This window comes from Pyrus communis, chromosome 7 (assembly GCF_963583255.1).
Source record: "Pyrus communis chromosome 7, drPyrComm1.1, whole genome shotgun sequence".
Taxonomy (NCBI): Eukaryota; Viridiplantae; Streptophyta; class Magnoliopsida; order Rosales; family Rosaceae; genus Pyrus; species Pyrus communis.
The window spans coordinates 11,730,284-11,873,187 of NC_084809.1; the positions used below are offsets into that span (position 1 = coordinate 11,730,284).

General features: G+C 37.6%; 13 protein-coding genes across 21 annotated transcripts; 6 read left to right on the forward strand and 7 right to left on the reverse strand.

Annotated features, from left to right (window-relative positions):
* Positions 1–5,048: 5,048 nt before the first annotated feature.
* LOC137739776 (exportin-T-like) lies at positions 5,049–12,693 on the reverse strand. Of its 6 annotated transcripts, none has more exons than XM_068479486.1 (15): positions 10,550–12,693; positions 10,269–10,358; positions 10,043–10,132; positions 9,793–9,897; positions 9,432–9,491; positions 9,063–9,125; positions 8,877–8,972; positions 8,526–8,690; positions 7,757–7,930; positions 7,595–7,660; positions 7,412–7,510; positions 6,204–6,350; positions 5,545–5,667; positions 5,320–5,362; positions 5,049–5,205 (listed from the first exon to the last, which is right to left on the reverse strand). In XM_068479486.1, exons 1-13 carry the CDS (start codon positions 12,272–12,274, stop codon positions 5,578–5,580), a joined length of 2,970 nt encoding a protein of 989 aa, XP_068335587.1. In that variant the 5' UTR covers positions 12,275–12,693; the 3' UTR covers positions 5,049–5,205; positions 5,320–5,362; positions 5,545–5,577. The 6 variants fall into 6 exon arrangements, with proteins under 6 accessions (XP_068335587.1, XP_068335586.1, XP_068335585.1 ...); XM_068479485.1 differs by having other exon boundaries at positions 5,049–5,220; XM_068479484.1 differs by having other exon boundaries at positions 5,504–5,667.
* Positions 12,694–36,588: 23,895 nt separating this feature from the next.
* LOC137738792 (probable GTP diphosphokinase RSH2, chloroplastic) lies at positions 36,589–40,919 on the forward strand. Its single transcript, XM_068478265.1, has 6 exons — positions 36,589–37,818; positions 37,925–38,110; positions 38,653–39,113; positions 39,302–39,460; positions 39,578–39,929; positions 40,437–40,919. The coding sequence occupies exons 1-6, from the start codon at positions 37,072–37,074 to the stop codon at positions 40,743–40,745; spliced, it is 2,214 nt and encodes a 737-aa protein (XP_068334366.1). The 5' UTR covers positions 36,589–37,071; the 3' UTR covers positions 40,746–40,919.
* Positions 40,920–41,653: 734 nt separating this feature from the next.
* LOC137738793 (transcription initiation factor TFIID subunit 9) lies at positions 41,654–43,675 on the reverse strand. Of its 2 annotated transcripts, none has more exons than XM_068478267.1 (3): positions 43,525–43,675; positions 42,366–42,762; positions 41,654–42,132 (listed from the first exon to the last, which is right to left on the reverse strand). In XM_068478267.1, the coding sequence occupies exons 2-3, from the start codon at positions 42,621–42,623 to the stop codon at positions 41,860–41,862; spliced, it is 531 nt and encodes a 176-aa protein (XP_068334368.1). In that variant the 5' UTR covers positions 42,624–42,762; positions 43,525–43,675; the 3' UTR covers positions 41,654–41,859. The 2 variants fall into 2 exon arrangements, with proteins under 2 accessions (XP_068334368.1, XP_068334369.1); XM_068478268.1 differs by having other exon boundaries at positions 42,366–42,778.
* Positions 43,676–45,956: 2,281 nt separating this feature from the next.
* On the reverse strand, positions 45,957–46,370 carry LOC137740562 (uncharacterized). The gene has a single exon (XM_068480405.1). It carries the CDS (start codon positions 46,368–46,370, stop codon positions 45,957–45,959), a length of 414 nt encoding a protein of 137 aa, XP_068336506.1.
* A 1,990-nt stretch (positions 46,371–48,360) lies between these two features.
* LOC137738727 (uncharacterized) lies at positions 48,361–49,929 on the forward strand. Its single transcript, XM_068478202.1, has 4 exons — positions 48,361–49,114; positions 49,318–49,410; positions 49,493–49,560; positions 49,668–49,929. Exons 1-4 carry the CDS (start codon positions 48,401–48,403, stop codon positions 49,777–49,779), a joined length of 987 nt encoding a protein of 328 aa, XP_068334303.1. The 5' UTR covers positions 48,361–48,400; the 3' UTR covers positions 49,780–49,929.
* Positions 49,930–58,604: 8,675 nt separating this feature from the next.
* LOC137741171 (uncharacterized) lies at positions 58,605–60,501 on the forward strand. The gene is made up of 4 exons (XM_068480980.1): positions 58,605–59,352; positions 59,468–59,557; positions 59,691–59,758; positions 60,088–60,501. Exons 1-4 carry the CDS (start codon positions 58,642–58,644, stop codon positions 60,239–60,241), a joined length of 1,023 nt encoding a protein of 340 aa, XP_068337081.1. The 5' UTR covers positions 58,605–58,641; the 3' UTR covers positions 60,242–60,501.
* A 3,775-nt stretch (positions 60,502–64,276) lies between these two features.
* On the forward strand, positions 64,277–70,187 carry LOC137739551 (E3 ubiquitin-protein ligase SPL2-like). Of its 3 annotated transcripts, none has more exons than XM_068479161.1 (6): positions 64,277–64,690; positions 64,788–64,889; positions 68,196–68,366; positions 68,450–68,571; positions 69,240–69,359; positions 69,623–70,187. In XM_068479161.1, the coding sequence occupies exons 1-6, from the start codon at positions 64,343–64,345 to the stop codon at positions 69,900–69,902; spliced, it is 1,143 nt and encodes a 380-aa protein (XP_068335262.1). In that variant the 5' UTR covers positions 64,277–64,342; the 3' UTR covers positions 69,903–70,187. The 3 variants fall into 3 exon arrangements, with proteins under 3 accessions (XP_068335262.1, XP_068335260.1, XP_068335261.1); XM_068479159.1 differs by lacking the exons at positions 68,196–68,366; positions 68,450–68,571; positions 69,240–69,359; positions 69,623–70,187 and adding exons at positions 65,005–65,175; positions 65,274–65,395; positions 66,238–66,357; positions 66,834–67,182 and having other exon boundaries at positions 64,280–64,690; XM_068479160.1 differs by lacking the exons at positions 64,277–64,690; positions 64,788–64,889 and adding exons at positions 67,123–67,874; positions 67,969–68,085 and having other exon boundaries at positions 69,623–70,186.
* A 2,534-nt stretch (positions 70,188–72,721) lies between these two features.
* On the forward strand, positions 72,722–75,317 carry LOC137740367 (E3 ubiquitin-protein ligase SPL2-like). Its single transcript, XM_068480241.1, has 6 exons — positions 72,722–73,252; positions 73,342–73,443; positions 73,563–73,739; positions 73,841–73,962; positions 74,402–74,521; positions 74,774–75,317. The coding sequence occupies exons 1-6, from the start codon at positions 72,899–72,901 to the stop codon at positions 75,063–75,065; spliced, it is 1,167 nt and encodes a 388-aa protein (XP_068336342.1). The 5' UTR covers positions 72,722–72,898; the 3' UTR covers positions 75,066–75,317.
* Positions 75,318–79,088: 3,771 nt separating this feature from the next.
* Positions 79,089–80,748, reverse strand: LOC137738780 (protein NODULATION SIGNALING PATHWAY 1). Its single transcript, XM_068478253.1, has one exon. It carries the CDS (start codon positions 80,742–80,744, stop codon positions 79,089–79,091), a length of 1,656 nt encoding a protein of 551 aa, XP_068334354.1. The 5' UTR covers positions 80,745–80,748.
* Positions 80,749–93,197: 12,449 nt separating this feature from the next.
* LOC137740564 (disease resistance protein RPP8-like) lies at positions 93,198–93,753 on the reverse strand. The gene is made up of 2 exons (XM_068480406.1): positions 93,544–93,753; positions 93,198–93,431 (listed from the first exon to the last, which is right to left on the reverse strand). Exons 1-2 carry the CDS (start codon positions 93,751–93,753, stop codon positions 93,198–93,200), a joined length of 444 nt encoding a protein of 147 aa, XP_068336507.1.
* A 5,650-nt stretch (positions 93,754–99,403) lies between these two features.
* On the reverse strand, positions 99,404–104,023 carry LOC137741031 (putative disease resistance RPP13-like protein 2). The gene is made up of 2 exons (XM_068480839.1): positions 99,963–104,023; positions 99,404–99,820 (listed from the first exon to the last, which is right to left on the reverse strand). Exon 1 carries the CDS (start codon positions 103,945–103,947, stop codon positions 99,991–99,993), a length of 3,957 nt encoding a protein of 1,318 aa, XP_068336940.1. The 5' UTR covers positions 103,948–104,023; the 3' UTR covers positions 99,404–99,820; positions 99,963–99,990.
* An 8,482-nt stretch (positions 104,024–112,505) lies between these two features.
* Positions 112,506–113,672, reverse strand: LOC137740565 (uncharacterized). The gene has a single exon (XM_068480407.1). The coding sequence runs from the start codon at positions 113,670–113,672 to the stop codon at positions 112,506–112,508; it is 1,167 nt and encodes a 388-aa protein (XP_068336508.1).
* A 25,068-nt stretch (positions 113,673–138,740) lies between these two features.
* Positions 138,741–139,205, forward strand: LOC137740566 (uncharacterized). Its single transcript, XM_068480409.1, has 2 exons — positions 138,741–138,866; positions 138,930–139,205. The coding sequence occupies exons 1-2, from the start codon at positions 138,741–138,743 to the stop codon at positions 139,203–139,205; spliced, it is 402 nt and encodes a 133-aa protein (XP_068336510.1).
* The last annotated feature ends 3,699 nt before the right edge of the window (positions 139,206–142,904 follow it).

Sequence of the window (142,904 nt, forward strand, 5' to 3'; positions counted from 1 at the left end):
TTTGTTTTACATATTTTAATTTATAACTTTTACTACATTATCACGTTTGTAACTAAAAATCCTAAAATTCTCTCACTCAAGTTTATGTTTATATTCAAATTCAACATTATTATATTAAATATATTCTTCAAATTAAATTTTGCCAAAAAATTTCAAACTTACTTTTTTTCCATGACTATCTTATTGCAAAATCATAGCAAATGACCATTATATTGCTATGAACACAATTTTAATTTCATTGGGTACTTTCTCTTCTCTTGTTCCTTAATCCATGTACCCAACTTTTATTCTATACTACCTTTGTAAAATTTTCTTCTAAATTATTTTTTACCCATATATATATAACATTTTCCCATAAGATTTATATTGTATGTACCCTTAAGTTATTTTTTTTTTTAACAAACAATATTATGTATATTAAGGGGAGGGGGGTGGGCTTAGCCTCACAATAGACTAGCAATAACGTGGTTCACACTCGTCTTTAGCGAGAATCGAACCTAAGACCTCTCAATTATGGTTTGCTTCCATTTTTCTATCCTTTAATTATTTTTTACATTAAGAGTTTATAAGGGTACATTGTTTTTATTTTTATTTTTTTTTCACATATGGGTTTTAATGTTGAAATTGTATATGGGTACATTCTTGTGAATTACTATAATTGTACATGGGTACATTCTTATGGGAACATTTATCTTTTATCATGCCATTCAATAAAAAAAACAATTCTTTTCATAACTTATTTTCCACATTTTAATCACCAAATTTTAATTGGTTTAAGGTTTTCTAAGGGTGGAGTTTATTATTTAATCCCATAAACGTAAATTTCAAATCTTATGGGATTTTATATCCCATAAATGTGGTAATTTATTTTATTTAATTGCTTTAAATGTTTGGACAAAAAAATTACTTTAAAGGATGTCTATATTACAATATTTAATTTAAAATATAAAATAGTTGACATGGAAATTGATTAATGCTAATATGTTGATGTGTACAAAGTTAAAGGATTTTGATCAAAAATCTAAAAACTAATAAGGTTTCAATCAATGTACACTAGTGATTAAGGATCGCATCCAAAGTATCCCATAAAAATACAACAGCATGTTTGATAATTAATCGTTTCGATTTTAATTTTTAGTTTTCATATTTGTGTTTTTTTTTTTAATACATCGATATTTTTACACTAAGGGGAGATGGAGTTCGGCTAAGACAAACAATGGACAGTTTAATTTGATATCGAATTCATCATCCACGAGATTCAAACCTAAGACCTCTTACTTTCAAGTGTAGAGTAATACTATCATACCATAGTACTAAGTGGCTTCATATTTGTGTTAGAGATACAAAAAATTAAAAATAAAAATAAAAAAAGGAGAACGGATGGTGAGAGAGTTACAAAAGAAATGTGAAAGGAATGATACAAAATATAAAAAAAGAAAAGATTAATTTTTGTTTACAACTATGAAGTTTCTTGGTTTTCATCATTTGGTACATCAATTTTTTTTCATCCCAGAATAGTACATGAAGTTATAACTTTATGACACTTTCATACATATGTTAAAGTTGTTGTTAAATCAGTCATTAACTGATGACGTGTGGTCATGTAGATATTAAAAAGTTTAAAAAAAAATTGAAGAAAATTAAAAAATATGGGTCATCTTCTCCATCCTCACCCCCTGCTCCTAATCCCCTTCGCCGTCAAAGCCAGTCTCAATGGTTTTTGGCCGTTGGGTTTGGATCTGTAACACCCACAGTAAAAAATCGAATTGGAACGCAAATCGGGAGAACATTTGAAAGCTTTAAAAAATTGGTTTGGTCGCTGCGTTTGGCTCTCCACCGTTGTCAAATCTGGTAGGTGGGGCTCAGAGGTTCGAGCTCACAAGGTCGTCCATCCTCGCTCTAGGATCATCCCAATTCTAATCTTTTCCTGTATAGTGTGGTGGACCCCAACGCCTTTAAGTTGTCGCTCCTTAAGTCAACACAATGGATCGCCGCTGTCAAATCTGGAAAATGGGTCGAGTTGGGGTATGGTAGTGAGGGAGAGGTTGGTCAAGCCATCTCCAACCGAAGGGTCCAGAGGGTCAGAGGGCTGAAAATAGTCCGAAAATCGTCTCTAACCGAGGGCTAGAGGGCTCTGGAATCTGAAAGGGCCCTACGGAATCGGAGAGGGCTAGAGGGTTGGAGGGCTGGCTAGAAATAGTGGGAATCCTGTTGGTTATAACCGATAGGAATACGTTTTTATTATTTAATATAAATGTATTCCTGTCTTAAGAAAACAAAATTCAAATGCAACGGCTAGCTGACGTCAGCTAACTGTTGCATTTAAAAAATTATATATATATATATATATATATATATATATATATATTTTTTTCATTTACAAAATTTTTCCTATAACTTCTATTTTTAATATTTTTTTTTAATTCTATTTTTTTCCTATAACTTTTATTTTACAAAATTGTTTCATTTTTTTTTTAAATTCTATTTTTATCCTATAACTTCTATTTTAAATTCTATTTTTATCCTTTGGCCCTCAGTTGGAGACTATTTTTTGTGGCAGGGCTAAAACGAGCCATCTGGCCCTCAGTTGGAGACGGAGGCAAATATGGCCCCGTACTGTTCATTAAAATATTAATATCTTGGAGAATCTTGGAGGGCCAGAGGGTTAAAACGAGCCCTCTGGCCAACCATCGGTTGGAGATGGCCTCAGGTATAGAGGGATCAGTGGACAAAGGAGAATGGAGTCGAAGAGGAAGGGTAAGGGTGGATGTGCAGGGAGTTGAAGAGGGTAGGTATAGAGGAGAGAAATGAAGGATGGTTGGGTGTGAGCGGGAGGTGACGTAGGAGAGGACGGCCCAGATTTATTTATTTATATTTTTTTTAATATCTAGGTGGGCGCCACGCCACGCATCAACGTGGGTACCACGCCAATTGTCAACATGGGCGCCATGTCACCAATTAATGGTTGATTTAATAACAACCTTAACAGATGTATGAAAGTGTTCCAAAATTATGACTTCAGGTATCACTCTGGAATGAAAAAACTCGATATATCAAATGTAAAAACCAAGAAACTTTATGTTAGTAAACTGAAATTAAACCGAAAAGAAAACTAAAAACTTTTATAAATTGCTTTCAATTTCAATATTTGTTTACATTTATTTTTCTTTAAGTCTTCGCCTCTCTATTATCACCCCTCTTCATCTCTAATCTCCTCCATATACTTTCCTCATATATCAAGTACAAAAAATATAAACTAAAAATTAAAATCTGACGACGCGCTTGATGATGATTTCATTTTTTGTTTTTGCTTTTTGACTTTAAAGTAAGTTATAGAAGAGAAATATATCGAGAAGGGAGATATTGCTTTCAATTTCAATATTTTGTTTTCATTTATTATTCTTTAATTCTTCGCCTCTATATTGTCGCCATCTTCATAATTAATCTCATCCATATACTTTTCTCGTATCTCAAGCACAAAAAATATAAACTAAAAATTAAAATCTGACTGCACGTTGATGACGTTTTTATTTTTTTATTTTGCTTTTTGACTTTTAAGTTTGTGATAGAAGAGAAATACGCCCAGGGGGGAGGGATGATGACGACTAGAGTATTCATTACTCGATCCCACAAGCGACGCACAGATAAGCATGGTCATGCGTGTAATATATTTTTCCAAGTCAATTATTCGATCAGAAAGTTCCTCGGTACTATAAGTGAAAATGGGACTATATAACCTTCGGGAATATAGTGGAACAGGAAAATGCTTGGAAATTAGGACAATTGTTTGCAAGTCTAAAGGACAACAAAATCAAGTAAGAAAATCAAAACCACAATCGGTTGTTGATATCTGTTAGAATCTTCTTTTAAATCATTCTATCCAGCCATATAAAAATATGAAATTAGTCTATTCGATCAACTGACGACTCCTAGTTTTTTTTTTTTTTAATTAAAAAGACGTGTGCTTGAGACAGTCGTTCACACATATGGTAATTTCCGACCATTCATGTAGCGGAGTCTACAATTGCTTTCACACATGCCTGTGACTTCCGGCCATTATGATTTATCATTTGTATGTAAAAGTTCTTAAATTCAATTTCCGTGGATAACAAGTTCGATCCCAAATTATAATGGATGACTCTTATTATCTGACCTAGTCCAAAATTCTCCACTTCTAAATTTAAATAATCATTATATAAAAAAATAGAAAAAGAATTTGGGAAGATATTTGTTTATGATATGATTAGCCGCTACGAAATGAAAAGAATATTAGGATGGCTCTATAAGATTTATTTTGCTTGTGCCAAGAAAATCCATCAATTGCGACAAAAAGTATGAAAACGTTAACTAATGCGACGAATTAAGTTGCTACTCTAAACAAAGTTAAAAAAATATTGCTACAACCGTCCAAAAGTCATCAGTCAACAGCAAAGAATGTTAACATCAATGGTTCCAATAAGGTTGACAGAAACCTTGGTACAATCCATCCCCCCACGTACCAACAACGTCAATAAACCTTCGATTCAGTGGACAGACAATTATGCCACTAAATCAGCCCATCACTTGATGGTTGTTAATGTGATTTCAAACACAACTCACAATCACGACTCCTGCCGAGAAACCTATGTACAACGAAAATGTCATTGCAACAACATAATATATAATAACGCATTTTTATGCAGTTTAACTCGTCCATGAGTTCTTGCCAATCAAACCTATGTACAATGGAAATATCATTGCAACAGCATAATATGCAATAATGCATTTTTACGCAATTTATCTTGTCCACACGTTCTTGTTTGATTGACTTGAAATATCGCTATAATGACATCTCCATTATTCGGACCAAAGAGTTCCGCGACTAAACATAAAGAGTAGATTTTCGGAATCGAAGGTACACAAAAACGAACTGTCCGAGCATGGACTTGACATCTTTTTTTTTTTGTGTTAATTATTGACTATAAAAGGTATACAAACAAATGTTAACTACAGGAGCTTCAAACAGTAAAGCATGACTAAAGAAGCGTAAAACTTGGATGAATCAAAGATTGGAAAACCGTAAACGACTAAAAGAATACAAAACTTATGAGGTTTACAAGATCAGGTAGAAAAAAAATTATCATTATACAGGCGCAAAACACAAGGACCTTGATCTCGGACTAGGCAGCTCCATCATGTAACAGAACTTCCTCCGTAAATATGCAACTGCAGAACAATCAACTGCACAACAATCGGAAGGGAAAAAAGAACAAATGAGCAACTTTACAAGTCATTCACATTACATTTATTCCGTATAAACTAAATACGAAGAAGCTATACCTTCTCAAAACATAGCCGCAGAGAAGCTATATACAGAAAGAACCTGAAATGTTTATCAGAGTAAGTGCGTTATAGAAGATATACACAAAGATAAAATATTTCAAACCAAAATAGATACAACTAATCACCGGACACACGCACGCGCGCACAGACAAGCTACACTACCTTTGGTGAACAAAAATACATTGCCAGAATTGTGACAACAAAAACCGGGAACATTCTGACATGAGATAATGTCATTCGCCTACTGTGACTATGCTATCTGACAACAAGGCTCCCATTCTGCTGATGTCTCAAACTTTCAATAAGTGACTGGTAGAATGACTTCAATGCCTTTATATCACTACCCTGCATAACAGAATGAGCAATGAATAATCAGTACTGTCCTACTAAATATTCAGTTCTGCCTTTTTCTTCAAGCAAATATACTTTTAGGAACATTTCGTAAGCCAATCCTAAATCCACTGGGAATTAACTACAGCAATTTGGTTATCGGAGAGACAAGTCAATTCACCAATTCTTTAGAAGCCTAAACTAAATGATAAGCTAGGAGATTACAACATTAAATAATGTAGCACCCATTGCCAATTCCTTACTTATTCGAGAATGGTTATATGCCTTAATCAACTAATTTTGGTTTTCAAGTGCGTGTAATTTTTATCCATTCATTACCCCAACATTGGTTATAGTCCAGTTTTCTTGAATCAGAGGGGGGAAGCCTCTTTTCCTGGTCAGATACATCTTTTGCACGTCTAGACCTCTTAGCCGGTGTTACAAGTGGAATAGGCAGCCATGCAAAAACAAGTTAATTAATAGAGAGACTTTTCTATTTGGTCCACCAAAACTCATGATTCCAAATAATGTACATTGACTTTTTTTTATACCTGCAGCTGCTGGCAATATTTCTCAGCCAAATCTTGGGGGCAATGTGCTGCTGGGAAACCCTTTGAGACGAAATGAGCTAGAAAATCATTGCCAAACTTTTCATACATAACCTTCTGAGCAAGTACAATTTCTCCAAACAAAACGAGCTGCCACAGATGAAAATAAGAATCTTAAAGGTAAGTATGAAGCAACAAAATTAATCCAAGACCCATAACAAATATCAATAGATTTCTAAGCCAACACAATTTCTCAAAACAATGCAATGCTGACAAAACAAAACTAATTCAAGATCTGCAACAAACCTCAATGGGAAATACAAGTTATACAGACCCAAAATACAAAACTCCACGCAGGAAAGTCATTATCCACTTCAATTGTATTTTATTGAGCAATGTTTATGTGTAATTTTCTTTAACAGACAATGGAAATAACCAGTCTGCATAAACAAAAAAATATTTTTTCTTGCATGTAGAACTTCCAACTTCTGGGGATAGCTAATTGCTTAAATGCCACGTGTTTTAACAGCTGTAACTAAGAAAGTTATAGACTGATATGTATCAGCCAAATACAGATTTAATATCACAGCTATGTAACAGATTTCAGCTTCTTCCTATTCTTAAGGATACCTAATACAGCTGCTTAAATGGCACTTGTTTTAAACCTATGTAAATAAGAAAAGTTATAGACGGACTATAGAGATCAGCCAAATACAGATTTAACACAACAGTTACGTAACAGATTTCAGCTTCTTCCTATTTCTAAGAACACACGCCACAAACCAAGTGCCAACTTACAATCCAGACCTTGGCCCTTGCGGAAGAAAGTGCAAAACAATCTGTTCAATTGTAGCTTAACTCAAGCTAACGGCTCTTATTACCTAGTCTACCACACTTTTATCTCAACTTCTCAACACCCACATAAATGGATTCCAAAACTTCTCCAAAATCAAATCTCCTCTTAACACACATGACATGTGCAAAAATTAATTCAATGATAATTTTCATTAATCTATAATTTTTCATTTCAAATTAAGGACTTCTAAGATAAGTAAACACCATTTAAATAGAATATCCCTGTCTTAGATCTATTTTCTAAATTTCTAGTCAGCCACTAAGTCTACTCTATGTTTTATGGTGTATCTACTCTATGGTATAAGAAGACAAACTATCAATAAAAATACCAAAAAGAGTAAAAATTCAAATCTTACAGTATTTGCATCACGAAATTCGAAAGAGGTGTCGAGCAGGCTGTACAAACAACAGTTTGTAGCAAAGGTCTCTATTATAAAACTCTGGAAACCAGGTACCTGAAACAAGGACACCATTTTAAGATGAAACGATATATGTTTCAACATTATCAAGCAGGAGGAAGGACTAAAGTAAGCTCTTACTTTTTCTCCACCATTAGGCATCGCGCACCAGTCCTTAATCAGCCTAATAAATATCTGAACGCATGCCTGAGTTAAAGAAATATTATATTAGAAATTATCCTACTGCAGAGTAATTAGAATGAATAAGAACCAAACATACAAAAGGAAACCTTGTACACATACCTTTCTTACAAGAATATCCTTGTGCTTACAAGATGTTAACAAAAGCAACTGCATAATTGGCTGTAAGTAGCTCCTACTTTTGGGGGATAGGAATACAGAAGATAGATCATGTGTGGTTATCACATGAAGAAATGTATACAATGTTCGCTGAAGTTCTTGCAATTCCCGATTTTCCTACAAAAAGAATGAAGAATATTAAACGTTCCAGCCTTGAGATTCAACAAACCAATTTTCTATACTGTTCAAGTAATATTCGAATTTCAAAATGATGCACCAAAATAGTTTTGGATCCACAGAAGCTTTCACAGCAATAAATATGAAGTACACACAATCAAACTCATTGCTATCAAGATAGGAAAAGAATAAGTGGAAATGGAGAATATTATAATATATGATCTGTTTAACTCAACACTAACTTTTAATTCAATGTTGAGCATTTAAATTGCCCAAGTTCGTGTCTTCTTTTCCCTATTTTTCTCTTATATCCCCCCGCCAAAAGATGAAAACCAAATATTAAGGAAAGAAAACACACACTAATATCGCTTAAAAAGAAGGAAAGACGCAAAATACTCATTTAAGTAATAAACTTTTGTATAATTATTTTATGAGATTAACAGATAAGACTTCTAAAAGCAGGCACATTCACTGGTATCATAAAACTCAATTTATGAGAGATCATATACTTAGTACGAGGAACAGGTAATCTAATGCTGGAAAAGCATTCAGAGTTAGTTATGAACTACAAACACCAATGATCATTGAATCATACCTCAGTATTAGATCCAGGTCCTGAGGGGAGTGCGTCTACTGGAATAATATTTAATATCCTACCAGTAATAGCAGGAAATACTTCATCCAGTATGTCACGGAATAATGTGTTGAACTTGCATATCAGTTGATTAAGCAACAGAAGCAAACAAACCAATTCCTTTGGCTGCATCAAATTAAATCCATAATCAAATCTTGTTGGTGAACAAAAAAACGGAAAGACAACTGGTGCAAAATAAACTTATGTAGTGGCAAAAATTTATTCTCTATTTATTACCAAAAAAGCATTTTGTTAAAGTTAGATCTAACGAAAAACTCAAAAGTAAAGAACATAGTTATAACTGTTTTCTACCTCACTATCCACAAGCAACTGCTCCAGTGCCTTTGGGAGGTAAGGAAACACAGATGCTCCTAGAGTGTCCACCATACGGTGTACAAATGATGTTACCTGGATACCACTTACAATAGCATCAGGGTAAAGTGCAGATGATAAATTCCAAATCAAATTACATCTGGTATCCCACACAGGACTCCTTACCTTACTGCGCAAAGTCTCTACGTTAGGAAACACAACCAGTACTTGAAGGAGAACATCTAATGTCTGGATAACAAGGGGAAACACGCATATTGTTAAAACATGAAAATATTCTAATCACACAATTAGAAGACTTAAAAAGGAAATTGTAAATATCAACTGTTATAAAGCTGCATTTGAATATCAGAAAGCATAGGATTGCTGATCATAGAGTTCATCAAATAGGAAAAACCTAAGGTCTAGAAACAGTTATTCACAACAAACTCATAAAGCCCCAAATCAACAATTCTAATCAGAGGAAAAAATCATTCAGAAAAACTAAACTGACCCTGTAAGGAAGGTGAGCCCAAAAAACAAGGTATAGATGCTAACCTGCTTGAACATGAGACCAATTGCAGGTCGACTAGCAGTCACAAGACGCTCACTGAATCCCTGGGTGGTACATAAATTTCAGTAGTTAATTTTCTGAAGCCATATAGTGCTTACAAAGGCAAGGCAGAAAGAGGGGCCAAGGGCTGAGGATTTTTATACTTCTATTATAAGCTACAACATATTCAACCCAAAAAAAAAAAAAAAACCTTTACAACATAAAAACTCTTCTCTTTTACGGTACCAAACATCGTAAGCGAGTTGATCAAGAGTTTTTATAACTTTTTTAGAAGCATATGATATTTAGTACAAAAAAAGGGGCCAAGAAACACATTAACTAAAGGGTCAGAGGATGTTGAAGAACCTTGCTGAGAGAATTAATCGCCACGATTATCTGCTGAATATTAGCAAATTTTTTTGGTGCCTCTTCTGGAGTCAATACTTTGGCATTCATGAGCAATGCTTCAACCTAGATAGTAGGGAGACCAGGTCAAATGCTTAGTTCACAATTTAACTCAGTTCTTAATTTGAGTTAGAACAAAATATCTTGAGGGTGTGAAGGAGGAGGAGTGACTGCCATGCAATTATGTATTTATACGTGCAAATTCAACAACCTGTTGACAAAGAGGAGTGAGAAGTGAAGAGAGATAATCAGATTGCTTTGCTGGTGGTACATCTTCCATGCCAATCAATAAACCAATTGCCTGCAAAGAGACCAAATACACATTAAAATGGAACAGAGCACCCCGTCTCTATTGAGAAAACTTCCTTGCATCTCATAAACACTCGTGCACACACATTAAAAGGCTTGACAGATGTCAAAAAGTATTAAGTCAATACCTCAAAAATGTGACTACCATCTTCAGACCCCGAAAGCTCTTTTGATGTATAATCAATTCTTGTAAACCCAGCAACTGTATCATGCAAACTCTGAAAAAAATCCATTTGGATTAGTTTAGCGGAGATGGAGTAAAGGTGGAAAAATAATGATAAATTTAGGAAAGCTATTCACAGAAGATAAAAAGAAAAGGTGAAAGCAAATTAATCAAGTGCGGAGGAACTGAAATATAAGTATGTGGATGTATAGGAATGCAGTTGGGGAACGACGGTTCGTCTCATACCTGCAAAATATTTTGTATGAAAGGAACAAGCTTCACTCTCAGCAATTTCACAATCCTCATAAATAGATAACTCGCCCTTCTACTCACATTGGCATTTGGATGGTGTATACCCCTTTCATCAAGAAAGGCAGCCAAAACCATGTGAATATATTGGGTATTCTCCTGAACAAACTTCATGTATCTTGTTACCGTTTCTAGATACACTAGTGCAACTAGCCTATTTGAATGGCAAAAGAACCTTGTAGATAAAAGCATTGGTACCAATTCACCCAATAGACCACTCCCAGTTCTGATTGCCTCGCCATTTATTGACTCACCATATGCATAGAAAAGTGAAAGTGCAGCTTCCACCTCTTCAACATTCCAGTCTGATGATGATCCAATGGCACTAGCCAACGAGTTTCGAATAAATATCTGAGTGACATCAGGTGCTACACGACCTACATTACGCAGCAGCACAAACAAATCCTTTCTAAACTCCACCATCCTATCTTCCTCGTCTTTTCCAATTTTATCCAATATATCTAGATTTTCACGGTACATAGGATCATAGCGGATCTGCGAACGGATCACTTCCAAAATCTGACCCACATGACCCAGCTGTGTTTCCCTCAGTGGGGAAAGAGTCTTCATTGTGCCAACATAACCTGAAAGAAATTGCACAATGCTAAATGTTGAGTCCAACTCACAGTTCTGCATCACATAAAATACAGAGGGCAAAACTTCATTCAAAAGCTCCATTGAAATACCCTTAGCATCCTCAGAATTCAACCGTTTAAAGCACTCAAGAACCTCAACTGCATACCCAGTAATCAATGCAGCTACGTTAGAAACCAACTCTGAGTCACTATCCTGAGCTACTAGTCCAAAAACCCGACGCATTTGAAGACTTTGCAACAGCTGTAGTTTTGCCTGTGGATCCATCCTTTTTGATACTGCTGCTGACAAACATCCAGCCGCTGCACTACGAAGTTGTTCGGAGAGCCCATCAACCAAAACCAACTCAAACAATAACGGGATAAAGGCATCATTCACAATTAATCCAATATCAATCCAAGAGATATACCTCCTCATTGATTCTAATACACTAGCACAAAGCTCTTCATCAGAGTTCCTATACATAGACACAATATCGTACCAGGCTCTAACTATTTGTGCTACACACTGCTGCCTCATAGCATCCTTAATCCGCGCTGCCACTGATAGTTCCTCAGGTGTCCGAGGGTGATCCAAATTAACCACTTCCTCATCCAGAGCATTCAAAACCCGGCAAAACATATCAATCACCACTGCGCCTTTATTCAGTTGTGACAAAAAATCACCAAACACTGACGACCAAATCGATGGGTACTCATAGTAAATCAAAGTCACTAAAACCTGCGCAAGTTTATTCTTTATAAATGCAGGACCTTCTAAAACCCTACCAGCACTCTTATCATCAAACCCACCAAGACATGCAATCGAAAACACCGATTTTCTTATCAAAAACCTCTCATCTAGACTCATCGACGAGTACCGGACCCTAATAACCTCATGTAGAGTCTGCAAACACCAAAACTGAACTTGAACTAAACTCGAAAAACACAACCTCTCAATACAAACACTACATATCGCTTTTTCCTCCTTGATTTTATCACAGTAGTCTTTTGCCTTCTGTTTCAGCTCAGAATCAACGGTGCCCGACTCATCAAACAATATAAGTATTGCTTTTTCGAGATCATCCATGGACCCAAAACCCACCCTCAGGACCAAAACCCAATTAAATTTTTTCTCAAAGTTTCAAACTTTAAGCTCCGATTAGGTGTTTTTCCAACAAAATTACGGTTTTCCTATCTGGGTTTTTCACAAGGGCAGCTCTGGGATTCCAGAATCCGACGATGATTCAAAAGGGTTGAGATCGAATGAGAGAGATGGACAGAGAAATTGAGAGGTATGGAAGAGCTTACCTTTGTAAAGTTATTCTTTATTGGATTGGATCGGATCAATTGGAAGATCAATGTGGTAGAGAGAGGGAATTAGGGTTTTTGTGTCCGTGGCTTTTGTGTTTGTGTGTTGGAGAGCAAACCCTAGAAGGCTGATTTGGATTGGTTTTAATTTATAGTTTTTTTGTTTGGTCTTCTCAGTCTTCCGGAGGTAGTAGATACTAAATAGGGGAGAGAGAGAGAACGAGCGAGAAACGACCGTGAAGTATGAAGGAAGGTAGAGACGGGTTTAGAATTGAAGAGAAAAAAAAATTTCTTTAAAAAAGGGATCAGCTGGTGGTTTCATTATGGTAATTCGAAAGACTTATAAAGGCATTTCAGTCTCATTATGGCCACCGAGTTGAAAAAAAAAATTTTAATGCGATTCTACGTGCATTCTCTGTTAGTTTATGTTTTTTACACAATATTTTATAATGTTAGCATGAAAATCAATATTAAATTTTGAGATACTAGATAATTCATAAAGAATCATACTATAAGAAAGTCTTTTTAGGAAGTTAAAGAAAAAGTACGTCGTGCCGTTGTGGGTTACTTGAAATTTGGTGAAGGATCAAATTGTTGTAGAACAGTGGATGTCTACTCAAAGAATAAAATAATGGGCCCTTTCACTGTTTGCCAAAGTTTGCCTCATAAGACTATTTTCTATAAAATACAAACTCACAAACTCCACACAAAATCAAAACGATAAGTTCACGAAGAGGAAGAGAGAAAAGAAAGGAAGAGGAGAGGAGATAACAGAAAGAGTTATTTTGTACTCATATTATTTTAAATTATAATGAAAGCATCACTGCTGCTCCGAGGACGTACTCCAGTCACACTGACTGTAGAGGAACCTCGTAAATTTTGTGTCTTGTTTTATTTATTCCACTGCATACACCGTCGATTTTACAACACGTTATCAGCACGAGAAGCTCTCATGTCAGTAGAAAGCACAAGCCATAAATCTGGTGAAGCACTATCTACCTTTCACCTCTATCAGCTAAAATCTCACAGAATAAAAGGTATGTCCATTTTCCATCTCTCCAACCACGCCAAAAGCGCACCACAAAATTCCGGTGAGAATTGAAATTTACAACGATCTGCAGTCGTCACAAGATAAGAAAACTCATACTTGACAACCGGTTTCCAGAGATCCAGAAAAATCTTATCAAACTTAGAAACCCAGATCACATTGTTTTCAACGGATCTCGAGGACTCCCATGAATCCTTAGTTGTCTGAGATGGTGATGGGAGGGCTGACTCCACACAAGCTTCCCTCTCTTGTGCCTCCATTAACCCCGTTGTCATCTATGTCTTTGTATGGAGGTTTTTGCTTCGTTATGCCATGTTCCTTGGGTCATGCAAGAACAACGCCAACTAGCTTGCGTTTCGAGACTAACAGAGAATGAAGAAAAATAATAGAAAAGAGGGATTGATGGAATGATAAGGCACATGTGAAAAATAAAAAAAATAAAATGTTTGGAAATGTTTGGAAATGTGTGGTGTTGACTGCACCCTAAGAAAAATAATAATAATAAAATATAAAGGGATTTGAATGGTCCACGGCACCATTTGATCAAAATAATAAATATAAATATAAATAAAAAACAAATATAAAGGTTTATGTTTGGAAATGTTTGATACTTCTTATTACTTATGTGAATTGGTGTTGGTTTAAAAGTCTTTTACAAGTTCTATTTACTTTAAAGCAATTTATTTATCATTAACGGTATTACCGCCCACTGCTTTAAGTTTTGATTTATGTGAATGGTGCTGAATTAAAGCCCTTGTCACGAGCTGTATTTACTTAAATGCAATTTATTCACTATGGCCGGAATTACCGCCTATTACTTTAATTTATTTATTTTACCTATCTTTTGTTACAATGAGTATAATAAAAACCCGAAGTTCCTTGATCAGATCAGAACCTGCAGTTTCTTGATCCTCATCATATAAAAATGATTGGACCCAAAGTTCCATAATACAAAAAGATTAGGCATGAAGTCTCTTGATCCTCAGATTAAGACATGAAGTTCCTTAATGAGTATAGTAGATTTGAAGTGCCACAGTGCCTCAATTTAACTGTAATAAAGGTCAGAAGAGTCTCAGTCCACACCAGAAGTTCCTTACATCCATACTTAAAATGGTTTAGCATAAGCATTTATTAAGCGGATGAAATTGATTACCCGCACTTTGCTCATGAAAACAAAATTGCCAGTTTTTACATGAGTACATGTTATTTTGCATGATGCAGTATTAGTTCGGTTGAGACATGTTGCCAACCATCAATACTTCTCAGTACAACTAGTGTTTGGGCACCAGCCAAACATTATACATTTACGAGTTTTTGGTTGTGTTATCTATGTGCCTATTGCACTGCCACAACATACTGAAATGAGGCATCATCGTGGATTGGGTATTGATGTTGAACACCATCTATCATTCAATATTTAGAACCCTTGACTGGGGATATGTTTATCGCGTGTTTTGTGGACTATCATTTTGATACAACAATTTTCTCGCCGTTAGGGGGAGAAAATAACATCGTTCCAGAAGAACGATGAGAAAATATCATTCCAAAGGAATGATGAGAAAAGATCGTTCCAGAAGAACGAAGAGAATTTATCTTATTTTGATTCACGAAACAATTAATGAGAAAAAATGAAGTGAAAATGATTAATGATGCAACGAAAGTGATGAAATCACATATACTTGCTGCAAATGTGCCTACAAGAATTGATGTCTCTGTTGAAAATAAAAAAATAATAATGATGCAGCAAATGATTTATATGTTGCATGTCTGAAGCGTGGCAGACCTTTAGACTCAAAAGGTTCAGTCATTCGAAAGAAGAATATGACACTACTAAACTATTGCATTCCCGTAGCATAACTGTTACATGCCGGAAGCATGACAGTTATCGCATGGATACACATCCCAGAAAGGACAATCTGCGGACATGGGAATGTTGATATCTCATGCATGAAGCATGATAGGCGTATATGTTCCAATAACTCAACTCCCAAAGTGAAGATTAAAATTCAAGCTCTACAACGCTCAATAGGAGGTTATGATCTGCATTCTCTAAATTATGACTATCCTAGAAGAGATAGTGTAATGTCCTTGAAGAGGCAATGGATATCTAAAGAAATAAAAAGCTTTTATGCATGCGCATGCACATGAGAATATGGGATCACAAATTGATGATAATCAATGGTAATGTTAGTTTTTACAAGTAGCTACTAAATTCATCAATGAGATGTGTTGATATTGAGTCCTGTTCTTTCTCCGTCAACAAAATTATTCGTCAAAATGGAAAAAGGCAATTCCATTACAATTTTGTAAGAACGTGAAAAAATAGAGCTATATACTTGAATACAATACAAATATCCAAAAGATGTTGAACCTGTTGCAAATGTGCCCTAAAACCAATCATATGATTATACTTTATGGACATTTCACATGTTAAACTAATCTAGTTTAATGTAAAGGGCAAAGATTATTATTTGAGCCGTCTCATATAAATGTTATATGCTTAAACGATAAGTCCAAGGAATATGTGATTGGAAAAATGCGATCTAAAGAAGTTAGATTCATGAGACTATTCTTTCGTTGACACATACTAAACGTTCCTGATCATAGGATTGTCAATTGGGCATTGACAGTCCGTTAAGATCAGTACGTGCTATGTCTTCTCTCAGGGAGAGTACTCTATGATATGATTTAGAATCTCTGGCCAGAGTATGAATGAGATTTAGGAATGTGTTCCAAATCACATTCAAGATAATCATATAAGCACAAGACTCACATTGGATAGTAGACATGAATAAACTATCAAACCAAACAATATGGTCAAGAGTATTGTATTAGAGAAAGACCGTATTGCATTTGTAATCCTAAAACTGAATAGGTTCTCCACCTCTTCTGATTAGCTTGGGTAACCATGACATGCTGTTAGGCGTCAACCATGGTTTGTGGAAGCCCTAAAAGTGTATTATCACTAACAGGAGAATTGAAAGTAAGTTCCAATTCACAATCGATTTGAAAGAGTTTGAATCGCCCACTGCCTCGCTAAAAGGAACCTAATGGATCGTACACCGTATAAGGTAGAGATTGAAGATTCAACGGAGATGAGTAAGAATAATTAAATGGTTTAATTATTTATGGCAAGGATTAATTAATATGATTATTAATCAAACGAATAAGTTCGTTAAAAGACCTCGGGATAGTTTTGGACCTTAAGGCCCAATGGGCTTCGAACGTCAAGTCCATTGACTTAAGTTGTGTGACAACTTAATGAATAATGATTCACAAAGGCCCAAATAGCCCAATAAATTCATGTTAAAGAAGGAGTGATTTTGGACTTATTTACAAGTTTGCCACTCAAATGAATTAAGGAATAAGTATGACTTAATAGCCAAAATTCATTAAGGGTAATTTTTGGGGGAAAGGATGAGAACATAAGCTCTCCTTTCTCTCTAAAATTTCAGCCACCTTGGAGGGATCATCTAGCAATCAAACTTCTCCAAGGTCACTCATTTCTTCTACAATATGCCTTGGTGTGGAGACTTAGAGGTTTTCAATTTTGGGAACTTGGAGAAACCTTTTCATCCATCCAAATCCATGGATCTAAGATGCAAGGAATGAAGGCCCTCTCTTTGGGTGATTAGCCTTTGCTTATGCAAAGAGGAATCTACAAAGGTATTGATTTTTCAACTCACTTTGTTTTGAGTTGAGTCTTGGTTCACCTATCTACTAGGCTTTGAAGTTCATGGGTTAAGTTTCGTTTTTGAGTGCATATAAACATGATTCCGCCTTTTAATTGTTAATTGCATGTTGTTGATGTTGCTCAAATGAACTTGTTTTTCACAAATTTTACTTCAGAACCTAGAAGGTTATTTATGGGTATTTATAATATCGTGAAATACACTCATATGATATGACATAAGGTTTGTAAATGAGTTCATATGAATGGAGAATTATATACGAAGGGTTGTACGTCGCTCACATGATATCTTCATAAGTAAATCCCTTAAGAATACATGGGAGCAAATTGCTCTGTATAAATTCCAAAGGAAAATGTGTCATAAATTATAGAAAATCTCCGAAGGATTCAAATTGCTTGAAGAAAGTCCCGAAAAGGTAAAACATAAATTATGTACTCAATACCAATGGATGGTATAAATTATTTTAGTGAGTACTATCACTATAATATTGTTGCAACATACTAAAATCTATTGCAAGAGTCGATGACATTAGATTGTGATTCCTGAAGAGTTTAGAAATATTATAAAGTGTTGAGAGAAATATTGTCTCAAACTGCAGATCGAACAATCTACCAACACGAATTTTATCCATGATGTTTATGATATTAAAGAATCATATGGATTGAAGATTATGAGTTGAATACTCAAATGATTTAGACACTAAGAATGATCATTTATCTTCGCAAGCGTAAAGATAAATTGATATTTGGTCCAGAAGTACCACATCTAAGTGAAGTATATGTTTTATTGTATTTAGTACAATACATTGAATGAAATAAAGCTTATCTATTGATATCTCAGAGAAATTACAGACATGTACATACAAATGAGTTAAAACAAACAGGATGGAGCCTTCACAAAGGTTGTTCATGTGATGCCTCAGTACTCGGAAGTACCCGAGAAAGGGAGGTACCGGAGGTTAATTATTTGAAGCCTCTATACTTGGTAAAACTCCGGATGACGAAGGTAATAGGTGTCATTGGAATAAAGCCTAGAACCTCTGATTCTCACTTTGAGTCCGACTTTCGGATTGCAGCAGCTGGTCAAACTTTCTTTTCATGCTTGTTGAGTAATTATTTGTAAGCATGTGTAACACTCTTTTCCTCGTGCTTGAGCCCCTTGATCTTTTATTTAAGACTTGTCACCTCAGCTATCAATGATTCAACTTGGCGAGTTCGTGCAAGTAGGCTTTGGTCCATATTGGAAACAGAGGTAGCACACTGAACTCTGAGAGCTAAGGAGTCTTGAACGGCCGACTTATTAGTCCGTTTTGAAAGGATTCTGTTATCCTTTGGAGTGAGAAGATTCCTAGCTACCACTGTAGCAGTTATGTTATTATTCATCACAGAGTCCCCAACCGTAAGAGGACCATTAGAAGATAAGAAGAACAGACGTCATATATTATCCTAACGCTAATCGTCTGTATCACTCATAAGACTCAAATCTAAGCAAATGTTAGATGGGCAAACCATTTTCAAATATGATGAAGGAAAAATGAGGTTAGATAAAATCTCAAAAGTGCAATAAGGGAAAAATTCTACATGCAGCAATTTTCGAGTATACATTTTGAGCACAATTGATGCCTCTATAAAAAGAATAGGCAACAGAGCCACTTGTTCAGAGATCGAAAAGGCATCGCTATCCGAATTTCAAAAGCCGGATTTCCTAGATCAAAGTTCATCAACATTTCTCAGACGCAATCTCAGCTTTTCAGATATCACGTGCAACTTTGTCAAAGATTTCTGACAAAATTGAAAACGCGTAAATCTTATTGTTCTAATTACACCACAGTTGCTAACAAGAGTAAAGGCACATCACCACTACTTGCTATTAGGAAATCTCTATATATGTCGACCTCAGTTCTCCATAACAAGGCAGACCTGCAAGAATATCTAACTTTTCCTCATTTCCGAGAATGCATCTTTAACAAAGCATCTTAAAATACTCAGTTTTCTTCCTCTCCGATAATACATCTTCAAACAAGTCACACCATAGCAAAAGTATCTTATATCATCAGGGACGAGAGTAAGAGTATCTCATATCATGCAATCTTCATGTCCTTTCCTTTGTCCTTGTTCTCACCTGCAAGATAAGGAGAAATAGAGCAATCAATCGCCACATGGAATCAAGCTCCTGATCTGGACCTAATTGCCTGGAACTTTTGCCTAGTTGCTTACCTTGCATTGCTCTCGAGTACTCATTTTCAACTGTTGCTATGATGTTGGTTATTTACACTAAAGCTGCCAAGCATGATGAGTTGCTGATAAGTGATATTCTGAAGTTCCATTCAAATGCAAGGGTTGCATTACACTCATGCATTATAGGACAAATACTACAAGAGAATATGTCACACTTGCATAGGGAAAATATCACTTCTGCAAGGGAAATAGATAAGGCAAGTGAATATGATACATTGAAGCATGTGGAGAAAACCATAACAAAACACATGCCGATTCATCCTCTACGGAGCCGAAGATCACTTGTTACGTAGAGTTGCTCGTGGTCCCATTTCATTCGAGAACAAGTCCCAAGGTCTTTAAAGAAATCACAAGTTCGATTCAAGATCAAGTGTCCACCACCCTTGGATCGAATTTAGCTCCAAATAAATGAAGTAAATTCAAACATTTGGAGGAAGTCTAGCAAAAGACCATCTAGCCCAGTTCAAAAACAAACCTGTGGAAAGTCAACAAGCACAACAGATATGGTACTACTCATCAGGGGGAGCATCCAAAAACAAATCAAGATTTTAACGAGTCAATCAAAGACTTGTGGCCATTCAAGGATGAGTGTTGTAAAACAATGGATGTCCACTCAAAGAATAAAATAATGGGCCATTCCACTGTTTGCCAAAGCTTGCCTCATATGACCCATATTTTCTATAAAATACAAACTCACAAACTCCACACAACATCAAAACGATAAGTTCACGAAGAGGAAAAGAGAAAAGAGAGGAAGAGGAGAAAAGAAAATAGAGAGAGTTATATTGTAATCCTATTATTCTAAATTATAATGAAAGCACCACTGCTGCTCTGAGGACATACTCCAGTCACACTGACAGTAGAGAAACCTCGTAAATTTTGTGTCTTGTTTTATTTATTCCACTGCACACACCGTTGATTTTACAACACAAATTACATAAATAAAGCTAGAATTTTTTCATTGGAAAAATAAAAACAGAATCCTATGATTAATAAACAGATGGAAATCAATTTTGAGAAAATACATTTAGGACATAATAGTTCTAAAATGATTGTTTTTAATGAAAGAAGCAATTCTTTGCAATATTCTAAAAATCTGCCTAGGCAGCAAAGACCCGCCCCGATTTAGGGCAAATTGTTTCGAAAAATTAATTTTTATTATTAATTGTGTGCTTTTTTATTTTTTATTTTTTTTAGTTTCATGGTGGTATACTTATGGAAATGGTGTACCTAATTTGTAAATTATGGATTGACTACAAATTCATCAAATTGTGAAAAGAATTGGAGAACTTTTGAGGGGATACATACAAAACAAAGAAATAAACTACATACAACAACGTTAAGTAGTTTAGTCTATGTCAAATCCAATGCAAGAATTATGAATAAGAAGAATTTAGTCTATCATCCAAGAATACTTTTCATTATGATTATATGCTTACTGTTTTTTAAATATTGAACTTGTTGGATGGATGTACTTTGTGTATTCTTCTACTTCTATTTTTGCATTTTGTCATTCTTTTATTATCCATATAAGTATAGTTTTTTTAAATATAAATAGGCACTTATTTACAAAATATATAATAAATTTACATAAATCCGTCTAGACGCTAGGCCCCTGCCCACCGCCCGACTAACAGGCTAACGTTTTTTAGAACCTTGATTCTTTGTAAGAAGGTAAATGAATCTTAGAAAAACACTTGAAGTGTTTACTGCGAGAAGTACTTAACTAGTGTTTCTTTTGAAATAAACTTTCAAAAACATTTTCACTAAAAACGTTTTGAGTCCTTTTAAATACATTTTTTAATGAGCCTTTATAACGCGTACTATTACTTAACTTAATACGCTATTTATCTTTATCAAAAATTCATGGTTAGCGTAATTTCATAATTCAATACGAAAATATTCACTCATTGAAAGATCACTTAACACCGTGAATTCATGATTTGATAAGTCTATTTACTATATCTATATACTTATTGCTTTATAGAGTAGCGAAAATTAATATCAATCTTAATTAATAAAGATCGTGATTTTAATAAATACTTTAAACATGACGTTTATAATTCTGTTATTAGTGCGTTACCAAGCAAGTGGTAAATTGCCTTGATGGTTAGGGTTTTTCTCTTTAACCTATTGCGTCTCGAGTTCAAACATTATCATCATCCTTTAGTGTAGAATGCCGTTTCTACTAAAGAAAGAGTGTTTTGACAAATTACAAACCATATAAAAGTGCCACAAGTTATAGGAGTTGTTTTTTATACAAATCTGAGTGTTGTAATTGACAGTCTTAAAATGTCATTATGCACTCCTCTATATATACCCTACAAGTTTATTATTTATCATGTGCATATTTAATTGCCTCTATTGATACTTATTAGGGATAATTATCTTAAATTTCTATCCCTAAAACAAAAGAGGAGCAGATAAGTGATCTACACCTAAAAGAAGCGTTGCTATTTTGCTATTTAATTCCCTCCATCCTCCACGGCTTTTGCTTTTCACATCTCTTCTCCCAACATTTATTACGTTTTTTTCCCACAACTCAAACTCTAGATTTGCCAAACATGGGAAAGGAAATGGTTTCCATTCCTAAGTCTCATTTCCTACGTACCAAACGCAACCTAAGAGTTGGGGGTAGACTAAACCTCGCTGTGGGTTAGTCGTAATAATTTGGTTCGAATTTGTCTTTAACGAGAACTCAATCTAAGATTTTTTTATTTATAAGGAAAGAAGAATATCACTCAGCCGCTACAAGTAGGGGTGAGCTTGGGAAACCGAAGCCGGGAAAAAAAAAGACCAAATACCAACTGAAATGGAAAGAAAAAAAAAAAACCGAACCAAAACTATTGGTTCAGTTTCGGTGGTTCAAACTGAACCGAAGGAATATAAGTTAATATTTATTTATTCATTTATGTTGGCTGTTTATTTTTCAAGTCCAATTCCAAGTTACCTATTAGCCTAACTTCAATCGAAGGTTAGGTAACCTAACTTTAGGTCCACATATGTTGAAAGTCTTATTCCCTAGATATTTTTTTTTCTTCATCTTCTCTCCAATTTTTAGGTTCAAAAGAAAAAGAAAAAAATTGAAAAAAAACCAAACTCGAACTGAACTGAAAAAACCAAATTGAATCAAACAAAACCAAAATACAATTGCAAAAACTGAACATAACCAAATAGTAATTTCAATTTGGTTTTCGATTTTGGAAGAAAATTGAATTGGATGATACCAAACTCAAGCCCTAGCCACAACAACCAAAAATTGAGCATTCACTATACATTCAACCAACATAACTTTACTAACCACCGTATACTTTCTAATCACATATTTTCTAGTCACAAAATGCAATTTTACACACCTTTATTAACCAGTATGCTTTCTAATCACATACTTTACAGTTAAATAAAATGTACATTTATACAAAATGACGCCTTATGTTTCCAATCGAATGAAGGAGAATACTTTGTGCTTCAGGGTTCTGATGAAGTGGAGGAGATTATTGTGTTTGCATTACAAACCCATCATTCAGTATCACCATTGCATCAACAACTCTTCGTGTCAAATTGACCCTTGGAGCATCGGAGATAGTATGATCGATGACATGATATTGTCGTTGTGTCATGAGCCACCAAGTTGAAGCAGAATCACCCTCTCGAGTTCAGCGCTTGAAAAATCCCTGACGATAGTTGCATGCTCAAACCTTCTCCTTAGAATATTCTGGCAGAACTCTCTTGCCTCTTCACGATTTTCTTCTGAAAGCGGTTGTATTTAGAAAGGTAGTTCTGGAAATCATTGTTGTTCTGGTAGCCAAGCGGCTGTTCGAGGACCTCTCAATCTCACATTGGAGCTCGACGCCTGGAACCATATCCAAAAGCTTGTTGGCTGTCACATTTCTGTCAATGCGGGGTTCGACTTGATGAGAACCCGACGTTGTCTAAACACCCTATGCCCCCTCATTAAAAAAAGAAACTTGCTCTTGCATCTGCGATGTACAAGTCACATAAACCAGCGAACTACATCGCGCTCGGTTGGCGAAGCTCCTCACAACAACTCTCGCAGCAGCCAAATCTCACTGAGTTAGAACAAGAAAAAACCTTGGGTAAATTACACTTTCATACCTCAGGTTTGGGATCTATTTCAATTCCTTACATCGTCAAAACATTTCACTTTCATACCTTAAATACTATTTTATTTCAAAATAATACATCCGTTACATTTTCCATCCATTTATTTGTTCAGCGTTGACTTGGCCATCATGTGGCTGCCAAATATGTACCCCATGGCAAAAAATAATTTTTTTTTAAAAAAAACCCTAAATCTTCTTAATATATTAATTATAAAATAAAATAAAAAAAAAAACTGAACCTTCCCGTCATCCCCCCTCCCAAAATCCCCGTTGTCCTCTCAAAACCAAAAACCAAGAATAATCCCCCCCCCCCACGCGCGACCATCCCTGAGCACCCCACCCCCAACCCGCGACCCTCCCTCCCTCCGCACTCATCCTCTTCCCTTCTCTACACACACACCCCCCCCCCCCCCAAAACTCCTTAAATCCACATTCATTCCACCCGCAACCCGCCCACTTTCCTCTGCACACCCCCCACACCTTAAATCTACATCCATTCCACGAACCCGGTGATGGCGAGAAGGGATCTGGGTTTTTTTATTTTATTTTATTTTTTTTCTGGGTTGCAGGTAGGGGGTTGGGGGAAAAAGATGAAGATGAGGGAGAAGAGGGGGGGAAGACGTGTTTTTTTATTTATTTTTTCTTCTTCTTTCTAGGTTGCAGGGAAAAAGATGAAGATGGGAGAGATGGGTTTGGGGGTTGTAGGGAGAAGACAGGTTTCAGTTTTTTTTTTTTTTTTTTGTTGAGAAAATTCAGGTTTTAAAAAAAAATTATTATTTTTGCCACGTGACAGACATTTGGCAGCCACGTGGCATATATGTGGCAGCCTAATCAGCACTTAACGGATCAATGGATGGAAAATGTAACAGATGTATTATTTTGAAATAAAATAGTACTTAAGGTATGAAAGTGAAATGTTTTGAAGATGTTGTAAGGAATTGAAATAAACCTCAAACCTAAGGTATGAAAGTGTAATTTACCCAAAAACCTTTTACCAAAAAAGGATATTTCTCACAAAACCCTAGACCCGGCAGTTTCTGACACGACACGATGACACGATACGAAAACGACACGAAAATAACAGGTTTCGGGTCAACACGATAACTTATCGGGTCAACACGATAACTTATCGGGTCATTATCAGGTGACCCGTTAAGAACCCGTTAATAACGGGTTCTTAACGGGTATACACGCGGGTAACACGTGGGTAACCTGTTTCAACCCGTTAAGAAAAAAATTATTTTGATAATTTTAAAGTTTAATTACTAAAAGATTTATTATAAAATACAATAGCCCTATTAATATATTATATGTACAATATATTTTATATTAAATTTATAGTTTTGTATTATTATTCTATATAAGTTTAAAAAAAAAAAAGTTTTTGTCATTATTTATTTTTATTATGAGAGTTCCTTATTATCATTACTAGGATATCATATGGGAGCTCTCCTTCCTTGAAGGAGGAAATTCTGACCCACAGGTTGTCAAGCAAAGGCCAAAAGGTTAGGAGTCCTAACATGCTGCTTCATTTGATTTTATAAAACCATGCGCATTTGATTTTAGGGAGAGAGAGAGAGTCCAACTTATAAAATCAAATATGCTTCCCTAAAAGGCTTAAACTATGCTACTAGAAGGAAACCGTGGGCCAGGCCCACCTCAATACCCTTGAAAAGCTTAGGATAATAAATTTTACTTAATATGTTGTTGTCCAAAATTAAAATAAACTAAGAAGACATACATACAAGTATGAAAAATGTGAAAGAATATATAAACACTTGTGATTCATCATTATTCCTCTACCAGTATATAATGGTTACATTTACATTATCGTTTAGATTTTTAAAATCCTCCAAATCCTCATAAATAATGTTTTTTATTTGAGGGAAAATTAATAAAGTTAATAATAATTATTGTAGAAGTGTAAAAAATGTAAAAAAAATATACAATCACTCATAATGACAAGTTTTACAACTTTCATGAAGGGGTCAGCTTCGAAATCCAACACTATAATCCATAAACTTTAAATTTATATTTAACCGTTGATTGTCATTTACGCCTTATTCTTGTTACTGAATTTCATTTTTTAAATTTTCTTTTTTGAAAACATGATCATCTAGCGGATGTAAGAAGATGAGCGGTTTAGATCTTTAATATCATGTTTCGATATTTACGGTTAATTGAAATATGAGTCGATGTCATATAGTTTGTAGAAACTTTATAAACATCAAGCAATATTTTCACTAACCATAAAACTCTGAACATAATATCAACGATCCAAACCGTTCATCTTCTGGCATCCTCTAATAGATCATGTTTTCAAAAAAAAAAAATCTGAAAAAACAAAATTTGATGAGAAAAATGAAGCGTAAATGTAAACAACAATCAACGGTTAAATTTTGATCTACGATTTATATGATTATAGTGGTGAATTTCAAAGTTAAGCTTTTCACGAAAGTTGTAAAGCTTGTTATTACGAGCGTTTATATTTTTTCTATATTTTTTATACTTCTACATTAATTAAAAAACTATTAAAGACTTTACTTAAATAACAGTCGTAAGATAAATGAGAGTAAATCTGTACCGTTGGATTATATTTCACTTATATTATTAAAACTTTTTTGGACAAAAAACCCCTTATATTTTCCATTATTTCCATATGACTCCAACTCTGAGTCCCTGACTCACAATCACTGATCTAGTGATTTGATCAAATCAAAACAGAAGGAAAGCTACTAGACTACTAGTAGTCTTCAAACAAAAAAAACAAAAGCTACTAACAAAGCCAGCCCATTGACTTTGAGCCCAGACTGCCCACTGCCCAAATGCAAATGCCCAGCCCTAAATAATAAATCTAATCCCTTTCTCTAGTGACCTAGTCTCTCAGCTCTCTCGGTCTCTCCCCTCCCTTCCTGTAAGCCTTAACCAGTTAACCCTATCTATCTCTCCCAGTCCCAAGTCCTGACCAGCGGCGCCATTTATTCTCCCTCTCTCCCACCCTTTGTAATGTTCTAATGTTTTTTTTATTTTGCTCTTATTTTGGATATGTAAATATATACTTAAAAGAAAATTGTGTTTTTATGTTTTGGTTGAATGTGACAATATGGTATGTATTATCTATCATTATAGATTATTAGTCTATCACAATTTGACATGTTGGTAGAAGATCAAATTTGAGGAATGGTTTAGGGTTATTAGTAATAAGTCGGTTTAGGTTTAGGGTTATTAGTTTGGGCGTGCAACCTTTTTTTCACGCAAAAAAGTATTATGTTTTTTTATTTAATTATTTATTAGTTTAAAATATATTTTTCTTAACGGGTAACGGGTTGGGTCATATTACCCGTTAATATTATTGGGTCGATTTCGGGTCGGGTCATTTTACCCGTTTATTTTAACACGACACGACCCGTTAAGATATCGGGTATGACACGAAAACGACACGAACACGGGCAACACGACACGAATGCCAGGTCTACAAAACCCTTAAAAGTGTACTGGCTTAATGAAAAAGCACAACACGAGGTTGGAGTGTACGATACTCACACCACACTATGCTCAAAACCCTTAGATAGTGTGCATACAAGCACAATGAAAACCAATTGATCTTCTGCTTGTTGGGTTTTGTTTGTGTTCATTTGAAGAGTTGATTGAAGAATGATTTGGAATGATAAATTTTTAAAAGTAACATAAAAGTGTAAAATAGGTTAGGCAATACTCTTATGAAGAAAAATTATCCATTCTAATCATCGGTAGGATTAGAAGGAATGAAATGCCGTCATGGCTAATTCTCTTCTAATCCATTCCAAGTGAAAAACCATTCCCTTTGTACTTTCAAATACCTTGAAATGTGAGAGTTCTTCAATTCAATATGTTTGCCAAACAAACCCAAATGTGAGAAATTGCTGCGGCCTTACCGGAGAACTTTCAATACCATATAACTATGTAGATTATAATTGGTAAATGTTAGGCAAATCATATATCTAATCAACGTGTAATGTCACCTTGTGATTATCAAATGAAAAAAATAAAAATAAAAAATTCGTGGGCCTTGTTTATTTTCAAATATCCTAACCCTGAAACCCCAACTGACAATGGTTTTTCTACCCACCTCACTTTCACAGTTTCATGAATTTGTTTTAAGGAAAACTAATGAAAATGGCTTGAAAACTTTGAGTTTTAATGATAAAGATAAAATAAAGGATAAAGTGAATAGTACCAGGATTGACTTTTTAGTGTAAAAATATGGTTTTTTGTTAAAGTGAACAGTACCGTTGGCTTTTCGTTAAAACTCCCTTTGTTTTAACAAGAGTTGTGAGCCGGTAGGAGTGTAACTCAGGTTAGATCAACCCAAGCCCGCTCATGTTGAATTCGATTTTAAATTCAAATTGGCGTGTTTATTGGGTTGAGTCGATCATTTTCCTCCCCAAACCCAACCTGATGGATTTATGAACAACCCAACCCGAATTGTAGTCTCTAACCATTCTATTCTAGTCACTAACTCGATTCTAATATTAAATCCTTAGTCTCTAAACCCTAGCTTTAGTTTCTCGAGTAATTTGCTCAGCTGCTCTAGTCTCTACCCTTTCCTCCTGACATTGGGTATAGCGACCAAACCCTTCCTTTCTTCACACAAATTTTCCAATTTCAAGAAATAAACCTAACAAAGTTAGACAATCTAAGTCCAACTCAAGTAAACCAAACAAGAACGCACCCGGCCGAAATCCAAGTCTGAATTATGAACGTTAAGTTAGAGTTGGGTTGACTTTTCAACCCACCCGAGTTGCAACCCTAGTCAAGTGAGCGCACGATAGTATATAAACTTTCCTTCCCAAATAATGCCAATATAAGATTTATTTATTTAATTATATCAATGTGATATTTCGAATTAACGTGGCACAATTCATTGCAAAGGGGATTGCTGTGCACTTCTGCATCAAGAAATTCTATCTTGCGATCACATAATTTTAGTAGCGTAACTGGTTCATTTAATGCCTGAAATTTTTCCTCAAATATCTAATAAATATCTGTCATATAAAGTCACTAATTACATGACAATATCTCTCTTGAATCACCGATTACCTGAAATTATCTCTTCTATGCAGCACGCCGGATGGTGTTTAAAAGTTCCCTTCTCTTTTGACTAATCCGCGTATAACATTTGACTATATTGACATGGTTTACAAAAACTTAGATTTATATATGCTCCAGCTGGGCTTAATTTTAAAACACTTTGAACCTACTTCGAGGCCTCTTGAATGTCTTTATGGAGAGCCGGGATGTATGTAATTTCAAAGATATGTAATAAGATTGGAGGGTAACTAATGTTCAAAATATCGATATCAATGAAAATATCGATATGTAAATTTGTGAAAATATCGACGGATATATCAAATATCATCTCGATATCGGTTGCTTTCAATGGAAATGATACGAATTTAAATAAAACTTTAGGGATTGTCAGACGTTGGTTTGGACGAATTATAAGAGTTTCTCTTGTATTTACCAAATGTGTCAAAAACATCGACAATATCTGTCGATTTTAGCCTAAACTTAGAGTTTTTCTGATATGAAGTGAAGATTAGACTTCACTACCCATTTCCATATTTTTCTTTTATTTTTTTAATATTTCTGTAAAAATATAGACCGTACAAACAAATTTTAAACACGATGACAATCTATAAAGAATATCTCAACTTTCTCATGTTCATACCTTGTTAATTACTTTATAAAATTGTAAATTAATATACAGCATTAAGGGGGGGAAAAGTCAGCAGCACAACATTTATTTTGTAAAGTAAGTTGGGGAGGGGTCTCTATCAAAATTAGTAACGTAACGTACATGGAAAGTGAAAATTGGAAAGAAAAAAAAAAAAAAATATATATATATATATATATATATAGAGAGAGAGAGAGAGAGAGTGTTACTAGATCCACCTAGTGTCTTATTTTCTCACTCACATAATAATCTCACTCGCCGTAGAAAATTAAAAAAACAAAATTTTATTTTCCCACCCACCATTATTCCCAAAATAACCATAATATATTTTTTAAATAACTCTAATATATCTTTAAATAATATTATAAATAAATAAATAAAAATAGAAAGAAAAAAAAAAGAGAAAGAAAATGCAATACCTAAGACCTAGACATTCATCATCTCCTTCACATCTAACGCCGCCCTGCAGAGACCCCGGATCCCCAAACCACTATTCTTCCTCCTTTTTTGTCAAAACCGCAAATCTCACACCCAATTCTCTTTTTTCTCCATTGAAGTTTCTCTCCTTCATCTAGCACACGCCCATTTCTTCCTCCAATATTTCCGTCCATTCTAACCCAAATCTTTCCCAACCTCTTTCCACCAAGATATCACACCCCACCACCATTATTTATTTATTATTTTAAATTATTTTTTGTTTTTTCAAAATTTTAGTACTGAATTAAATAGGAATTTAAGAGTCTTCTTTTAAAATAATAAATATGTTATTAACATTTTCATTAAATGAAAGATGGATAAATAAGACACCAGGTAAGAATATCACCACTCTATATATATTGCATATTAGTCCAAGTCTCCAACACATGCAAAGTCTTGGCTTCTACGTCTTAAGCTTTGGCAGCAGTTTCATACGCAAGAAGAACCGAGCAGCTTCAGTTTACTCAACCTGTCATGCACTCATGCACGCATGCACGCAAACTCACATCTCTTTTTGCAAAATTGACGTTTGTCTTGCATATGATTAGGGTTCTTTTATTAAGCCCTCACACTCTTGAATATACTTATTTTTTTTGAATTCCGTTGAACTTCCTCTTTTACCCTTATTAAAATTTGAAAAAAAATAAAATAAGGGAAATTTGAAAAAATAATCAAATTTTGGATCTTATATAGAATTATAACCACTCTTTTAAATTTATCATAAATATAACAAAAAATTGATATAAAAATACTAATATATATCCTTAATGAGGACTCTAGCTTTCACAACTCTTTTGCCCATTTAGTTTCTCTCTCTAGATCTCTCTGCTACCACCATTTTACTAAAAAAAACATTTAGCTTTTGTTCTTGAAGAAACTCTTTGCTAATAGAAAAACTCAGATGAATTTTTACCGGAATTACAATTAGAAATTGATGAAATGTGTTTATTTTTGTGGGTTTTGTGTGTTGAGTTTGATCTATGAATTTGATTTGAGAACTGTGACGAAATTTCATAATTTTCTCGATTGTGTTTCCTTAAGTTTGCATAATTTTTCTGGGTTTTGTGTAAATTACGTGTGGTTTCTGTATTCAGAATGTATTACTCGCCTGCTGTCTACTTTGTCCAACCCAGCCATTCCAACATTCATATTCGATTCATCAGATTTCAAAGGTGCATGATCAGTATTTGGAGTTTGTGATACTGGAAGATAATTTGTTCTCATTGGTGCAGAAGAACAGTAATGTTCAGTTAAATGATCCCAAGGCAGGGGACCGTGAGATTGAGGACATTGTTGAACAGATAGTTGGTGGCTTGTTCTTTAGCTACACTTGCTGTTGTGCCAATTATCAGGTGCCTTCGTGGCTTCGTGCCCGTACGTCAGGCGCAACCGGAACAAGACGCACTTGAAGTTCCGGCGTCGAAATTGGTGATTTGCACGAATAATCATTTCAAGAAGGAGCCACAACCCAAAAATTAATGCACTCGTGCAGTCGGTGAAACAAGAGGAGCTTCTCGGTGGTGGCGGATTTGAAGAGCCACTTGAAGCACTCGTGCAGGCGGATTTGAGGAGCTTCTCTCACACATCATCATAATTAATTTCAGTTTTCTGATTTTTTTCAATTCATTTAATCTGATAACCGAAAATTGGAAAGAATGTGTAAAAGATTCAAAGAGGTGTGTGAAGAGCATCACTCAAAACATAAAAGAAACGAGAGGAATAAATAAGAGATGAGAGTGTTGAAGAATAAAGAAGATGAATTATTTCAAAATTTGCAACCACAAAAGACAATTATATACTTGAAAATACGAGTTTCAACTGTGGTACGAAAAACTCTTTCTCACAAATAATCTTTGAAATTGACATATACCATCAAAGATGGTCCCTGAAATTGAAAATCGATCAATATAGTTCTTGAAAATGAGTGTCATAAATCAATATGGTCTTTCTATCCCAATTCTGTGAAAATTTTTTGTTATGTGCTGGCACATGTGTGGATTTAAAATATTTAAATAATCAAAAACGATTTTTATATTGTAAAATAAAAGACTTAGAAAAAAAAATGATAAAGTGGGCGACGGCTTGGAACTCGCTGTTGTGGTTACTGATATGGGCAATGGCAATGGGCTATTGGCAATGGGACTGTTGGCGCAACTGATGTTGGCTCGATTGGGGTGGCGACTGGGCGGCACTTGGCAGAGCTGTGTAGGGAAGAGTACCCTAGGGCGAGGATGTGTTGTGGGTGATGGTGGAGCTGGTAGTGCTGATTGGGGCGGATATGCAGAAGGTGATTGGGAGTACGATTGCATTAAGATTTTGAGTAATGGGGCTTTGCCGCTTTGGTCTGGAGTCGTCATAACAACTTTGAAGTTTTTAATTATATAACAAATATGTTCTTAATTTTTAAATATTTTAAATCCACATAGACAATATTTAATTAGTTTATGGAACCCAATTATGTGTCACATCAGCACATAACAGAACTTTTGATATTATGACGGAATAACTACATTGATTTGCAACACGCATTTTCAGGGACTACATTGATTGATTTTCAGTTTTAGAGACCAACTTGATGGTATAGGTCAATTTCATGTACCAACTTGATGTATAGGTCAATTTTATGGACCATTTGTGATCAAAACCCTGTACGAAATTATAGGTATTTAGTTTTAATATATAAATACCATTAGTAATGCTCATGCACACATCAATTCCTAATTTAATATAGTGTTACTCGTTTGAGCTTTTATTAAATGATGAGTCAAATGCTACAAAGTACGTTTTATCGCAACCCTCTTCTTAACAATACCAATTAATTCACTAACAATATTACTCTACTAAAAAAAAAGTTCGAATCAAATATTATTTTTGATGAAATATACTCAACTAAATTTTAAAACCAATAGCATTCCGATCCAAATTAGCTTTCACAAAAACACATCAACCACAGCTACCCTCAAGAAATAGAAAGAAAAAAACCAAAATAAGGAACAAAAAATTGACCATGAACAGAACACGTGTACTTATATTGACTTCTGACCTTGTGGAGGCTCTTTTAACTTGTCACACATTCAGCAGCCGCTAATTGTGGTCGACTAGCAATAACAGCCGCACACCTTTTACTGACCGTCGGATGTTAATCAAACCGTCCTATCCTACGATGCCAAAGCCAGTCCTTCAATCTCTGAGCTGACTCGCCCTCCAGCACGTGCTAGGAGAGTGACCACCACCGACTGTAACCGTGTCCGGACGCAGGCTCGCCTAATAGCCGTCATTACGGAGCACGTGTCGGTCAATAGTGCGGACCAGGTGGCTGTGTCTGCCTCCTGTCGCGGTGCCACGTGTCGTGCTGCTTGAAGCCCCATGCTAGTGAACTGAATCTAACAGAAAAATACAGTATTTGTATGAATATGAAAAAAATCAATACTTGACTATTTAAAAATGAGTAAGAATTCATACTCAAAATTCTTAAAATTTTAATCACGGAGTTTTGTGCTTATGATCAGAATCGTTCATACTATAAATCATATTGTAAAGATCATTTTTGCAAAAAATAAATTAAAATTAAGGTCGTTTAGTCAACCTATTATAGCAAATTCATAGACGATTCATAATGTTTTTACCAATACTGTTTATTTTTTTTAAACAATTTGATGACTAAACGACCTTAGTTTTAATTGACTTTTTTGCAAAGGGAATCTTTATAAGGTGATTCATAATATGAACGGTTTTGATTATGAACACGAAGTTCTATTAATTGACAACAAACAATTTTAAGAAATTTTAAGTAGAAATTCCTACTTATCTTTAAGTAGCTAAATATTATTCATTTGAAAATTACGAGTAAAAATAAATAAATAAATAATTAGTGATCACGTGGCCCTTGTCGTGGACTGTAATATACTGGGGAGATTATCTTTCGCTCACTAGTGAAATGTCAATATTTGTCCCCTTGATTTTTTGTCTTGATTTGAGTTTAGGTGAATTATTTTATATAAAATTTGGTTAAAGTTGGAATTATGTTCCTGTGCCTTGCTTTTGTCATACTCCTTGTATCAAAGTTTATTATTCTTTTTTTTTTCTTGATTAATAAGTTTGTAACTTAATTAGTTTATAATATTTATTAGTACTTTTGAAGTTGCGTGTTTGATTCTTCCTTTATTAACATTGTTTGCCTATTTCTTGTGATCCACAATTATATCTTGAAGTTGATTCATAAAATTATAGACATTACAGAAGCTCATGTGTCCAAGAAAAACTTATATCAAATGCTTATATTTGCGTCGTTGAGTAACCTATGATTTTTCACCTTTTTAATTGGCATAGCAGGCTTTAATTACAATTGATATAATGCACTATACCATCGTCTATGATTTCGGGGCTGATGTGTAAATTTTATAAAAATAACTCTCCTTAATATAATTTTTCAAAGAAAAATAGGACAATATATTGATGCTACAAAACAATAACGTAAATCAAAATAAACTTTTGGACTCATTGATTGTAAGTTTACATGTAACATCCCACATCACTCATGAGAGTGGATCCTATAAGCCTTATATGTATATTCCTATCTCTACCTAGCACGATGCTTTTTAGGAGCTCACTGGCTTCGGGTTCCATCGGAACTCCAAAGTTAAGCGAGTTCGGGCGAGAGCATTTCCAGGATGGCTTACCCACTGAGAAGTTCTTGTGTGAGTTCTTAGAAACAAAACCATGAAAGCGTGGTCGGGACCTAAAGCGGGCAATATCGTACTACGGTGGAGTCGAGTCCGGAATGTGGTGGGGGCCTGGGCTGGGATGTGACATTACAAATGTCATTAAAAAATAAGTAAAAACAATTACAAACATAATCTTCACTAAATAATCAAAAGCACTTCAATCTTAAACAACCAAACAAGAGAAGAAAAAAACTTCAAAAACTCAAACTTTACAGTTCGTTTGAAAATATGGCATTATTATATAATAAAGTTGAAAAAAATGTTTTTTAGTGTGCTGTTAGTAGCATTCCAAAATCTCATTGTGCATTTCAAATTATTATATTTAGAAAGAAAAAATTTTACATTTGTAAGAAATGAACCATAAAAGTAATTTCTTGATATGTAACATTGTTACATATAAATACCAGATGGCAGAATTTTTTTGGCCCCTTTAAATTTGGGGTTGTGTGTTGCACCTTTTGCTCCCCTAAAGCCACCTCTGATGCAATATATGCATGTTCGAGTTTGCATTATAGTATGCCTTATATGAGTATATCCAATGAAGCTGTGAAAAGTTAAATATTAAATATTAGTTTGTTGGCGAATATGATTTTCTCCAACGGATATGATTTTTAGGTTTTAATAATATTCGTAAGACCCACTTAAAACGAAAATCAATTAAAATTAATTTTTTATTAATGTATAGTGGGATTCACGCAAGAAAACAATAATAAAATGAAAAGACAGCATCTTTTCGCTTATGTCAAAATTGGTGACAAACAATTCCTGTGCTAATCCATATAGGATAAATATTTTGGTTTGAACATCTTTATACCTTTAAATTTAGTTATGTGTCATTCTACCTTAGATCTAACTCATGGGTTAGAGATGCTCTAATAACATGTCTGGAAAAATTTGAAATTTTAATGTGACTGTGACACTATCGCCTAATATTACTAATATATAAGTTATAACTTAAAGAGGGATATGCTTATATTGGGTATTGTATATAGCACTGATAACTCGTTTGGACGCGACATAGATAAAATTAATAACACCACAGTAGTGGAATCCATTGTAATCTCACTTTAGACAAAAAGCTTGATTGCAACATATGATATGAGCACACAAGTGGGAGATTGATAATTGCTTCTTCTAGTCTGTCATTAGTGTTAAACAATACCATATTAAGTTCTCATCCTCTTACCATTTCAACATTTGATAATTTATCCAATATTTAATATAAAATCAATCGAGTGGATAAGCACAAAATATAAAATAATATATGAAGGAGATAATTCTACAAACTTAAGCCAACTTGCATTCTCCAAATTGATTTTTGCTGTTTTTGAGTTTGGATCAAGGAATGGAATTTGTAGTTAAGAGACATACAAAAACCAATTGCAAAATTTGTGTATTTTGGTTTGTAAAATATGCATATGGCATTTATTCACGAGTGCATCTTTTCTCATTCTCGTAAATCGAGGGTGATACTCATTTCATTAATTTAAATTTTGAGATAATGTCTTAAATTAATTTAACCAAATTTATTTAACAACAAACAATCAGAGGTGATAATCACACTCACTTTAGGGCGTGAGCGAAAAAGCACTTTTTATCAACTGCATTAGAAGTTTCAATTCGATTTCCAATTTTAATTTGTCTTCTTTGTTTTTTGTTCAAATTGTGTACTCTGTATATTTTATAAACGTTGTGTTTGCCTAATTTTTTAATAAAAAAATGGGATGGTTTGCAAAAAAAATTATGTTACCAAAAAATAAAAGACATTCTGTACTTGTCTAATTATGGTTGTTTATTGTTTTCGTTTCCAATTAAAGACGGAAACACAGCCAGATTCATATACACAGCAATCCAATAAATCCAGATTGTGGAATTGTAAAAAAAATAAAAATAAAAATCCAGATGGTTTAAAACCAAATTCACATGTCCCCAGGACTTTTAGGTAATTTCACAATTCAATTGCCTGGCCTATAAGCAATCACCACTTGATTGAAAAACAACAAAACAGAGAGGGAGAGAAGGGAGGGATTCTCAAAAAAAAAAAAAAAAAAAATCAGAGGCGAAGAAAGAAGTCCTCTCTCTCTCTCTCTCTCTCTCTCCCCCCTGCGTTTCTAAGCGTCTTTGACTCGCTTTCCTCGAACTGGGTCTAGTTTTTCAATTGTTTCTGGATTTATTGAGCTCAATTTCTATAAATCTGTACATAACTGTAGTTGGAATTTCATTCCATTATACTTTTCTTTGTTTCACTTGTCCAATTGGGTGGGTATCGAACAAGAATTTTAGATACAGAACCATTTGACCCAATTGGATTTTTTTTTCTTTTGAAAAATTAACTTACCGGGTCTGTCTGATAAATCCGATTGGGTATCTGAAAAGGTCCAATTGGGTATCTGAAAAAGTCCAATTGGGTGTCTGAAGTGGTTTGTTTCCCGGGAAAGTTCGTTGCTTTTGCGAAGAAAATTAGTGGCTCGCCGAGAAAATTCGATTTGGACGAAAAGCATTATCTGGGTTTTCTCGATTTGTGATTTGGGGTCCGGCATCGCCGCCAAAAGGAAGCCATGACGGTCCCCACAATAGCTCTGTACGCGAGCCCGCCGAGCAGTGTGTGCTCGACGGCGCACCCGTGCCAGATCAACGCGCACCCCTCACACGATTTCGAATTGAGCTCTCGATCTTCGTCGTCGACGGCGTCGCAGAAGCCGGTGGCTGGGGGGCTGTCGTGCCTGTTCTCGTCGCAGACGGTGAAGCACGCGTCATCGTCGTCGTCCAGCTTTTCGGGTGGAGGAGAGGAATTGGGTTCTCGGTGGCACGATAGAGGCGAGGAATTGAGCAGCTCGTTTCGATATTCGGGGAGTAAGTTCAATGGGGCTTCGTTGAACAGGGACCAGAGCCCGGTTTCGGTGTTTCAGGGTCCGGTCTCGTCTTCCAGTAGCGGGGTTTCGGGATCGGGGAGAAGCCCGCCGATGAGAATTGCAAGGGAAAGGTCTAGCAATGGAGATATTAGCTTGAATTCTTTTCGGTGTGGGAGTAATGGGTTGTTTAATGGGTTTGTGAGGGGTGCTTTGGGCTCTTCCTGCATAGATTACGACTCGGCGAGCTTCGAGGCTCAGACTGATGGTTTGGATGTGGGTTCTTCAGCTGTGCTTGATGAATTGACTTTCAACATGGAAGATGGGTTTTTGGAGGGAATTGCTGAGCCTTATGCTAAGGAGTTGCTAGTGGGTGCGCAGCTGCGGCACAAGATTTTCTATGAAGATTTCATTATCAAGGCCTTTTACAAGGCCGAAAAAGCGCATAGAGGGCAGGTAAATTTTGTTTGGGTTTGAATTTTGTTTCGATTTTTGCGTTTTGGGATTTTGGTGAATTGGGTTGAGAAGTTTTGTTGTTGTATTATGTGTTGTTTTATTGTAGATGCGAGCAAGTGGCGATCCTTATTTGCAGCATTGTGTGGAGACGGCGGTGTTGCTCGCATTGATCGGTGCTAATTCCACAGTTGTTGCTGCAGGGCTTTTGCATGACACGCTTGATGATTCTTTTATGTGTTATGACTACATATTTGGGAAATTTGGAGCTGGGGTTGCTGATTTAGTAGAAGGGGTATGTGTTCGATAATTTTCATTACTCTATTGTATTACTGAATGGAAGGAATTCGACAAGTATCAATTTTTATTCGTGCATGAGAAGTTGTTTGTTTTCGTATGTTGAACACTAGATTCAAGTTAATTGTTCATGATATGTGAAAATCTACCTGCCATTGTTTCACGGATTCCACTTAAGCTTTCTATAACATCTGCACTGGAACTTTACAGATAGTGTAATAGATGTCATATCCGAATGAATACTTGTGATATCAATTAATTCTATAGTTGAGCTCATGTTAACACGAGTTACATGATTGTCTTGCATATGTTGCAGCTGTATGAAGTTAACAATCATGTTGCACGGTGTTCTAATTGTAACTTAGAATAGAAAAAGCAGCTGTTGAGATTTACGTAATGATACTCTATTTACAAAAGTGAAACCTAGTGTAGGATTCTATATTTCAAAAGGTGCTATTGCTTTGTTTGTTTTTCTATGAATATTTGTATATGATATTGACATTTACTAGTTCTAATCTAGTTCTTTATGGAATTGATCAGGTGTCTAAGCTCAGTCATTTGAGCAAGCTTGCCCGTGATAATGATACAGCATGCAAAACAGTTGAGGCAGATCGCCTGCATACCATGTTCCTTGCCATGGCAGATGCCCGTGCTGTCCTCATTAAATTGGCAGACCGATTGCATAATATGATTACACTAGATGCATTACCCTTGGCTAAACAACAGAGGTTTGCAAAGGAGACTTTGGAGATTTTTGTGCCCTTGGCCAACAGACTTGGAATCTCTAGCTGGAAGGTGCAGCTGGAAAATTTATGTTTTAAGCATCTCAACCCAGATCAGCACAAAGAACTGTCCTCTAAGCTTGTAGATTCGTTTGACGAGGCAATGATTATTTCTGCCACGGAGACATTAGAGCGTGCTCTCAAGGATAAAGCCATTTCCTACCATGTTCTTTGTGGGCGGCATAAGAGCTTGTATAGCATCTACTCTAAAATGTTAAAGTATGTTCTCTCGGCTCTCTCTCTCTATTGCATCATAAAAGTTGACCATAAATTTTGTTATAAACATAGTTCTTAATGGATCAGTAGATTAATGAGTTATAGTTGCATGCTTTGACATCCATGTGCTATAGCACATTATTCTCCATGCCTGGATTGAAACTAACATGCTTATGGCTTATTTTGCACAGGAAGAAGCTAAACATGGATGAAATACATGATATTCATGGGCTACGTTTGATTGTCGAAAATGAGCATGATTGTTACGAGGCACTTAAAGTTGTTCACCAGTTGTGGTCCGAGGTCCCAGGAAAGTTCAAGGACTACATAACTCAACCCAAGTGTAATGGGTATGCCATACCTCAAAAAGTTCTTTGTTTATTTGGTCAACGTACCTCAAAAAAGTTCTAGTCACCTAGTTTATCCTTTTTTCACATTCTCGTGCTAATATTCATCTAATAATATAGGTATCAGTCATTGCACACTGTGGTGATGGGTGAAGGCATGATTCCGCTGGAAGTCCAAATTCGAACAAAGGAGATGCATTTGCAGGCTGAGTTTGGATTTGCAGCTCATTGGAGATACAAGGAAGGTGACTGTAAGCACCCTTCATTTGTGCTTCAAATGGTTGAGTGGGCCAGATGGGTGGTCAGTTGGCAGTGTGAGGCAATGAACAGAGACAGGTCCTCCGTTGGCTGTGACGATTCAATCAAGCCGCCGTGCACGTTTCCTACTCATTCTGATGACTGTCCATATTCTTACAAGCCCCACTGTGGGCAAGACGGGCCGGTGTTTGTCATCATGCTAGAGAATGATAAGGTTCGTTCTAGGAAACTTCCTATTAATTTTGTATGAATATGTTTAATTGGTTTGTAGCTGGATTTAATAATTTAGCTGTATATGAGGTGGGTCTTTATGGGACTGTCTAACTTTCATACGACAATGACCTTGAAATTTGTCTATGGATGATAGTCTTGAACTGATGTTCTGCACCATTGTAGTTTCACATTTGCAATTGTGCATTAAGCATGGTGTCGTCAGTGTTGATAAGACGCGTGTTGTCGGGTGTCCATATGGCACACAAAATTGGGACAAGCAAAATAATATGGCACACATTTAGCAATGGGGTAGGCACAAGTCTTGACGTAAATAAGTTTGTATTGGGATTTTGTAAGGTTTTAATTGTACGAAATGGCTGTATTTCCCGTTTATATCACAGACGTATTTGTTCGTGTTTTATGCTTTTCATATTAATCTGATTAGGAAGGAAAACCAAGCAGGTACTTATTTACAATGAGTCTGACCATGTACGTTATATTATTCCAGATGTCTGTGCAAGAGTTTCCTGCAAACTCCACTGTTATGAATCTGCTGGAAAAAGCTGGGCGAGGGAGCTTAAGATGGACTCCGTACGGGTTCCCACTGAAGGAAGAACTGAGGCCGAGGCTGAACCATGCGCCAGTGAACGATCCTACATGCAAGCTGCAGATGGGGGATGTGGTGGAGCTGACTCCAGCTATTCCCGATAAGTCTTTGACAGAGTACAGAGAAGAGATTCAGCGCATGTACGACCGGGGCACAAGTGTATCGAGTGCTGGGCCTCCTGCTAACCGTATGGCGGGTTGGAGAAGTTGACCGGAATGCAGATTGTCCCGTTTATGGTTGTATCCAGTGACACTAAAGTCATTATTGTATATAAATCAAAAGCATTTGTACGGAACAGCTACGTAGTTCTGTTGTTCGATGACTAACCGAATTCAACAAGGTGTTAAAATTGCTGTATCTATGAAGGTTCTCACATTGAACGCACTATTATCTTTCACGATAAACCTCCCCCCCAACATTATGTTCTTATAAGCTTCTGTATAGACTCAGGGAGTCACCTTGCGACATGCTTGTCGTTTCGACATCCTTTTGGTTCTATGGTGACATGTTGGCGATATTCGCGTACCCCTTTACCATATTGGCCAATTGGTATTTTGATTTATACAAGCGATATCAGGAGAGAGAGAGAGAGAGAGAATTGAACATGGGATACGAGTCCAAGGGTGTGGAGAACCACGTTTACCATGAGCTTCTTGCTGATTGGAAACAAGGATAGGGGAATAAACTACACGCAAACGATTAGCTAATGTCTTACAATGAAAGAGTTTATGGAGATTTTCTACTGTGCTCAGGAATATCAGATGTTTCGGAAAATTTTCAACATTAGATCTTTAGTTGAATGTATAAAGAATCAAAATCCAACGGTAAAATGCCCCGTGTACAGGAGTATCCTAATCTCCGAAGCATCATAGGATTTTTGGAGATGGCACATTTCTCCTTCACAAAAGCATCGTACATTCTTACAGCCAATACCACTTAGTAGGACAAGGCTTTATTGTTGTTTTGTTGTCTGCACCTCTCCCCGGTCCAAACCATTGTCATCCCCGTTATGGTTTTATGGCATTGCAGAACCTCTGGTTATGGAGCACAAACCCAGTATTCGTGTACCTCATCATGTTTAAACAGAACATAACAGAATATTCTCTTACAGTAAGAGAACAGGAGTCGACTGCAGAACATCTGTTTAGCAATTATCTTATGTTATAAGCGTTCAAATAACTGAAAATCGAAAGTCTTGCAGAACATTCTTTTACAAGTATACATTTCTAATACAAATCAGCATTTTGTTGTAAGCAAACACAATTACTACCTCTCACACCTCTGCACTAGGATGAACCACTGTTTCTTCCCATCGGCTAGATCCTCACTTTGTGCGTTTAGTGAGGGGGAAGGATACCCTTTGGGGAGTGTTCTGCGGCACATCAGAGGGCTTCGGTTCTTGGGGTGGATTTGGTTCAGAAGGCTCTTCATCCTCCTCCATTTCTTCCATTGCTTGGGTTGGTTGTTTCTTTGGGATTGCCAGTTGATAGTTCGGGCTGATCAATGTGTCTTGTTCAGGCGGCAATGCCACTCCAGGCCCAGCAATTGATTTCGGTAATGGGATTTTGTTTCTGTTTCTAGCCAACTCCAGTAAAACCTGATAATGGGCCAGCTTAATGTCAAACTCTCTACATGATGCTCGATAAAAAAAAAGCGCACACTCATACACAAGCTGAACAAAACTGTATTATGTTGACAAATCTTTGTTTGATGTTATAACATGACATAGTAAATGTAGATGCATCTTCTCGGACTCTTTTATTAGCCGAACTCAGATTAACATGATCCCAGATTTAGCAGATGAAAAATAAAGGGAGTGACATAAATTACCTCTCTTGGCGGGGGTTGTGAAAAGCTAAAATTAACCTTGCTCTGAATAGCAAGCTTGACATCGTCACAATCAATTGCAGCTTTACCAGCATGTTCGGAGTAGACCTGTGCATCACTGAGCACATCAACAACATATCGATACCACAGCTCCAAGAATTGGTGAATAACACGAGGTTCATACTCCTCCACACCCATCGACTTTAGTAGCGTCTTCACAATCTTGGCGTCTCTGGGCAAGTCCTCATCTTCCCCTGCCATTTTCTAGTTCTGGGTACTTATGTTAGGCTGGCCTGGGGCAATGGGATGGGCTAAACTTCTAAACTACTGAACCTTTTTATTTTCCTTTCAAGACTCCAGCAAATGCGTCAAGGATAATAGACACTACAGAAAGAATGGGCTGCACATCGAGAGCACTAACAGAAATAAGAATTTAGAGGCAGTGATAATTTTTGGGGTCAAAAGAGGCAGTGATTGATGAATATGCAAATTTGGAGCATAATTACCACAAGAAGCATAGCAAACTAGTACAAATTTGAGGAAGTTACTGATGAATGTACAAATTTTTGGGCAAATTAACATTATGAAGAAAACTAGCACAAATTCAAGGCAGTGATCGACGAGCGTACAGATTTTGTAGAAAATTAACCCAATTAGCACACCAAACTGTCACAAATTTGTGGCAGTAATTGATGAATATCCAAAATACAAAAATACAATGTAAACACAATCAGAGTCAAAAAAAAAAAAAAAAGAAAAAAAAAAAAGAAAGGGTCCCATAGAAAACCCATATTCTGATTCACACCCCAACTCAATCTCCACAGCTTACTGGAAATTTGCACATTTCAAAGAACACGAAAGGTTCGAAATTTATATTCTAATTTTGTCCACTGGACAAAAAGAACCCTAAACCCTATTTATTTCCACAATACAAAACCCATTCTGGTCGATGAAAATCAAGAACTTATCAATTGGAATTGTAGATTTGATGTCAGTGATGTCAGCCTTCGCCTTTAATGGAAGAACTGAGTCCTAAATCCTAAATTAAGCTTACCCGGATAAAAAATTGAGGACCCAAATCAAAGAAATTGAAACTTACACAGCTAATTTCATGATAAATCAAACATAACTAAGATGGAGAGAAAGAAAGTAGATAGCTCACCTCGTCTTGTACCCAAGAGGGTGAGGTCTCTCTGAATCGGATTTGCGTGAGAGACAGATCGATGAGTTCGATTCCAGTAGCTAGGGCTTGCTGATGGATGAGCGGGAGAAGAAAAGGAAATGGAAGAGAGAGACAGAGAGAGAGAGGGTGAGTGAGTTTGGGAATTGGGCGTGGGTGGGTTATGGGGAAGAGTCCATAGAACTTTGCTCGTCTCTTATTGGGCTTAGATACGAATCAGGCCCAGCTACCCTTTAATCTGACGCGATATTGGAAGCCGTTTACTTTCAAGTTCATCCTCTAAATATCAACTCTAACGAAGATCAACCAAATTATAAATCGTTTTACCGTTTGATTAATGTTGTCAAAATGTTACGTTCTGTTTGGATGAGGAAATTTAAAATTACTAAGGAATTTTAAAATGATGAAAATTCAAATGACGAAATTTTATTGTCTAGAATTTGTGAATTTTTTTGTATGGTTAACCTAAGAACAATGAAATTTGAATATGAAATTTGTTATTTTTAAGTTCTCACGCTTAGAAATTTGGAAATTACACCTATTTACATGGAATTTAAACTTGGGAATTGGAGGTCCCAAATTCCAAGTTTTTTTTTCCACTCGGAAATTCTAAATTTTTATGCTTATGAATCCAAACGAGGGAATTGGTGCATGCCAATTTATAATTTATGACTTTTGTCAAAATTTCAAGTTTATTTCCCTCATCCAAACATATTGTTAGGGTTTAATTGAATAACATTTCTTTGTTTAATTATTGGATAACCATAAGATATTAAAGGGTGAACTTCAAAATAACTGGTTCGAATCATTGTGTAACATTAAAAGGTGAAAAGAAGAATTAAGAAGCTTCATATGAGAATGACACATCCCGGCCCAGGGCGGATTACTTCCCGGGCCCACTCCACTACCGTAGCACGATATTGTCCGCTTTGGGCTTACCATTCCCTCACGGTTTTGTTTTTGGGAACTCACGAGCAACTTCCCAGTGGGTCACCCATCATGGGATTGCTCTAGCCCCCTTCTTGCTTAACTTCGGAGTTCCTACGGAACTCAAAGCCAGTGAGCTCCCAAAAGGCCTCGTGCTAGGTAAGGATTGGAATATACATTTAATGATCACTCCCCTGGGCGATGTGGGATGTCACAATCCACCCCCCTTAGGGGCCCGACGTCCTCGTCGGCACACACGCGACCAGGGTTAGGCTATGATACCAAACTGACACATTCCGGCCCGGGGCGGATTACTTCCCGGGCCTACTCCACTACCGTAGCATGATATTGTCCGCTTTGGGCTTACCATTCCCTCACGGTTTTGTTTTTGGGAACTCACAAGCAACTTCCTAGTGGGTCACCCATCATGGGATTGTTCTTGCCCCCTTCTCACTTAACTTCGGAGTTCCTACGGAACTCGAAGCCAGTGAGCTCCCAAAAGGCCTCGTGCTAGGTAAGAATTGGAATATACATTTAAGGATCACTCCCCTGGACGATGTGGGATGTCACAGAGAACGTTGCCAGCAGCCTCTATAAAGATTTATTTTTTATTTTTGGAGAATGAGTTTGGAAGTCACCTTATTTTAATATCTCGGGCTTGAGGCATAACTCAAGCAATCCTTAGCCTCGATCATGAGGAAACGTTAGGGTCCTTTTGGTATCCTATTAAAAAATTCATCATATCTCAAAACATTTTATTTAAGACCCAAAAACTTGTTTGGTATAAAATTCAAAATTATTTTTACATTTTAACAATTAAATAGGAAAAAAAAAAGTCACTGGCAACTTCTAAATCCAACTAGATAGAGAGGAGAGAGATAAAGAGCAGAGAAAATCGAAAGAGGATCAGAGGTTTGGGAGGAGAGAGAGTTGAAAGATATGAGAGAGAAAAAGAGTACAGAAAATAGGGAGAAAGAGCACATTTTGATTTAAAAACTCTAAAACCTTAAGTTTTGTGTTTATAAGAAATAAGTCATTTTTAAAAGTTGTTCTTAAGTCCAATTTTGAAAATTGAAATACCATACAAGAATTTTGGACCTTGCACTCAAAAATTGTTTCTTAAAGTTTAACAAGTTGGATTTGTGTTGGATCGTCCGCTGTACCTCCTGTCACATAACTAGTCAGAGAGATAGAAAAGGGACATCTACATTGGGCGTTTCTTCAATCCCCAGCGAGCTTTAACTTGATCTTGTTTTACAGTTGACAACAATTTCATTTTATATATAGCATGGGGATGTAACTTGTACTATTATTTAAACATTATTCAGTTTTTGCACTTCTTTAACACAGAACTGCATGATACCCAAATTTTGGATCAAGAATCTCCATTTACTAACACAACTTACATTATTTGATATAACAGCTTCTAGGACAACCAACTAAAATGAAATACAATAAGAGATACAATTGTACTTAATTTTTGGTCTCTATCTCCACAAGAATTCATGAACAGAACCTTGCCAAGAAAGCACAAACATTAGCATCACCAAAACCCCAGCAAGCCCCCAGGACGAGCTCCCAATTCTCAGAACCCACGAAGGATCAGAAGAAGGAAAAGAAGAATATCCTCGAGTCGACGACAACGAAGAAGCTGACGAACTCGATGATGATGAAGAAGTGGTTTTGATGGCAATGATTAGTCCGGCAAGAATCATGGGAAGAACAAACCCAGAGCTCCATTTTGCTTCATGGTATCTTGCATCACTGCTTTTTCTAGGGTTTGTATAGATAGGTGAAAGAACAATTGCAGATACTAGAGCAAGCACCATGGCCACTGATCTTTGAGAAGATGAGTTTTGGCTTGTGTATGGATAGCTTGTAGTAGTAGCAGCAGCAGCCATTGGTAGGGTTTCAAGACTGGTTTTTCTTTTTCTTGAAGAAAAAGGAAAATCCAACTTGACGAGTTTAATTAATATCAGATGAAGCAGGAGAACTGTATATTTATAGAGCAAAGAAGGTGGAAACGGTGAAGGAATCTCGGTGGAAAGCTTGGGATTGGATGACAAAAAGTGATAGACAGCCGTCCAAAAAGTGGGAAAAGCAGTAAGATGGGGGACTAAATTATGCAGATGATTGCGGGAAGGGGGTAAAAGTGATTGTAAAGGTTAAGAAGGATTGGAAGCTTTGGAAGTAAGGTATTTGTGATGTGTTCTTTTGGGTGTGTTCACACTTGACAAGAAGCAAATGCTAGCTGTCTTCATTATTTCGGGAAACATCTAGATCTCTCTCAAAGAGGCAAAGGTAAAGCATCGATGAGCAAAGTAGAATATAATATAAGGTTTATCAGCTGAGGTGCCCCCATCTGCAAGAAATTTTTTGTTAATGGGCACAGTTGGGCTGTTTTGAAATACGAGAGAAACTTTCTGGTGGCACTGTCTTCTTATTTTTACATATGTTTAGTAACGTAAACAGAAATAAAGGAAAAAGGGGCACATTTTTCACGCTTTATGGTCTAAACCTTAATAACGAAAATGTTTTAACGTATATTGGGTTTTTGGATACAACCATATTCTAGGTACGAAATGGAGTTAGAACTTCAATTTGGAATCATCAGAACACGCATTACTTATAGTTATTAGTTTGTTGATTTGAAGCTAATTATAGATAATGATATGTGATAATCTCGACGATACTCCACCACTTAGAACTCTTCTAATCCAACGATCGTCAAAGAAAATTGAACAACCATTGGATTGGATCCAAAGGCCCGAAGTGACTGAGTGTTAATTAACCCTAAATCACTGTTATCTACATGCCCACTTGGCATCTTAATTTATTGCCACTTGTACACTGGATTTTCAGTTATATTCCCCTCCTTTCGCTAGACGAGAAATGCTAAGAAGATTCTCTCAAAGTGGAACTCTCCATGAACACTTTGTCATCTTATGTTTTTGGCAAAAAATTTTATAATGTTGTCACAAAAATTGTGCAAAAAACATATAATGACAGAAAATTCATAAAGAATTCCACTTTTCAGATAATCTCCTTATCATTTCCCTTCCCGAGATTCATAAATTTTGGAAGTCAGTGCCCATCTTGAAGACAAAGTGATGCTTTCCCATGCCCTGATCCTGTAGATTCATGCTGAACCTTATCGCTTGTGGTATTTCTTTAATCTAATGGTCCAAATCTTTTGGTCCCGGATGCCATACCATTATACATACATGCTTTTAAATTAGCGTAAAGAAGGACCAACTTCTGCTTAATTTAGGAAAAAGTAGTTAGATCAGTAGCATTGGTAGCTATTGGTAGTTTTAGATAGTGCTACTCACATATTTATTTTTGTTTCTCATTCACTTTTATTAATTTTTTGTTATTAATAATGGTTGCCATTTCGTTAAAACTCCCCTTTATTAACAATGGTTGCCATTTGTCTTTGACATATATAGACACTTCTTCAAAATTAAAAAGAAGCCTATATATTATGTTTTTATTGTTTGTAAGAAAGAGAAAAGAAATTTTCAACAAGGAAACGCTATTTCTACTCTCGTTAATCCTTCAACACTTTTGTAGGAACATACTTACATATACTCATGTCGTAGCGTGAAAGTGATACGAAACATACGAGAATGACATGATGCAGCGTTATTCCCGCTCTCTAGTTTAATATGATTACAGTTACAAACCAGTCTCAGTTTTGTTTTTCCTTTTGTCATTTTGAGTTGGCACGATTGGTTTTCATCGTCCAGAAGAACATGCAAGTGGGTCATGCAATTGTCCTCATCACCTCACAAACGTGAGATGCCCCCAACTCTCTTTTACATTTTATATAGAACTGCGTGAAGCATCACAAACCATGCCAATTTAAGTCATCCAACAAGGAGGAGATCAACCACTCAATATTTCTCAATTCAAATTCAAACCCTAGGTCATGGCCTACCCAAAATTTTCCAATGTCCTCTCCTTCTACCTTGCAACAATCATAGCCATTTCCCAATTCTTGATTTCAATTTTACCTTTTCTGAATCCAATCACGCTCCTAATCACAGTTGCAGATTTACTTTTATCAGTATATTTCAGGTCGTGTGGTCTTTGTCCCTGCACAGTTGAATTAGATGATCAAACCACGATGCACTTTTGGGTTGCAAATCCTAGGAGGTCCCAGAAGCCTGCGCTAGTAATGCTTCATGGGTATGGTGGCAATTCAAAGTGGCAGTTCATCCATCAGGTGGGCTCTCTCTCTCAAAGCTTCAATCTGTATGTGCCTGACCTACTGTTCTTTGGCGACTCCTACACAACTAGGCTGGAAAGGACTGAGATCTTCCAAGCAAAATGTGTGGCAGAAGGGTTGAAGAGATTAGGGTTGGACAGATTTTCTGTGTACTCCATAAGTTACGGAGGGTTCGTGGCGTATTGGATGGCAGAGATGTACCCGGAGTTGGTGGAGAAGACTGTGGTTGTGAGTTGTGGGATTGGGATGACGGAGGAGCAGAAGAGAGAGCAGCTCAATAAGGTTGGAAGCAATGCATTGAATCTCCTCGTGCCTCAAAGTGCTCATGATCTACGGCTCCTGGTGAATCTATCAGTGCATAGACCTGGCCCTTCTAAGTGGGTCCCTGACATTTTCCTTCATGGGTTCATCAATGTGAGTTTCATTGGATTTGCAATGTTCTACTCAGATATCTAATATGTTATATTATTAGTCTATCGATAAAGTATTGATTGAAGACTGAGATATATAGTCTGACAATCCCAGTGTCTAGGCACTTTGTTGTAGTGTCTGGCAAAAGAACATTTGTGCGTCAAGTTAATTCTAATAGGATTGGATTTGTATGTTGTGATATGTAGGTGACCTATAAACAACACAGGAAGGAGAAATTAGAGCTGGCAGAGCACTTGCTGAGGAAAAAAGAAGATCCCGACCTTCCTATTCTAACTCAGGTATAAACCAACTTGGCCATAATTCAACACTTAGAAAACTTTCTCTTCATAAATTTTGAAGGGAGTTCTTATTTGGATGAAGGAAACACTGATAATTTGGGGTGACAAGGATGAAGTGTTCCCTGTGTACTTGGCCTATCAGCTGCAAAGGTGACTTAATTTTAATTTATTTCTTCATGATTAAATTAATTAATCAGGATTTTAAGCTAATTAATCCGAACTTATTATTGGTAATGTTCACTTTTGAATATGTACAGGCAGTTGGGACCAAAATCAAAGGTGGAAATAATCAAGGACACAGGTCATGCAGTAAATATGGATTCACCCACTTCCCTGAATTCTCTTATAACTTCATTTGTTTTAGATTAATTTTCGATCTTAGTTTTTTAGTATGAAAGATTTGTTGCAATTGCAGGCATGTCTTGACGAAGTTCTGTTTGTCAACGAATCTTAACTAAAAAATGGAAAATATCGTAGCGGATCAAAGCATGTAAAGGCCTTTAATATTGGATACTTCAATTTTTTGGATCTAAACCCTGTTTGAGATTTTCAAAGGTCTAATTTTCAGAACAATTTCCTTACAAAATGCAATGCAAGGTCACATGTCTTGGACTGTTGTGGGAGAAAGGACGAGAGAGTTATAAAAGTAATATGTTCGATTGAGAGATCTTATGTCGTTGTCCACTAGTAACAATTTAAATCGTAATGTGTAAATTTGAGGTAGATTAGTTAGTAAATCAAAAGCAATGTGCCTGTCTCTTAGTATTTGAATTCGAATTTTTTTTCTTTAAATAGTTTAATTGAAATATTAGGTAAGAAACCAAATAATATGAGTCTGGATTCTCTTCGTGAGCATTGGATTCGTGAATCGTGTCCGTTCATCGTACATTGTGCTGTCAGAAATCATTTTAAATATTTTAATTTAAAAATAAACATAAATAGTACTTGATATAAACTGATCACACGATATACAATGAATATACATAATTTACGAATTCCTATAATCCTCATCAAAGGGATCCGAAGAGGATCCTGATGGTATTATTGGAAACCTTTAGCCTCAGATGACATGCGAGATGTCCATGTTACTTAGCATACGTGTCTACCAAAGACAAAGTAAAAAGGGCGTGGGAGGGAAAGTGGAAGAAGATGGGGTCGAGAGAATAGTCCTATCGGTCTTTCCAGATTTTTTCGTTCAACTTCTTGTAGTTGCTACGTGCAGTTCACCTTTTTGTTTGCTTGGGCAAACGAAAGGGTATTTAGGTGCATGGACAAAATTATCGATATTGTCTCAATTTAATAATTTATTAGATGTTGAATTTTATCATATAGAAATACGGTAATATGTAGAATCTTCCACATTTTATAGATCATATATAAGTTGTATATTATGTTTTAGATAAATTACACAAAACTACCTAAACTATGAGTCAAACCACAATCTCATACATCTTGTTTTAAAAGTTAGAATGTCATATTGTTGGTGGTGCACTGCCTTAATATGAAAAGTTATTTCTATGAAAACATTCCAAAGCTCGATGACCTCTTTTCCCACATATCTGACATACCAAGAACCAACCAGATGATTAACTGTTATCAGCTCTAAGGTAACAATTTGATGTTGTATGCCCTCTTCTAGAACAGATTTGACATTCAGAAGATATAGCATTTCTGTAGTTTGTATCACCACTCCAAGTATTTCCTTGTTTGCTTCCATTACCAAAGAAAGAACTTTGAGAACCTCCATTTTGAACACCTTTCTCCCAAAAGTAGAATATGACCTGTAATTATTGTTCCCACCATTGTAGCCACCAGAGAATTTTCGATTGTTGGAATTATACCTCCTGTTATTGTTACCACCATTGTAATTGTTACTCCCTTGAGACCTCTGCGCATTTGAACTCTCTCCTTGTTCATAACCTTGAGCATTGCCCTGAGATCCCTGTGTATTCGAGCCATTTCCCTGAACATACATAGCTGACATGGAACTTGATAAAGTTGTAAGTCTAGACTCAATACTCCTTTCCGCCCCAATCAGTTGAGCTCGAAAATCTTTCATTGAAATTGGAGTGTTGCTTGCTAAGATTACTGTCTTGGTCATTTCAAATCCTGGGGGTAAACCAGATAAAGCAGCAATAACCAAATCATTCTCAGTTATTTTCTCTCATGCAGCAACCAGTTGATCCTTGATAGCCTTCAATTGAAGCAAATACTTGTCAACAGAATCTGCACCTTTCTGTGCAGTATGAAACTCAGTCTTGAGTTGATTAACCCTGACAACAGAGACAGATGCATATATTTCCTGTAAAGATTTCCAAGCTTCTTGAGAGGTTTTACACCCAATGATATAGTCTATAGCTTCATCCGAAAGTGTAGCAATCAGCAAGCTAAATATGGATACATCTATTTTAACCGAGTCCTTATATGCAGTAGTAAGTGCTTTAGTAACTCCAATCTCAGTGTTGATTATATACTTTGGAGGACACTGAGATTCCTCACTAAAGAAATCAAAGAAATCATAACCCTTAAGTACCGACTGAAACTGATAATCTCGTTTGACAAAATTATCTTCTCTCAACTTAACAGTGATCATGCCCAAAAGACTTTCAATTTTCACAGAACTGAACGCCAAACGAATCAAGAAACCAACTACTCAAGCAATCTTCAAGAATTATAACTTTTCCAAGAACCCACACTACTGGCTATCGACCTTGTTCGTGTGAAAAACCCAACAAACACTCAAAACATCAAGAAATGACTATCGGCCTTTAATTTTTAGTTTTTCATAGAGAATTCTTCATTGCGACAATTACACAAACATTTAGAGTGCAAAAAGAAAAATAGCACCTAATAAACTTGAAGTCTGACCTTCCAAAAGCCAGAAGCTCATCAATCCACCAGAAATCTTCACAGCAACCAAATCGAACCCTAAGGCATAGCACGACGGAAATGAACGCCACAAGATCGAACCCTACGGCGAAGATACCATGATAACATTCATCTAAGGATTCGCAGATGAATTTATGCAGAGAAATGCAAAGAGAAAGATTGAGGGCGATAGAGAGAGAGAGAGAGAGAGAGAAAGAGGAAAGGATGAGTGAAAGCTTTGTTATTTCTAGAGAGATGAAAAGATAATTACACAAATGAGTCGATACATGCTTATATAATCTGCAAATGTAGCTTATCAGCTAAGTCATCTGTGTAACTAACTTTTAAAAAACTAACCAACTCCAATAGCTGATATGGCACTTATGATGATGTGTCAAATGATGTGGCAGTCACTATATACCTTCAACAATGGCTTCATCAACTTTTTGGTATTGGTTAGCACAGCTCGATTTGGAGTCCAGGTGAACCTTCTAGGTCGGTGTGTTATATATATATATATATTATATAATCTTGGGTACATTCTTCAAAAAAAAAAAAAAAAAAAAAAAAAAAAGATAGGAGGCTTTACACTGAGGATCCTCTCCTGATCTAAGGATGAGGATCCTCATGATCAAGGAGTGTGGACCGTTGGATTCATCCAACGGTTATAATTATTATAACTTTAAAGGGACCTCCTTGTTTGGAGCCGTTGGATTTTCATCCAACGGTCCACACTCCTTGATCATGAGGATCCTCATCCTTAGATCAGGAGAGGATCTTGATCGGAGGCTTTATAACATTAGGAAATTTCTTCCATTAAACCTAACATGGTTGCATTCTCGTATCAATGAAAAAGAATGTTCCCATATAAGTTTAAAATGGTTAGAAAAAAAAATCGAATGGATCTTATTTACAACCCTTCTTTGAAACACTTTGGTAGTGCTCATGGATTGGAGTGAATCCACATAATGAATTAGAGCACATGGAACCATCTTTTTATCTTTCTGTCAAGAAAAATGTGGTAGACTAGCTGATATTTATTTCAGTTAATGAAAGAGCCCAATGCAAAAAAATGCACATTGGGTCTTTGAAACAGTTCAAATCATTTTGATAATAAGAAGTTTAATCTGTTTTACCGAGAAGGTCTACGGTTCGAGTCTGTATAGCCCTAAAACCTAAAAATTAAAATAAAAAATGAAAAGAAAATGAAAATATGCTTTACAAATGGGTACATTTATATTAAAAACTAATACATTTTACATATAACAAATTGGTATATTTAAGAACAGATACATTTAAGATTAAAAAAAAATTGAAAAATTATATGAATGAGTACAACTACAAATAGGTGGTGTAGTCGATAGAGGGATAATTCGGAGTTTTAAAACTACAAATAGGTGTAGTTTAGGAATTGAATAAATTCAGCTGAAAACGCTTTGGAAAATTTTGTAAACAGCAAATTTTAAAATTAAAGTGCTTTTACTCCTTATAAAGTGCTTTTAATCTTCCAAAGGAACATTCAAATGAGTTACTTAAAACCCATAAACATTTCTAGTTGAATCTGTCAAACGCTGAGCTTTTAACCCTTTTAAAAATAATTGCAAACATGTCCCAAGCTTAATTGATTAATCAACTCAGTAACGCTCAACTGATTAATCAACTCGGTTACTGAATCCACGATGTCACCGCTTATATCTGTCCAGTGTGAATTCAAGAGCCACTAAACTAATGTGTTGCACTTGCACATAGGCAGGCTAAGCAAAAACTAATCATATTCTCAGCAGCTTCTGGTTGTCATCTTAATTTGGACTGATACGGCTGTGCAACAAGGAATTTAAATTACAATTTTTTTTTTTGAACAAACAATATTATCTATCTTAAGAGAGTGAGAAAATGTGCTAAGTCTCATACTGAGTTAGTCATAGTAATGCAGTTCAAATTGAAGTACTTTGTAATCAGATTAGAGGTAAGTCATCTTAACAATTTATAACATGAAAAATGTTTAATCTAGTCTTGTACATGGTAGTGTGACTAATTCACGTTATATTTACGGTTAGAAATCAACTCGTATGACCAATCGAGCACTCATCGTTTAACATTTGCGGCACACATCGCGATCTCAAGTTGAGTTAGTGCACAATTAATTAACATAATCTTTTAGCTCATGACTCAAGCTTAAAACTTGAGTAAATTGTGTTTGACCTGACGACAGGCTTGGTTCTTGAGTTGAAAAATGAGAAGACTCCCATGACATGTTGATAGATCAAACTCACGATAACAACACAACTATTGATACTTATCTTGTGAAAATACACAATGTCAATTTCATCACATCTTTGGAAATATTTTCTTTGCACTGAATTTGTGCACTACAATATTCCACCTCCAAATTGTGGTAGCAAGTCAAAATCAACCCAATTTTTTTTCATACTTTGGTCTCCCGCGCGCGTCCACACACATACATACATACATACATATATATATATATATATATATTTTTTTTTTTTCACTATATAAGAGTAAAGTGACATTTTTGTACCACATTTGACAAATAAGGCATATATATAACAAACATCTAATAAGATAAACTCATAAAGTGACATAACACATATACATCACATGTCATACCAGATGGTACAACAGTGCATACAAATTTGTTGTCGCTATACTATTTTTTTTTTTTGTTAAAAAAAAAGTTTAGGAAGAGGGGAGGCTACCCCATTTCAGGGGCAGCACATGCCACAAACTTCCTTGAGAACTTTTTATAAAAAAACTAATGGTACAAACTTATTCTAATTTTATTTTGGAAATTTTTTGAATTGAAACTTAATTAAGAGTTTAATAAAGGTGTGAGTATTAAAACCCTAAATCAACTACTATTTTTTTATTTAAAAAAATTATGTAATCGACATATAGATTCATTATTACATTAATGCTAGGGACTTTGATAAAAAACTGAAAACTAATAAGGTCTCAGTTAATGAACATTAGTAACTAGGAAACACTCAAACGGATACTAATTATCTCAAGTGAAAACTAATCTTATGAATAATCAAGCATATATATCTGAAAAATATTTGAGATTCAAGCTCTATATATCTTCAAAACAAAATGGAGAAGTAGACAATTATATAGACAGAGAAGGAGAAGACAGCAACAATATGCTACCATAAGAGAAGAGGAGAAGCCTTTTCTACTACATAACCCCTCAAGCTCGCAACTGCTCCTAACAATATGGCAGATGGTGTTGTGTATTGCAACAAAAGAACGAATCGATACAATTGATCATCGGCTACCAAAAGGTTCAATTTATCCGAAAACGGAACCACACCAATCCCAAAGGAAGTACCGAAAGCCTTACAACAATGATCCTAATTGTAGTCTCATTCCTAGATTGGATTCGTTCGGATCTTCTGCGAGCATTCCTCCAAGAACAAGCACAGCTGAAGGCACCATAGCCTCAACTACAATTTCCAAGCTGTTTGTGATTCCAGCTGCTGCTGCAAGGCCCAGCAAACGGGCTAGGCATCGGCCGACGATGGCCATATTTTGGCCTAGTGATCTCCACTGATTTTTAGCTCAGCCTTTGACTGGAGTTGGATTTTGTCTAAATTAGGCATTTTGTCTAAATTATTTCGGCTACTCTATTACAAGGCCAGAGCATACCACAAGCTTTTTGGAGGATTTATGGAGAGAGTCTTAGCCCATCAAGAGGAGTTGTCAGTATTGGGACTCGAACCTACATCTTAATCTAGAAAAGAAAACGATCATTACCAATTCAACTGGGAAAACCAAATTAGTGTCTGTAATAATTGTATTTTTTTGGTTGGAAGTTATTGTAGTAAAAGTCAAGACCGCACCAACTACACGTCCCCAAACAAAATAACACACCATAAGACGAACAAGATTATCGGTGAAACAAAAGGCAAAAGGAAAAAACAGGCAAAGCCTAATACCACATAGCAAATTATAAATTATCATCATTAAGCGTGGAAGATTTATTTAGTTATTTTCATTCTCTATCGCAATTTCATTTTATAGCTAATCATAATAAATTCGTGTTGAACTTGTTATTCATAAGAGTCGAATCTAATACATCGCACAAAATATAGTAATAAATGAAAAAATCATTATTTATTTTGTTATTTACTTTTTATACGAACGATATTGAAGAAAAATGGATTCAAATTAAAGTTTCAAACAGAAGGCGAGAGGTGAAGTGGACATTGGTGTCGATTTATATATAAAAAATTTAGAATCAGCATTGTCGCACCTTGTAAGCAAGGCCTCTTAATTTTATATGTGTATATATATATAAAATTTGTTTTCATCACCATATAACTTAGAAGTTCTAAATATTTGCTTTGACACGCAATAGCCTGCTTTTTTCTTGCTTGGAACTAAAAGTAATGCACCAAATGCATTCTTTTTTTAGACGTAACGATAATATTTTATTATAATATTAGGAGAAAATTCGAGATAACATCCAAAATGACCTCAATCAAAGAAAAACAGTGGCATCAAATGCATGCTTAATTCATTATTAACATCTACCATCTCCCATACATACAGAGTTAAATTTACCTTTAGTGCTCAATTCTTGTTCATTAAAGTGAGATAAAGTTGAATTTAAGATCAAATATAGCTTTCGTAATTTCTAAGTACTGGTTTGGAATTGTGGTGCTGTCAATAATAGTATAAAAGTATAGAAAAGTAGATTAGGGTCTACTATGCTTTTGAAAAAAGTGTTGTTGGTCGCACAACCACGACAAGTGGCCCAATGGAAAAAAAAAATGAGAAAACCAGCTCCCTAAAGGAAAAAAATGGGAGGTCTTGGGTTTGATACTTAATAAGCTGTGAATCTACTTAATTGTGGCCACATCCCACAGGTAGGGTGCAATTCCAACTAGCCTCCTCTGAGCCTGTAGGAGGAAAACCGCATTTCACCACCAGTTGACTTTTTTTATTTATTTATTTATTTTTTTAAAGGTTGTGGGTTGCACTTTTAACTTTTTGAGTTACATCTAAATTTAAATATAACTTAGCATATAACTCCAAAGTCGCTTCAAATTTTCTGATGCATCGTAGAGGGACTGACAAATTTAGAGTCAAATATAACATTTGACTCTAAATTTATCGGCCTATTGGAGATGCTCTTATGGGTTAGACTACATAGAATTCAAAAGTTATAGAATCTTTAAAGGTGGTGCTATCCATTTTACCTTTCACACACTCCTCTTCAATTTCCGACAGTCGGATTGAATAAATTGAAGATATTCAAATAACATAAATTAACAAGAGGTATGTAAACATCATTATCCTTTTTAAATGATGATTAAGAAAATAAATGGATTTGACTCTGAAATTTGTATAGTGCAAATGGATAAATGCAAGAGGTGGACAAGGTGGTTCCTTCATGAAGTGGATGCAATATAAAAAAAAATAGAGTAACTCAAAGTCATCTGAAAGTAATTATTTAAATTAATTTTCTTGCAATTGTAACTAAATTTTAGCATAAACGTAGAGAGTTGTTAGAGTTGCACAATGTACTACTATTATACAGATCATATCAAGATCTCAACCGTGTTATAATATTTTAATCAATTTACATTTGTGCTTACTCTAAATAAACTTTATTTATCACCTACCACATCCTTCATTAATTGAATTATTATTATTTTTTAATCCATTAATTGGATTATTTGGTAGTTAATAAATTAATTTTGCCAGGAGTTGTTAGAGTTGCACAATGCACTACTATTATACAGATCATATCAAGATCTCAACCGTGTTATAATATTTTCATCAATTTACATTTGTGCTTACTCTAAATAAACTTCATTTATCACCAACCACATCCTTCATTAATTGGATTATTATTATTTTTTAATCCATTAATTGGATTATTTGGTAGTTAATAAATTAATTTTGCCACTTAGTATTATGGTCTAGTGATATTCATCTTCACTTGTAAGTGAGAGGTCTTAGGTTCGATTCTAGCTAAAGGCGAATTTAAAACACATTACTATTAGCCAATTGTTAGGCTAAGCACATCCCCCTCCCTCTTAGTGTAGATAATATTGTTTGTCAAAATAAATTAATCTTTGTTAATTTGTTGAGGATTAGAGTATTTCTGATAAAATACTTAGTTGTTGACTGCAATGCCTCTTGACTTTGTATCGCATGATAAATGCATGAGTATTTTATGAATTTACATGCCTTAATCTTTACCACGATCCCTTTTTTTTTTTAATTAAAATCCCATGTTATAATTTATATAATTATGTTAAATTTAATCAATTCAGTAACCTCTCTCTGCCACAAAAACTAGTGATTTCCTTGGTCTAATTAATCATCATTCCCATGGCTTTCCAAAAGTTTTGGAATGCTCTCTTCTTCTACCTCTCAACCGCATCAACAATTTTCCACACTCTCTCATCTTTTTTCCTCAAAACCAACTGGGATCTAGTGTTCTTCAAACTCCCAGATACTCTTGTAGCTTTATATTTCAGGCTATGTGGTCTCTCTCCTTGTACAGTCGACGTTGACGACCAAACCACCATGCACTTCTGGACTGCCAACCACCGGCGGTTTGATAAACCCAGTCTCGTTCTGGTTCACGGCTACGGAGGCAATTCTCTATGGCAGTTTGTGTGTCATGTGGGTGCCTTGTCCAGGAAATTCAACTTGTACGTGCCGGATTTGCTGTTCTTTGGGAAGTCTTACACGAACCGGTTGGACCGGAGCGAGGTATTCCAAGCGAAAAGTGTTGTGGACGGGTTGAAGAGATTGGGTGTGGACCGGTTCTCGGTTTACGGTCTGAGCTACGGTGGGTTTGTGGCGTATCGGATGGCTGAGATGTATCCGGAGACGGTGGAGAAGGTTGTGATTGTGAGTAGTGGGGTAGTGTGGACGGATGAACAGAAGGATGAGCTGTTGAAGGTGGAATCAGATGCTTTGGAGACTCTTTTGCCAAGAAGTCCACATGATCTACGGTTGTTAATGAACCGGTCTTTGTACAAGTATGATGTTTTCAAGTGGGTTCCTGACTTTGTCCTCGGCAGACTCATCAAAGTATAGTTTTTCTGTCAAACATTGTTCGAAGTGTTTTAATTTATTTACAAAACGCTTTCAGTTTTTGTTATTGGAAATAAATTTCCCAATCTTATAGAGCGTGACATTTTTATAGGCCAACAATGAACACAGAAAGGAGAGAATGGAGCTACTTGAACACTTGGTGGCCAAGAAACAAGATTCAAACCTTCCTATTCTAACTCAGGTAACAAGAGCTTATACGTTTAATCTTTTTTTTTTAATCCATTCGTCCAAAAATTTAAGGTTTTAATTTTCATGAACGCAACTTCTGGCTTCCAATTTGTAATTACAGTTTTATTTAATTTAATTATGTGAAGGAAACGCTAATAATTTGGGGCGACAAAGATAAAGTCTTCCCATTGTTCTTGGCCCATCAGTTGCAAAGGTACATAATTTGATTGTTTATTATTTTATTTTTTGAGTTAGGTACATAATTATAAGTTGTTGATGTTCTAAGAAGGGGTTTAAACAAGGATTTATTTTTCTAATTATCTTATATAATTACGGATTTATTTGCTTGAATCACACGATGGTGGCCAGGGGAAGCTGAAATACAGTCTTCCCGGCTCTCGAAAATGTGGGCTGCCGTGGCGAAGCAATCGGCTAGTCCTTTTTTTTTTCACAAAAAAAAAAAAAAAAAAACAAGGGATTTGTTTGGTTTAGTTTCAATATACATGGTACTTACAAAGCTTCTTCTATATATGCTTCTTCCAGGCATTTGGGTTCCAAATCAAAATTAGAGATAATCAAGGACACAGGTCATGCAGCAAACTTTGATTCACCGGACACAGTCAATGCATTGATAAAATCATTTGTTTTGGATGGTTATCCCCCCAATATTATTGGAATTCCGATGGAGGTCAAATGAAAAAGTCTCATCGAAACATGGTTTATTGGTCACAGGCTATACGGTTTAGAATAATACGTTGTTTATAAAGTTGTCGTTGGAGTGATTACGCCATACTCGGAGATATATTTCCGTTTCAGTATCTCACTCATCCCGCTTTGTAAAATTTCATGTATTGGTTGTGTGTTGGCTTGAGCTTAGGGTCTGGAACTAATGCAAGGCAGGAGAAGCATGAATTTGCTGTTATCCATAATTTCGGGAAAATGTCTTTATTGTATCGACAACCAAACAATAAGGTTTGGTATTATGAAGTATTAAATATTAATTGTTGGAATGAGCAATTTTCTATATGAACAATGGAATGAAATGGACATTCTACTTAACTAAATATTATCTTCATAATAAAATAAAAAATAAAAAAACTGAGTATTATCTTAATGTTGGAATATCACATAGTGGATATAAAATTGAATTCAGAATTTTATAAACCCTAAAGCTAACTTGAGTTAATTCCATCTCCTAAAAGGTCAAAAGAAGTGCAAGTGGTGTTACCGTACATTGTTTTTCATTTTTTTCCTCTCAACATATCATATCATATATTAACAAACTGGTTAATTTTTTTTTTTTTTTTTTTTGAAACAAGAAAATAAATTAAAGAGAAAAACCTCGAGTACAACCGTTCCCTATAGAATCAAACTGAAAAGCATGAAGAGCAAATGAAGGAATACAATGGTCCCAAATATGATAATCAATAATAAGAAGGCCTTGGCGAGCGAAGGCATTCGCTACAAAATTAGCCTCTCTAAAAATTTGTTTCCAGTCAATGCAATCAAAACTGGTCGCCATCCCATTTTTACACACTCCTTATTAATTTTTATCAATTGATTTTCTTCAATTTATCTGATCTGATGGTCGAAAATTAAAAGGGTATGTGAAAAGTAAAATAAGGTGTGTGAATATCACACCCCTTACACAAATCTCTCGTGTTTGAGACAAACACCCTCGAAGGTATCAAAACAATAATAAAAAATAAAAAACCCCTAGCAACCAACCCTCTCCAAGCACCCTTCCCCTCAAGGTTCTAAAAAACACTAGACGCTAATCGGGCTGGGGCCTAGTGCTTAGGAGGCTATGCGGGCGCCTAGGAGGTCTAGGGGGATTTAGGTAAATTTCTTATATATTTTATGAATTAATTAAATTTACTATATCAAATGTAAATAATTATTGACTAATATGTTATTTCTTATAGAAGAACATACATATGTGAATGTTTTATGTTTTATGTACATATATAATTTGCTTGCCTAGGAAAAAAACAAAATATTATCTAAATAATTTATATAACATATAACATATATATATATATAAAATATATATCCCAAACTTTTAAAAATATAAAAAGTCCACAAAGTGGGTGGTCTTCATTATTAAAACCATCAGCACCTTTAGACCAAAAAAAAAAAAAAAAAACCATCAGCACCTCACCTCTTTCACATCACCCGTTCACCACCTTGGGTCCATGGTTTCAATATAAAATATATATTTGAGATCCCAGTCCATCAAAACCATCATCGTCCATGATTTTGATAATTAAAGGGAGTATTAATGAAAGGGGTATGGGTCAACAAATATTTAATAAAAAACCATCCGAAAATGTCATTTAACCAAAATGGTTCAAGGTTTAATAAAAAACCATCCAAAACTATTGCCCACCTTTTTCATGCCCTTATCGTCTTCTTCCTCGTCATCGTCCTCATCCTCATCCTCTTATCTGCACCATGAACAATTTATAGTGTTAGTATTTTATTCCACTTAGATCCAATAAGGACCTGCGGTCCCGATGATGTACGTACATGTCAGGCGTCTGTAAATAGGGGAAAAAAAAAAAACCAAAACATAAAACTGTTTATGGAGAACCCAAAACATAACATTGTTTCTGGAAAAAAAAAAATCAGATACAATGTTTGTTTTTTCTGTGCACAAACAAACACTGTATCTGGAAAGAAAAAAACCAAAATCCAAAAACAGTGACTTAAATTCCAGAAACAATGACTTAGATTCCAGAAACAGTGACTTAGATTCCAAAAACAGTCTATGTTTTAACCTTTGATTGTTTCTTTTCTTTCATGCATGAGTTGATTATATTTAAGAAACATGATGCTTATTTTGCTTTGAATCCAAATACAATGAATTTCACTATTTCTTTTCTAGCTTACATTTAAGAAACAGTGTGTCTATTTAATTTGGATCCAGAAACAGTGACTTAGATTCTAGAAACAGTAACTTAGATTCCATAAGCAGTGACTTAGATTCCAGAAACATTGTTACTTAAAATCCAGAAACAGTTAATTTTTACAGTCTAGAAACAGTGAGCCGGCGTTATTATTGAATAACATGCAGATCTCAAATTTATTTTCTGGAGAAACAAACGATGAACTGCACTAACAAAGAAAATTTGAAAAACAGTACCTTGAATACTTTATGAATAATAACGACAATCACGTTTCAACGAAATAATACAAAATATAAATTAAATAGCATGAGGATCTATATTTTTGTTTCAAAGAAAAAGAAGAAGGTCTGCAAAACAACGATGAACTCATTAACGATGAAAATCTGGAACTCAACCTAAAAAAGTTAGGGGTAAAATCGACAAATCATAATTTATTATAGTTAGGCCATTTTTAGTTGGACTACTTTAATATGGGCATTGTACTAATCATTAAACAAAACTTATAACATGGTTTTTTATTAAAACTAAAACTTTCAATTCTTTTTCATTAGTTTTCCTATAATTAAAACCATCAGCTTTTCCTTGGATTTGAGATCCCAGTCCCTGCCCTCACATATTGAAATGTTTCAGACTTTCAGTCTCTCTCTTTTTCTCTCTTCGCACTCTTTCTTCCCTCATCTTCACAGACGAGTTGCAGAACAAACCACATATTGAAATGTTTAATTGTCTCTCTCTGTGTCTCTTTTTGCACTTTCTCTTCCCTCATCTTCATAGAGACGAGTTGCAAAAATTCGCCGGTAATCTCTCTCTCTCTCTTCCCTCATCTTCACAGAGACGAGCTGCAAAAATTCTCCAGAGCTCTGCTACTACGTACGAGATCAAAAGTTGTAGATCTGTTGCGAAAATTGTAGCAAATTTGAGATTTGCAACGAGATTCAAACCACCTAGATTGCCGCCTAGCCTGCCTCACGGCGCCTAGGTGGCCGCCTAAGTCCTCCCTGCCTAACTGAATGTTTTGGTGTAAATCGGGTCGGAGCTCTTCCGCCTAGCGCCTAGGCTAAATTTTAGAACACTGCCTCCCCTCACTGCCTCCCCCCACTGATTTGCCATGGCTTTTGGCAAACCACATGCTAAAGCGCGTCCTAAAGGAGCGCATGGTAATGGGTTTCTCTACAAAAAGTTGAAAATTGTTTCTTTAGGAACTAGAAAATAATTCTGCTTAAAAGTGGTTTTGCTATTGACACTTTTATTCAAATCACAACGATTATAAATAGTGTGCTTCCTAAACAAACATTGAAAAGTTCTTCTCTAGAAAGCTTTGAAAAATGCTTTAAACATGTAAGCACTTCTACATAAGGGCTAACAAAAATGTTTTTGATTAGCTGAGAACATTTTTAGTCATTTCAAGGACAACGTACAAGTTTGGGCATCTCAATTAGCAAGCATCAAACTTCTAAATTAGCCTTGACATAGCACTTATTTTTGTGCTTTTGGCTGAAACAATCCACTTTTAATACTTGGATGCTGAAATTTCAGCAATAAAATGTTAAAAGTGGATCATTTTAGCTAGAAGGCAGCTTTACCGGCTTAGTTGTTTGCTTCGCTTGTTTGGGTTTGCTTTTTGTTATTTTTTAAATATGGGCCTTGTTTTGACAAAAAAAATTATGGGCCTTGCTTATTGAGACGTATCAATCCTTGAGGCCCAAAATAAAAAATACAAATTGCCACCAGTCCCTTAAAAGTCGTCATTGTGCGCTAAATTACAAAATGACCCACGGTCTTTGAATTAATCTACTAACCGCCAAAGTTCCAAACCACCACCCCACCACCCCACCACGTTCGCTTTCAACACACACTTCCGAATGTAAAACCAAACGACAACCACCGTGATGTCGTCGCCAGTGCCAGACAATGTCTTCGTCTCCCAAGTCTCCCGATTCGTCCTCTCCTGGGACGGCGCCGTTCTGGGCGTCTCCCTAGCTTGCGCCGCCGTGCACTCCGTCCTCAATTTCACCTCCACCTCCTCATCCCTAAGCAAGCTCCGTGATGCCCCCGCCGTCAAAGTCTCCGATCTCCGCTCAATCCTCCCCCTCGATCAATCCGACAAGCTCGTCGTTGTACGCGGCACCGTCGAAGCCAAGTCCGCCGTCGACGACACGTGGACGAGCCTCAAGTCCGGCGTACTCATCTCTAAAGAAACAAATCACAGAGCCGTCGTCGTTGACAGTACTAAAACGGTGCGTTTGCTTTCTTTCATGGCTCAGAAAATTCAGTTTCTGTTATTTCTGGCGGTGTGTTTGGATGAAAAATTGAATTCAGAATTGGTTTGTGCAGTGTATAGTTCAGGAGTGGAAGGGCTTAATCGGATGGTCGTCTGATTTGAGAGCGATAATTTGGAGGTATTGGAGAGAGCACGAATCCAATTTGGTCAGAAGGGTACTCGAATGCCTTAATTTTTCAGTATTTTCTGTGAATTTTGATGGTAATTTAGTTTACTTGAATGCATTAAATTATGAAAAGAAATGGTAATTTTGATTTCATATTTGTGTAGGTTCCCTTCGTTCTTGTTGATGGTGATCAATGGCCGATTCGGGATATTGTGGTTGTGAATGTGGAAGGATCAAGGCATCCTTTACCTCTTACGATAGCTTATCATCATTTGCAACCCGTACATGCTTCTCCCTATTCTTTCTTGGAAGCACTTTTTGGCACTAACTACCCTGTGAGTTTTGCAAGTTTTTGCTCTCAATGTGCTTTTTAGCACTGGAGTTATTTACTTTAGCGTTCTTTAGCTTATCAATTTTTGTTTCCGATTTGAAGGTTGCTTTCCTCAACGTTGAGAAGATTCTTCCGGTGGGAAAGGAGATTAGTGCTGTAGGTCTCTGCAGTTTGAGAAATGGAGTCCCGGAAATCAAGTCCTGCAAGGATCTTCCCTATTTTCTGTAAGTGGGTTTATTCTTCAGCATGTTCTCTTCCGTATTGTAGTCGGATATGAGAAAAGTCATTATTTTACTCTTGGCGAATACTTTCGGTGTCTACGACTTCTTTTTTTCGGTGTTAATATGTGTAGGATTTGTGATGAGGATGATTGACGTCAACATTGCTACCATTCCAGTTTAATGGTTGTTGAATAATATGATATACTAGCTATGATATTAGATGCTTAGATTCCCTAACTAGTCAGTAGTAACTTAAATTTGAACAGTCTGGTATAACCTTCTCTCTCTCTCAGGAGTGTTTCCATCTTTGAAATATCTAAAACCACTACGAAAAGCTTCTCTCTCTCAGATCAGTTGCCACTTTTTTCACGAAGCATGACGTGCATCCTAAGATGGATTAGATTAACAATAATTATTGTTTTATTGGGTAAGTAAAGGGAAGATTTTGATTCTGCCAATGTGTGAGGATGAAGAGAAGGCACAGCAAGTGGGTGATAAGAGAAGAGAAAGAAATAGAAAGATAAGCGTAAAAGCTTCCAGTAACTTCTTGTTTATTCTATCATAATGTATCAGTTTAGCAGTGCTCTCATCCGTTATAAAATCTGGTTCCGGAACTAAGTTTCAGTCTTGTCATCTAGAGGAGAGAAATATTATAGCTTTTTATAACTTTCATTAATTTGTTTCGAAGATTCCAGGTTTTTTTTATCGATAATATGTGGCTGTAGAAAGTCCATTTTGCCCGAGTGCCCTATCTTATCTATACTCCTTTTTTTTTTTTTTTTTTTTTAATTTTCAGTCAGAAGCGTATTTATACTGTATTTTATCTGATATTGTATCTTTTGCAGCTCTGAGATGTCTAAGGATGAGATGGTTGCAGATCTTGCATCACGTGCAAAAATGCTGTTCTGGGTTGGGATTGTTCTTGGTTCAATGTCAATTGGAGTCCTTGGTTATGCTGTTGTGAGGTATATATTTTCCTTGAAATGTTAAACTCCTTTACCCTATTCTGCTTGCATCTTCCTGTTCAATCTTGATAGGTAGTAAATGTCTCTAGGCTGGTAACAAGGACAACATTTTGTAACGTTACTGAATTTCCTCAGGTTCCATTTAACCATGTTGACTTCTGAATGTTCAGTTTCTTTTAACATCTCTCTCATATGTCTTGCATTGCTAGAGATATCCTTTAAATGGTGTTTAACTTAACTTTCATTGTCAAGGAGCGGTGGAGAAAGGAAATTATGTTCGGTGAAATACAGGAATGCATGACATGCATCACGAATATTTTTTTTTTCTTTCAAGATTTGATATTACAACTTCTGTAATTACAAAATTGTCGCATACTTGATGTTTGAATTTAAGAGACGAACTGGAAATGGTTAACCAATGATGATCACAGCGATCTGAAATGAGTTTCAAGAAACTGATTAACAAATTGTTGCAGGAATTGGAATAGATGGAAAGTGGAGAGGCAACAACGGCAGTTACAGCAATCAAGCCGGGATGCTGACAGCAATGCTGAAGCTCAAATTGAAGAAGAGGATGCAGGAGATGTTCCAGAGGGGCAGTTGTGTGTCATATGTCTGACGAGGAGAAGGCGGTCAGCATTCATTCCTTGCGGGCATCGAGTTTGTTGCCACCCGTGCAGCATATCAATCGAACGGGATGTAGCACCAAAGTGTCCTGTTTGTCGGCAGGAGATCCGCACTTCGCTGCGAATATATGATTCTTAACATGTCTAGTATTAGGAGAAACTGTGGCGTGTTCGGTGTATATAAAAGTTGAAGTAGATTCATCTCGTGTGTACATATGAAGCTTTATGCGAAGCGTATGCCACTGTCCTTATTGGTAATTTCGGGCCACATAGTAAACATCAGTTTCTTGACGGTTGCGGTACTTGACACGAACGCAAATACAACACGATTCACAAACTCGATTGTGAGCGGAGAGAGTTTGACTTCGGGACATGAAGAAAACTTATCCCATCTAGTCCTATCCTATCCAATCCTCTATCTCAAACAACTGCATTTGTACAACCTGGTTGGTAAAAGTGAAACTTACTTGCATTGGTGTTGCAAAATTAACCGCCAAACGCACATCATTAACATAACCGAGTGTCAGAAACCAAACGACAACTACCACAATGTCGTCGGACAACAATGCCATCATCTCACTACTCTCGCAACTCGTCCTCTCCTGGGACGGCGCGGTTTTGGGCGTCGCCCTCGCTTGCGCCGCCGTGCGCTCCGTCCTCAACTTTACCGCCGCCTCCTCAGCCCTAAGAAATATCCGTCAGGCCCCAGCCGTCAAAGTCTCCGATCTCCGCTCAATCCTCCCCCTTGATCACTCGGACAAGCTCGTCGTTGTACGCGGCACCGTCGAAGCGAAGTCCCTCGTCGACGGCACATGGACGACCTTCAAGTCCGGCGTACTCGTCTCCAAGGATACAAATGACAGAGCCGTCATCCTTCAGAGTACTAAGACGGTGCGTCTTTCTTTCTTGGCTCAGAAAATTCAATTTCCGTGATTTCTTGTGGTGTGTTTGGATGACAAATTGAATTCCAAATTTGTTCTTCCAGTATATAATTCACAAGTGGAAGGGTTTTATTGGATTCTTTAATTTGAGATCGATAGTATGGAGGTATTGGAGACACTGGAAAGACTCGGAAGAACACCAAACGAATTTGGTTAGAAAGGTACTCGGTTGCCTTAATTTTTCAGTATTTCTGTGAATTTTGACGGTGATCAAGCTTATTGTGCATTAAACTATGAAAAGAAATGGTAATTTTGTTTTATATTTATGTAGGTTCCTTTCGTTCTTGTTGATGGTGATCAATGGCCGATTCGGGATATGGTGGTTGTGAATGTAGAAGGATCAAGCCATCCCATACCTCTTACGATAGCTTATCATCATTTGCAACCTGTAAATCCTTCTCCATTTTCATTCTTGAAGGCACTTTTCGGCACTAACTACCCTGTGAGTTTTGCAAGCTTTCGCTCTCATTGTGCTATTTGCTTTGACGTTCTTAATCTTATCGATTTTTGCTTCCAATTTTGAAGATTGGTGTCCTCACTGTTGACAAGATTCTTCCGGTGGGAAAGGAGATTAGTGCTGTGGGTCTATGCAGTTTGAAAAATGGAGTCTCGGAAATTAAGTTCTGCAACGATCTTCCCTATTTTCTGTAAGTGGGTTTGTTCTCCATCATGTTCTCTTCAGTTTTGTGGTCGGGTATGAAAAAATCATTACTTTTAATCTGCCAAATACTTTCTGGTGTTGTGTCTAGGACTCTCCCTTTTCGGGGTTATCTGTCTTGGATTTGTTAAATGGTTGATTGCTTAAATGCTGCTACCCTTCCATTTTAATGGTTGTCAAACTGTATGGTTTACTAGCAATCAATCCTAGTGTTTTCATCTTTGAAATGTCTAACGCCACGCTAGCAATCCTACTAGCACTAATGCCCCTATTACTGCTTTGCAATATATACAGTCAGGATCAGGGGCACTTTTTGAACAAAGTATAACACAGCGAGTGAGAAGTTTTTAATTTTGTTCATCTGGATGATTGGGTGAGGGTGAAGAGAAGACACAGCGAGTGGGGGCACCGAGAAGAGGGAAATTTTCTTTTATAATGTATCAGTGCAGTGGTACTGTCACCCTTCATAGTAGCCGGTGCTGGATTTAAGTTCAATCCTTTTATTTTTTCTTTTCCTTTTCTTTCCGTGATTGATAATATGTGGCAGTAGGAAGGGTCATTTTACGCTTGAGAGCCCTAAAGATTTTTTTTCTGTTTTTAATTTTCTGTCAGAAGCGTATTTATACTGTATAGTATCTGATATTGCATCACTTGCAGCTCTGAGATGTCTAAGGATGAGATGGTTGGAGATCTTGCATCAAGCACAAGAATGCTGTTCTGGACTGCATTTGTTCTTGGTTCAATGTCAATTGGAGTCCTTGGCTATGCAGTTGTGAGGTTAAACTTTTCCCTGAGATGTTAAATTCTTTTACCCTATTCTGCTTGCAAATCTTGATAGCTATTAAATGTCTCTAGGCTGGTATCATGGACAACTTTTTATAGTGCTCTGAATTTCCATGGTGTGTGTAATATCCTATTGATCCTTAAACGGGTTTCATTTGATAATTTCTTTTCTCCACCGGGCCTGGACAATGAAAATGGTTTTTAACTTAACCTTCATCGCCAAGGAGCGGTCCTAAATTTCCGGTCTTTTGTTTCAGGAATTGGAATAAATGGAAAGTGTGGAGGCAACAAAGGCAGTTACAGCAATCAAGCCAGGCTGCCGACAGCGACGCTGAAGCTCAGAGTGAAGAAGAGGATGTTCCAGAGGGACAGTTGTGTGTCATATGTCTAACGAGGAGAAGACGATCAGCATTCATTCCTTGTGGGCATCGAGTCTGTTGCCACCCCTGTAGCATATCAGTCGAGCGGGACATAGCACCGAAGTGTCCTGTTTGTCGGCAGGAGATCCGCACTTCACTGCGTGTATATGATTCGTGACATGGGTATTATAGTAGTAGGAGAAACGACGTGTGGGAATTTGCGTCTGGGGTTAAGTGGTAGAGTTGGAAGGAGTACGGTTTAGGTATGCTCTGGTGTGTATAAAAGTTGAATTAGATTCAGCTTATACGTAATTTTGAAGCTTTAAGCGTAGCTTACGCCAATGTTTTAATTGGCACTGACTACTTTGAGTAAAAAGCTTTAACCATTGAAAATATATAGAAGATGACCCTCCAAGGGGTGTAATTTTTTTTTACCAAATTGCCTTCCAACCGAATTACCAATTGTATTATATTAAATTTGGACTCAAATTTTGTACCAAGTGGAAATGACATGCTATTTGTAGTACATCTTCGGTATGATAATTTTATCCAAAATCATTATACCGTACCTACACTATATAATATTATTTATTATATTTTTACAATTATATGTATTGTAACTACTATTAATTAAATTGTACATAAAAATTCATTTAATACTACGGTCTAGTGATATTTCTCTTCATTTGTAGATAAGAGATCTTTAGTTCCAATCTCGTGGATGGTGAATTTGATACCAAATCAGGTTGTCCATTGTATGGCTTAACCGAACTCCCTTCTTCACTTAATGTAAAATCTATTGTTGTACTAAAATAAAAAATAAAATAAAAAAGGACTAAAAAGATATTCGTATTCGGTCCAAAAAATAGCTCATTAACAAAGTGGCAATCTCGTTACCATACCAATTGAAATATTTGGTACACCGGATATCGAAAGTTTGACATAATAATAGTAATAAATTTTGTCATACCAAAAATTTGTTATGATATATCCGTACCCAATTTTTTTTTGGAAGATAAGAGGTAAATTCAATTACCAACAAGAAGCTTACATAAATAGAGGCCCAAATACACATAAAACACAAGACAAAAGATGGGCCCCCAAAAAACAACCACAAAAGCCCAGCTTATGGGATGAGCCGACAACAGAAAACATTGAACGAACCCTAGTTGCCAGGTTCTCTTGCCACTGCCGAAGCACTTCCTGACAACCACAAACCAGCCTCCTTGTAACCGCTAAAGAAGAAACCAAACCAAGCCCCAAACACAAACTGAGAAGTTGTCATTGTCCTTAATCAAACCCCACAAGGAACCAATTTGCCACCAGCAAGGGAATAAACTCGGGAAGGAAACCAGTGAGACCACTGGCAACAGTGTCGAGATCAACACACAAGTGGAAGGTGGTGGTGTGAACACCCGAGCCTGAGCTCTACGCACCTTCCTATAAAGCCGTGAACAACGGTTGAACAAAGTAATGGTAGATCAGATCACAGGTGGAATCGAGAGAGGGCAAAGCCAAGTGGGAGGGGAAGAAGAAGAAGCAAGTGGACGCATGGAGGGGGAAAGACAGTGGAGGGGAGGATAAGAGGGAAATCGAAAAAAGGGATTTTCCGATTGGAGCAAAGCACGGCTAAAATTGGGGCACATGGATTGGGAAATGGAGAAACAGCAGGGGGAAAAACAGGTGTGAAGGGAAAGGGGTTGCCACCGACCTTGGCCAAAGCTAAGGTCGGTGGCTAAACGAGGTGCCAGAGTTGGAAGCACTCAAACAAAGTTGAGAAAACCTCTCACACAGAGAGAAGAGCTCTCACTAAACGAGAGAGAAAATCTATCGGTACCCAATTAAGCCCCTGACGTTAGAGTAAACTCATTTGTGTTATACAGTTCTTTTGTTGAACGATAGCGATGGTGGAAATGCCAAGAGTTCTTGAGCTTCCCATTGTTAGTACAATTCTTGTAATTTTTTTTTTTTTTTTTTTTTTCGTTTCTGGTTTTGAAAGATGGTCTGCTTGTTGGAGAGAAGATTCGAAACTGTTGCCAACAACCGTTGGCTAAGATGGTAATGATTGTTCTTCTAAGTTCGAATATTTTTATCGTCAATCTCTTTGATGAGCGATTTGTATAAATTAAATTGGCCCAATTAAAACATAACAATAATTGCCGTTAGTGTTATGATCTAGTAATACTTTTTTACTTAAAAATCAAAAATATTAACTTCAAATCTAGTATCTATATTATTCTATCAAAATTTTCTAATTAATTAGGTCATCTCCAACCGAAGGATCCAGAGGGCCAAAAATAGCCTGAAAACCGTATCTAATCGAAGGCTAGACCAAAGAACTCGTGGGCCCCATTGGACAAAAAAGGCCCAAGGGCCAACCGGCTGACCCAACTCAGTCAGCCCCGGGCCGGGCCATAATTTTTATTATTCATGTTGGTTATATCCGACAACATTGTACCTATTCATGTCGGTTATATCCGACAACGTTGTACTTATTCATGTCGGTTATATCCGACAAGAATGGTAGGCCAAACTTTCAATTACAACGACTAGCTGACGTCAGTTACCGTTTGATTCTTTTTTTTTTAGGGCCAATTTTTTTTATTTTTTGAATTTAAAAATTTTAAGTTAATGTTGTTTTTAAATTTAATTTGTAGTTTTTAAATTTAAGTTGTAGTTTTTAAATATAAGTTGTAGTTTTTTAATTTAAGTTGTTGTAGTTTTTAAATTTAAATAATAAATTATGTTTGGTCTTATGGCCTTTTAACCTTCGATTGGAGACGATTTTTTATGACAGGATTAAAACGAGCCCTATGATCCTCGGTTAAAGATGAAGAAAAATATAATCCTGTACTGTTCAGTAAAATATTAATATTTTAAAAAACCAAAAAATTAAAATCAGCTATCTGACTAGCCTTCGGCCTTAGGACTTCACAATGTCCTTAAATGAGAACATGAATTAAAGTTGAACCGCCTCAAATGCGCACAACTAGTCAAAATGGCGAATTACACCCATGTCTCCGATTAAATCTACTAAAAGACCACTTCCCGAAAACTCTCTCACCGTCTCTCCTCCAGCCCGGCACTCCACCAGTCGCGGCGCCAAACCACCACCTTCTCTTCTCACACCGTTTCCCCTTTAATACATGTAGAACCCAAACGACAATCATCGCAATGTCGTTGCACGAGCGAGCGGTAATCAACCTAGTCTCCCAACTCGCCCTCTCCTGCGACGGCGCTGTTTTGGGCGTAGTCCTAGCGTGCGCTGCCGTGCGTACCGTCATCAAGTTCGCCTACACCTCCTCAGCCCTGCGCAAGCTCCGTAACGCTCCCTACGTCAAAGTCTCCGACCTCCGCGCAATCCTCGCCCCCGACGAATCTCAGCCCTCAGATGCAAAGCTCGTCGTCTTACGCGGCACCGTCGAAGCCAAGTCCGCCGTCGACGGCAAGTCGAATAGCCTCAAGTCCGGCGTATTCGTCTCTCGGGGAACAAAGAACAGTGCCGTCGTCGTTCAGAGAACTCAAACGGTGATTTTTGATTTCTTTCGTTGCTCAGTAAATTTAATCTTCGTTTTTGTTTGGAGGAAACTGAATTGGAAATTTCAATTTTTGTAAAGTGTGTTTATAAGGATCGGAAGAACTTCATCGGATTTCCGTTTGATTTGAGAAGTTTAATTTTGAAGCCTTGGAGAGAGCAAGAATCGAAGGATTTAAGAACGGTACTGGAATTGCTTAATTATTTTCAATATTTTCTGTGAATTTCCATGGTTATTTTAAATTTATTTGATTGCATAAAATTTAGAAATTAAAGGGTAAATTTTGATTTCTATTGGTGTAGGTTCCTTTTGTTCTTGTTGAAGGTGGTCGAAGGAGGGTTTCGGAATTTGTTGTTGTGAACGTAGATGAATCAAGACATCCCTTACCTCTTACTACAGTTTATCGTAATTTTCATCCTGTTAATGCTTCTCCCTACAAATATAAACTCGTTGATGCACTCTTCCGGCATGAATATCCGGTGAGTTTCGCTAGTTTTGCCTTGCATTGTGTGCTTCTTAGGATCCTAGTTATTTGCTAATCGCTTTATAATGGTGTCATTTTTTGTTTCTGGTTTGGAAGATTGGTTTTCTTGATGAAGAGAAGATTCTTCCATTGGGAAAGGAAATTACCGCTGTCGGTCTCTGCAGTTTAAAAAATGGAGTGCCGGATATCAAGTCGTGCAAAGATCTTCCCTATTTTCTGTAAGCGAGCTTCTTCTTGAGCGTGGTCTCTTGAACCTCTATTTTTCAGTATTGCCGTCGGATATGAACATTACTTACTCTGGAAAATGCGTTCTCTATCCTGTTAACGGTCGTCAAATAGTATGGTATATTAGCTAGGACAACAGTAACTTCTAGTTTATTCGGTCGTAATATATATCTGCAGCAGTGCTCTCATCCATTGGATTTATTTTGTGGCTAAAACCTTGAAATCGGATTTAAGTTTCAGTTCGGTCATCCAGGGGACAAATATTCAGTTGTCAAATAATATATATTGCTTTACCTTTTTTATTTTTGTGTTGAAGATTCCAATTCTCAGCTGTTGTTTTTCGTTTTACCTCACTGTTTGATAGTATGTTGCTGTAAGAACGTGAGTTTATTTATTGCTCGACTTCTGTGAATGATCTTGCGTCTTTTACAGCTCTGAGATGTCTAAGGATGAGATGGTTGTAGAACTTACTTCACACACAAGAGTGCTGTTCTGGAGTGGGATTGTTCTTGTTTCAATGTCAATTGGAATCCTTGGCTATGCTGTTTCGAGGTACACATTTCTTTCCAAATGTGACATTCTTTCATTCCATTCTACTTGCGAGTTCTTGTTCAATATCGATAGGGCTAGTTGATGTTTCTAGGCCGATGTAAAGGACAACTTTTTACAGTCCACGGACATGAGTTGTAGATCTCATACTCACCCATTATAATTTAAGAGATGAAATTGAAATGGTTAAACACTGATGAACACATTGATCGGAAATGTGAGTTTCGTTAAACTGATTTACATGTATTATTTCAGGAATTGGGATAAATTGAAAGCGTGGAAGCAAGGAAGGCAGTCACAGCAATCAATCCCTGCTGCTGACGGCAATCCCGAAACTCAAATTGAAGAAGAGGAGGAAGTAGGAGAGGTTCCAGATGGACAGTTGTGTGTCATATGTCTGATGAGGAGAAGGCGATCGGCATTCACTCCTTGCGGGCATCGTGTTTGCTGCCACCCGTGTAGCATATCAATCCAACGGAATGTAACACCATGCTGTCCTGTTTGCCGGCAGGATATCCGCGCTTCAGTGCGAATATATGATTCTTAACGTCGGTATTCTAGTATTGGGAGAAACTATGTGAGGGACTGTTCCTCTCGGGTTAAAGTGCTAGAGACTAGAGCTCAAAGTAGTATAGTTTACGCATGTTTTGTGTGTATAACAAAGATACTAATTTATGTATTTTGTAGTTTTGAAAAGGAAAATTACACTAATTTCTGAAAATTGTTAGTTTTTTTTCTGCTGGATTGAAGACCCTAACCATTGAAATTATGGGAGTCCCACATCCATTGAATTCTGAAAGTCTGGAGAAATGAAGAGAGAGAATAATCCTATTGGGTCTTGAATTATGTTTTGGGCTTAAATTAAGTTAAAATTTATAATCGGGCTATAAATGGACATAAATTGGGTTTCATAATTAAATATCTAACATAAATAAATAAATATTTATTTAATTTGGTCCGGTTCGATTTCTGAACTAAGAAAACCGAGATCGAACGAGCCATTTTAGTTCGGTTCGCTTTTTTATATTCAGGTTGATTTCTTTTGGCTTTGGTTGGATGTTTGGTTCGATTTTTTTCGGTTTTCGGTTTTTTAAACCCTTACACTGTATATTCAACTGAGTTTTTTTTGTTACAATTGAGTTTTTTTTATAAAAATTGACATTTTTGAAACTAGGGATTAAAATTTAGCTATCAATGGTAAATACTCGGATTAGTGTCACTCATAACTCGATTTCGACACATTAAACACGCTCAGCTAATGTGATATACATTTTTATGGGTTAGAACAATAGAATAATTATACTAAATTAATTTTATCTCAACTAAGTATATGTATAGGTGATATGCTTTAGTTTGAAAATTAAAACAAAAATTAGACCGCCTCAAAGCATCTCCAAAGGAGATGTCAAAATGTCTAAATCTGCAATAACGATAATAAAAGATAACAATAATGTTTTCCAACCGAGAAGCCAAATTTGATGTAGCATGACATGGAATTACATCTCTCATTCTTGCTGACAAATTTGATAGCACCTTCAAAAGAAATTTAATTAATTTTTAAATCCTTATTATTATTATTTTTTTATTGATTTGAAGCATTGCTTTTTTGTTTCTTTTCATTACCATTGCAATATTTAATATTTTTATACTTTTTAATTCATTTTCTTTTATTCTCAATGCAAAGAAAATAAATATAAATTTTTGTTTGATGCTTAAAATTTGACATATCGGGTGGAAATTAAAATTTTAAAAGATGTCGAAATGTCATGTACACTTTCAAATAAATTTTAGGTTTGAAATTTGACATCTTGAGATAGTCTCAAATGAGCACAAGTTGTCAAACTGGTCAAGTACCAGATCACCAACGGTGTCTGATTAAATCTACTAAAAGACCACTTCCCGAAACCTCTCACCGTCATTCCTCCAGCCCGCCAATCCATGAGTCACCGCGCCAAACCACCACCTTCTCTTCTCACGCCGCTTCCCCGGCCATGTAGAACCCAAACGACAATGCAATGTCGTTGCACGAGCGAGCCGTGATAAACCTATTCTCGCAACTCGCCCTCTCCTACAACGGCGCCGCTTTGGGCGTGCGCCGCCGCGCGTACCGTCATCAAGTTCGCCTACACCTCCTCAGCACTGCTCAAGCTCCGTAATGCTCCCTACGTCAAGGTCTCCGGACTCCGCGCAATCCTCGCCCCTGACGAATCTCAGCCCTCAGATGCAAAGCTTGTCGTCGTTCAAAGAACTCAAACCGCGCGTTTTCGTTTCTTTCGTTCTCAGTAAACTGAATCGGAAATTTCAATTTTTGTAAAGTGTGTTTATTAGAGGCACGGATAGTTAGCTTTGTTGGGAATCCCACATCGCTCACGCAAGGGTTCTTTGTGCTGTTTATAAAACCTGTTGGAGAACACTGTTGTGACACCACTGGACGAGGCGGTTGGGCCATATTTCTGTAAAAAGAATTAGGCCCAGGAAAGTCCCCGGGCCCACTATCTGCAGAGATGCAGGCCTGGAAACAGGTAGCCTCCGTACGCTTGGAGTCTTATCGCCCTGTGCGATGGGCTGAGACACGTGTGGAGCCTTTAGGCTTCAAGCCCGGAGTAATCTTGGCCGACTGAACAGTTATTCGCTTGGTCCATTGGACTAACTGAACGGGGCTTACGTTTCAGTGGTGTCAAATTTTTTACATTATTTTTCGATTGAAAATGATAAATTACACTTTGTTTTTTACTTATTCAATATAGCGGTGAGAAAGAAAAGAATTGTGTGAGAAATTAAAATATATGTGGAAATCACTTAGTCAATTTTTTTATATTATTTTTCGATTGAAAATGATAAATTACACTTTGTTTTTTGCTTATTCAAGATAGCGGTGAGAAAGAAAAGAATTGTGTGACAAATTAAAATATATGTGGGAATCACTTATTGATTAGTTTGGATGTACTTTTAAAACGATTGAAAACTTTTTAGAGAAAATATTTTTGGATTTCAAAAGTACTTATGTTTTCTATTTTGCAATTATTCCTGTAATGTGCAATCCGATTTTCAGTCGATTGAATAGTAGATTTGTAGTTGAATTGAGATTGGCGATTAGTACAAGATTGAAAATCTCTCTTTCACGCAGCTCGTGCTTTATTGATTTGTTTGGATTTATTTTTAAAACGACTGAAAACTTTTTAGAGAAAATATTTTTGAATTTCAAAAGTACTTATGTTTTCTATTTTGCAATTATTCCTGTAATGTGCAATCCGATTTTCAGTCGATTGAATAGTAGGCTTGTAGTTGAATTGAGATTGGCGATTAGTACAAGATTGGGCTCGTGCTTTATTGATTAGTTTGGATGTACTTTTAAAACGATTGAAAACTTTTTAAAGAAAATATTTTTGGATTTCAAAAGTACTTATGTTTTCTATTTTGCAATTATTCATGTAATGTGCAATCCGATTTTCAGTCGATTGAATAGTAGGCTTGTAGTTGAATCGAGATTGGCGATTAGTACAAGATTGAAAATCTCTCTTTCATAGCTTGTGCTTTATTGATTAGTTTGGATGTACTTTTAAAACGATTGAAAACTTTTTAGAGAAAATATTTTTGGATTTCAAAAGTACTTGTGTTTTCTATTTTGCAATTATTCATGTAATGTGCAATCCGATTTTCAGTCGATTGAATAGTAGGCTTGTAGTTGAATCGAGATTGGCGATTAGTACAAGATTGAAAATCTCTCTTTCATGCAGCTTGTGCTTTATTGATTAGTTTGGATGTACTTTTAAAACGATTGAAAACTTTTTAGAGAAAATATTTTTGGATTTCAAAAGTACTTACGTTTTCTATTTTGCAATTATTCTCGTAATGTGCAATCCGATTTTCAGTCGATTGAATAGTAGCCTTGTAGTTGAATCGAGATTGGCGATTAGTACAAGATTGAAAATCTCTCTTTCACGCAGCTCGTGCTTTATAGTGAACGAATGAGAAGGATCAAATATGATTATCATCTTAATCATGACTTTTCACCCGTGCACATGACATACATATATAGGTAAAGCTAGAGAAAAATCGGGTATATTATTTCGCCAATTTGAAAACTATTTCATCTTTAGTTTGTTTCCTAAAGATAGAAGAAAAATATGTGGAAGAAATTAACAATGAAAAAAAGATAAAGGGATGGATGAGAAAGAAACGAAGGAGATCAAACAAATTTGGAAGAAAATAGCTTCAAATTAGTTTCCGTTTTCATTTTGTGTTTCACTCAACTCATTTCATCCACATTCATTTCATATTTCTTCCACCATCCTTCTTCCTTCGTCCCACACGTATACTACTTGAACCCAAAATAAGAATTAAAAAGTTCAGAATTTGTAGACCACTCCACAGATGGAGAAGTTAAAAGAGAAGAAATCAAGCAGATATAAAGCTAGAACACTAAATTGCAAACACACCCAATCTTAAATTTGAAAAATAATAAATACACTCGTATCTAATTATGTCCGTTGTTTTCGTTTAATTAAATACGATAATCAGGAATAAAAACAGCAAAGTTCATAAAAAATTAAAAATAGAACCACCTATTTTAATTGTTGCCTTCTCTCTCATGAGGCTTCCACAATGAACAAAAAGATACAGGCTGCCCCTTCCACCACAACCCTACACACCCATCCTTCTCATCCACCTTCATCTCCCAATTACTATCATACTTCCTCAGCAAGGCTCTTCCTCCATCAATGGCATCCTCCCCAAACACCTCCCCCACAAACCCTACCCTTCTCATCCTCTCACCCCACTTCTCCTTCCCCTCATTCATCTCCCCACGGTTCGTCAGTGCCTTCGCCGCCTCCCCTTCCATCACCCTCCTCTCCTCGCTCTCCCGCCCTTTGAATGCCACGCTGGTCGAGTCCAAGAACCTCCACAAGTATTCCACCTGCCTCGAAAACCCCGTCGCAAAATCCCCGCAGTTGTTGCAGCTGCACTCCATGTTGTTCTCGCTTAGGATCACCCCCTTGGGCTCCATGCTCCTCAGGGACTTCAAGAACTCGGTTCTCTCATCCGGGGTGTTGTGGTTCAGTTGGTGTAGCCTGAATTGCACGCAAACGATCAGTGTTTCGTCATTGGAGGCGTCGATCAGTTGAGCATTCAGAGTTTTCAATGGCTGATCGTCGAGGCGCTTAATTTGCAAATTGATGTTCATGTACTTGGCGAAACTGAGGAGTCTATTGGAGAAATTGTCACCGGGAGGACCTACTGCAAATGGGGTCCCTCTGTTTTGGTTGTTTTCAGTGCCGGCGATAACTGTGATCTTGACCAATGGCGGAGGGCCGCCTGGCCGGTGAGTCAGGGCCTCGAGCAGAGTAGGCCATTGCATACCATGAGACACACCGACATCGACAATGTGAAGGGTTCGAGTTCGATCAAATTCTTCCGCAATAAGTTGGAGAATTGAAGAGTTCGCAATGTTATTTGGAAATGCAAACCATGGACTCACCTCATAGAATTTCATCAGAGATTTTTGGAAAAATCTTGGTTCTGTGGAAGTGAAAGTAACCGGCGCCGCTGAGGCAGAGCCGTTAGGGGCAGAGGAGGAGGAGGAGGACAGGTGCTGATTCAGCGCATGGAGCCCGTGAGCTGCCAAGCGGTGGTTGGCGTCGCCGGTGACTGAGGCAAGCTCGTGGAGAACGAAGAGGAGGTGCTGGACACGTGTCGAATTCCCACCTGTGATGGCTGAGGCACAAGGGTTTAGCAACTGCTCTGCCCACCTCCCTTCCTTGCTATTACCGTTATTACAGTTATTCCCCGTACCCTTGGCTGTCCCTTTTTTGTTCCCATTTGATTTCTTAACTGGTACCACTACTACCTCTTCACCTGATTGGTTCCCCGGGACGGCAGGATTGATCGGACGGCCGTGGTGGTTCTTCCGATCAATGTGTTGCTCTTCCAGGGACGCCTTTCGCTTCTTAGATGAATCGGTAGGTGACGGATGATTCAAATTGGAGGGATTTGGGGGCCCTGTGGTGGTTGTTGGGATTGAAATGCCAGTTGGGTTGTTGAGACAAGTAGGATTTGTGGTGGGATGAACAAGATCATGGTTCTCATCCCACCATTGAAGTCCTCCATCGATGTCATTTGAATGGTAAGGATCATCCCAGAAAGATGGGAAGAAAGTGACTGAATCTTCAAGCCAATCCAAGATATGATCTGAAGTGGAGTTTGGCTCTGGTTGTTCAGTGGTCATTGTGCTTGAGAATTTCAGAAAGGGAAGAGGAAGTGAAGATGATGAAGAGAGAAAAGGGGTTTCTTAAGGTAGGTGACAAAGTTTTTTTTTTTTTTTTGGTCAAAAGGTGACAAAGTTTGATCATTGACCAAAATAGATGAAGGTATTTTATGGGAGCTTTCATACCCTCCAAGTTCTGAATGATTTTCAAAATGATTCACGAAGTTTCAATTTTTTCGTATTGCACCATAATGTTTTGAAGTAATATCAATTTATGCTTTTGATGTAATTGATTATATGATCTTTCATTAAATTGATTTTATGATGGGAGTGGAACCATGACTATGAGCTGACGTGACCCACATTTGCACCACATTGATAGAAAAAAAAAACCTAAAAATCCTAAAAAACTCGACGTAGAGTTGCGTCTTCTCTTAAATCGAAGCTTTGTTTTTTAAAATGACAATCAATCAGATCAAATCGTGCAAGGTATGTCATCTCAGATTCAGACTCCACGTATCGCGCTTTGTCAATTTAATGAAGGGTTAAATGTTCAAATAGACGAAATATTTGAATTAATACAATTTCAAAACTTCAGGGTGCAATGCAAGAAATTTAAACTTGTTGACACATTTTAAAAACAAATTTATAGGATCAAACGTTAAATGTGTTAAATGTTAAATTAATGGATTAAGGCAATGGGGGTGCATGAATGAGACAAAGGAAGGCATATTGTAATGTGGGGGTGTGCTGTTAATTTGGACGATGTGATGTTTGATTAGGGATAATGAACTCCAATTAAGTAATTAACCCTTATGTGTCTTGGGTGGTTAACTTACTCCTTGGCATGTCTTGCCAATTGAGATCCACTAATTACGATTAGAAATAGAGATGAAGTTGCTTTGAAAATGTGATTAGGGTTGAATTTAAATAGTATGCAGACGGCAGATAATGGTTCAAAAGAATTAAAAATTTTAAACACTTTGTTTGCTACTGGTTTGTGTTCTTGGAGAGATTGTTAAACATGTTTGGTTTTGTCCCTTCGACAAGGTGGACCTTTTCTATTTGATTTGTTAATAATAATGTTTTAATTAAATCTAATGGTGATGTTGTGTGGTATTTCTTGTTGACACAAGAGGACCAATTAGCTAGAGAGTTTGAGTTGCTGTGCCTCCCTTTTCTGCCGACTCGAATTCAATCCTCTTTCTTGGCAGTTACCACCTCTTTTTCTGAGAAAATGTAAAATAAGGACGGAATGTGACAACTTTAAATAGAGAACGTAAGAAAGGGAAGTGGATTAACTAGCCCCCCAGTTGATATGATTCTTGTTTTTAGATTTTGATAACTAAGTTCTTTCTTCTTCATTGTATCCCTGCATCACCGTCGTCGGGCTACCTCGTCGTTGGTGGCCATCTTCGACGTTGGGCAGAGTCCGCCGCCTACACTCGGGTTCTCTCTCTCATGTTGGATCAGAAGATGTGATATTTTTTTTCATGAATATATTCAGTGGTTGTTGCCCTCTTTGATAACATATTGATTGAATATTGATGACATATTAACTGAACACACTTTCATGAATGTAAGTTGTAACTATTCATACTAAATAATAGTGATTGTTGCCCTCTTTGATGACATATTGATTAAATATTGACGACACATTAACTTACTTTTATATTTGTAAGTTGTAACTATTCATGCTAAATAATTTTAAACCAATTGTAAAATAAAAAAAATCATAATTAACCGTCCAATTTATCGGGCGACTTAAACATTTCACATTGTATCCCCACTTTTGATCCCCTCGTTGTAAAAGCTCTCCCAACTGACAATGTTTGGAGAGGCCCTTGATCTTGTGTTGTTTGGTATTCAGTTGATAACAACTTAAGGTTTTCAATGAATGAAACTATATTACTTAAAAAATAAAAAAATAAAAATCCAAGAAGGATTCTAAACAACATATTAGCACTGCCTCTTTTTTATTTTGGGTGAAAGTAGAGCAAAATTATGCGTGATTAGCTCTTTGTTAATAGTCACGTGCGAGACACCTACTCTTCCCAAAGGAAAAATGACATTGCACCTTGAAACCCTCGCCCCTCCCCTCTCTACTAAATTTTATTAATATCTAAATTATATATTAATAAAACCCTATTTGTCAACTAAAACCCCAGCAAATTACCACTCTAACCCTCTCACCAGAACTCAACAAAAAAAAAAAAAATGTGGACAATTTAGTATACGCATAGCACAAATTTTACTGTTTTTTATAACATCACAACCATGTAAATTACCACTCTACATTCCCCACGTTCTCCTACCTTTTCTCTTCCCTTTTTTTTTTTTGTCTTTTTAATTTTTGAGTTGTCATCCATGCTCATTCAAAATAAGTCGTACTAAAATAAAAAACAAATTTAGTTGCACCCTTGAAGCGTGTGTGCCGATTGCTAGTAAGAATTATAAAAAAGGTACATGTAAGGAGACTAGGCCAACACCATCAAACAGTCAAGGAAAACGATAAGTAGGAAAAAAAGACAAATTGCATGTATGAGCAATGACTGCAAATGATAGGATAATAGACCACCAATGATAAGAGGCTAGCAAGTAGGCGACCTGGTTGCCTTCCCGATAGATATGTGTACGAAAAAAACTCATCTGACGAAATCATGAAACTGTTGACAGAGCCTTATATAAGCAATGTTGAACCAAAGTGGAATCAGTTCCAATCCAAAGGTGTTTCCAGTCACAAACCCATGCGACACGAACTGCCTCAATAAAAGCTAAATTAAATTGTCGCTGTCACCGAACTCACAAATTCTGTACAAGAAGCAAATAGCGCCAAGGACTTGGCCTTCACTGGTATGAAAATCGCTTCCAAAACTCGCACACTCATCAGAATAAGAGCCATACATATTCACCTTAATCCACCCCAACTGCGAAAGATGCTAGTGAACAGGGGGCCGAAGCCAAGAGCGGCGAAATACCTAGCAATGAGAAAATAGGCAAAAAGTAGAAGGAAGGTGCCGGCTAGAAAAACATATTGAAGACGAATCCCGAAAACAGTCCGTAAACCAATGCTTAGCATATTCTGAAGGAACCAAATGCCCCAAATAAAAGTACAAAGTAAAACGATCCAAAGCTTACGAGTTGATCTAGAGAAAGCCAGCAAGGTAAGGCTATGAGAAGACAAATCTTTTAAACCTAAGCCCCCCAAATGTTTTGGACGACAACAAACTCTCCAAGAATCAGGATCCCCCGACCAAAAGAAATTACAAATCCAACTGAACATGATTCAGTGAAGACGAGGCCAAACATAAACCTGAAAGCTGTAGATAAGCGAACTCTAAATCACTGACAAGATAAGCTGTTGATGACCCGCTTGGGAAAGCATATGACTCTTCCATGCTGACAGTTTGCACCTGACTTTATTGGCAATGTCTTGGAAGAAACTTCCCAGAGGACGACCTTGAAAAATGGGGACAACCAAATATTAAAAGGAAGAACCTAAGCCAATATCAAGAAGAGTAGTGCTATCCACAAACCAATCTTTACTTCTTACTCATTCCTCTCACTTTTCGGGTCATATCGAATGAATGAAGAAGATGAATGACAAAAAATTAACAAGGATATGTGGAAGGTAAAAATGAGCATGAATAACACTATCCTACCAAGAATACCCAAGATGGAACACTTTTTAGGTTGAGCATACTTCCCTAAGAAAGCCAAAGATTTCTCTTTGTTAACTTGCCGGTTAATACAACGATCTAGTCATATTATTTTCACTTCTAATTGAGAGGTCTAAAGTTTGAATCTCGTAAATGACGAATTACACTAAATAATATTTAGAACCCCTACTCTGAACTACGATGATTATTTTCTGGGTTGGGCTGCTAGAAAGTAGTACATCTTGCTGGATTAGCAAACTCCTCCTCAAGTTGCTCTGAATTTTGTGAAAGGCTTAAACCCCTTGTGCTTTTTGTTTGGACCTAGAATCGAATGGCCCGGTTTCTGGGAAACATGAGACGCCTCTTACCAGCCCTTCAGTCTGCCATTGCATGGACCAACTGGAACTTGAATGAAGCTCTGCAGTAGTGGTCAGCAGCAACATCTCACGAGGCGATGCTGCTCAGTGAAATCAAAAGTTCCTTCACAATGATCGAGCTCATTTGCCATTTGGTTATAAATAGGATTCTTTAGATATTAGCCCATGGAACGCTTATTTTCTTGACAAAAACCCCATCTTATTTTAGACATCCGAATAAAACCCAAATTTAAAATAAACTGCCATGTAAACAAATAAATACCTATTATTTTCAAAATATTTACAATTGTGCTACAACATCCTAATTATGTTGATGAATTTAATTATCTACCATAATTATGGCAAATAAGTGCTTTATTATTACAAAAGTATCTACTTTATACTTGTCTTGTCATCATGTGTTCCTTTTCTTATATTTGTTTGACAATCATTGTAGGTAAATTATTTTGCATGTATACATTAGGCATATTTCATTGTTATTATATCTGTGTGAAATAAATTACCTATATTTTGAAGTAGAATATAGGTAATTAATTAACTTTGAATCAATTGGCTAAAAACATCCTATTGTTTTGTAGGTAAATAATTTTGCATGTATTATTACATATACTAGGCACATTTGTTATTATTATGTGTTATTTGCATGTATTATTTTGTAATCAATTGGCTAAAAACATCCTTTTATTCTGTAGGTATATTATTTTGCATGTATTATTACATATGTTAGGCACATTTTGATATTATTGTATATATGTGTATGCAAATAACTTAATAACTTTTGAATCAAACAGTATTTATTTTGTAGGTAAATTATTTTACATGTATTATATTACCTGGAACTTATATTGTTATTTTACCTGGAACTTATATTATTATTTTGTATATGTAAAATATTGGTAATTTTGAATAAAATAGCATTTGTATATTTGGGAAAAATACTAATTTACCTGTTACAATTATTTGTAAAGGAAAAAAAAACTCATTTTTACATAAATGTGAAAACAACTATATAAGGAATCAAAACTCTAATATCATGTAATTTTTGTTATTAATATGCATTGAAATCATGGCACTAGTTTTTTTTTATCCAAATTTGGATAAACATTTCAAAACATTTAATTGAATGAAATAATATAAAATAAATGTAGATAACATGTGACATCCCGTCCCGAGATTATTAGAACGTACGTGTGAAATGACCTTTCTACCCCTAGTTTGTTTCGTTATGTTGTTTGGTGGTTTGGTGTAGTGTTGGCAGGTACTGGGCCACACACACACTCTCGCTGTCTCTATCCCTTTCTCTGTCTCTTTCCCTGTCTCTCTCTCTCTCTCCCGTGCTCCCTTCTTTCTTCTTCTTCCTTCAAACTCGTACGGACACACACACAACTACACTAAATCATCACAGATCGAAGAAACTAAGGGCACAGTCGAGATCGTGAAGTTCGTGGGAGCACAATCGTACTATTTTCAGGTAAGAAATCCGTCGTTTTCACGTCGTTTCGACAATGGCAGATTTGTGTACTGTTCATGCAAACATTAATCTAGCACGTTTTTGGAATTTTGAAGCTCGTAGATGTCTTAGTGAGGTTCCCAGGAGTCCCGGAGTAACTCGTTGGACGGAATTGGACGTCGGAATAGCCTGGTTCGAAGTTGGCTGGTTTTGGTTTGTGTGGACAGGTATGATCTAGTGGTTTTTAGCCCTTAAAACTTGTATGGACGTGTTCTACTAGTCTAGGGCTTCAATTTGGTGTTAAAATCGTGAAAAATGGCTGAGAATCGAGCGAGAAAACACGAGTTGCAGGTTTCCCAGTTTTTCGGCGCCGGCGACGGCACCGGAGGTTCGCCGGGGAAGGAGACGGAATATTCCGTCAGACTTGACGGAATATTCCTGACGCCGTTGACGGAATCCGTTAGAAATAACGGAATATTCCTCACGGCGTCAGTTGACGCCGTTAACGTGCCAGGCACGTGCATGCGCGTGGCCGGCGCGTGGGGGCGCGTGCGGCGGAGAAAATTTTTTCTAAAAATTCTGGTGTGATCCTGAGGTTGTGTAGAGCACGTTGGTATATTCAATTGTCCAGTTTGAGCAATGTATGAGAAGTTATTACGAGAAGTTATCACGAGAAGTTGGTTATGTGCTTTAAAAATAACGTTTTTATAGTTGTTTCGCATATAGGTGAATCGTATCCCGAGGACGAGCGTGGTCACTCGAGGCAGGGGGGCTACGACCCTTCCACATACCAGTGAGTGGGCTTTTTGTTTTCCGTATATACCTATATACATTTATTTTCCCAGAAATTGTTTAAAAAGGGTTAAGTGTTTTATGCCATGCACCATATTATTATCGTTTATGCATCATTGCATACATTAGTAGTGGTATACATATACATATGCATATTGGGTGCTGTGGACGCACAAGCAAGTGCCAGGTAAATGTTATTCATATTTACATTCAGTAGTAGTTTGAGATGCTTAGAGAGCTCATAACCTGCACCCCCGGTGTTAGTGCTCCCGCCCAGAGTAGGGCACAGTCATTCACGTGATGTTCACCTCCCGCACCACACGCTCAGCTTGGATCCAAGTTAGGTGCACAGTCCTGTCGTACAGACCACTTTAGGTGGTTCCGACTCGTAGGTGACCCGCGATTATTCGCACAGCCTTCACGTGATCGTAGCACTAGAGCGTATATATGTTTTACACCCAGGCCTGTCGTACAGACCACTTTAGGTGGTTCCGACTCGTGGGCAGGTTCAGTTATTGAGTTTGAGATTTGAGCTCTATATGCAGCCGTACAGGTCACGTTAGGTGACTCCGGCTGCCAGTTTATATGATATCGTTATGAGATACACCTGAGCACTTGCATTTCAGTATGAGGTTTTGACATGGCATATTCGTGAGCATGATTGGCATACCCTTGAGCATGTTTGGCATATCTATACATACGTATATATGTTTATTTTTCTGGGAAGTATACAGGTTTTACAGCGAGGGGTTAGAATGTTTTTTACTAAATGGTTTTAAAAGATTTGTTTTTGCCCACTCACGCTTTTGTTTTGCGCCTCTCCAGGTTCTAGTTGATTAGCAGTTTCGGTGGTTTCCCCAGAGGGTTTTCCCGGCTTTTCTGACAGATACTCACCAGCGTAGGGTCACCTTCGGGTGTACTATTGTCGCATCTTTTCTTTTGGACTGCTGTAGACCTGCTCTGAATTTGTGTTTCACTTTCGCTAGCACTTGTTTTAGTACTTTGTATGCTAGTTTTTAATTATTCGTACTTTTATATTACTTCTCTATTAGCTTTCGCACGTGCACATGGTTACGTCACCTTCGTGTGACGGCTAGCACTCCCTGATCTCGGTCGGGGCGTGTCATAACAAGTACTAGACCCAAAGTCAATGATATTAGAGGTAATTTAGACATCCAAAATACCAATTTTGCCAAGTCATACTTATTTATGGATATTGCTTAGTTGGAGCCTAGTCGTTGGGTTTTTATTAGAAAATTTTACAATTGTGGGTTTTAGTTAATGAGAATTGAATTTTAAGGGGTATAACTGAAAATATGAGTAGACCCCTTGAAATTCAATTTTCATTAACTAAAACCCACAATTGTAAAATTTTCTAATAAAAACCCAATGACTAGGCTCCAACTAAGCAATATCCATAAATAAGTATGACTTGGCAAAATTTGTATTTTGGATGTCTAAATTACCTCTAATATCATTGACTTTGGGTCTATTACTTGTTATCTACATTTATTTTATATTATTTCATTCAATTAAACGTTTTGAAATGTTTATCCAGATTTGGAAAAACAAAATTAGTGTCATGATTTCAATGCATATTAATAACAAAAATTACATGATATTAGAGTTTTGATTCCTTATATAGTTGTTTTCACATATATGTAAAAATGAGCATTTTTTTTCCTTTACAAATAATTGTAACAGGTAAATTAGTATTTTTCACAAATATACAAATGTTATTTTATTCAAAATTACCAATATTTTACATATACAAAATAATAATATATGTTCCAGGTAAAATAACAATATAAGTTCCAAGTAATATAATACATGTAAAATAATTTACCTACAAAATAAATAAATAAATACTGTTTGATTCAAAAGTTATTAAGTTATTTGCACACACACACACACACACACACACACACACACACACACACACACACACACATATATATAATATAATATCAAAACGTGCCTAACATGTAACATCCCACATCGCTCAGGGGAGTAGATCCTGTAAGCCTTATATGTATATTCTCATCTCTACCTAGCACGAGGCCTTTTGGGAGCTCATTGGCTTCGAAGTTCATATGAACTCTGAAGTTAAGAGATTGGGCTGGAGCAATCCCAGGATGGGTGACCCACTGGGAAGTTGCTCATGAGTTCCAGAAACAAAACCGTGAGGGCGTGGTTGGGGCCCAAAGCGGATAATATCGTGCTACAGTGGAGTCGAGCTTGGGATGTGGTGGGGGCCCGGGCCGGGATATGACAATTTGGTATCAGAGCCAATCCCTGCCCGGAAGTGTGTCGATGAAGACGTCTGGTCCCTAAGGGGGGTGGATTGTAACATCCCACATTGCCCAGGGGAGTGGATCCTGTAAGCCTTATATGTATATTCCCATCTCTACCTAGCACAAGGCTTTTTGGGAGCTCACTGACTTCGAAGTTCATATGAACTCTGAAGTTAAGCAAGATTGAGCTGGAGCAATCTCAAGATGGGCGACCCATTGGGAAGTTGCTCATGAGTTCCCAGAAACAAAACCGTGAAGGCATGGTCGGGGCCCAAAGTGGAAAATATCGTGCTACGGTGGAGTCGAGCCCGGGATGTGGTGGGGGTCTGGGCCGGGATGTGACATAACATATGTAATAATACATGCAAACTAATTTACCTACATAATAAAAGGATGATTTTAGCCAATTGATTGCAAAATAATACATGCAAATACCACATAATAATAACAAATGTGCCTAGTATATGTAATAATACATGCAAAATTATTTACCTACAAAACAAAAGGATGTTTTTAGCCAATTGATTCAAAGTTAATTAATTACCTATATTCTACTTTAAAATATAGGTAATTTATTTCACATAGATATAATAACAATGAAATGTGCCTAATGTATACATGCAAAATAATTTACCTACAATGATTGTCAACAAATATAAGAAATGGAACACATGATGACAAGACAAGTATAAAGTAGATACTTTTGTAATAATAAAGCACTTATTTTCCATAATTATGGTAGATAATTAAATTCATCAACATAATTAGGATGTTGTAGCACAATTGTAAATATTTTGAAAATAATAGGTATTTATTTGTTTACATGGCCATTTATTTCAAATTTGGGTTTTATTTGGATGTTTAACGAGATGGGTTTTTGTCAAGAAAATAAGTGTTGCATGGGCTAACATCTAAAGAACCCTATTTATAACCAAATGGCAAATGAGCCCTATCATTTTGAAGGAACTTTTGATTTCACTGAGCAGCATCGCCTCATGAGATGTTGCTACTGACCACTGCTGATGAGCTTCATTCGAGTTCCAGTTGGTCCATGCAATGGCAGACTGAAGGGCTGGTAAGAGGCGTCGCATGTTTCCTAGAAACCGGGCCATACAATTCTGGGTCCAAACAAAAAGCACAAGGGGTTTAAGCCTTTCATAAAATTTTAAGCCTCCCTCTGGACCACCTTCATTCGAACATAGAAGACCATGAACTAAAAGTCTTTGTTTACAAGGCAAGAAAAAGAACTTAATATAGACTTAACCCATCTGTGACAATCCTTTGATAACAAGAAGTTGGAGTAAATTGGGGCGCAAGTAATAGACTTAAAAACACATTTGTTCTACATCTGCTATACTGAGATAGCAGTGGCACGCTTAACACTTAGTTAGTTTTTATTGCAAGTATCAAGGCCTATACCTAAGGCCCCACAAATACACCTTTCAGAACTAATTTTGTTATCTTTTTATAGCACATCAACAAGCAAGAGCCCGACTATGCATTCAAAGTGCCAATCCCTTGGGGAGCTATGCTGAGGTCCAAGAAGAGAAATCTTTACCCGAACATTACTAAATTGATATGTCTGTAGTATGTATATATATATACCATACATAGAAATTGTCAAAACTGTTTGGGTACGAGTCTGTTAATCCTTGGCTCATCTGCACACCTTCGCAATCTCTCATTTTAGTATGCACAGTCCAGAAGAGATTCATATTATCATCTAATAAATTTCCACATAATCCACCACTCCAAAGGGTTTTGTAGTCTACACAACCTTCATGTACGACCTTTTTCCAGTAAGGGTGGATTACTTCTCTATGTCGGTACACTAGCTACACCCAATCCTGGATTTCTAGAGTAGCAACAATAGTCTTCGCATATAATACACTTATAGCAACCACGGAGTCCTGCAGTGGGTCTCCCGATTTTCTACGAAATTAAGTTGATTTACTATTTTACCGTCTCTTTGCAGCTTTTTTTATTTATTTTATTTTATTTGAAAGCAATGAAATTTTCAATTTTGGTGTGGAGATTTTGAGTGGTGGAGGACATCATGTTATTTGATTACATTCCATTCTAATTTGTTGTTTTGGGAAATACAGTGATTTATTTGTCATTACTTAATAGAATAAACAGTTCGTCTTATGTATACTAAAATACTACTTTGGTATGCAATTTAACAAAGCACAAAAATTGAAATGGGTAGTCCATATTGGTATCAGTCTTATTCTCATGTTCTCATCTTTCCATTTTTTAAACCCATTTCTTTGGTAAATTCTCCCAGTTATATATGAAAATGAATACAAAGTGGCCATTTTTCTGTGTGTCATGTTATGTAAGGTTTCTCTTTATTTAGCTTTTTATATTTCAATAGATACACGCCTCAAGGAACTGCAAAATTGGGAACAAATACCTTGACTAGGCATGTTCTTGACTTGGGTGAAGAAATAATTGGGACTCAATACTCCTATGTTCTTTAATGTTGATACTTCTAAATCTATTGTATGCCTATGTTTACTCTTCATTTTAGTTATTCACTTCAACATCATCAATATGGTTAAAAGTTATAATGCTATACGACGTTGATTTCATATGCAGCTTTCATTTGATGCCAGAGGGAATAGTAGAGTTCGGTTTGGTGGAATTGGAGTTTAACAACTTAATGGTAGACGATTGATAGGTAAACATTTTAAATTCTACCAGGTGCATAGACTTGAATTGCAAGTTTATACTTAGGCTGTAATTTTATAATTGCACCACAAGGTACCAATGTTTTTATAGTTGCACCACAGATTACCATTAAGCAAATACACATTATAGAGTCCAACTTTTTTTTTTCCTCCTTTCTCATGTCCCAGAAGCTGCAATTTTCCTTATTGAAGATGGCACAAATCCCAACTTCTTGAACAGTACCTGTGGCACACAAATAAGATGTAGCATGATATTTTTCTCCAGTTGATGGGAGCTTTAACTTGATGCAGTGTGCAATCAAAGTAAAGGACCAATTGACATATCTCTTCAAGTTCACGAGTCCGACGGTGAGAGAGACATTTGCTATAAATAGGACAATATGGTAAATATATTGTTATGTAAATATCGTGTACATAGTATCTATCTTTTGTATGAAAATAAGACCATCCACCAAATCTATTTACATACTTTTATATGTAAATAGTATGCATACACATCAAGTTTTGTTAATTCAACCATTTCCCCAGCTTGAATCTGGTTCAATCCATAAACACGCGCAATCCCATCTCCAACGGAGACCCGAGAAAGCTTTTATTTTTGTCGTAAAGGCAAACAAAAAAGGGATCCGCCTCGAATCAAAACGCCTTTGGCGCCTTTCCTACGATTTTACATACAAAATTTTCGTAGTATTTTCATCCTGTAGCATTGCGCGGGCATCCGTTGCTGGTATAAACTATATCGAAACTATAGTCCTGCTAGTCTCTAGGGCAAGCAGTAGAAGTTGGAAGTGCCAAAAAAGCTGCTAATTTCAGAGGAGTCATCAGACTTCACTATCATGAGAATCAGCTGCATACAAACTATCTAGGAGGGGCAAAAGAACAGTCCGAAAATAAAGAAAATTCCAACGATTTAGTCTAATTATTATCATGAAATCAGTACACATCAATAAAGAATCAGCTGCCATATTGATCTTGTGTTGTGCCAAACCTTACAATTTACTCAAACGAAAGAAAAAAATAAAAGACGAAATACTAAGAAAACACAAAAGATATACCTAAAGATATTTGCACGGCAGATAGTGCCAGAGCTGGTGCAAAGCCAATTCTGAATGTAACATGTGTACTTCGCATGCATATCAGTTAACTTCGCATTGCTGAAGGATCTCTAGATTTGCCAATCCTGTTGTGATTGTTAAATTCCTGCACGATTTAATCTCTTAACTCCCTAAGACTTCGCATTGCCCCTTCTTGCACATCCAATTCATTCAGAGCATCTAGATTCCAAAGCTTTAGAACCAACAGCTGGGGAAATTCATCCACGAAGCCAACCATGTTTGTTCCTTCATAAGAACCGGAGTTCAGTTTCAGCGATTTGCGGTTTGGAAGCTTACCTAACATTGGCATTGCATCTTCTCCGATTCCTGAGGCTTGTTGGGTGGTCTCCTATGACGGATCATGGGTTTTCAAGCCTTCCTAACAAATCTAGGCTGGATAATTTCTCAAGTTTCGACAGCAGTTTTAGTTTCAGGAGCTGAGGTGCACTCTTCTCATTTACCGATACCAACTTCAAAGACTGCAAGTTGGTCCGTTGTGTAATCCACTTTGCCAGTGCCCTTTGCTCTGGTGGTGCCAGCTGGATTGTCAATCCCAGCTTTCGAAGGTTCATCAACTTGTCACTCCGTTCTTTCGCTAGATTCTCCATACCCACAAATACACCTGATAAAGTCTGCAGATTGCTCATGGGAAGTGCAGTTGGTGCAGGCATTTGAATATTCTAACTCAAGTGAAGATGGCGAAGTTTCTTCTGTTTGAGTACTGAATTAGAGAGAGTCCGGAACTAGTGTAAGGAGGTTCACCAGACAGCCTATCGATTCTGGGATTGTTGATATGTATGTCCTCCTTAATCCCAAATATGTTAGCAGCTTCAAATTTTCTATGGTCCTAGGAATTTGAGGCCTGAATACACGTTCAAGGTCAAGAAGCTGTAGCTGTCCGAAGAAACCTCCAGTAATGCCACTCAGAAGAAAGTCGCCTATCTCCTCTCTGGGCTGGTTTCCTTCTTGACATTCAAAGATGAGAATGGAATGATGCTGGCTTTCATTCTGCATAACCATTGGGGCATTTGCGTTGATACCAATTATGTGGCGGAAATGAGCTTCACTGTCCTCGAAATGAAAGGTAAGTTGACCGCTTAAACTTAATTGTAGCTTTGCTGCTGTTTCCTTGCGCTGGAAACAAGAGATCTCGCAGAGCAGCGGGCAAGCGACGTATGGAATCAAAGCCAATTCCAGAGGCTGTACATTTTGCAGGAAAATCATTTTATTTGAATTTAACTTTTTATACTAAAAAGCACTTTTTAAGTTTTATACTTTAGAAATTTGTTTGGTATGATTATTTTAAAAAATTGAACTCAAGACTAACTTAAAAAAAAAAAAGAAGCTTATTTTCTAAAAACACCAAAAGTGAATTTTTATACGTAAAACTCACTGTTTTATTTTCTCTCTCCTCCTCCCTTCTCACTCCGAATCCATCTCTTTTTTTTTCTTCTTTCTCCTTCCTCCTTATTTGTATCCTCATATTCGCTCTCTTCTCTTATTTCTTCTTTCTCTCACCTCCTTCTCTTTATCTCCTCCGATCCTCTCTCTTCTCCAATCTTCACTTTCTTTTATTCCTACTCTTTCCTCTTTCTCCCTCTCCTGCGATCCCCTGTCACTTTGCATAGTTTAAATTTTAATATTTAAAACAATTTTAAACCTTATACCAAACAAGTTTTTTAGTCTTAAATAAAATTGTTTTTGTAACATCTCACATCAACCAACGGAGAGGGGGTGATGTGCCTTATATGTACATGCCCATCTCCATATAGCACGAGGCCTTTTGGGAACTCACTGGCTTCGGATTCCATCGGAACTCTGAAGTTAAGCAAGTTCGGGTAAGAGCATTCCTAGGATGGGTGACCTACTGGGAAGTTCTTGTGTGAGTTCCCAGAAACAAAACCGTGAGGGCGTGACCGAGGCCCAAAGCGGACAATATCATGCTACGGCAAAGTTAAGACTGGGATGTGATAGATTGGTATCACAACTTAGTTTGTTCAGAGCATACTTAGGATCTTCGATTTTTGTAGTAGTGTGTCGGTCACGACATCATTTGGATGTCACGACTTTCAGAGTTGTTGTTCTTTGGCACAGTTGTGCAATCCTCATTAGGCTTTGAATTGTTGCATCCTATTGAAGAAAAGGAAATTCGTGTCGAGATTGTGCCTCAACAGTGATGAAGCGGATTGTCGGACGACTTTCAACATTAGATTGATACTTCGCAACATGCGCTCCCTAGGAATTGCGGGCGGAGTCGGAGCTACTTAGGAGTATTGGGAAGCGGAAAATTGTAACAGTACGAGTTGGTTAAGACCAACTAGAAATCTGAAACTGTGATATCACCCTGCAACATGCGTTCCCTAGGAATGGCGGGCAAAGTCACATCTATGTGGAAGCTACTCGAAACACTTGAAGTGCGTGTTGGAAAAAGTGAATAAGTGTTGGTTGTTTTGATGGTTAGTAAGTTTTTGGGTGATTTTGGTGGTGTAGGAACTCGGAAAAGCTTAAGGGAAGTCATTGTGCAAATCTTGAAATTTCTAGGCTGTGGCTGTTTGGCCATTTTTCAGGCCATTTTTTGGCCAACTCCGGCCACCACTCGGTCCCCACGTGGTATGAATCTCTTCTCCACATTCCTAACTACATTTTGGCTTTTGAATCACCCAATTTGGTTAAGAAACAAAGAAGTTACAAAACTTTGAAGATTGCCCAAATCTTCGGCTAAAAACACAGTTTTCCAGCCAAACCATGGCAAGTTGGCTAGCATGCATGGTATCAATCTCTTCATCTTGTCGAGTTCTACAAATTTCATGTTTAGATCACTTGTTTTGGATGAGTAACGAAGAAGTTATGAGTCTTGGAAAATCAACCTAGAAACCGGCCAAAAACTTGGCTTGAAAACTAGTCAACTTGAACCTTTTGCCCTGAAACCTAAACCAATTTAGGCTGAGACCCAGCCCAATTACCTCAAACCCAAATCCTTTTACGTCTAGGCCTTGGGCTGGATTACCCAAGCCCAACCCAATTATTTTTATTTATTTATTTTTCTTTTTATAAAACCCAAAGGCCTTGGGCCATTTCTGTTAGGGCCTTAAGCACGTTAGCCACTAAACCCTTTAAACCTTTTAAACCCAAAACCCTTTCTAGGCCTTGAGCCGTATACCCCCATGACCCAAATCCTTGTAACCCAAGTCCAAAACCCTAAACCCTAGCCGGCCCAAACCCTTTATGTGGAACAATCCGTTAGGGAATATTCTTATGTTGACCTTTCGAAATTTACCCGAGACCCCTCTTGAGTAATTTAATGTCCTGAATCCATGTTTGACATCCGTTTTCCCAAATTAATCGTTTGGATAAAGCTTTATTAATTGTACCCTTTATGTGCTTAGGAGCAATTATCTGTGGCATTTCCTTTTTCGCTAGGTTGCGTGGCTTTTCAACAGCTAAGTACTGTAAGTGGACCCCTTCTAAAAATGCATGTTTTAACAGTAATAATGCATACATGAAAAACATGATTTAATGATTACGTTTTATGAGATAACATACTTATTGAGGCTATTTAGAATTATTACTATTTTTCCTATAACCCGTGTTCTTTATAGAATATCTGATGGATGACGATATAATATTTAGAACATGTTTCGAACACCTCTTTATAGTATAGATGATGAATAACTTTATACTATGAAGTTGCTTTTCAAATATATGTATGTTCAATGGTTTTGTACTTACCTAGTAGTCCCCATTCCACTATGGGGTGAGGGATAGATTCTGTCATAGGCGAGGTTACAGTGTTGGCATAGGGCTTGAAGATGATTTTTCTTTGGCAATAGGCACAGGGACGGGGAGCTGGCACGGGGCCTGAAGGTGATTTTCCTTTGGCAATTGGCACAAGGACGGGGAGCTGGCACAGGGCCTGGAGTGATATTGGACATTCACTAGTGATTACGATATATACGAGATGTGTTTTGAGACATTGCACGACATGCTAGGTTTCGGAAAACCTATTTTATTTATCATGCTATATGAGTTTTCATAAAACCTGGGGGTTAATATGTTGATAATTGTTTTATAATATATATATATATATATATATCTCAACTTGGTCCACTCATGTTTGTTTTGCGCCCCTTCAAGACTTAGAATCGAGGTATACAATCTCAGCGTCCAGGCACTTCCGCATCAGCATCTTTGAGTCTTTTCGGTATAGGACCCATCCTCTTATTCATTCAATTTTATATTATTTCTTTTTAGTATTTTAGTTAGTTGTATGCTCTGAACATGTTCTTTAAATGCATATTCATTATATTTAAATTTATAAGTCTTATTTATTCCTTAAATGCATATTTATTATATTGTAACATCCCACATCGACCAATGGAGAGGGGGTGATATCCCTTATATGTACATGCCCACCTCCATATAGCACGAGGCCTTTTGGGGATTCACTAGCTTTGGATTCCATCAGAACTCCGAAGTTAAGCGAGTTCGGGCGAGAGCATTCCCAAGATGGGTAACCCCTTGGGAAGTTCTCGTCTAAGTTCCCAGAAACAAAACCGTGAGTGCGTGGCCAGGGCACAAAGCGGACAATATCGTGCTACGGCGGAGTTGAGACTGGGATGTGATAGAATGGTATCAGAGCCACTCTGCCGTGTGGTGCGAGTGTGCCGACAAGATCGTCGGGCCCCTAAGGGGGGGGTGAATTGTAACATCCCACATCAAACAACGAAGAGGGGGTGATGTGCTTTATATGTACATGCCTAGCTCCATATAGCACAATACCTTTTGGGAACTCACTGTCTTCGGATTCTATTGGAACTCTGAAGTTAAGCAAGTTCAGGAGAGAGCGGTCCTAGGATGGGTGACCCATTAGGAAGTTCTCGTGTGAGTTTATAGAAACAAAACTGTGTGGGCTTGGCTGGGGCCCAAAACGGACAATATCGTGCTACGGCGGAGTCGAGACTGGGATGTGACAGAATGCTATAAGAGCCACTCTGTCGTGTGGTGTGAGTGTGCCAATGAGGTCGTCGAGCCCCTAGGGGGTGGATTGTAACATCCCATATCGACCAACGGAGAGGGGGTGATGTACCTTATATGTACATGCCCACCTCCATATAGCACGAGGCATTTTGGGAATTTACTGGCTTCGGATTCCATCGTCCGAAGTTAAGCAAGTTCAGGTGAGAGCATTCCCAGGATGGGTGAACCCCTGGGAAGTTCTCGTCTGAGTTCTCAGAAACAAAACTGTGAGGGGATGCCCGGGGCCCAAAGCAGACAATATCGTGCTACGGCGGAGTCGAGACTGGGATGTGACAGCTTTCAAGAGATGTTCTTAAGAAATATTTTGAGAAATGATAATTTTTTTTTTATTAGGATGCCAAATAGGCCCTTAGTTAACTTGATATTTTTTGAGGGTCCGTAAATGCATGAGTCCAGATATAATTTTGGACAAGTGTATTGAGGGCATGGTTGAAATTTTAAATTGTCATTTTCTTGTTTCTGGGCTAGGTTTATTGGGTTTTTGTCACTTCATGAAATAATACAAAATGATTGAAGCTCTATGAAATATATTTTGTGTTTTGGTCTCAATAACTAAAGCTCCCTATTATTTTTACTAGTTTACTGTAATTTTATTTAGTTGCAGATTGTCTCTTGAAGCAAGGGAGAACGATGAGTGCTAGCTAGCCAGTCCATCAGGTTCGCTCTTTCTTAAACTAGCTTTGCATTTGTAAATGCAGTTAGGTGAAGTGAGTAAAATTAGGATTAGGCCCAGTAAACGCTTTTACTGGGAGCAGTTTTAGTAAAAGCACATGGCAAATTTAATAAAAATTCAAGTGCTTTATGGAAAATGTGCTAATTTTTTCTGTTAGACATTGTGATTTGTTGGAAGCATGTTTGGTTATCTAAAAGGGCTTAATGAAAACGCTGTTGGAAGCTAGGCTGTAATTGCTAAATAAATTACCTACAAAAATTGTAAATTACCATGCAAGTATATACAAAATTTTATGCACAAAACACAAAGTTAATGCATATAAAATTATATTAGAAAAGTCTAAAAAATAGGGTCATGTTAAGAACTTTGTTCTCTCTCCCTAACACATTTATGTCTCACTACGGTGTTCATGTCTCACTACAGTGCTCATGGTTGATCGACGTTTACCTCCCAAGATATAACGGCCTCCTCCTTTATGTTACTAGCAACCAAATCGTAAGGCTCCAACGAACCACTCTCAGCCTCACTTGACATCTTAGTATGATATGGCTGATACGAAATTGTATGACTGAACTAAAATTAATTCAAATTGACTAAAAACTCAAGTGGTGAAGCCTTTATATAGATGTGTAAGTGACTCTTCATAATAGTTGCGTCTTACCTTGAAGAGTCAATAGCTGTCTCTCTTCAATCAAAAGGCAAAGGTTGCACCACTTCTCTTTAATCAAACAATCACAACCTTATTCACGAATAGTGGCAACTCATCATATATAATAATAGTACCATTTTGAAATCCATAATATACATAAACATAGTAAAACTTAGCAAAATCATCAATCAAGAACTCATACAAATCTCAAGACGTCTGTTAAGATATAACATCATTACATACCCAGTTTTATTTTGAAGGAAATTTGAAAATATTCCTAGTGGCCTTCGCCCTAAGGAATTGCATTTGCAGCTCCACATATATGATATATGAGGCTTTTGCAGGTTCTCTGTGCGTCAACTGCATCCGTTGATGTTACCTGAAATCACAATAAACCATACTTATTATACACATATGCATAGTTCATAGCTGTCTCTGTGCATCCATGAGGATGACAAGCACCAACACAAACTTAAAACATTGTTCCGAAAGCAGCAGATTTCTGAGAAAGCAAGTCATACCATTACATGAGTGAGAGCCTGTGATGGACTACCAGCTTTCAGTAATGATTGCTGGGGAGTGGGTAATGTCATCCCAAATTTGAGCCCTAGTTCTCGTAATGGTTGCAGAAAATTCTTGTGGCATATCAGTCAACTTCAATTTAGTGAGATTCTTCAATTGCTTCAACCCGCTTGGGACCCTCAATTTGATGCAGGATCTGATCTCCAACTCCCTGAGATTTCTCATTGCCTTTTCCTGCACGTCCCAATCTTCTAGTAGTTGTAGCTTCCACAACTTCAAAACTACAAGCTTCGGAAATCCCCACGTGGAGCAAGACATTTTTTCACCTGTGTATGAATTGGAGTAAAAACGGAGTACTTTAAGGTGAAAAAGCTTCTCTAACTTAGGCATTGGATCATCTGACAGAAAAGAGGCTGACAAGGTAAGATCAGTGAGGTTTTTTGGGAACTCCGCTACAATGGAATGAGTTAACTTTCCAAACAAATTTAGGCTTGAAAGATCCTCAAGGCCTGACAATGGCCCCAAGACTACTTCTGTTTCGTCTATTGATCTCAATTTTAAAGACCGAAGGCCCCGCAGCTTTACAATCTTGTCTCCTAACGCCCTTTGCTCTGTTCTGTCTAACTGGAATGCCAGTCCCAATTTTCTTAGGTTGATCAACTTGTCAAGTCCACCCTTCAACGGACTATTCTTATCCACAAATGCACCACATAATGTGCGGAGATTCTTCAGGGAACTGCCGCCTTTCTGATGCATAATTTTACGCTGGTTTAAGTATAGGTGTCGGAGTTTGGGCAGTTTCCATATCGAACCAGGGAGAGTCTGGACATCTGTATGCTTCACATCTAATGTCTGGAGGTTCAGCAAATTGCCAATGGATGTTGGGACTGAATCAAGGAAAGTCCACCTCAAACCCAGATACCTCAACCTGCTTAGTTTTCCTATGTTGGTGGGCAATTCAGGTCTGAATACATTTTCGAGATCAAGGACCTGTAGCCGATGGAAGAAACCACCTGCGATGCCTCTTCGTAAGAAGTTACCTATTTCTTCTCCAGGTTTATTTCCTTCTCGAGTATCAAAGGAGAGGATGGAAATGAGATCTTTATAATGATCTGGCAAATTTGAGCTGTCACCATGAATATGAGCAAACACCTCATCACTTCTGCTATAATGATCAGTAAGTCTCTTTGGGCTCATATGTTGCAGCTCTTGTCTACTTTGTAGAGCATAGGGCAAGCGACACGTCTTGACTTCCCCATTATTCTTTCTTTCAACTACTTGAACCATATCCCCAGCAATCAAATCCAACAGGTACTTATCTGCAACATCTTCATATGTTTCTGCCTTGTGTTGACTCACTTCCACCAGACCTTCTGCAATCCACAATGCGGTTAATCTCCTTGCAGGAATTTCAAAGTCCCTTGGGAAGAGTTTGAAGTAAGAAAGACACTCGAGCAGACGATCATCTTTGTTATGAAACGAGTTAATGGACCTTATGGTGAAGGTTTGCAACAATGGTGTATCGTTCTGTGTTATGAAATCAAGCACCCTTTTCAACTCCTCAGCAGTACTATTCACATTTTCTCTTGACATTAAATATCCAACACCTAAGATCGCTTGTGGTAAACCCCCACATTTTTCTGAAATTTCTTTTGCGAGGAATCTGTCGATTGGAGGAAAGTGCACCACCTGGGTAAACAACTGCCAGCTCTCTTCTTTGGTTTGCAGTTGAAGTTGGTGTGGAGGGTTGTATCTGTCTGCTTGTGATGCCACGGTGTTGTCTCGTGTAGTAAGCAGAATTCGACTACCACTTGCTGTTACTGGAAAAGCCTTTTTCAGAGTATCACACTCTTCCATTGTGGAGATGTTGTCCAGAACTAAAAGGTACCTTTTCTCTTTTAAGACATCACGTACCCTAGTCATCCTGGATGCTTCAACATTATCATTCTCTTCTAATTTGAGAGAACTCAGGACCTGTTTCGCTGCGTCTTCAAGAAGTGCATTGCTATTGCAGTTTCTAGGTACAGAAACCCATGCACGGTGAGGAAAATGGTCCACAACAACTCCATGGTGATAAATTTTCCTTGCCAATGTTGTCTTACCTATTCCTCCAATCCCCACAACTGAAATAACAGAACGATCTTCATTGTTGGTTGTCAGCAGTGATACCACTGCACATATGTCTTCTTCTAAACCAACCACTGAGCTTGACTCTTCCCTTAATTCAATGTCGTATTCTTGTATGCATCTCCTTGAAAGATGAATATTATGAGTGATTTGATCAACTTCACCAGAAAGTTTTGTGGCGGCGGTTTTTTTGACTAGATTGGTTCGCAATTCCGTGCCCAGATTATTTTTAAAGTCTATCACTGATTTCTCAGAACTTAGAGCAATTTCTTCCGTTAGCTGCAACCTAGCTATCCTGGAATTATGTTCAGTTATCCCTCCATCATCTACAAGATTTTGGATGCTTTTCAATTCCTCACAAAGCGATATGACTTTATACAATACTTCACCGAATATATCTCTCTCCTCTTTGATGTAGTGCTGCATCCGTTTTACAACAGATGAAATAACCGTGTCATCTGTAGTGTGAACTTGGGTTAGATACACAAGCTTTGATGAATCTCTTCTTATAAACTTGAAGCCATATCTCTCCTTCCTTTCTAAAAGTTTTTCAAACTGACGGCCCGTGTACCTTATTTCCCTCTCGAGCTTTATCCGTGCCTGCCGGTTGCTCATGATGGGCAGCCACCCAACTTGTTGATCTGGTGTCTTTGGGAAGTTGTGGATGGCATGATCAGCTTCGGTCATGATCTCTTCCAGTTCCTCCATCCACGCTTCTTCGATTTTACTTTGAAATTGAATTCCTTCAAGGTCTTTAAGAAAGGGATGCAGTAGATCCAACTGCAGATTTATTAGATGTATTGTGCGTCCTGCCTCGCCCATTGAAACTGGGGTTGGATCACTCAAACTTTTTATTTTCTCTGTGACAGAGGATGCCGATTTAGCTGCTGAGGCAATTCGTTCCTGGGACTTGACCCATTTCTGTTGATCATATCCATAAAAGGGTCTGTCCGGCAGCAGGCTTCTAATTTTAGACCCTGCTCTTTCCAGTGATTGGCAAATTTCAATGTCATGTGCCTTCTTCTTCATGATGCTCTCGTTTATTTTCTCCTTGACCCTCTTAGATTGAATAAAAAGCTCTTCTGTCTTCTGCAAATACTCAATGAAGGTAGCAAAAGGTTTTCTGAGGATAGCAAGAAGTCTTTTGATGGTGAGGGAGTCTTCTCCATTCCTTAGTCTCTCATAGGTTGTAACTAACTCTACTGCTATTTGAACCGTGGTTTTCGCTTTGGCAACCCAGGTTGCCTCAGTTTGATCTACTCCTTTTGTAGCTAACCCACCAGGGTATGGACTCAAATTCAAGAGTCTGTGAGCTGCATTCAAATGCTCTCTAAGTTTATTGACTTCATCCGCATCCTCTGAAATAGCATGCAGTAACCTCGACTCTCTTCGTATCCACTTGATGTCTTCTTCTAAGAACTTAAACCGCAGATAATTGATGTAGCAGTAGAGAAAAAAGGGTATAAGACAGAAAAAGGGAATGAGACAGAAAAAGAAGGCAACCGAATAACGGTAGGTAAACAAGGGGGTAACAGAAGGAAGTTTGTCGTACACAAAAAGGGCAAAGGCTATAAAACATATAACACAGAATTGAGGATTGGAGAGAATAAAACCTGCAAATTCCCTCAAAATATGATCAATGAATTCAAATGAACTGAAACGAATGAATTCGTCGTCGTATGCAGGTGCAGCAGTAACCATGAACAGAACTTCATCATAAAAATTGAGAACTAAATCTTCTCTACTGTTCTCAGTTGCCACCGGTTCAATCTCCTTTGCTGATTCTGCGGCCAATTCTGTGGCCGATTCGATCTCCGTCACTGGTTCGATCTCTGTTCCTTCGTTGTTCGGTTCCATGATCAATTCCCCGCCTAGTTGTCCTTAGGAGCAATCGCTCAAAGTAAATAAATCCAGTTAGGTTCAAAATTTATCTTTGAAGTTGAACATGCGGTCAACTAAATTTTTGGAGTCCAGTGGAGCTTTTAGATGAAAGTAAACTCAAATACGGAATTGTGTAAGAAGTGGTCCAACTTGCAAGTTGTATTCTTCTATTATAACATGTTCCACGTGGTTTCGTTTAATTCAAGTCGTGTTGTGAAATCGGTGGTATGTGTGCAGTGAAATAAATGAAGCAAGACACAATATTTACGAGGTTCCTCTACAGTCAGTGTCACTGAAGTACATCCTCTGGGCAGCAGTGGTGCTTTCATTTATAATCTGGAATAATAGGAGTACAAATATAACTCTCTCTATTCTCTCATCTCTTCTTCCTCTGTTCTTCCTCTCTTTCCACTCCTCCATAATTTCCTCTCTTCTTCTTTACTCTTCCTTCATTATGTTGTGTGTTCTCTTCTTACACTTTGGCCTTCCTTATATAGGCAAATGAATAGGTAAGATGTTAAATCAAAACCTACCACACTCACTTAATGCCTTCACCTACCACACCCATTAATCCTTTACCCACTACACCAACCACACTAACAAAACCTACTACTCCCACTACATAATGAATATCCAATATTTACAACACTCCCATTTAGATGGCCATATGTCAATATCGATTGTCTCGTTAAAATCTTGATCTGTTTTGGATGCTTCCCTTGATGAGTATCTCCTCCTGATTTCAAATTCTTTAGGCTGATGCATATCGACACCATACTTGAACTTCTATAGGCTCATCATTGATCCTTCTGCTTCAGTCTCTTGTATAACAGAAGTGGTGCGCAACCTTTGCCTATGAATGATCCTTCAAAACATCAATTCTCAACTACTCATCCATGCTTGACATCTTTAGTGTAAAGAGCCAACATCATATCAAATGCTTTGAGGTATTTGCTAAGGCAATGAATTGAGCATTTTGAGTGACTTGGTTGAAGAGGTATTCTCAGAGAGAAAGAAAACTGAGTATTTTGAGATACTTCGTTGAAAATGCACTCTCAGAGAGGAAGAAGAGTTAGGCATTCTTGCAAGTCTGCTTTACCATGAAGGATGGAAGTTGACATATATAAGGATTTCCCAATAGCAAGTAGTGGTGTAATTGGAACTGTAAAATTCACGTGTTTCAACTTTGTTAGAGATCTTTGACAAAGTTTCCTGTGATATTCGAAAAGCTGAGATTGTGTCTGAAAAGTGTTAACGAACTTTATTCTGGAAAATCTAGCTTTTGAAATTCGGAGAGCGGTACTTCTTCGATTTTTGAACAAGTGGCCTTGTTGCCTCTTCTTTTATAGATGCATCAATTGTGTTCAAAAGCATGCTTAGAAAGTTGCTACCTGTAGAAATTTCCCGTTTTTGCATTTCTGAGATTTCAATTTATTTGACCTCATTTTCCTTCATTATTTCTGAAAATGACTTGCCCATTGACTGTCATTTTAATTTGAATGTTGTGGAAGATGCAGACATGTCTCCTTAAGACAATATATGACACCCACCTTTCTTATCCTCTAATGGCTCTCTTACGGTTAGGGACTATGTGATGAAGAATGACATAACCGCTACGGTGGTAGCTAGAAATCTTCTCACTCCCAAGGATAACATGATACTTTCAAAACGGTCCGATGAATTGGTTGTCCAAGACTCTTTGGCTTTCAGTGTTTAGTGTGCGAACTCTGTATCCGATATGGGCCAACATCTACTTGCTCGAACTCGCCAGGTCGAATCATTAATGACTGAGGTGGCAAGTCTTAGACAAGAGATTGGAGAGCTCAAGCACAAGAATAGAGAGTTGCACATGCTTGCAAATAATTACTCAACGAGCATGAAAAGAAAGCTTGACCAAATGTAGGAATCCGAAAGTCGGATTCAAAGTGACCATCAGAGGTTTGTGGCTTTATTCCAAAGGCACCAATTGCCTTCACCTTCTGGAGTTTTACCAAGTATTGAGGCTCCAAATAATCAACCTCCGGTGCCTCTTCTTTCTAGAGTTCTGCCAAGTACTGAGGCTCCACATGATCTATCTCCAGTGCCTCCTCTTTTTGGGGTTCTGCCAAGTACTTGAGGCTTTACATGATCTGTCTCCAATGCCTCCTTCTTCTGGGGTTCTGCCAAGTACTTTATGTATAAAAATTTCCTCCCTTATGCTTGAAAACTTTTATTCCAGCTTGTTAGATATAGAAACCCATGGAAAACTTCTGATTCCATAATCAATAAATAAATGAGGAAACGATGAAATATTCTAGTTCCAAGAATATAAATCAATGAACCTATGAAATATTCTAGTTCCAAAAATATAAATCAATAGATAAGCTTCATTTCATTCCAATATATTGTGCTAAATATAATAAAGCATATACTTCACTAAGATGTGAATAAGAATAGTGTTGTGCTAAAGACAATAAAGCATTTACTTCACTAAGATGTGGTACTTCTGAACCAAATATCATTTTGTCTTTTCCCTCACAAAGATAAATGATCCTTCTTAGTGTCTAAATATTGGTTAATCATTTGAGTGTTCAACTCATAATCTTCAATCTATATGGTTATTTAATATCATAAATGTAACATCCCGCATCGCCCAGGGGAGTGGATCTTGTAAGCCTTATATGTATATTCTCATCTCTACCTAGCACGAGGCCTTTTGGGAGCTCACTGGTTTCGGAGTTCATCGGAACTTCGAAGTTAAGCGAGTTCGCGTGAGAGCAATCCCAGGATGGGTGACCCACTGGGAAGTGCTCGTGTGAGTTCCCAGGAACAAAACCATGAGGGTGTGGTCAGGGCCCAAAGTGGACAATATCATGCTACAGTGGAGTCGAGCCTGGAATGTGGTGGGGACTCGGGCCGGGATGTGACAATTTGGTATCAGAGCCAATCTCTGGCCGGAAGTGTGCCGACGAGAACGTCGAGCCCCTAAGGGGGGTGGATTGTAACATCCCACATCGCCTAGGGGAGTGGATCCTGTAAGCCTTATATGTATATTCCCATATCTACCTAGCACAAGACCTTTTGGGAGCTCACTAGCTTCGGAGTTCATTGGAACTCCGAAGTTAAGCGAGTTCGTGCGAGAGCAATCCCAAGATGGGTGACCCACTGAGAAGTTCTCGTGTGAGTTCCCAGAAACAAAACTGTGAGGGCGTAGTCGGGACCCAAAGCGGACAATATCATGCTACGGTGGAGTCGAGCCCGGGATATGGTGGGGGCCTGAGCCAGGATGTGACAATAAACATCATGGATAAGATTCGTGTTGGCATATTGTTCGATTTGCAGCTCGAGACAATATTTCTTTCAACACTTTATAATCTTTCTAGACTCTTCAGGAGTTCTAATCTAATATTATTAACTCTTACAAGAGATTTTAGTATGTTGCAACAATATCATAATGAAAGTACTTATTAAGGCAATTTATACCATCCATTGATATTGAGTATATAATTTATGCTTTACCCCCTTCCAGGGCTTACTTCAAGCAATTTGAATCCTTCATGGATTTTCTACACTTCATGACACGTTACCCTTTAGAACTTATACAGAGCAATTTACTCCTATGTATAATTGAGAGAATTTACTTATGGAGATATGATGTGGGCCACTCACAACCCTTTGTATATGATTCTCTATCATATGAACTCGTTTACAGGAGTATAATTTCAGATTTCAATTAGTAACCTTGTGTCATATCATTTGAGTGTATTTCATTGTATTGCAAATGCCCATATGTAACCTCATTGGTTCAACATCTTTTGGCTATTTGTATTATATACAAATATATAGGTCCATTTTTCCACGTTCTTACAAAATTGTAATGGAATTACCTTTCTCCATTTTTGGCTAATAATTTTTCCTTTTGTCGATGAAAAAGAACAAGACTCAATATCAACATAGCTCATTGATGAATTTAGTAGCTACTTATAAAAACCAAAATTACCATTGGTTATTATCAATCTGTGACCCCATATTCTCACGTGCATGTGCATGCATAAAAGCTTTTCATTTCTTCGGGAATCCATTGCCTCTTTAAGGGCATTACACTATTTCTTGCAGATAGTCATAGTTTAGAGAATGCGGATTATAACCTCGTCTTGAGCATTATAGAGCTTGGATTTTAATCTCCACTTTCGGGAGTTGAGTCATTGGAACCTATATGTTTATCATGCTTCATGCATGAGACATCAAAATTCCTATGTCCGCAGATTGTCCTTTCTGGGACATGTATCCATGCGGTGACTGTCATGCTTTTGGCATGCAACAATTAGGGAATGCAATAGTTCAGTAGTGCCATATTCTTCTTCTTTTCAAGGACTAAATCTTTTGAGTCTAAGGGTTTGCCATGCTTCAGGTGTGCCACATATATATCATTTGCTACCCCATTAGTTTTTAACAGGGACATCAATTCTTGTAGGCACATATATGTGATTTATCACTTTCGTTGCATCATTAAATGCATTTGGCATTTGATTGGCACATCGTTGCATCATTCAATTTTTCTCACTTCATTTTCACATTGATTGCTTCATTAATCAAAATAAGACAAAGTGGGTACATCCCAAGACAATTCTCGTCGTTCTTCTGGAACAGTATTTTCTTGTCGTTATTCTGGAATGGTCTTTTCTCCCCCTTAGCGGCGAGAAAATTGTCTTATCAAAATGATAGTCAGCAAATTATGCGGTAAACATATCCCTAGTTAAGGGTTCCAAGTATTGAATGATAGATGGTGAATTAAATCCAACATAAATTCCCAATATGTGATGATGCCTCATTTTAGTACGTTGTGGCAGTGCAATAGGTACATAGATAACACCACAAAAAACTCGTAAATGTGTAATGTTTAGCTGGTGCCCAAATACGAGTTGTACTAAGAAGTATTGATGGTTAGCAATAGGTCTTAACCGAACTAATAATGCATCATGTAAAATGGCATGTCCCTATGTAGAAATTGACAATTTTGTTTTCATGAGCAGAGTGCGGGTAATCAATTTCATCCGCTTAATAAATGCTTCTACTAAACCATTTTGAGTATGGACATGAGGAACATGGTGTTCAACATCAATGACCAGTGACATGCAATAATCACCAAAAATTTGAGATGTAAACTCTCCAGCAAATATGCATGGATTATATCATCATTTACATGAATCAAGGAACTTTTGGTCCTTATTTAATAGTCTATGGACTAAGATTCTTATGGCCTTTATTATAATTAAGTTGTAGGACTGCGGCACTTCAAACTTACGTTACTCATCAAGGAACTTCATGTCCTATCTTGAGGATCAAGGGACTTCATGCTCGATCTTTTTACATGATGATGATCAAGGAAATTCATGTCCGATCTTTTTACATGATGATGATCAAGGAAATTCATGTCCGATCTTTTTACATGATGGAACTTCAGGTCCAATCATTTTATATGATGAAGATCAAGAAACTGCAGGTTCTGATATGATTAAGGAACTTCGAGTTCTGTATATACTCATTGTAAAAAAAAAGAAGTACAACAAATAAATTAAAGCAAGGAATTCCATCATTTTTTTCTTTTCCTTTTCTTTGTATGTTACTTTCTTTTGTTTCATCCCTTTAATTTAATTTAATTTAATTTTTATTTCACAGTTCTAAGTCCGTTTAGTTACCCAAGAAGTGATAGTAACAATAAGTCTCAATTTGTGTTCGTCCTCCAATGAGTTTCAAAAGAGTCGAAATGGTTCCCATAAGTTTTGGAGTCAAGAGTAATGCCTACAACTTACGAGAAGATCAAATCGTTAGATTTAGCTCAAATTTTAGTATGATATGGATAAGAAGATACCGAACAACTTTCGTGAAGAAACAACTTCGATCTGAGCTACCTAAAATGAGGTTTTGGTAATCATAAGGTGGCTGTCCAGTTTTATGCGGAGTTGGAAACTGGGTTGGTATTTCAAACATCTGCGATGATCGCACCATTGGAATTTTATGGCTATCAGATTTTCTACAAATTTTGAGTCTGTACCTTTTTTCCTCTGCAAATGATGATATACAGTCATGCAACAAGATATATAGTTGCTTCAAGAAAATCAATAGTACATAGATTTGAAGATGAAATGAAAATATTTTCTTATCTGTGAGATTCCAGCCGACGGAGGTGAGAGGTAGGTAGTGCTTCATCAGATTTATGGTGTTATGCTTTCCACTGACACGAGAGTTTTTTATGCTGATAACGTGTTGTAAAATTGGTGGTATGTGTGCAGTGGAATAAATGAAAGAAGACACAATATTTACGAGGTTCCTCTACAGTCAGTGTGACTGGAGTATGTATAAGGAAGGCCAAATTGTAAGAAGAGAACACACAACATAATGAAGGAAGAGTAAAGAAGAAGAGAGGACATTATGGAGGAGTGGAAATAGAGGAAGAAGAGATGAAAGAATAAAGAAAGTTATATTTGTACTCTTATTATTCTAGATTATAAATGAAAGCACCACTACTGCCCCGACGACGTACTCCAGTCACACTGACTGTAGAGGAACCTCATAAATATTGTGTTTTATTTCATTTATTCCACTGCACACATACCGCCGATTTTACAACAAGTCAAACATTTTAAAACTGAGATAGGTTGAAAAACAAACATCAACAACCAACCTTTGATGTCTGTGTGTGACTATGTTTACGTGTAAGTCTTCTTTTCTCCTTGTCCAGGAATCAAAACAATTACGACTAAGGTTCGTTTGGTAATTCAATTTTTTGTCTTTCAGTTTTCATTTTGTGTTAGGGACATAGGGGAAATGCATAGAAGAAATGAATGAAATAAGAGTGGAGGAAGGATGGTGGAGATAGAAAGAGATGTAGAAGAAATGTACTTTACACATGAAGCGAAAACTGAAAACCAAAAACCAAAATTTGCGAGACTGAATAAGTGTTACCATTTCTGATACTAAAATATTTTTTGAGAATTAAAGTTGCTCGCTCATATTAAGGCAAATTTGTTTCTCAAAGTATGTTTTAGACTTGTTGACTCAAACCTACCAACAAGGCTATTAGCCAGTTGATACTTCTATTGCTTAGAATCATCACCTTGGAGAATAGTCGGATCAGTTTCCAGCTAACAAAGATTGCTACCAGAGGTTAGTTGGAAGATTGATTTAGGTATCCCACACTATGCTTGATATTGCGTATATAGTAAGTGTTGTAAGTATGTTTATGCATGCTCTAGTGTTCTAAAAATCGGTCTAGGCGGTCATCTGGGCACTAGGTGGCTAAGCTCCGATCCGATTTAGACCAAAACGTATAGTTAGGCGGGGAGGACGTAGGCGCTCACTAGGCGCTTGAGGCGGGCCATGTGACAGTCTAGGCGGTTTGAATCTCGCTGCAAATCCCAAACTTGTTGCCATTTTCGCAACGGATCTACAACTTCCGATCTCGTACGTAACAGCAGAGTCCTGACGAATTTCTGCAGTTTGTCTCTGTGAAGATGAAGGAAGAGAGAGTGCGAAGAGAGAGAGAGAGAGAGAGAGAGAGAGAGAGAGAGAGAGAGAACTATTAAACATTTCAATTTGTGGTATGTTCTACAACTTGTCTATGAAGATGAGGGAAGAGAGAGTGCGAAGAGAGAGAGAGAGACTGAAACATTTCAATATGTGATGGCACAAGTTAAGGACTGGGATCTCAAATCCAAGGTCAAAAGGTGATGGTTTTAATTATGAAAACCATGGATGCTGATGGTTTTAATTATGAAAACCACCCACTATGTGGGCTTTTTATATTTTTAAAAGTTTGGGGTATATATATATATGTTATATAAATTATAAATTATTTAGATAATATTTTGTTTTTTTTCCTAGGCAAGCATAAAATATATAAAAAATTTACCTAAATCCGCCTAGGCGCTCGCCTAGATCCCGCCTAGCCACCTAGGCGCTAGGCGCCAGCTCGCCGTCGGACTAGCACCTAGCGTTTTTTAGAACTTTGGCATGCTCCTAGTGAAGATCGTATGTACAATTTTTCGGATTTATAGATATCCAAGTTTGTGCCAAGAAGGAAAATTATGTTTTTTTAATAATGGTCATGTGAGAATAGATAGATATACTGATGCGGATTGGGCCAAGAACAATCACTAACAAGTGATCTGTGTCTAGTTACTTTACTTTTGTGGGTGAAAATCTTGTTGACGTAGTAAGAAGCAAAAAGTGAAAAATGTGGAAACTAAAAGAACAATCTCAAAGAAGTACCCAAGGAGTTGTTTAGCATTTTTTTGCATACATTCAAGGTAGAGATTAAGAAACAACTATCAAGCAAAAAATGACAAATATTTCTTACAACCTTATCTCTTACAAACACTTTTATCAAAATAGTCGACGATGGGATGAAGAAACTTACAAGCCTGAATTGAAATATACCAAATTTTAGACAATCTCCAAGAACTAAAGGGGAAATGAAAAAACAAAAAATGACATAATTTTGGAAGTTCGAGGTGACTAGTCTTCTAGTGATTTGAACTTGTCTGCGTACTAGTTTACCTCGCAATCAACTTTGGCCTGGCTTGCCCCTCTGAAATTTGGAACTGTTCAGTTAAACCAAGATGTGCCATAAGAAGCCAGACATGAGTGAGCAGCTCTCCTCCTCGCCGGAGCTGCGGACCGTGATCCTTCCATCGACACTGATTGGCCGCATAAGAGAGCATTTCCACCCACACATGACTTATAAATTCCCACTTTTCCTTATTGTCTTCCCAATGCACCTCAGACTCCAGGGACTGCAAAGCCTTAGCAAGCCTGCATGCATCAAATAGGACCGACTTGCTTCTATCTCCTTTCACTTTCAAAGGAAGGAAGTCTGTGCTCACATTGAAGAGCTTCGTGCAAGCTCTCTCCGCATCTGATTTCAGTAAATTTTTTTCCTTAAAAAACTCTTCAGCCTCTGCACATGTGTCTCTGAATCTAATCTGTCCAATCCCATTTGGCAGCATGAAGGGGCACATGACTAAAAGATACAACATATAGTTTGATAGGAGCTTACTGGCTTCACAATTCGGGTTACTACCACAGTCCAAATTTCTGTTCATATCAGAATGATAACATAGATCTGTTGCAATATGCCAGAGAAGGATGCTTTGGTCAAATTCAACCCCGTTGATGCTCCAGCCAAGTTTATTGAGACAATCTGCTTTTTCAAGCACCTGGTCTCCCCTTCGAGCGCACAGTTTTTTGCACGCGCCAAATTCGGAAGCCATCCTTGATTTCTCCCTGAGTTGCTCAAAGATCAGACCTTTCAACTCTCCCGAAACATCCTTCGAGTCTTTGTATCGGTAGTATTCTAACAACTGATCTATGCATAAAACTTTCTGGATAACAATAAACTTCTGCGGCCGTACTTTAAGACAGAACATGAACAAGTTGTATTGTGCCACGCTATTCGACCACCTCTTGTTTTTCACCAAGGGAATTGATGAAACCGCTCTGCGATCCAGCACCATAAATTTGTGCTTACTCATCCATAGCATTGTCCAGTCTGAGGAAAGCATTATAACTATAGCATAAATTTCTAGGACTATAGCTCCTCCCAACAACATGTACGTGATCACTAAATCCACTACCTTGTATTCTGTCTTTGTCGTGAAAGGGAAGGCAACGAGTACAGAAATTGTTACGGTAAGAGTGATACAACGGAGAATACCACCCATACGAGAATAAACCAGGACGGCTTTAGTATAAAACGTATCATACATGAATCCCAACTCAAAGTCAATAACCTCGAAAGCTTGCTCGGAGTTTGTATTTTGGAAGAAGTATTGGCTGTCTACTACATCATGGAAGCTGATCAGCACATAGCCTCTTGAAAGTTTCAAAGAACTTGTGGGCTTGACTTATATTCACAGCATGTTGATTCCTCTCATTCCCCATAGCTTCGTGTGGGTGGTCTGTAACTGTCGGAGCTTCAACAAATGTTCCCAATTCAACGTTGAACCCCTCAGATCTCTTTGAGACGTATTGTTCCATGTACTTAGCATAATTGGGACCTGGGTCAGGATCATGTAGCATAGAATCTCTAAAATGATCACTGCTCATAGATCGTAGAACCCATGTCCTCTCCCCGAACTTTACAATCCCGACTATGAACATTGGTATTGCCAAGAAATTCAAGACTCCTTCGGACAGTGCCCTGAAGAAGACATAGAGAGCCACAAATACCTGGACAACTAGCCCAAGCAAGTGCCTCTTCCATAACTCGTTGTCTTCTAAGGAGTAAGCAGTAATAGTATCCGGGCCACCGAGATGCAAGAGAAGAAAGGGCGCCCAAAACGCTGTCATTACGAAGTTACTTGGTTGCACACAACCAGCTTTATGGTTGTTGGAGAGTATGCCAAGGGAATATGTTGCAACTGAGTCGGCAGATAAGTAAGCGAGCCATAGAACAGCTCTGAGTACGTTACTGGTTGAATATTTTCTCCGGTTGCCAATTAGGATGAGGATAACTTGCAAGCCAAGGCTGTATACAACCAAAGCCCGAAGCTCCCACTCATTCCAAAGTTTTCCCACACTATCCGGGATTTGTTGCAGTGCTCTCCTCTGATTTGGGAAGATCAAACTAGTGAGAACTGAAAACAAAATTTTTCAAGACATCAGAAAATATTAAACAAAAGCATTAACTGTAAGGTTGCGTATTGATTGACAAATTGGAGGAACGCATGAGTAACTAATCTCACTTGTGACTAGCATGACTTCTCTTAGTTTTTCAAAGGATAGAAAGTGCCAGGCCGCAGAACAAACTGGAATTAACAGAGGGAGCTGCTAGCTACACCCACTATCGTGGCATCGCCTCATTTGGTACTAGTATGACATACACCCATAAATTACACTTAAGGGACGGGAAATTTGGACTAAGCCATCGGTATATTTCTACTATTTACTAATAGAATACTTTTTGTCAATTTAAACTCCATTAAATTAACATTCTAACTCTCTCACCAAAACTGAACAAAAATAAAAATCATAGGCAATTTAACAATACATGAAGCATGAATTTTGTTGTTTCTTACGCCACCCTCGCAGCCATGCCAACTCTCAGAAATAATGGGTTTGTGGGTCAATTTTCTATTTAATTGTATTACATTGACTCCGTAAGGAACTCTTTATATTACATACCATACAACTAATATCTAATACCATTAACTACATGTTCCCACCTCACTTGACAACATTTATTGTGAGGAGTAATTAACATTGACAATTGCCATGTCCATGTTGACAGACAACAACTTCTTTTGTTGACAATAGTAGCTCTAGCAGCTCTTGTTGACACTCCCCCTCAAGTTGGTGCATAGATGTCGTGAATGCCCAACTTGCTTAGTAAGCTGTGAAATACTGTACTTGTGACTGCTTTGGTGAGCATGTCTGCTAATTGATCTTTAGATTTTTAGAATGGAACTTCAATGAGTCTTGCCTCAAGTTTTTCTTTAATAAAATGTCTATCCACCTCCACATGTTTTGTTCAATCATGTTGAACCGGATTGTGAGCAATGTCAATCGCAGCCTTGTTGTCACAATGTAGACGCATAGCATGCTTGGGCCTAAATCCCAAATCTCTCATTAAGTTCCTCACCCAAAGCAGTTCACATACTCCGTGTGCCATGCTCCGGTATTCTGCGTCAGCACTTGATCTAGCAACGACCATTTGTTTCTTACAACACCAAGAGACTAGATTTCCTCCAACAATAACAAAGTATCATGATGTTGATTGTCTGTTAGTTACACCACCAGCTCAGTCTACATCAGTGTAGCCTTTAATGTCTAGATGATCATGTTTTGAAAACATTAATCCTTTCCAGGAGCTGACTTTAAATACCTCAAGATACGGTTTACAGCATCCATGTGTGTTTCACTTGGTGCATGCATAAACTGGCTCACTATGCTAACTGCATATGCTATATCTGGTCTAGTATGTGCATGATATATTAATTTACCAACAAGTCGCTAATATCTCTCTTTGTTGGTAAGTATCTAATCAGGATATTCACCAAGTTTCTGATTCAGCTCAATTGAGGTATCTGCTGGTTTGCATGATAGCATCTCGGTTTCAATCAAAATATTAAGAACATATTTCTGTTGTGATAGAAATATTCCTTGTTGTGAGCTGGCCACCTCAATGCCCAAGACATACTTTATGCATCGAGATCTTTCATCTCAAATTCACTTGCTAGATACTTTTGCAGTGCTGCCTTCTCTTCTGGATCATTTCATGTAACCACCATGACATCCACATATACAATAAGAGCAGTGATTTTACCTTTCTTATGCTTTAAGAAAAGAGTATGATCTGAGTTGCTTTGCTTGTATTTGAAAATTTTCATTGATTTGGTAAATCTCTCAAACCAAGCTCTTGGTGGTTGCTTTAAACTATACAACGACTTTTTTAGTTTACAAACATTGTTGGTCTAATTGGGATCCAGCTTGCATCATAGGGGAAGCTCCATATAAAATTCTTCTTCTAAATCTCCATGAAGGAAAGTATTTTTTACATCGAACTATTGCAAAGGTCAATCAAGGTTTGTTGCTAGGGATAAGAGTACACGAATAATGTTGATCTTAGCTACAGGACCAAAAGTCTCTCTGTAGTCAATGTCGTATGTCTGCGTGTAGCCTTTTTTCACTAATCTTGCTTTGTATCTCTCAATAGTGCCATCTGCATTGAATTTTACTATGTATATCCACCTACAACTAACTGCTCTTTTCCCCTTGGGTAGGTTACTTAACTCCCAAGTGGAATTTTTTTGGAGTGCCTCCATTTCTTCATTCATTGCACGTGTCCACCTGGGATCATTTATAGCATCATCTACACTACAAGGAATAGATACAATGGATAATTAATTTACAAATGCCTCACATGATGTAGATAGCCTATGGAAGGACATATGGTTAGCAATTGGGTATTTAACCTTGGCTCTAAGATCAGGATCATATAACTGTTTAGGAATCCCTCGAGATTTTCGAGGGGAAGTTGATATTTAGTGGACTCAATTTGACTAGACTCAAGTACGATCTCATCAGAAATAGAATTAGATTAATTAGTTACTTGTTAATTGTGTTCAGGTGCTGATTGATCATGTGGTACTGTCAAAGAATGCAATTGCAAGCATTCTAGACTTAACGTTGTTGGATGTACTTTTGTGTCTGTTGTTGGAGTCAATGATTTTGTTTCTGCATGTATCGTTTGATTATAGTCGTCTGCCGACTTATCAACATTTTTCTCAGTTTCTGAAATTTCTGCAACAATTTTAATGTTGCTAATGTCTTGGTATCCTCTTCAAACATACTATTTTCCTCCTGAAGGGGTTACTCAGTGTCTTCTGTTGAAAAATATGTTTCTCCCTCTTGAAACTGGACATTCGCAGTGATATACAGAGTTTGGGTAGGAGTATGAAAACATTTGTATCCTTTTTTTTTGTATCAGAATAACCCAAGAATACACAACGGAGGGCACATAGATCAAACTTCCCCCGTTGATGTGGATAAACCTGTACATAAGCCATACACCCGAAGACTCGTGGTTCTAAGTTTGGGATAGATGGAATGGTGAGAAGGTGGTTAAGTGTTTGGAATGGTGTTTGATATTGAAGAGTGCTGGATGGTGTCCAATTTATAAGATATGTTGCAGAACACAGTGCCTCTCCCTAAAACTTATGATACATGTTGGCACCATATAAAGATGCACGAACCACTTCTAATAGATGTCGATTCTTCCTTACTGCTACATCGTTTTGTTAAGGTGTGTAGGCACATGTGGTTTGATGAACAATACCATGCTCCTGCAAATAGTTGTGCAAAGCATGATTAACATATTCTCCTCCATTATCAGACCTGAGTGTCTGAATTTTCTTGTTAAACTAAGTTGCAACATATTGATGAAAAATATTGAACTTGGTAGGAACTTCACTCTTGTACTTCATTAGAAACACTCAGGTTATTCTAGTACAGTCATCTATAAATGTCACAAACCATCTAAAGCTAGAAGTGGTAGGAATTCTGGCAAGACCCTAAACATCATAATGAACAACCATGAATGACACAAAACTTTTATTTAATCTTAATGGATAAGAAACACAATGACTTTTGGCCAAAATGCAAATTTCACAATAAAAATAAGATTCTTTGAATTGGGAAAAAAGTTCTGGAAATAAAAGTTTAAGATAATCAAATAAGGGATGTTCTAATCGCTTGTGCCATAACCAAATCTTCTTCATACGGGTTGATTTGTCTCTACCTACATGATGCACTTGACTAAATCTATTGCCCCTTCTAGTACCACAACCAATCACAGCCCTGGTGAGCAGATCCTGGAAAAGACAATATAGTGGCAAAAAAGAACCAAAGCAATTAAAGGAGTCAATAATTTGAGAAATAGATAAAAGATCATAAGCTAGGGATGGTACAACTAAGACATGATCAAGATTGAGTGAGGAAGTTAGTGAAAGATAGCCCTCTCCGATAACTGGAGAGATTGAACCCTTCGCACTGGTGATAAATGTCTGGTTGGCTGTTTTTAGTGAGTGAAGAATGTTAGCATCAAACGTCATGCGATCTGTGGCACCTGTATCAATAATCCACGATCTATTACAAGTATTAGCGGATATAGAATTAGATATACCTGAGGTGTTCAAGGCTTTTGGGACATGGTCAGATGAGCTAACATCTTGAGAAAACTCAGAGGTGGTGAATGATGCTCTGTTGGATTCCTTCTTTCGTCATTTGTGAACCCATCCTTCTGGATAGCAAATAATCTCATAATAGCCTTGAATAGTATGATTTTGCAATCCACATTTGGTGCACTACATAAGTGGTTGATTATGAAATCAATTAGCTGTTGAGGAGTTTATGTTTTGAAGTCGAGGTCCTTGTGGAGATCAAGAATTTGTGGTAAAGAGCACAGTAGCTTCAGGCATGGTGGCACTTTCTAACATGGTTCCTTGTTGATTGTTTTCAAGTTTGACATGAAAGTAGGCTCTTTTAAGACCGGGTTTGCGCTTCATCCTTAAAATCTCACCACAAATTTGATCAAACTTGCTGTCTAATCCTGCAAGAAAAATATAGACTCGAAGTTACTCGATTTCTTGCTGTCTTGATGAGATATCATATGGGTTCTTCATGTTAGTGGGACTAAATTGATCAAGTTTTTGAAAAATCTCGATCAAATTAATGTAATAGTTCGCAATAGGAGTTGTATTTTGCTTCATGGTGAATGACCTTTTATAAAGATCATAAATTTTGGCTTCATCAGAGCCATCTGAGTAAGTCTTTTTTTTGGCATCCCATACCTGCATGGCAGTGTTTTAACGGATGAACCGCTTCATTTGATTGGGCATCATAACATCAAATAACAAACTTTTGACTTGGCAATTTTCAGCTCGCCACTTGTTATACAATGGGTCTGTAACTGCAGGCTACTTGGTATCACCGGAAATATGCCCATGTTTTTCTCGACCAACAATTTTCATCTCTATGACTTGATGCCATAGAGAATAATTGTTCTCATCAAGTTTAATTCCTGCAGAGAAATTTAAATTATCACTTTGAATAGTGACTATTTGGGCAGGGTTTCCTTCACACAGCTCCTCAAAGAGGTGGCACGTTCTTGCTGATCAGGCAAGTTCTTGCTGCTGGGTGTGATGCAAGAAGAGTTTTGTAAGGTGCCTTTATGGGGCCTTTAGTGTAGGCATTGAGGCTCACAATCAAAACTAATAGAGATCTGAGCGTGCCATTGTTATATTTACATAACAGATTTTTGAATAGGTGTGAATTAAGTCTGTTGCTTGCGTCCCAAGCTACTTAAACTTCTTGTTATCAAAGGATCGTCACAGATGGGTTAAATCTGCATTAAGTTATTTTCTTGCATTTTAAATAAGGACTTTTAGTTCATAGTCTTGTATGTCCAAAATGAAGGGAGTTCAAGGCCTTTCCAACCATTTCCTCGATCACAGTTTGCTTTTAATGAAAACAAGATTATCAACTTAACCAGATTCAAATACAAATGAAACTATTAAGTAGAAAACAGTTGGAAACGACTTAGATACATAAAGACAAGTGTATTAAACGACAGATCTACTGAATAAAAGTACAAACAAAAGAGACTCGAGCAAGATTTAACCTTGTCGGGCAAGGTTGAACTTCTTGCAGCCACTTCTTTTTGTGTTTCTAGAGGTTTGTATAGTACGAGGGATGAAAAGTTAATAGGTTTGACATGAGGGAATCGATATTACAACACTAAAGGAAGGTAGCAGAGCTATTACACTAGACAAAACATGACTTTTCTTAAAGGGACTACAGGTAAAGGGGGACTGAATCTGGACAAGTTTCAACTTTCTGGGTACAAACTGGCTTGAGAGCAGAGTTTGTATGTTTTTTTATTGGTTCGTTGAGTGTTCTTGTCTCTGGTGGTTGAGTGTCCTTGTCTCTAGTATCCATTTCTCCTTTTGCAAGCAATTTAGCCCAATTGTCTTGGCTTTGCTTCTGGCCAATAGCTTTCGGAGGGCAATGAGTCATTTCTTATTTACTCTTTTATGCCATTAGAAAGTGCTTTTTGGCTGGTAGTGAACCGGTATCTGTCATCCATCACTTCAATCATAGGCACATGGCTTATGCCTTGGCTGAAATGGCTTCAATTTGCTTCAGGCCTATTGATTGGGCTTCGGGCAATCTTCCATTTACTTTGGCATCCTCAGGCCTCACTATCATAAAGCCTAATGTTAAATATTAACCCAAACAATGCCCCCTTTAATCATTATTAAGTTTGCTACCCAAGACATTAATAATGATTAAATATTAACTCTATGCTTTAACTCGGGACTTGCACCATTTATCCAGCCATTTTCGAATAAACCTTTGCACTAACCCATGATTTCCAATGTTAACTAACTCCTCGTTATATAACCTCCATTCAAATTTCTTCGGCCAACACTTTCAACAATCCTTACTCTTTGAATTTCCAGAATTTCCAAAATCTTTTACATTCTCAATTTTTTTCACATTTTCCCCCAAAAATCAACCATGGCACCCAAACTTCACCTTGCATGCGAGTTCAGAAAGGGGATTGTCAATTTGAACCACCGACTCAATGGCTTTCATCGCCTTTGGGCTAGCCTGAACCTATCGATTTTCTTTGAAGAAAGGGGAGTACATTCTTTGGAGCCTGCTTGGACTACCTGAATCCCCGTTGCAGTGAAGAACAATATGCCCACTGCCAATTGGTTCACCCCTAACCCTTACTCCGCCGAGGCTGGCATTTCAGCCTCCAAATGGTCTAATTTCCGAATGGGCTTCCTATTAATGAGGGATGAAGCTTGGTCACAATGGGGTGGATAAGCTTGAGCCTATTTAGAAGTAGAAGTGGATGGAAAATGGCATCTACGAGCTTATCATGCTCTCCAAGGTCACTGTCATTGCCAAGCTCGAGCTCTTAACCACTGCTCTCATTTTCTAGAACAATGGGACTAACACATTCGACTTTAGAATGGGTCTTATGACCCTACGGTCGTAGACATCACCCAAGTCTTCGGCCTAAGGCCCTCAAGTAGGTGTGTTGACATCATCCATGATTAGTCCTCACCTGACTGCTGAAAGTTCGGATGCTTCTGGGTCCATCACCCATTTGGAGTACAACTCCTCAACCTTCAAAAGATATAAGACGTCATTCGCGGGCTTCATCCCAATTGATAAAAAGATGTTCAACCCACCCTCTCCCATTGCAAATAGGGCTTAAGAACACATGTACTTCCTCCTTTATTGGTTGAACAAGCATGTGTTCCCTAACAAGTCAAATAGAGTAAAGCTTGAGTGAATCTTTTTGGTGAAGGCCCTACACTCCTTCGAAGATGTCACCATGGGGCCCTTCCTCTTAGCTTACCTTTACCATCTCCTCCACGAGATGACCAAGGGTGAACTATTTGAGACCAACCTTAATGGACCTACTTGGATGGTCAAACTCTAGTTTCTGGTGCCTAACTTGGAGTTCAACAAGGAAGTAGCTCTAGCCCACATCCTGGTAGAGGCTTCGATCACCAACCACTCTACCCTTGCCTACCTTTACTTCTTTCACATCTGTCAGACTCAGGCAGATTTAGGGTAGGGTGCTTCTGTGCTTTAGAGTTACCTTTGGTTCTCAGGCCAAGTCTTTCAATATGCCTTTAAAAAGGATGTTAGCAGCCCTTGCAAGGAGAAATTCACAAGCTGCATCCAACAGAGGGATCTGGCCTGGGAAGTTCGAAGCGACCGCACTAGCTACAAAACCAGGCTAGAAGTCTACCACCTTAACTTCTATGGTAAACAGCTGAGACTCAGGCAGGCAATCCCAGTGCCCTTCTTTGACTCTGTGTAATGTAGAGCCTCATATTGGCTCCATTATCCCCCCGAGATGACGTTTTAGGCAGCTTGGCACAGTTTGGAGGTGATGAGCAAAATCGCCCACAAGCTTATTGCCTTGAACTTCGAGTGCACCCCTTCTTTTGCCACTTGGTGGAAGGGCAAGTGGTCAAAAAAGTATGATGGAGACATCAGAGAGGCCCACGATTGACTATTCGAGCAGATATTCTTCAAATCTCTCCCAAAAAATGAGGAGTTTGAAAGCTGGAATGAGGCCATTTACCAAAAGAATCAATTCATGCTAATAGGTATGACTTATTGCCTCTATTCTGTCTCTTTCTATGATGTTTTTACAATCTGTGGTGGTATAACTCTTTTCCTGATTTGCAACCCAAGACAACACTGAAGAAGTAGATGTCAGGCCAGAGGAAGAGGCTGCAGATGCCTTGGTTCTACAAGAAGTTGCTGCTGAGGCAGCAATGCAAGGGGTAGGGTCCAGCCAAGCTATTAGGGATGATGGAGACATCTTTGAGCTCTTCAGCGATTCAGAGGCTTAGGCTGGACCTGAAGTGGAGACGAGGGCTTCTCGGCGGGCAAGGGCGACTGTTGTAGAATCCTTAGAGTCTAAGCCCGAGGATAAGCCTCAACCTTAACTTGCACTGCCTAGCCAGAGCTCAAACTTCTCAGATCTTTAAACCTTCATCTGCCCATCCAGCTAGAGCAGGCAGGAAGAAACAAAAAGTTGTTAATAAGTAATTTAGTCTCAGTCTTTTTCTCTTCAGTTTTGATTTTCTTGAGGTTTGAACTAACATTCTCTTCTTTCTTGTAATCAGAGCCTTCAGCAACCAAGAAACTTGCCTTTACTCCCAAAGAAGGGCGGTCAGGCGCAAAGGTACAACAAGAAGATAATGAGGTCCTCACCAAGGTCATTGAGGTGTTGAAGGTATGAATTCTCCAAACTTTGAGTATTAAGTTGATATAGAACTTTCTCTTCTTAACACTTTATCTGATCTTTTACTGTTTGTTTGAAACATGATACTAGAGCAGAGACGACTTCCTAGCCTGAGCCTTCCTCTCCTCCAGCCTGATCGGTGCATCTTTCATTTCCTTAGGCCAAGCCCTCAAAGGTATACTTCTCACAATCCTGGTCAAGTTCGTGATTTTCCAAGTTTTAAAATTAACAACCAACTGTATTATTTTCTAGGCAAAGGTTGGGGCATCTGCACCTCAAGTAGGATAAACCTTAGCCCCTGGCTTTTCTACTCCCCCCTCCCATCGGCCATGGTGGTGACTCCCATTTCCCAATTTAATCCAACCACTGGGGAGATGCTACATTACGTGGAGGATGACAACACTTCAGTAAGTTTCTTCTTCTTTTAGCCCTTCTGAATTTTCTTCTAAGTCATTCATTGACTTATACTTTGTTTTGCGTTTTTCCAATCTTCTCCAATGCACGAGGCCACCAATCGACCACCACCAGCTTCTAAGGAGCCAATAGTCCTTGGTATACCTGTGGTCTTAGAGGTGACTAGCCCTAAGGCCTCCTAAGCTCATTCTCGGGCCAACCCGCCTACTTCTCCTAAGGCAGCTCCAACCACAAAGGTCTCTCAACCTAAAGCTCAAGGCTTAGCTCAGGTATACAAGCACTTCCACTTCTGTTCTTCCTTTAATTTAAGTGTAAACTAATTCTCTTACTTACTATTTCCTTTAAAACAAGCTTTTGGCGAAGGCTCGGGCAAGTTTCTTCAGCCTACATCCCGCAATGTGGTCCTTCCTCGACCTCCTAATGCTTTTGGAGTCACAAGGATCCCTATCCCCCAGCCTAAGAAGACTTCTGCTGCCACCTTTGCTTCTGGGTTTCTTCCTCATATCTCTACTGAAGCTGATTCCACCGCTACTGCATTTAGGGGAGCTGAAGTGATGCCTTCTCCCTTGGCATCCATTATGTCCATGGCCTCTTTGCCGAACTAGTAAGAGAGTTCGAGCAAATCAGAACCAAGCTAAGGCCTCCAAGGTGCCCTTCTGAACCCTAACATCTTCAAGATTCGTGCCAAGTCTTCAAGGAGTGGATGCAGAGGGACTTCATTGCTTCTTTTAGCCTCAAGGCTTTCTAGATGCTGAAAAGGCACTCACTGAGTTGTACAAGGCTCATCAGATGTCGAAGGTGCAATATAAGTCATTTATCTCATTCTTTGAGAACTTGAGGGCTCTGATGGATTAACATTAGCAGGCTGAAAGGCAGTCGAACAGAATAAAGTGCTAAAAGGAGAAGCATCTTAAGACTTCAACTTCTCTGCAGCAGTTAGTAGATGAAGGCTTAGCCATAGAGAATCGCATTATGGTGGTTGCTGCCGAGATCCAAAAGCTGAAGGAGCAACTTTTTGCTTTAAAGGTCGAGCAGATGACCCTCTTGAGCAAGCTTTACTAGAAGATCGAAGAGGTGAAGAGGGTCAACCTTGAGGTAGATGACTCTAAGGCTTAACTAGCCAATAGCTACATCGCCCTAGAGGAGCCAGGCCAAATTTTCACCATCATCCAGACTTATCACTCTAGGATAGCTGCATTAGCTAGGGATGTAAATCTGTTAGGCTAAGAAATTTTGCAACCTTTTTCATTATGAATGAAAGATCCCATTTCCTTCACTTTGACTTGTCCATTTACATCTAACTATCTCAAACAAAAAGGGTCTAACACTTCTTCTAATGTTTAAACTTCATCAATGTAATAGTCTTTAAAATCCCACAAAGTTGGGTGATATCTCTTTGCAAGTTTCCTTCTAAATCTGCCAAATGGTATCCTCTTCTGTCTAATACTTGGTTGATAATGAAATGACCTTTCTAAGTGGGATCCCACTTCCCAAAACTTCTAACTTGAGCTCCTAAGGGTAGAACTGCCTTCCAGACCAACTCTCATTCCTTAAAGGTTTTTAATTTCACTCTCTTGTTGTATGCTCGAGCAACAACCATCTTCCCTTCTTGGATCTTATTCAAGGCTTCAATTCGGGCTACATCCAAATCTTCAATCCCTTGACACATGGCCTAAATGTATTCCTCACTATGTAAGCCAAACTGGTTCTGAGGCCTTATAGAACTTACACTAATTTCCATAGGGAGCACCACATCTCGCTTGAAGGTTAATGCATAAGGGGTGGTCCTAGTTCCTTCTCTTTTTGAGGTTCTGTAAACCCAAAGAGTATCTCTCATCTTCTTATGCCTTCTTTCTGGGCTATCTGTCACCATTCTCTTAATAATATTCACCAAGATCTTATTGCTAGCTTCTCCTTGGCCATTTGATTGGGGATAATAAAGGCTAGACTGGATCATCTTTATCTTGAACTTGTTTGCAAATTCCTCCACTTCTTTCGAGATAAAAGATGGCCTCTAGTCTGTAATAATTATCTCGGGCACCCCATATCTGTGTAGGATCTTGGTTTCAATGAATTTCTTCACAGCAGCTGAAGTGTAGTCTTCATAGCTGAAGCCTCCACCCACTTAGTAAAATAGTCGGTTGCCACAATTATGAAGGTATGCCCCTTACTGGAAGCTGGGTAAATTTGCCTGATGAGGTCTATTGCCCACCCTCTGAAAGGCCACGACTTCACTATTGGATTTAAGGGTATTGAGGGTACGTGTTGGAGAGGTCCATATCTCTGACATTCTTCACATCCTTTAGCATAAGCCTTATAACCTTTTTCCATATCAGGCCAGAAGTATCCATATCTTCTTAGTAACCATCTCATCTTGGTTCCAACTTGATTTGCTCCACAGATGCCTTCATGCACTTTAGCCATCACTCTTATTGATTTTTCCAAGCCTAAACATTTCAACAAAAGCCCATATGGGGTCTTTCTTAGCAAAGTTTTATCCCACGTGACAAACTTGGTTACTTACTGCCTAATCTTCTTGCTTGTGGGAGAATAAGGGTCTTTCAAGTACTGAATGATTGGAATCCAAAGGTTGGCCACTTGCAGAGTTCCTGGGATGTTGACAAGTTCTTCTTGGGATTCTTGGTGCTCGAACAAGAAGTTTGCAATTGCTTGCCCCTTTATTGCTCTTTGAGGCACATACTGAAAATTGAACTCTGATAGTGCTAGAATTCACTTCCCAATTCTTTTAGTTAGCACTAGCTTAGATAGCATGTACTTGATCAAATCTGTCTTGGCAATGATATAGATGTGGCAAGGCAACATGTAATGCCTTAACTTGTAGGTAGTGAAGTATAAAGCTAAATATAGCTTCTCGATTAGGGTATATCTTGTTTCTACCTCAATAAGGATCCTATTGAGGTAGTATATTGCATGTTCCTTCCCTCCTTCATTGTTTCGGGCCAACAAGCTTCCTATTAACTTCTCAGATGCGGAAATATAAAGTTTCAAAGGTTTCCCCCTTTAAGGGGGCATGAGCACTGATGGAGAAGCTCGACAAGCTTTTACTTTGTTAAAAGCTTCTTGGTGTTGTGGGCCCCAAGTTAGCAATGAATCTCCTTAAGAAGTTGATATTCCTTAATAGCCTTTGCAATTGCACTTTGTTGGTGGGAGAATGTGACTTTATTATGGCCCGAGCTTTGTTTTTGTCTATCTCCACTCCTCTTTGATGCACTAGGAATCCTAGAAAGTTGCCTGATCTAACCCCAAATGCACATTTCTTAGGATTCATCTTTCACTTGTGGGTTTTCATTCTCACTAAGGCTTGTTTGAGGTCTTTTAGGTGCTGATCTTCGGTTTTCGACTTTACCACGATATCATTAATGTATACCTTCATGTTATGCCCAATTAAATCATGAAAAATGGCGTTCATTGCTCTTTGATAGGTAGCACCAGCATTTTTTAGCCCGAATGGCATGACTACATATTCATATGCTCCTACATGTCCTGGGCACCTAAAGGTTATCTTATGTATATCTTTTTTAGCCATTTTTATCTGATTATATCCAGCATTCTCATCCATAAAAGATAGGACTTTATGTTTTGGAACTGCATCAATGGACAAATCAGCTATGGGCATGGGGTATTCATCTTTAGGCATGGCTTCATTAATGTTTCTATAGTCAACACAACATCGGATGGCATTAGTTACAACTTTTAATACAGGTACAATGTTGGTCAACCACTCAACATACTTGGTAGGCCTAATAAATCCAGCCTTCACCAGCCTTTCGATTTCTTCCTTGATCTTTTCTTTTATTTCCTTTGACATTCTCCTTGGTGTTTGCTTCCCAGGTTTGTACCCCTCCTTGATAGGCATTTTGTGCTCAACTAAGCTTGCGTTCAATCCAGAAATTTCTATGTAATGCCATGCAAAACAATCTTTGAATTCATGCAGAAGATCTACTATCTTTCCCCGATCTTCAGCTTCTGGTGCTGGCTTATCAAGCTCTATACACAAAAAATCAACTGACTTTGGACTTTCGGGCACATCATCTAGCCAATCCAAGTCCAATATACATTCAACCATGTGAATGGCTACCTCTATTTCCTCTCCTAAAAACTATTTTCCTTCATTATCCTCGATGTTTGAAGTTCTTTCTTCACACTCTGCCACTTCTTTGGCTAAGCTCTCTCTAATTTTTTTTTTCTCTCTTTCCCATACACCAGCAGTCTCTTGATTAAGGACCAATAACTTGGTCATTTCTTTTCTGCTCTGACATTATTGGTGTTGGTGGGCTGAGACAACATGAGGCATGTCCTATTCCTCCTTGGTAGGGCGGCCGTTTTTATTATTTTAAAAGCTTATGGGCCGTCACCTTGGTAGGGCGGCCGTTTTTATTAGCTTCTAGAGACTGCATGATCCCAACATTGGGATTGTAAAAGTTTGCTTTTGCAACATTAGCTGTGGGGAGAAATGGTCGTGACTCAGCCTTCATAATTTCCCAAAATCTTGACTCATCCACTCTTGTCTTATGATAGACAACAACTTGCTGATGTAAAATGGATGGCACAAACAGACTTTGGTGATTCCAATCTCTTCTTAGCAATGCTCCATAAATAGAGCTGTTATTCACCATAAAGAATGCCAACATGATTTACTTGGACCCCAAGTCTACCTCCAAAGTCAATATTCCATAAGTTCTAGTGATGGCCCCAGAAAAACTAGAGACTATTAGATCAGTGAGAATAAGATCTTCCTTACTTCCACATATCATCTTCATTTGTTTAAGTGGGAACACCTTGACCGCTACTCCACCATCTATCAGCACCTTTTTTAATGGAACTCCCTTTAAGTGAGCTGTCACATATATGGGCTTGAGATGGTTTGCCAAGGCTAGGCTTGGTCTACTGAACACCATTTGGTCAAAATATACCTTCTCGGGCTCATTTTGTGTAGGTTCAGGTAAGTCTGCCATGCTTGATCCTTCTTTCCCAACTTCCTCAATGTTAACAAGTGTCATCATTGGTTCGGGTGCTAAATAATCACCTTCCATTGTGGCTGGTTAATCAGGTTTGGCATAAAACATGGCTAATAAAACATAAGTCATGTTTACATGGAAGTTGCTGGGTATAGGTACCTCCTCTATTTTCTTTCCAATTTGATACATAAATTGATCCATCCATGCATGTGCATCTTTTGGTAGCATTAACTCGGGCATTTCCTCTTCTTTTGTTATGCCAAAGTCATACAATTACCCTGGGATTTCACAAAAAGTGTTTATCAATATAGGTGAAGGTATTCCCCTTTCAGGTGAAATGGTTCCAAAACATATAGGTTCTGGATTCCAGCCTGGTGTAAGCATCATCACTACATTTTCTTGAGCTCTTCTCAGGATTCTGTATTTCCCTGGATAGGGGGTCTGAGGCATATGGTCTTCTTCACCCTCAGCTTTACTGTTAGCTCTCTCTATTTCTTTATTACTTCTCCACTTAAGTTGTCTCCTTCCCCATTGAGGAACCTTCTCGAACTTGACATTCTCAGAGGCTTCTGACATGGTAGGGATTTTCAATGAGTTCATGTGAGCTTTGTGCTGACTTTGAACTCTCCTTATCATAGATACCACCATTTTTCTAACAGGTATCCCATCTTTCCCAACTATATACCACTTTTGGCCAAGTCGTGCTGAATCTTTCTTAGTGACTAGGGAAATTAGGTTCATTGTTCTTTCTCGCCATCCTTGCTTTACACTATCATGGTAACTTGGCTAGGGAGGTTTCACATCTATCTATCTTGGCAATTTTGCTTCTTTATCCTCAGCTTCTTTAGAGGCTTCATAATTTTTTAATACTTCAGATAGGCATTTAGGTTCTGAATCTCCTCCTAACCTCTGGAGACATTCTTGGAAGTCTCATTCTTAGTTGCCGGCATGATACTCCTACGGGCATCCTATTCTTCTATCTCTCTTCTTCTTACTAATTCCAGATCAACTTGGTCCACTCATGTTTTGTTTTGGCACCCCCTTAGGACCTAGAATCAAGGCGTACAATCCTAGCGTCAAGGCACTCCCGCATCGGCATCTTCGAGTCCTCTCGGTGTAGGACCCATCTCCTTGTTCATTCAATTTTATATTATTCCTTTCTAGTGTCTCGATTTAGTTGTATACTCTGGACACGATCCACAATTGCATATTCATTATAATTAAATTTACAAATTTTAGTTATGTCGATTATTTGTTTTTAGTTCTCATACATCCTAATATGGCTTCGTCACCTTCAGGTGTCGGCCAGCACATACCTACCCTGGTGTTTGGTGAATATCAGGGTCGGGTGTGTCAATCAGGGCTTCACTGGGCGTGCCAAAACTATGTTCAGGCAGGGTTTTCCTCGCACAGCTCCCCGAGGAGGTGGCACATTCTTACCATTGGGCAAGTTTTTGCTGCTAGGTGTGCTGCAAAAAGAGTTTTGTAGTTAGTTTGAAAGGTGCCTTTGGGGAGCCTTTGGTGTAGGCCTTGAGGCTCACAATCAAAACTAACAGAGATCTAAGCGTGCCACTATTATCATAACAGACTATTGAATGGGTGTGAATTAAGTCGGTTGCTTACGTCCCAAGTTACTTAAACTTCTTGTTATCAAAGGATCGTCATAGATGGGTTAAGACTACATTAAGTTTTTTTTTTCTTGCCTTGTAAACAAGGACTTTTAGTTCATAGTTTTGTATGTCCACAACGAAGGGAGTTCAAGGCCTTTCCAACCATTTCCTCAATCACAGTTTACTTTTAATGAAAACAGGATTATCAACTTAACCAGATTCGAATACAAATGAAATTAACAAGTAAAAAATAGTTGGAAATGACTTTGATACATGAAGACAAGTATATTAAACGACAGATCTACTGAATAAAAGTACAAACAAAGAGACTCGGGCAAGATTTAAACTTGTCGGGTAAGGTTGAACTTCTTGCAGCCACTTCTTTTTGTGTTTCCAGAGGTTTGTATGATACAAGGGATGAAAAGTAAATAGGTTTTACACGAGGAAATCGATACTACAACACTAGCGGAAAGTAACAGAGCTATTACACTAGACAAAATATGACTTTTCTTAAGGGGACTATAGCTAAAGCGGGACTGAATCTGGACAAGTTTCAACTTTCTGAGTACGAACTGGCTTGAGGGTAGAGTTTGTATGTCTTTTAATTGGTTGGTTGAGTGTCCTTGTCTTTGGTGTTCCTTTCTCCTTTTATAGGCAATTTGGCCCGACTGTCTTGGCTTTGCTTCTAGCCGATGGCTTTTAGAGGGCAGTGATTCATTTCTTATTTACTCTTTTATGCCATCAGAAAGTGCTTTTTGGCTGGTAGTGAACTGGTCTCTGTTGGTCTCTGTCATCCATCACTTCAATCATAGGCACATAGCCTATGCCTTAGCTGAAATGGCTTTAATTTGCTTTAGGCCTATCAACTGGGCTTCGAGCAATCTTCCATTTGCTTTGGCATCTTTGAACCTCATTATCATAAAGCCCAATGTTAAATATTAACCCAAACAGTGACCACTTGTGTGGTGGAGTTTGATTCACCTGGTGTGAATGACTGATTTGGTGGGTCTTATACTTCATCATCACTAGCCATTGTATAGGCTTAAGATCAATGAAGTTGAAATAAAAGATAAAACTGATATGGGAAAAAATGAAAAATAACTGCTCTAATACCATCTCAGAAATAATGGGTTTGTGGGTCAATTTTCTGTTTCATTGTGTTACATTGGCTCCGTAAGGAGCTCTTTATATTACAAACTATACAACTAATATCTAATACCATTAACTACATGTTCCCACCTCACTTGACAACATTTATTGTGAGGAGTAATTAACATTGACAATTGCCATGTCCTGTTGACAAACAGCAGCTTCTTTTGTTGACAATAGCAGCTCTTGTTGACACAAAGAAAGTAGATTTTATTTAAAATTTTAAAAATTAAATAATTAACTAAGTAAATTTATTCTATATCTCTCGCAAGCACACCCGCAGGGGTGTGTACAATTTGCTGGTAACTATGTATGATAATAGTTTAATCCAGCCTTACGTTTGGTACTTACTAATTGAATTCTCTTAATTTTCTTGTGCGCCTAGAGAATACCAAAACCAGTCTTCAACAGGAAGATGAGAGGAGGAGGAGGAGGAGGAGGAGAGGGAGGAGGGGGAAGTTCTTGGTAAGTTGGTTTTAGTCATGTTCAGATTTCAGTACTCAACCACCTCTTCTATACTTGACTAGGCATGCTATTTGATTGTTATTGAGGAGTTAATCTCGTCCATTTTATTTATAAAATAAATACTCTTTAAAAAGTCACACTAATAAATAAAAAAACCACTAGAAAACATCAACAATAAATCAAAATAGATAACAAGTTTATTGTTCTTTTTTTTTTTTCTTCTTTTGGTCAGCAACAAGTTTATTATTATTTTATTATTAGCTAATACTTTGTTATTGACTTTGACCCTTGTTACCCAATTTCTGGATTTATATTTATCTTATATATTTCATTTATACATAGTTTTATAGTTTGTTGTTTTTGTTTTAATTTTTTATTTAGTGAAGACAAAGTGTCGTCGTTGTGGAAAATTTGTGGAAAGTGCACCCACACGTCTTGATTGAATTTTTCCATGTTCTTTTTATTCATGTATTTCTATTAAGAATCTTTCACCAAGCTTCCCCTTCATTCCTTTCATTATTTAAGAGAGGAGAGCTTTTGAACCACGTTTTAGCAAACTTCCAATGAAGAAAGTTAAGGTTCCACCATAAAACTAATTGACAATATAGAAAGTAGCTAAACTTAATTATAAGTCCATATAAAATTCTTCCTCCCATCAATATGGAATTCATTCTCAACGTCATCCATGTTGAGTTGCAACATAGATAATAAGGCTGTTGTCAAGTTCTTAATGCGCCAATTGCATCGACCGATGTTACCTAAAATCACAATAAACCACTAATTATGGTCACTTAAACTAGAACATGCTAGTACGCAAACTAACATCATTGCACAAATGGTTCTTAGACATATAAATAAGGGTAAATATCAGTTTACTACCCTCAAGTTTCGTGGTTTTCAACATTTGGTACATGAAGTTTTTTTTGTCCTAGAGTCATACCTAAAGTGTTCATTTTGAGACAGTCTTATACATCCGTTGGTCTGGCTGTTAAGTCTTCCGTTAACTGATGGCATGGCACCCATATGGACAATGACTGGGTGCCACGTGTCATTAAGGGATGTACGTGGAAATTAAAAATTCAAAAAAATAATTATTTAAAGAAAAGTTAAAAAAATATAAAAAATAAAAAAACCAAACAAATCCCAGATCATCTTCCCCAGAATCCCATCACCCACCCCTTCCTCCATCCCCTGCAACCACTTCCCTCCCCACTTAACAAAACAAGGGGTTGATGGAGACGAGAATCCAGCTGCTGTCACTCAAATTCTACAAAGGGGTCTCCATCGAATCGTTCATGGTATCGACTGCAAGGCTGTACTAGAGGGTTGCGACGAAGATCAAGCAGATCAAGAAGAGGCAGAGGGTTCTGATGTGGGAGTTCAGAAGGTCGAAGGCGGCGATAGAGGAGCTGAGGTGGGATCTGGAAATGAGGTGTCACACCCCAAACCCGACATACGTCCAGAATTGACACGTGACGTCACCAAAAAATCCATATCTATCATACCCCACCTCCGGGATATGGGCAAGCACAACTCAATAATCGAATCACATAGTTATTTTTCGTATGCTTTATGGCTGCATCTAACCTCCCCGTTAGACTGCCTACGTACCCTAAACAGGGATCAAGCCATTCGTAGTTCGTCATGCACAATAATTGACATATAACACAATCCGTTTAAGTCGAAAGGCATAACGTTTCTCAATCAATCAATAGAACTTGACAAGCATGAAATTTCTTGACTCAGGGTTACATAATAACCCACCTGAAAATCATGATTTCCCTTCCATCTATATATAAATCATTATGTCGCATCATGATACCGCAATTCACAACATATATCATTTCAAAGAACCAACGAAGCACAATACCATTCTCTAGCCACATTTATCAACAAGTCTAATCATAACAATAACCATGATATCCAACATAACAATCCCACATGACAATTAACATTTCCACTTCATCCATCACGTAATTCATCACGTTTTCCACATAAAATCGCATTTCATAATGTGTAACATAGTTAAGAATTAACAAAGTACACATTATTCTCTAGAAATATTAATCAACTAAAATACTAATGATAACCACACTCATATCCAACGTCATTCCATAATCACATCAATCAATAATGTCAACCATCACATCATCAATAACATATACAACATGTCGAAATGCAAGGCTAAAGCAACACAATTCGATTGAAGACTACTTCTTTGAAAGAGGGGATTTTGGACCACCCAACAGACCAAGGCACCAAAGGGGATTCCGAACCATCACTCAACGGAATCCAAACAGAACTCAATTCCAGACCACCAACCAAATTGAACAGAAGTCCAAGAAGCATAACAACGGCTCGAAGGAACAAGACATGATTCAAGTTACCTAATTCATGAAAACTCAACGAACGAAGCAATATCGAGCACAATTCCACATCACAATGGGTTATCAGTCAATTACTAGACCTCACATCTCCCAAGCAATTCAATATGCATTACATTCACATGTCACAACCATTTCCAATACCCAAGTCAATCACATTTAACTTTATCATACCAATCACTATGCTTCCAACAGTATATCTCAATCCATAGCTTGTAACATATCAAGGAATCACGAAGCACAATATTAATATTTAATTACGTTAATCAATCAGTGAGATAACAGATCATTTCACGAATTTAATTAAAGAACTCTACATAATTCCCTACTTGGGTTATGAATAATAACATGGTGATTCTAATTTGTATTCACAAGATCCATTGTGGTTAATTCCCATTCACTCGAATCTAGGATTCTAAGATAACCTTATGAGAATGAGCAAGAGCAAGAGCAAGAATTCTGGACCACCACTCAACGGAATCGCAGAGTAGAAGGGATTCCGGATCATCACTCAATAGAATCCAAATCAGGATATGATTCTGGACCATCACTCAACGGAATTGCAAAGTAGAAGGGATTCCGGACCATCACTCAACGGAATCCAAATCAGGATATGATTCCGGACCATCACTCAACGGAATTGCGAAGTAGAAGGGATTCCGGACCATCACTCAACGAAATCCAAATCAGGATATGATTTCGGACCATCACTCAACGGAATTGCGAAGTAGAAGGGATTCCGGACCATCACTCAACGAAATCCAAATCAGGATATGATTCCAGACGATCACTCAACGGAATCGCGAAGTAGAAGGGATTCCAGACCATCACTCAACGGAATCCAAATCAGGATATGATTCCGGACCATCACTCAATGGAATCCAAACAAGGATACGATTCCGGACCATCACTCAACGGAATCGTAGAGTAGAATGTGTAACATCAATCGATAAGACAAGACATGGATCAAGTTACTCAAGGTACAAAGACTCAACGAAACGAGAATGAATAATGACACGAGGGTTGAAACATGTTTCGAAGCAACGAACCCCACAACAATGGATTAATGGTCCACTACTAGCCCTCGCATTTCATCACATCAATCCAATCATACAATACAAACCATATTTCCAATGCACAAGTCAAATCATACTTACTGAAAATAGATCAATGGCTAGAAATAAAATAATACTTCAATAGAATTCACATTAATTAACATGGGTCTATGGCGTATGTATATATAATTCACATTTCAATATGCAATTCGAATCACTTTTCCACAAATATTACCCCTCCATGAATCAAACCACATTTAATAAAAAAAGATCGATGGCCAATTATAAAAGAATCACATTTTAATAGCTTAGTTTGGTTCGTAATGTGTGGTACTTGTATTTATACTCTTGATTGTACTTTTGTGTTCCGATTAGGCTCTTCAAAAGAACAAAATTAATATTATCTAAGGAAAGTACATTGATTATGGAATCTACCACTCAAATAATATCACTCAATTAGTAGTTAAGAAGATTAGAAAGGAAATCTGGAAAAGAAAATAGGTGTGGCAAAAAAAAGTACTCCGCTTCTCCACAAAATCTGCAGAAAACAGCACTATTAGACCAAGTTTAGGCTCCCTTTGGAACATTCCAAACTAAACCAAATCATGTGATATTATATGGGTTTTGAAGCTTGTGTTCTGTACTTTAAAAGCATACAAAGTTTGTAGAAAACGAAGCTCTAAATTGGAAGTTATGCCAAAAGGAAAAACGGAGTCTTGGAACTGGAAACCCAATTTTCTGCTGCTGTTTGGCAGCCGCGACCCAAATTTAAAGAAGGTTTTGATCAGCCAAAACTCAACGAAATTGAGTGAAAACAATTGGGTTACGATCATGAGCATATGTACTTTCAACACACTAAAAATTTTCTCCAAAGGAGCACATAAAGGCCTAGAAATTAAGAGCCAAAGAAGGCTACTCGAAACTTGAGTTTTCTTTGCAAAGAAATCAATTTTCTACTACGTAACAGCCTACTTCCAATTCATATAACAAATCCCAAAATACTTCCAGGTAGTCCAGAAGTCATGTATACAACATCCAAAACTAACATGACTCAAAATTAACAAGAAATTGACCTTTTGAACCAAACCCTTGATCAAGAAATTTGATCTACACACCCAATCCGAATTACCCAACTCTAATTCATGTTTAGACTAGTTCATTGAATGATAGAAACCCTAAATAGAATTAAGAACTCCAATATATCATGGCAATTACAATTCAACTTAAGAAAGTTAAATTCGAAAAATCAAGATAATGAAGTAACAAGGAATTTACCCTTCAAATCTCTGAATCCTTCCTTCACCATCACGTTCTCTAACTCCTCTCTCTCTCCGAGTTTTGCATGAAGAACGAAGGATTTTCTTCCACGGCTATGGAAGAGCCACCTCCTCCCTATTTCTTTTCATTTCCTTGCAAAGCCAGGAAGAACGTGAAGAACGTTCTCCCCCCCCTCCTTTCCTTCGCAACTCCCTTTTTCCTTCCTCCTCCCCCCTGCCATCTCGTCCCTTCTCTTGGTCTGCCCTAACCCTTACATGATTGGGCCTCCCCCTCACAAAGTGGGAAAATATTTAATTAAAAACTACAGTCTAGCAAACGATTTCAAATGTCCGTAACTATACCGTTAAAACTCGGATTTGCAAACGGTTTTTGCCTAGATATTTGTTGCTTCAAGATCTATTTGAAAACATTACTTGTGACCTCGAAAGGTCTACGGATTTTAAATAATTACTTTCCAAACTTCAAACAATTTTAATTAGTTTAATTAAAATTTAAATTCAAACAATTTAAAATAAATTGTCGAGAAATAATATTAAATCTCAATAATACAAATACGTAGATTATAATAATGAAATCCAGGAACGGAATTTCACATGAGGGGACCATGGGGGGTGGTGGAGTGGGACGAGGAGGGCGACGGCAGGATTTTTGGTCATAGCTCCATGCCATTTGATTCCTATTTCCTAGTCCAAAAGTCTAAAATTTATCACCAAAGGTGCACTAACCTGCACCATAACAAAACCAAGTTCGAAAATCCGAGGGCGCTACTTCTCTCTTCTGTTTCACATAGATTCTCTCTCTCCCTGTTCAAAAACGCTTCAACTCGGTCCGATCTCTGACTCAATGGATCAAACTCAGTTCTTGGCACCTTGCAAATCCAACTCTAAGCTGTCTAATTTTCTCTCCATCTACCCAGCGCTGTTCAACTACGCCTGGGTTTCAAAGGTCCAGCTTTAATTTAGGTTTGTCAACTCCAACCACTTGAAAGTTGCTGAATCTCCTTCTCTCCAAAGCTCTAAATTCTTGACCAAATAGTGGAGGTGATTTTATAAGCTTCAGGAAAAGGGTGGAATAGTAGCTATGGTTTGTTAGTGTTTTCTGATTTGTTAATTTGGGATTCTCCTAAATCCTCGTTGTTAGGTTGAGGAGAAGATTGCAAGTTTTTAGGTTTTGGAGGATAAGTCTTGTCATATAAAATTTGGTGTTTTTCCTTTTGATGTTTTGGTGGCGAAGGGGATGGTGGAAGCTTCTTAAGTCTGGGTTGGCATGAAAATTTGGGGTTCGCTTCGCCTTTACCTGCATAGAAAGATTGTTGTATGTAATCTAGTGAGATTTAAGGTGGGAAAAATAATCAGAGAGAAATATTTTATTCTCAGTTTATATTGGCCAAGAAAGGTCCTTTTGGGACAATATGGATAACGGCACATTTGGAGCGCAAGCTTCGTAAGAATCAGGTCGTCAACACCGATATTGGCGTCTTCGTAGGTCAGTTATCATATTTTTTTACCTTAAGCCATCTCCAACCAAGGGCTGGTCAGAGGGCTCGTTTTAGCCCTCTGGCCCTCCAGGATGTTAATATTTTAATGAACAGTACAGGGCCATATTTGCCTCCATCTCCAACCGAGGGCGAAAGGGCCATAGGGCTCATTTTATCCTTGTCACAAAAAAACGCCTCCAACTAAGGGCTAAAGGGCAATAGGGACAAACATAATTTATTATTTAAAAACTACAACTTAAATTCAAATCCAACGGCTAAGTGACGTCAGCTAGCCATTGGATTTGAATTTTTTTTTCTATAAATAGGGTGGATATTGGGCTATAATTCACACAACTTTGAATTCAATTTATTTCAATTCAATCTCTTTCAATTCAAGTCTGCAATGAATTCCAACTTTGGATCCTCTTCGAATTCCAACTGGGGGTCCTCATCCAATTCCAAATTGGAAGAAAAATGAGCGCAAATGAGATGAGAAGATGAGGAGTCTAATGAAGAAGTTCAAGTAAGGCGCAACAAACAAAACAGAGTAGCAACCATGGTGTGTCAGCCAATTGAGGAACAACCTCAATGGGGTGGCTCTGTTACTAGTCACTCTTACAAACCACGAAATAGAGCAATGACGCATGCCAATCTGATGAACAACTACTTCAACCCCAACTCGGTGTACACAAAAGAGAATTTCAGACATCGCTTCTGGATGATGCATCATGTCTTCGAGCGTTTACTTCGTGATGTCCAGCAGGTCAATCCATACTTTTGACAAAAGCGGAACAGAGCAGGCCACCCTGGCTTCTCACCTCATCAGAAGGTTACTGTTGCAATCCGAATGATGCCCTATAGCTCCCCAGTTGATTCGATGGATGAAACCCAAGGTATGTCTGAGTCTACATGCCTTGATACTCTTGAACAATTCTGTGACATAATTATTCAAGTTTACAAAGACGAGTACCTACGTGAGCCAAATCAAGAAGATCTGAATCGGCTCCTTCGCAAAGATGAAGACCGTGGGTTTTCCGGCATGATGGGGTCATTAGACTACATGCATTGGGATTGGAAGAATTGTCCCACCGGATGGCAATGAGGCTTTAGCAGAAGGTCGAGAAAGCCAACTGTTATGTTAGAGGCGGTTGCCTCATATGACACATGGATCTAGCATGTTTTCTTTGAAGTCCCTAGATCCCAAAATGACATTATAGTTCTTGGGCATTCACCCTTCTTCAATCGCCTGACGAAAGGTAAAGTACCTCAACTTGACTACTACATCAACGGTCGTCAGTACAATATGGGGTATTACTTGGTAGATGGCATTTACCCAAAGTGGGCGACACTTGTCCAAGCAATTCCAAACCCTAGGAATGACGCAGAAAAGTTGTTTACTTTACACCAAGAGGCATACCAGAAAGATGTTGAGAGAGCTTTTGGTATTCTACAAGCACGGTGGAAGATCATCAGTGAACCGGCAAGAGGGTGGAGTCGAGAAAATTTGAACTTCATCATGATGTCTTGCATTATATTACACAATATGATAGTGGAGGATGAGCGAGATGGGTATATTGATCAAGTGTCCGATGACGACCAAGAAGATCCACATAGGTCAAGAAGGGCTCGTGCAAAAATATATGATGGGCCTAATTTGCCTTTCAATCCAAGAACTGGTAGTATCTCTATAAATGAGTATATAAGGCTATAGAATGATACGTTCTCGTGCCACAAACAACCTACCTACAATAGGATCATGTTGCACATATTTGGGTCAAAAGAAGCATGGAGTAGGCGTTTAAGTTTTATATTGTTAAATGTTTTTAAAAAATGTTGTTTAAGTTTCATGTTGTTAAATTTTTTTTATGTTGGTTAATGTTATTTAATGTTGTTTCATATTGTTTAATGTTGTTTGACACACCTCGACCCAGAAAGTCCACTTGGACCCTGAATCGAGCTGTGCTGGCCGACACCTGGAATGTGACGAAGCCATAAAATGTGATAGTGTATAAAAAGTGAATAAATTTGAAACAAAAAGTGTCTAAATACCAGAGTGCGCTACGAATGGGAGCGAACCCATTTCACACGCAATGTCAGAGCATACCCTTAAAAGTAGCCACCAATACTAAGATTAGCTATATATCCTCGTCGATACGAACTCAGCGGTTAAAACCTGAAGGGGTACAAAACAGAAAGTGTGAGTAAGCTGTAAAACCAAGTTTCCCAAAACTATTACCTTTCAAACAGTAATAACCCCTCACTGTAATTCCCTTATCGTTTTCTATAGGACAGTACAACATATATACATATATCCAAACCATACTCAGAAATGACCAAAACCACAACTTGCCATCAACTCCACCATGCATTAATAAGTAGGCCAAATGAACTTAATCAATACAAAATGATATGTCAGTCAGAGTCATCTAAAATGACATGTACAACTTATCCATATCTCATTAATCATGGCTAGCATATAAGTTGGAGTCACCTATAGTGACCTGTACGACTTATCCATATCTCATCAATCATGGCTATCATATAAGTCGGAGTCACCTATAGTGACTTGTACGACTTATCCATATCTCATCAGTCATGGCTAGCATATAAGTCGGAGTCACCTATAGTGACCTGTACGACTTATCCATATCTCATCAATCATGGCTAACCAATAGCTCAATAAGTATACCTGCACACGAGTCGGAACCACCTAAAGTGGTCTGTACGACAGAACTGGGTGTAAATAAATACGCTCAAGTGCTACGATCACGTGAAGACTGTGCGAATAATCGCGGGTCACCTACAAGTCGGAACCACCTAAAGTGGTATGTACGACAGGACTGTGCACCTACCTTGGATCCAAGGTGAGCGTAAGGTGCGGGAGGTGAACATCACGTGAAGGACTGGGTCCTGGCCACGGGCGGGAGCACTAACACCGGGGTGCAGGTTTATGAGCTATATTGTATCTCAACACAATCATACTCACTAACATCACTAACATCAACATGTACTCACCTGAGACTTACCTGGGCGTCCGCGGCGTCATATAGCACTTCACAGCATTCACAATAGTCAGGTCCAGGTAATATCCATATGAATATGCCATGATGCAATCTAATACTCAACCATGTTGTAGCATTTTCAATTATAAACAATACAGTGTGAAATGTACAATCAATAACGCCTTACTCCCGAACTACTTATTTTCAGGGATAATTATCCATGGCAACCCAATTAACACTAATTAACTAACTAATTCACAAAACTAAAACTTGTCTTTACCAATTTCCTTCGCATTACACAATTTCCCAAATAAGGCTTTTGTCTCAAATACATTATGGCTGCATCTAACGTCTCGTTAGACTGCCTACGTACCCTAAACAGGGATCAAGTCATTCATAGTTCATATAGTACTTCAAGCATTCACAATAATTATATATGAAAGTAATATACCTAATCAATTTAAAAGTGTCGATAAAACTCTCAATAATATGTACGATAAAAAGGAAAAAATGCACTCACCTGGAGTCCACGTTATGATTCTCTAGTGCACGCATCGAGGCGTCCTGAATGATTGGTCCCTGTGACCAATTATCAAATCACACCTCAGAATTCTTATCCGTAGAATACGTAATTCACATAAAACACAACCTCAAGGGCATTCTAAAATAGTTTGAGACTCATTGACCACATGTCAATAGTCGATCAAAGATCGACGGTAGGGTCTACAACCCTGTATAACTTGACCCGGAAGATCAGCATATCAGATTTCCAATCCGTAACTCCCAACAATCCACAATATGTTTCTAGAACAACATATTAAAATTTCATTACGATCCAATGGTCGGATCTCCGCCAATTGCCTAAAACAAGTGGCTGTGAACATTTATTTTACTAACTTACAAATCCAATTCAGGAAGATCCATAAGTCGAATTCCCAATCCATAAATTCCTATGATATTTAAATATTACTTATTATAATATATCCAATTTTGGTGACGATCCAACGGTCGGATCGTCGATTCACATTTTTATCAAGTAACGTATCGTAACAAATTTAGGTTCCAATGATCAACCTACGTCATTCAAATAAAAAAACTGAATTCAAGACATTCGACATAGCCTAAAAATAGCATTGGCGGCCCACTGGCCACGCGCCGCCGCGGGTGGTTGTCGGCTGCCCCGACTCGCCGGAAAATCCAACTATTTCCAAAAATTCTCAAACTTCACATAAATGAAGATCTCAGCGAGTGGAGCAACTTTCATACCTGCCACGAAGTCCAAAAGTGGACGGAAGATGGTCAATTTTTCCCACAAAGCCGGCGGGTGCCTAAAACTTCCCGACGTCGATTCGTCGTCTACGGTGGTCCAACGGGGTCAAGTTTGGTTGGGTTTTGCTCCTGGGATGATGGGCTACAAAGCCCAAGTGGTGGCATCGGCCATCGCTTTGCCGATTTGCCAGAAAATCGAAAAGGGTGGCTGGAGCACTATTGATTTTCGTCAACTTTCGTGGCCTCAAACCGCCACATCCCATGGTTAATCAAGGTGGTTCTTGGGTGGGTTTTGTAGAGGGGAATGAGAGCTTCAAGATGGTGGTGGTGGCATCGAAAAACTCCACCGGAGTTGGCCGGAATCGACCTTGGAAAATGGTGGTCGCGAGTTGGAAAAACTCACGGGAAAGCTGGGATTTTTTTTTTTTTTTCCTTTTCTTTTTCTGATTGGGTCTCACCCTCTCCCTCTAATTTAATTGGTTCCTTCCTATTTGTGCCTAAAATCAGATTGGCCACTTTCCCACAAGGTG

What these genes read in the sequence shown, in the direction of transcription:
- LOC137741031 (XM_068480839.1), bottom strand. Translation starts at nt 103,947, where the DNA reads ATGGAACCGAACAACGAAGGAACAGAGATCGAACCAGTGACGGAGATC.
- LOC137740367 (XM_068480241.1), top strand. Translation starts at nt 72,899, where the DNA reads ATGTCGTTGCACGAGCGAGCGGTAATCAACCTAGTCTCCCAACTCGCC. An exon ending in AATCGAAGGATTTAAGAACG is followed by an intron (nt 73,444 to 73,562) that starts GTACTGGAATTG and finishes CTATTGGTGTAG; the next exon opens with GTTCCTTTTGTTCTTGTTGA. An exon ending in AAAGATCTTCCCTATTTTCT is followed by an intron (nt 73,963 to 74,401) that starts GTAAGCGAGCTT and finishes CGTCTTTTACAG; the next exon opens with CTCTGAGATGTCTAAGGATG.
- LOC137740564 (XM_068480406.1), bottom strand. Translation starts at nt 93,753, where the DNA reads ATGCCTGCACCAACTGCACTTCCCATGAGCAATCTGCAGACTTTATCA. An exon ending in AGTCTTTGAAGTTGGTATCG is followed by an intron (nt 93,432 to 93,543) that starts GTAAATGAGAAG and finishes GATCCGTCATAG; the next exon opens with GAGACCACCCAACAAGCCTC.
- LOC137738793 (XM_068478267.1), bottom strand. Translation starts at nt 42,623, where the DNA reads ATGGCAGGGGAAGATGAGGACTTGCCCAGAGACGCCAAGATTGTGAAG. An exon ending in CACAACCCCCGCCAAGAGAG is followed by an intron (nt 42,133 to 42,365) that starts GTAATTTATGTC and finishes GCCCATTATCAG; the next exon opens with GTTTTACTGGAGTTGGCTAG.
- LOC137740565 (XM_068480407.1), bottom strand. Translation starts at nt 113,672, where the DNA reads ATGGGTGGTATTCTCCGTTGTATCACTCTTACCGTAACAATTTCTGTA.
- LOC137740562 (XM_068480405.1), bottom strand. Translation starts at nt 46,370, where the DNA reads ATGGCTGCTGCTGCTACTACTACAAGCTATCCATACACAAGCCAAAAC.
- LOC137738780 (XM_068478253.1), bottom strand. Translation starts at nt 80,744, where the DNA reads ATGACCACTGAACAACCAGAGCCAAACTCCACTTCAGATCATATCTTG.
- LOC137739776 (XM_068479486.1), bottom strand. Translation starts at nt 12,274, where the DNA reads ATGGATGATCTCGAAAAAGCAATACTTATATTGTTTGATGAGTCGGGC. An exon ending in TGCCTAATGGTGGAGAAAAA is followed by an intron (nt 7,511 to 7,594) that starts GTAAGAGCTTAC and finishes TCCTTGTTTCAG; the next exon opens with GTACCTGGTTTCCAGAGTTT. An exon ending in AATTTCGTGATGCAAATACT is followed by an intron (nt 6,351 to 7,411) that starts GTAAGATTTGAA and finishes CATCTGTGGCAG; the next exon opens with CTCGTTTTGTTTGGAGAAAT.
- LOC137741171 (XM_068480980.1), top strand. Translation starts at nt 58,642, where the DNA reads ATGGCTTTCCAAAAGTTTTGGAATGCTCTCTTCTTCTACCTCTCAACC. An exon ending in TCCTCGGCAGACTCATCAAA is followed by an intron (nt 59,353 to 59,467) that starts GTATAGTTTTTC and finishes ACATTTTTATAG; the next exon opens with GCCAACAATGAACACAGAAA. An exon ending in ACCTTCCTATTCTAACTCAG is followed by an intron (nt 59,558 to 59,690) that starts GTAACAAGAGCT and finishes AATTATGTGAAG; the next exon opens with GAAACGCTAATAATTTGGGG.
- LOC137738792 (XM_068478265.1), top strand. Translation starts at nt 37,072, where the DNA reads ATGACGGTCCCCACAATAGCTCTGTACGCGAGCCCGCCGAGCAGTGTG. An exon ending in AAAAAGCGCATAGAGGGCAG is followed by an intron (nt 37,819 to 37,924) that starts GTAAATTTTGTT and finishes GTTTTATTGTAG; the next exon opens with ATGCGAGCAAGTGGCGATCC. An exon ending in TCATGCTAGAGAATGATAAG is followed by an intron (nt 39,930 to 40,436) that starts GTTCGTTCTAGG and finishes ATATTATTCCAG; the next exon opens with ATGTCTGTGCAAGAGTTTCC.
- LOC137740566 (XM_068480409.1), top strand. Translation starts at nt 138,741, where the DNA reads ATGACGCATGCCAATCTGATGAACAACTACTTCAACCCCAACTCGGTG. An exon ending in TACTTCGTGATGTCCAGCAG is followed by an intron (nt 138,867 to 138,929) that starts GTCAATCCATAC and finishes TCACCTCATCAG; the next exon opens with AAGGTTACTGTTGCAATCCG.
- LOC137739551 (XM_068479159.1), top strand. Translation starts at nt 64,343, where the DNA reads ATGTCGTCGCCAGTGCCAGACAATGTCTTCGTCTCCCAAGTCTCCCGA. An exon ending in TTTTTGGCACTAACTACCCT is followed by an intron (nt 65,176 to 65,273) that starts GTGAGTTTTGCA and finishes TCCGATTTGAAG; the next exon opens with GTTGCTTTCCTCAACGTTGA. An exon ending in AAGGATCTTCCCTATTTTCT is followed by an intron (nt 65,396 to 66,237) that starts GTAAGTGGGTTT and finishes TATCTTTTGCAG; the next exon opens with CTCTGAGATGTCTAAGGATG.
- LOC137738727 (XM_068478202.1), top strand. Translation starts at nt 48,401, where the DNA reads ATGGCCTACCCAAAATTTTCCAATGTCCTCTCCTTCTACCTTGCAACA. An exon ending in TCCTTCATGGGTTCATCAAT is followed by an intron (nt 49,115 to 49,317) that starts GTGAGTTTCATT and finishes TGTGATATGTAG; the next exon opens with GTGACCTATAAACAACACAG. An exon ending in ACCTTCCTATTCTAACTCAG is followed by an intron (nt 49,411 to 49,492) that starts GTATAAACCAAC and finishes ATTTGGATGAAG; the next exon opens with GAAACACTGATAATTTGGGG.